A 106,476-nucleotide genomic window follows, 5' to 3' on the forward strand; every position below is an offset into this window, starting at 1 on the left:
AGCCAAGTGACACACCAGGGTTAGATCTGTCATGATCCGGTGGCTCCTGCGCCTGCTTTCAGAAGCACCCTGCTCAGTGCATGAGCCTCCAGACGTGAAAACAGGTTACAGAGGAGCATAATGGCCATGGTGCCTCACAGGCCCCCTCAGGACAGCGGCACCCTAATCAGACAAAAAAGAGACATATTTCACACTCTCAAACTATTGCATCTAACCTCCATCTACTCTCTGCTCCCCCAAAACCACCAGTGCTCTGAGGCTGCAGGAGAGCAGACGAGGCAAAGAGGGTGGAGTGCTGTCAGTTTACTGCTGTCCTCAGAGAAAACCCTACTTGCACTTTTTGGATACCACCTGTCCACATGATTCACCTCAGACCAAGTCACATCCCCAATGCCTCCATGGACTGATAAGTATTGGAACTGAAATGTCAGAGAATGAACATAAGCACTGCTGCATATATTGCATATTTTGTTAGGACCACAGAAAGTGTGTTACTTCCTGAAGAAATACATCAAAAACGCATAAATTCTGCTTCAAAAAGCCTATCGAATTCTTACATTATTATCAGTGCAAGTTTGAGCTAAGGAGATAAATAGGTATTGAATCACCATTTATACTAAATCTTCTATCTTCCTCTGAACCTCTATAATACTACTTCATAATAATGCTCAATAAACAATTCGAAGCAACTTATGAACATGATCATTCATCCTCTCTTGAAGTAGCAAAAATTCATTCTGACTTCTTCATCAATACTGTAGAAAACATTCTCTGGCAGAAAAAGGAAAGGTTGGCATTGATCATTCTCCAGTGCTCATACATCCCAGCTCTGTGTTCTCTCAGGCACAATAATTATCTTGTATTACTAGGGAGGAACTGAACTAATCAGAATGCACGTTTCTTATCAGCATTTGTTCATGAGGAATTAAGGATTAGGATCTTTGGGAAATACAGCAGAATTAATGCTTGCATTCAATATGCACAGAATATTGATCAAAAGGGCCATAAAAGCCTGGTCTTGTGTAAGAGAGAGACTGCCTTGTGAGGGGGTGTCATACACATTAGCAGGTACATCTAAAACATGCTTTTACACTTTAACAATGACTGTGTTTTAAGATAGAATTGAAAATATGAAATTGTATTTTAAATCAGCTGAATCAACAAAAATATACATTGTATGGGGGTTTGTTTGGGGGGTTTATGACCAAAACAGAATTCTGAAATTTCTTAAAGCTGTAGGGAAGAGAAATAGTTCATCTTCTTTTACTATTGAAATGTTTTATAATCACATAACTAAATAATGCAGGTGGTTTCTTGTAGTCTGTAGAATAAAGTGTAACATGCAACCTAAATAAGCAGGAATGGTAGCATTCTTCCCCAATCCTTACTCCTCATATAAAGAAGCAGGAAGGCTCTAGAGAAAGACAGGAACAGAATTACTCAGTAGAGGCATATGCATAAATTTTCTAGATCTTGTCTTCCGAATTAAAATAAGCATTTTAGTATCAATATTTATTAGTCTCAAAAGAGGTAATCTATACAGAACAACAAAACTATTTACTTGGAAAAGATTATAACTTCCAGTGTTTCAAGTAACCAGGAGGTGAAGATTAATTTCTGTTTTTTAACAGACACTTGGAGGCTGAATAAGCAGAAGAAATAATTGAAGAGAGTCATTCTGATTTAATGGCTTAACTTGATTAGTTATTATTTATGCCACTTATCTTGGAGCTGGTGATATCACCGTTTCTGTACTTGCATCAAGACATGCTGTTCTCACACGGTTACAGCTGACACTGCTGCGCGCTCAGTCAGATTTTCCTCGTGTGTTTGTAACCAACAGTATGTATTAATTCAGTGATCACCTTGAGTCACGATGGTGCTTTGGAGAATCTGGGAATGGCGGTGATACTGGTTTGTTAGACCTGCAAAGCTGGGCAGATTCAATTCATAGGCAGTAGAAATCCAGATGAAGATATCCGAGTGCCCTGTAGAAACTTCTTCACAGAATCACAGAATGTTAAAGATTGGAAGGGGCCTCAAAAGATCATCTAGTCCAATCCCCCTGCCGGAGCAGGAACACCCAGATGAGGTTACACAGGAACGTGTCCAGCCAGGTTTTGAATGTCTCCACAGAAGGAGACCATAATCTCCCTGGGCAGCCTGTTCCAGTGTCTGTCACCCTCACTGAGAAGTTGTTTCTTCTCAAATTTAAGTGGAACCTCCTGTGTTCCAGTTTGAACCCATTACCCCTTGTACTACCGTTGGTTATCACCAAGAAGAGCCTGGCTCCATCCTCATGACACTCACCCTTTACATATTTATAAACATTAATGAGGTCACCCCTCAGTCTCCTCCAAGCTAAAGAGCCCCAGCTCCCTCAGCCTTTCCTCATAAGGGAGATGTTACACTCCCTTAATCATCTTTGTCGCTTCGCGTTGGACTCTCTCGAGCAGTTCCCTGTCCTGCTGGAACTGAGGGGCCCAGAACTGGACACAATATTTCAGGTGTGGTCTCACCAGGGCAGAGTAGAGGGGAAGGAGAACCTCTCTCGACCTACTAACCACCCCCTTCTAATACACCCCAGGATACCATTGGCCTTCCTGGCCACAAGGGCACAGTGCTGTCTCATGGTCATCCTGCTGTCCACCAGGACCCCCAGGTCCCTTTCCTGTACCCAGTTAAGGCTACCATGAAAATAGAAGAACAATCTTTTATTTATTTTTATTAGGCCACAAAATGTGGTTGCTGGAAGCTTGCTGTCAAGATGCTGAGATTCTGAGGCAGTTTGGTTTTTTCCTTCAGTCCTCAAATGTGATTTTCCCTTGTGGCTCAGTTCAGTAAGATAATCCAATTCAAGCATTTCAGCCTGCAGACCATTCATCTCAAACGAAGAAATGCTTCCATGTGAGCACAATAGATCATTAGGTTCTTCTTTCTGAGAATTCCTGCTTTAGCCTAAGTGCCTGTGATTTATTCACTCATTTATTCACTTTGCAGTGTAACACACTCATTCCTTTTCTTTCTAGTTTCAAACACCAAGACTATTTCTATTAATTGATTATGATTTTAACTCTGCCTTTCACCATACAGATATGCAGTAATTGCTCAACTTTTATTTCATTAACCTATTACGTTGACCTTATTTTCCACATAGCCTGCTTCAGATTTCCCGTGCTGTGATTTTGTGCCTCCTTAATTTGCACATGAAATTCTTTACCCTTCCTAGTACATGTGCAGGCACAAAATATGCCAAGTAAACTTTGTGCAAAGAAGATGGCATGAATCAAGGGAGATGTCTGATTTCCAACCCCCACACACGACTTGGTGCCTCTGGAGTCACATCCAGCTCCTACTGAAATTCACTACCAACTTCTGTGTATTAATCTTGAACACAACTGGCCTCAGAAGCAAAAATCCACTATAACTGCCTCCCCAGCAATAGAGGTAAAATTAGCACTTCTGGAAATGTTTCTGACAGAATACGTATTGGTGCAAGAAAACCTAATGCACGTGACTGACAACACTGTAGAGTGTTCTGGTTTAGCATCAAAACTGTGACTCCTTTAAAAAATATTGTTTTATCAAAGCTGTTATAAAACTTCTTTTGCAAAAATAATAATGATTTTTTTAAAAGCTATCATGATCGTTTGCTAGGAAACAAGACTGCAACTCCTCACCAGCCCCAACACTCAGTTGCTCACTTCTGTCAAGGGGAGTGATGCCAAAGGGCACTTTGACACCAGCCTGACAGGTCAAGGCAGGTGACTGTTCACTGGGAAAGCGGGGATGGGAATTTTTCACAATCTAACCTCAAGCACAAATCTCAGCATATGCCCAAACTGACATTTCTGTAATTGATGGAGATTAACACTATTTAGAAGGCTCCTACAAACACCACAAACACTTTTATGGTTGTGGTGAGTAACTGAAGAAAATGTAATGGAAAATGGTTTTATTTTTAAAGGAAAATGCCATGCTTTACAAAATTGATTTTCATTTTGACTGCTCTACTAAGTAACCAGTTTGAGTAAAAATTCCAGTGTCTATAAAGCTTGCAAGAATAGGGCATTTTAATCTATGTGAATGAATTGTTCAGTAATAAATCTACTTTCAGATTTCAATTATCTTTCTTAATGGGTAGGCAATGTAAACACTTTTTTTTTAAGAGTATCTAAGTGATTTTAAGTATTACCACTCTACTGCAGAGCTTGCAAATTACAACACAACAAAACTATGCTACTGAATGAGAATCAAGTACAATGGATTAATTTATCATTACCAAGCTAAGCAAAATGCTAAATGAATAACACAGTGAAAGCTAAGTACTCAAGGAAGCCCTTTTCTGATCAATATCTGAATTGTTGTATTACTCAGTGCAGAATGTTCCATTTAAGTGTGAAGTTCAACCCCATCCACTCTTCTGTAAAGCTAGCAGAGTCATCTAAGCTATAAAATGCTTAAGTTCAATTGCTTGCCAACTATGATGGAACTGACTACAAACACTAATGTTCCATTTTCCTCACCTGGAGCGCAAATACCAGTGATTCCAAATGAAGCTGATAGCAAGCAATTAGCTAGGAGTCTACGCTCCTTTAAGCCAATGCACATAAGAAGAAGTTAACCTGAAATTCTTGTGAATCAAAGATCTGAAATCAAAGGTTGGGTCTTCAGAGTCCATTTCTTCTAAAAAAAAGTAGATGGTCTCACTCACCTTTTAGGATAATTGCCTATTTACTCATGATAATGATTGCCAACATTACACTTATCCTCTTATCCAGCAAGTTGTACTTTTCCCTTCAAAATAAAACCGGAGGAAAGGGTGGAAAGAAATAGTACACTAAACTGGATTTGACATGGGTTACTGCAAGAAAGATGGAGACTATTCATTGAAGAGAAGTGCTTATATCAATGTCCCTTGCACTGTAATCAAGCAAGGTACAACTTCTTAGAAAGACTTCCCTGCTTGCAAAATTAGCCTTACCATGTGTCCTGGTTTTGTTAAAAAAGAGACTAGTTTCTCTTTTAGTGAACTTTTCTTTCAGCTAAGTTCTTCTAAGTAACTGCACTTTTCTGAATTTGGCTGCATGTTTTTGCAGACAGGAGCTGATAACAGTAGCAATGGAATGCAGAAGAGGCCCAGGTTTAGATTTATTACTATGGCAGCCAAGGTTACTGATAAATTTTGCACATCCCATCAGTGAGGAGGAGGTATTTGCAAGGAGGGGCAGACAGAACAGGTGACTAAAATTGACCGAGTATTCCATCCCATACATGATACACCCTATAAAGTGGGAGATCACAAGGGTCTTGCTCTCTTTGACCACGGTCGGCATCTGAGGAGGACCCTGCCTGTCATGCCTGTGATCTGAGGTCTCGTTCCAGACCCTGCATCCCTTAGTCCAGTTCCGGTTTGCTACAGAGTCTAGCCCGGGGCTTCCAGGTGCCTGCCCTGCAGCCGCTGGAGTGATGCCAACTTTGGGAAATTCAAGGTTGGTTTGTATATTTTGTATTATTTTCTCTATTTATTAATAGCACTAGTAAAGCTTTTTTTATCTTTTCTAACTTGCAAGTCCCTCTCCCTTTTCCTCCTAATCCTTTTCCTTACTATGGGGGGGAGGTTAACAGAGAGCATCTCCTGCAGTTTATTGTCACCCTGTAGCAAATGGTGACACCATGCCTGTACAGCCTTTGCCTGCTATTCAATAAACATCTGCATTTTTCAATGAAAAAAAAAAAAAAGAAAAAAAAAGGCAATGCTTTCAGCGTGCATTACATCTTGCTGTATACTGACAAAACGGCATAGTAAGGCACTATGTCCCACCACTTTTCATATGAAATGTTTCATGAAGACATCTTTTCTTGCTTGTAAGCTGTCAGCTTTCCAAGATTCTGCAGTTTAAACTGGGATCTATCCTTGTTGCCTCTCATCACCACCAATCATCTGGCCACCTGCCAGATCAGGTCTCTAGTGAAACCTCTGCAACCTCACTGATTTTGTGGATTTTTGGATGGCCATTTAATCTGAATTTGGAAACAAGACATATATGTGTAGCTAGTTAATTTCTATTGAGCCACTTCAGCTGTGCATGCCAGATAAAAATACTTAATACTGCTGCTACCACTAACATCAGTACTTTTGAATACACACAGGACTCAGATTCAGAGGAATGAGATGTCTCATTTAAATCAAGCACAGCAACTTTGCAGCATTGAACTAACAGCTGAAGTCCCTCATGGGAGACTTTAGCCATCTTATTATCTGCTGAAAGCGCAACACTGCTGGACTGCGTTTATCAAGCAAATTCTGTTCACTGAGATGTAAAAAGATTTCTGACCTCTTTTTATATTAAAAAAATGACAGAAATATTTCACAAACCTGCTTCCCGCAAATACTATGACTTACAACACGGGTGAAAATGGGGTCCTAATAAGTATACCACCAAATACAGAATGATAGCACACAAAAGGTGCAAGAAAAAGTATCCAAAGAGGTAATTAATGGCTTTAGCTTGGGTTTACTCGAATATGCAAACAAAATACTTCTTCAATGCAACCGCAGTATCAGAAATTTCTAGTGAGTTTCCATGAAAGCAACACAAAGACTTCAGTAAAATAAATTAAATGTATCGGTGTGATAGCAAATGATTTACAGTAATATATTGGGCAAAAAGTTTAAATTAGACATTCAAAATGCAAAGCTTACAGCTACATCCCGCTTCTTTCAGAAGTCTGCCTTATTAGTTATTCAACTTATGTGTTCACCGAAATAACTCCACAAGTGTTTCCCAAGCTCTATTTTACACATTATATCTGTCTGGTAATAACAAATGAAACTCAAAATATACTGGTTTTCTGTGATTTAGAAACACTAGTTAACAGTTTACCCAACTGGACATAACTCAGAAATTATCTCAGCTATTAGAATTATCTTTTAGAAAATAATTTCAAACCTTAAGTGATTACAAGCCATTAGTAGCTAACCTTTATTATTCATGTAACAAGATTCACCAACCAAAGCACCACAGGAACCAGGACTTAAGGCTACAAATATAGAGTAAACTTGATCGCAGTGGAAGTATTTCCTCAGTGATTGCAAAGCAGCCAGAATTTAACCCCAAGCCTTCACTAATGTATATTATCACTGATTTTAAGCAATGAAAAAGCAAAAACAGACAAGATTTCTACCTGAGGACTGCCATACATACTCCAAGGAAAATACCCAATCAACCAAATAGCAGCAATAAAACAGAATCTTAGTCCAAATGTTACCATAGTTGTGGCCAGAAAAAAAGTTGCAAGTGTTAAATCATTCTCTTCCTTATTGTTTCATATGTAGCATCACCTGGGAAAACTACTTGCTTATTTTTCTCCTTACAACAAGAGAGTGTTTTCATAATCTCATAAAAATGCTTTTACACTAAAAATTTGTGATGACACTCATGTACCCTAATCTGAAAATATAAAACCAGCGTGGAAAAATCTGACAGCACTTGTCCTCACTTGCACAAACTTGAAATTTCTGAAATGTGACACACTTTTTAGTTTGCACTGGAGCTTAAGTATAATTTATTTCAACAATTTTGTGTGAGAAAAGTCAAACTGTCTGGGGTGTGATAACACTGTTGGGAAGGCAGAGTAATAGATTTTTCAACTCACAACTAAGCATGCAAGCCACTTGTAAACGCCTTGAGGTTCTATTTACAGGGAACACCTCAGAACAACAGGAAAGCGTATTCTGCCCATCTGAAGCTCTTGCCGCGTTTCTGCCCACAGCACTGACCGCGGGGCCGGTTCAGCTGCGCCCTGAGGGCTGCAGAGCACGAAAGGCCGGGACCACAGCGCCGCTCACCGCCCGCCCAGGGGCGCTGTCACCCACACGGGCGCCCTGGCGACGAGCCCTCACGGCCCTTGTCCCCCGCTCTGGCCGGGGGAGCTCCGCCGGCGGCTAAAGCTGCACCTGCGGCGACGCAGGCCCATGTACCCGTCACTTGGCGGGCTGTATCAAACAACGAGCGAATACAACCGGGCGCCCACAGAACCTGCCGCAACCCCGGCCGAGTTCACACCGCCCGCCCTGAGGGGACCCGCCTGTGGGCGGGGCCAGGGGAGGGAGCGCGGCGCCTGCGCACTGGTACCTACCGCCTCGCGGCCGCCGCGCGATGATGACGCGCGTAGGGGCGCCGGCGCTGTGTCGCGCTGCACCTGAGGCCCCGCCATGAAGGCGACGCCGATCTCCAACTGCGAGCGGCGCTTCATCCTGCGCGCCATCGAGGAGAGGAAGGTGCGGGGCCGGGAAACCCTTCCCCGGGCCCTTCCCCACCCCCATTCCCTTCCCCGCCCCGGCGGGGCCCGCGCGGCTCTCCCCCGCCGCCGCCCGGCAGTAGGCCGGGGCCGCGCTCCCCGCCCGGGGGTGGCGCATTAACCGTGTGTGGGGGGGCCCGCAGCGGCTGGACGGGCGGCAGTGCTATGACTACCGGAATGTGCGCATCTCCTTCGGCCCCGACTACGGCTGCTGCGTGGTGGAGCTGGGCAAAACCAGGTGAGCGGGGGCGCTGCGGGAGGGCCGTGCTGGGCGGGCCCCGCTGCCGCTCGCACGTGTGAGAAGCTGCGGGGTGCGCGGTGTAGGGGAAAGGGAGCGGGGGGTCCTGGGGGACAGCAGGGTGACCGCGAGACAGCACTGGGCCCTTGTGGCCAGGAAGGCCAATGGCATCCTGGGGTGTATTAGAAGGGGGTGGTTAGTAGATCGAGAGAGGTTCTCCTCCCCCTCTACTCTGCCCTGGTGAGACCACACCTGGAATATTGTGTCCAGTTCTGGGCCCCTCAGTTCAAGAAGGACAGGGAACTGCTGGAGAGAGTCCAGCACAGGGCAACGAAGATGATCAAGGGTTAGTTTGCTCCCTTATGAGGAAAGGCTGAGGGAGCTGGGTCTCTTTAACTTGGAGGAGACTGAGGTGTGACCTCATTAATGTTTATAAATATGTAAAGGGTGAGTGTCATGAGGATGGAGCCAGGCTCTTCTAGGTGACAACCAACGATAGGGCAAGGGGCAGTGGATACAAACTGGGACACAGGAGGTTCCACTTAAATATGAAAAGAAAGTTCTTCCCAGTGAGAGTGACAGACACTGGAACAGGCTGCCCAGGGGGGTTGTGAAGTCTCCTTCTCTGCAGACATTCAAAACCCGGCTGGACACGTTCCTGTGTAACCTCATCTGGGTATTTCTGCTCCGGCAGGGGGATTGGACTGGATGATCTTTTGAGGTCCCTTCCATTCCCTGACATTCTGTGATTCTGTGGGAGCAAACAAAGCGTAGAGCATTAAGTGCTGGGCGTGTGACAGCCCGCTGAGGTCACACGAAACGGACTGTAAAGGCTGAAGCGTAGAAGTCATAGCACTTCCAAGAACAGGACCAGAGAAGGGAAGAAAGACAGAAAAGATAGGATTTCTTTGTTGGTTGTATATTACAAATAATTTATAAAATACAAAATTATTGTTTTTCATCACTTTATTTACTGGTTTTGTATTACTTTTTGTGTTCTTCCACAAACATCTCTTTTTGGTATGTAGAAAAGTGGAATATACGGACTTACATGAACATTTAGTTATAGATTTTAATCTGTTTGAGTCTGTTTTTAATCCTAAAAGACAGGAGAATGTTGTGCATTTCTACATTTGATTCTCTCAGTAGTTGACTAGAGTTTAAATATGTATGACAGACATTGAATGTGAAACTGGCAGGAGTAAGAAATGCAAACTGGAAGACTAAATCCATGTTTATTCCAAGTATGTATTTTGTTTCTAGTGGTAGTTTTTTTCCTGCTGAATGCCATGACTTGTTGGTTTATTTACCTTTGTAGGGTCCTTGCGCAAGTTTCTTGTGAACTTGTTCCCCCCAAGCCAAATCGGCCTGCAGAAGGTATACTTTTCTTTAATTTTGAGCTCTCACCAATGGCTGCACCTGGTTTTGAGCCTGGCAGGTATGTAGCTTTCTTAAAACAACTGAACAAGGATGACATAAGAGTGACTGATTTGATACATGTGAGCGTATAGTGATAATCATATTCCATGAGGTTAATTTGTTTTAACAGGCAACCCGAGCTACTGGTGAAAGTGAACAGACTAATAGAACGATGCCTGAGAAATTCCAAGTGTGTAGATACTGAATCTCTCTGCGTTGTTGCTGGTGAGAAGGTATGAAAATCTACTGATTTCAATTAGCTTTAAATTAAAGGATACGTATAATCTGGTTTTAAGCTGGTCTCTGGCTTGTTTTGCAACCTAAAAATTCTGATGTTAGGTTAATGTAGGGTTCCATGCCTCTGGATTTACAGGTATTTTTGACTTGTGTATCTACATAGACTTTTTGAAATATTTGAAACCATGCATACTCAAATGTATTAGCCAGGGCTTAAATCTAGCGCACTGGGTATTTTGGAATGTACCAGGATCTCTCGTCTTAACATCTTGAGCAAAGACCTGAAGAGTATATACCGGTTCTTTTTATGATTAAATAAATGAAATTATTTTGAAAAACAGCTTGTGTAGAATCACATTACAAATTAGCAAGCAGTTATGTGTGCTTTTTCTCAGGTTTGGCAAATTCGTCTGGACCTGCATCTGTTAAATCACGATGGTAACATTATTGACGCTGCCAGCATTGCAGGAATTGTAGCTCTGTGTCATTTTCGCAGGCCAGATGTATCTGTGCAAGGGGAGGAAGTAACTGTGGTAAGTTGTACCAGATAATAGTAAATGTCATAGCATCACAGGTAGCTGTTTCATTCGGTCTAAAAGGGGGAATTAAATGCTTATGTAAGCAGATAAACTCCAAGATGCTTGGAGTTTTAGGATAAATGTGTTGCTATTCAATATTTGAAGGAATAGTAAAGAAGCCTGCTGATTACAGAATTTTATCAACCTCAGTTTGTGGGAATTTTAATTGTAAAAGATACATATTTTACAGTATTTTGACCCAAACTAGCATAAGACTGGTGAATGTGCAGTATTTACCTACGTAGGTAGTAAACAGAAAGAATTACACAAGAATAGTAAAAATAATTTTGTTAATATTTAGATGACTAAACATTTCTTAGCCTTTTTTTCTTTGCTGTTTATTTCTTTACATATCTTTTTGCAGTACATAATTTTAAAATTAAATGTGTTTTGTAAGTAATGGTCTTCTGGGACAATTCTTTTCAAAGTACACTCCGGAGGAACGTGATCCTGTCCCCTTGAGTATCCACCACATGCCCATTTGTGTCAGTTTTGCCTTCTACCATCAAGGGTAAGATTTTTAAGTCTTTTGACAGAAACAGCATATAGACAATTCTGCAGAATTTATTTTAAACATAAAAAAGTCCTAAAAATATTTGTATTAACAAGCAGATTTCTTGAAACATTTTATCTGCCATGAGATGCCACAGGGAGATACCTAGGGCTTATGGACAGTGTAACTAACCAGCAGCTTTCCACAGATGACATAGAAAACTTTCGGGGGGAGGATACCTATAATTACCTATCTATAAACCAGTTATTTTGTTTAATTACTTTAAGGGTAGTAAATAACTTCAAACCTTTACTGTTGCCTTATATGTAAAAACTTGATTCTAGGACCTATTTACTGGTGGATCCAAGTGAACGAGAGGAGCGTGTAATGGATGGTCTCCTTGTGATTGCCATGAATAAGCATGGTGAAATTTGTACCATCCAGTCCAGTGGAGGCATCATGCTGGTAACAGATCAGGTAAATCTTTGTCTTGACCAGTCTTTCATATATAAACTACTTCCTGTGTTGTAATCTTGATACTGAAATGACCTTAAGATTTGGAAGCTGAGAAAACAATTACCTGTCTGATTGAATTGGAAAAGATTATGTATTTATATTCCTAGCAGAAAAGCGTATTACTGTGCATCATGCTGAAGAAGAGATGTAGAAAAGGAACATTGTTTGGTCAGATGCACGCTTTTTCTCCAATTAATTCAGACTGCACTCCGATGAATAGCTAGAGGTTGTTGCATTAACCTGTTGCATCAACCTGTAGTGTACCCAGGCCTTCATACTAAGATGCCATATTGTATTTTACATGTTTGTGACTCTTTTGGTGTTCTACATTTTTAGTTAAAAACATATTGCTTTGGTGATTGTAAACTGTTGTTGTATATATAACAAACAGGTTCTGAGATGCAGTAAAATAACAGCTGTTAAGGTTGCAGAAATAACAGAACTAATTCAAAAAGCCTTGGAGAATGACCAGAAAGTTAGGTGAGTGTTTTGGGAAGGAAAGGTAAATGGGTCTTTTTAAGAAACTTACTAAAAATTAATGTCAGCCTTTAGTTTGAACAGCAAATTGTTTTCACTTGTGTATGTTTTATTGTATATTTGAACTTGAAAAGAGAAAGCATTTTAAAGTATGAGACCTCCTGAAATACTGTCTGTCACTGAATGACTAGGAAAGAAGGCGGGAAGTTCGGCTTTGCAGAATCTATACCGAACCAAAAGATCACTGCCTTCAAAATGGAGAGCACTGCTGTTGATACTGACAAGGTGGAGGAACAAGCAGAAGAAATCATTGCTAAAGCTGAGCCACCTTCAGAAGTGTATCCTTTCTATAGAACTACTGAGGGAAAAACAGGCTTCTCACCCCCTGCATTAGCATGGCCAGAAACTAAACACACATCCAAGGTTCCCCACAGCTTAGGGAGCCTTACAGCTTTCAGAGGAAACAGTGACATCATACTGGGTTTGGTTCTAACTGCTTTTAGGTAACTTAATTCCTAGCATGAAGCGCAAAACTGAGGTCTGAAGTGACTGATTGTTGCAATATCTGGAGAAGTACTCTCTCTCAACTCCCCTTCAAGGATGTTCTTCCCAGGGGACGAAAGATAAAGCTTAAAAATCCAACTGTTACGCTTTTAGAATACAAAGAGTTTACCAGAAAAGACAGATATTTCTTAACTGCGTCAGTTTTTCCACACCAATATTGCACGCTCCTGGGACGGCCCAAATTGGGGAAGGAATAGAGAACTCCTGGGGAGACCTTGAAGAATCTGAGAGGGAAGACGCAGCAGAAGAGGAAGGTGAAAGTGAGGCTGTTGCCTTGGAGTGTCAGAAAATGGAAACTGAGGATACAAGTACAATGAGGGAGACTGAGGATACAAGTGCAGTGAAGGAAAGTAAGAAGGGTAAGTACTTATCTTTGATATCAGATATGCTTATAACATCACTTCATTAGCAGTCTAGAATTTAAATATGAGAGATTCTTAGTGAGAGAAGAACCATCATTGTAGCCACTTTCCACTTGAGTTATGCTCACTTGCTACTTTCCTTTCACCTGGACTCTTCTGTTTTCTTCAAAAGAAACCTTGATGTCTAGGATACAGGAGGCTCCAGCTTAAGCACTTGTCAAATGAAGCAGTTGCCACTTTGAATGTGTCTTTAAAAATGCTGTGGTTGTTAGTTACAAAAGTCGTTTGTACAAAAGTGATCACCAGGTTGTGGGTTTATGGTTTCTTTGTTTTTAGATGAACCTATTGTATTGTCTGACAGTGAAGAGGAAGAAGTTGTCATTCTGGAACCACAGGAAGTACCAAAGAAAACAAGGTAACCATAATGTGAAATTAAAGAGAGGAAAGGAGTTGTAAGGAGTGGTTTCAGGGTTCTGGTAGGGCCAAGAAAGGTCTCACTTGATCAAGGGGCTACATAGATAGCTGAGTGAGTAGGTTTAAACCTGGGTTAGTTTGCTCCTGTCCTAGGAGGCCAGTCATCCTGGCTGGCCTGCAGCTGTCTGAGACGGTTATAGATAGATATACTGATCTTAGTCATTCCAGAGTGAGTGAGGGCATAAAAGCAGGTGTGAATCAGCTGCTGCAGAGATTCCACATCAGACTACAGCTAATCTTCAATTTTATCTCCAAGAAATGAGATGTGGTGTTGTATTCCGACTCTAACTGTAGAAACCCTCGTATTTATTACACTTTCTAGAAACTAACTTTGTGCTGAGCACAGTGGATGGTTACCCTGTTATGGATGATCAGCCTGTGTTCTTTTGAAATAAAACTGCTCAGTACATTTCTTTGATACAAATGTTGTATTTGCTCACAGAACACAGACCAACTCGAAACAAGAAAATACAAGTAAGAAAGCATTTAACAAGAGGAGGAGAAAGAAGAGAGCTGCTTATTAAAGCCATCATCTCTCCTTCACAAATGCTGTATAATACATAATTTGGTCTGTCATTACTGAACTTATTTTTGTAGATAATTTTATCTCCTCCTACCCTATATCTGGTCCTGCTTTTATGTACATTTTTAAAAACTATCATAACAGCTTTAAATAAAAAAAAACTTTGCATGTAAGTGAAATTCTGTGGTTACCATCCAGCTGCAGCAGCAACCTCATTAGTTCAACTTGAACTGACTCAAGTTATAGTATTTAAATTGCAAAGGTAAGATGCATGGTTTTCGTAACAAAACAGCCTCTGCAATTACTGAAGTGAGCTCTGTACAGAGTTTGATGCGTAGAAGGAACTATGGCTCAAGTTTAATGCCAGAAAAAGCTGCTTTTTAGTTAAAGTAGCTATTACCACACCTGGGAAGGGTTTAATCCCTTGGAACGTTCCTTGCAGGGGTAAGTGGTGTATGTTGTGGCTAAGACCTTGCTCTGGTCACTCCACACTGTACCTTTCACTGAAATGGGGCTGTGTAAGAATGAACAGAAATGTACGTACTTAACAAAATAGTACAGGACTTCTGTAAAACTTCTATAGAAAACCAACTCATACTTCAGCACTGGAGGTTTTTTAAAAGTTTAATTAATTATTACATGCAACAGATAGGAATGCTTCTTGAGCCATTTTCAATGAATTATGTTCTGAGTCTAGAATTGGGCAAAACAAAGAGATAAGGTTTCCAAAATACCTGGCCTGGCTGCTTTGGTTAAGAACAAAGTGGAAACATGCACATATTTACAAGAGCGAAGGAGGACTGTTTTACATGTGACGGTAGTATTTAATGAAATGTGAACAGGAGATAAATTACTGTTGCAGATAATACATTCCCTGAACCCACTTTAAAAGTTAATATTAATTTTTTAAAAAAAATTGCTCACAGCCAGAGCAAGCTTTAATCAAGTTGTGCTCTTTCAGAAAAGGACAGACACTGAAAGCCCCATTCCTCCAGGAGCTAAACCAGGGCAATTTCTTAGTGTCAGTTCTTCCAGCCCAAAGTCACTGTCAGGAGTATGAGAATGAAGATTCAGTTTCTTCTTACTTCTGCAGTCCAACAAGACCTTAAACTTCTTCAGGAAAAAAAGAACAGTATTCTTTGCACTGCGCTTTCTCTTCAAACATGACATCTCCTACCCTGTGCTCCTTAAAGGCTTTATTTTGAAAGGCTAGAAGTTAAACTGGATAGGCAAAACAGTAATACAGTACAACCTGGGTTATTTTATTCAAGACTTAGTAGCAAGACCTAGAATAATCCCATACTGACTTCAGGAAATGAGAAGATGGAAAGAGATGGTGCTGTTTCCAGCAAGAGCTGCCCATGAGGGACACAGTCCCAGCCCATGACTGAAGGCGTCTTTTTGTGCTACACAGGAAGTCTTATCAAGTATATTGAAAGCAAAGCTCAGGAAGCAAGGGAGGATTTTTATCTGGGCTCTGGGAACAGTAACTGAACAACTCCCATTGAATATAAACCAAAAACACATTTCATTAAGCAGTAAATTGATACTATAAACCACTGAAGTGGTACTGCTGGCTTGGTCTTTTCTGGGAAAAATAATTGATGAGCTTCCTTGAATTCATTCCTCTTCCAGTGTTGGTGTTTCTCAGTGATCTTGAAAGTTTCCAGTATATGTCACAGTAAACAAGGGGAAGGCAGAACCCAGTTTCTCAGCACTGTGCTCTGTGTCTTCAAAGAATTATTGCCAGTCAGCACCTTAAGTTGCCTTTCCAAAGTTACAAACTGATGTTGCATCCAGCAAACACGCTCCTGTATATACCAGCTCGCTCTCCTGGGAGGTCAGAGCCTGTCCAATGCTAAGCACCAGACATGATAGACACTGCAGGTTTTTCCCCAACTAGTTTCAGCTTTTCAGTGGCAAGCTCCTGAAATTAAGCTAAACAAAGGCTATTGGAGAACATGGTAGACCAATGAAATACAGTTCTTCATTAGACATTAGAACACATATAAAAGTCAAAGTGCATCTTAAAAAAAGCTCAGTTTGGCCAATAAAAGCAGTAGGCTGTGCTGCACACTTTCATCTTGACTGGATAAGGCACCACTGCTTGATCAGCTTTGTCAGTTGGTTCACGGAAGGCTCAGACTACAGAGCAGCTTTTTAGTTACTGCGTCCAGATGTGTGAATTGTCTCATAGCACTATAATAGTTGCTTGGCAGCCTTTTACAAAAATTATTTTAAATAGCCCACACCGTAACAGCAGCTGCTCCACATCTGTGAAGAATTTATACACTACCTGCTAGGTGTCCAGATAACCAGACAGTGTTGAATCGACTTCAAGCTAAAGTGGCACAGGTTTCACAGGGTAGCCCTTGCCAAAAAGCTTTAGAAATGAATGAATGGTAGTACTACCCCTCCATGTTTTTAAGGTATTGGCAAGACCATTAACAGCAGATGTAAAAAGTTTTTATTAGCCAACCTGGATATAGCCCAATTAAATCCACTTCCATGCATTCGCTGCTTTACATGCAAAGAACAGCAGGTACAGGGCAGCATCACTCCATTTATACAGGTTGAATGTAAGCATCCACTCACTCTAATGCTGATAATGTGCTAATTTGCTCAAGTAACAGTTCTAGAACTAAGGAAAAAGACAACCAGTTTAGTCTGTGTTTGCTGTGTGCCACAGAGGAACCCTTTCCAAGCGAGAGGGACATACAGAACTAGTGCTATTCTGCACATCATGCACCTGCACCAGATGTTCCTTGCTCTCGAGGACACAGAGCAGCAGTTCACCCTCCTGCAGTTTGATCCCTCCAGTGTCCCTAGACAGGTACTGGGTAACCAGGTTGGTAGCTGTCGTTTTTTTAGTGAGCATCAACGGGCTTTCAGGACAGCTAATGCATCAGTGGAAACACCCTGGGCTTAAATTAGTACCAGTTTTACACTTCAACTAGAAAATACCTATAGCAAGACCATTTTCTACATACTAGAAGTATGGACTGGTATACTAGTTTTAGCCATGCGGTCTCACCAGCAGAGCATTTAACCTGATGGAGATCTGGTACTACATGACATAGCAATCCAGGCTGCCAGGAACTGGCACTCCCTAAAGAGCCTCCCAAGAGTCAGTACCAGCAAAGTGTTCTCCTCGGAGCTGTAGAGTTTCTCCCAGTGTTATAGCCATTGAGCCACTTTTCAGATCTATGCTAAGTCTCTCTGTTTAAACTAGACAGTACAAAAATGCTACAAATACTGTTGTGGAGTCCAAGTCACTCTTGGAAGGAGGAGAAAAGCCCTACTATTATAATGCACTGCTAATATTAATGTTTAGTCTATAATTAGATAAGCAGTCTCAGACATCACTTGGTCTGCATGGTTAATTCTGTGCTTGAAGAGAACATTTTTATAAAACCCAGCTAAATATTTTGACAAGATTGCATGTACAAAAGATTTACATTAAAACCACATAAAACTAACTCCATAATTAAGCTCATCAAATCCTGTATTAATATTCTGAGTGATCACATCTAGAATTTTGAACCATGTTTAAAACTGTACATCATTGTCTTGTAATATACATCTTTTAAAAAGATCAGTCTCTGGATTATTACAATAAGTTTAGTGTCTCTGGTGGTTCAATAAGCGATACTCCATGGTACCTAGAGAGAGAAAGAAAGATGTAGGATGTCATCTTGCTCAAGTGCTCTTTGCCATGAAGGGCAGCATACATACTGCAGCAAAGCACATTTCTCACAATGCACAGCCTGCAGGAAAACAATCTGAAGCTTGCCAGCTGCCATGGATTTTAAAGAGCACTAGGTACCATATTGTGCCTACCAACTGCAGGAATGTCAAGAAAATGCCTTCAGTTTCTACCCATTGGTTCAGGCAGCGGTAGCAGGCCTAGTGGTGAACATGAAATACTGCTCAGCAAAGCAGTACGCAAAAATCTTGGGAGTCTTGGCACCATTTGGCTTACACGGCAGATTTGGTGAGTTGAATCTGACTGAAGACTCCTCTCAAGACACCGCCCACCCCATTAAGCAAATATGTGCTACAACAACTCAGGCATAACAGCTTGTCACACATCTCCACAGATACTCACTTGGTACTCTTGTACTTTTCCCTTATGGACTGTTGTGTGTGTTGTGCTGCTTTGAGGTAGGTCCTGTGTAGGTCCATGAGGCAAGGCTTGATGTGTTCAAGGGTATAGCCTGTCACTTTGCACAGGGACTCAGGCTGAGGAAGACAAGGAAAAAGCCAAAGGGACATTTGTACATTTCTGTTTGGTTATGCTGGTGGAGGTCTTAGCTTCCTGTTCAAACTCTGTTGTCCTCATAGGTTGGCAGAGTTTCATTAGCTCAAGCACAAAGTTTATTCCTCACTGTGCAGATTTTAGCACATCACATAGATTTACAGTAATCCTGAAAACTGCTATATTCTAAACAAGTATTCATTGCAGCCAGTGCTTAGGCTTTCTGCCTACTTCCTTATCACAAGGAAGCTGCTCACAGCTCTGAGCAGGATCACCAGACAAGAGTGCATCAGTAAATGCCTCTTCCTTACAACAAAAGGTGTCAACCCCATTTTTTTCAAATACCATAAAGAGCAATCCCTAATTAACAGCCATGAGAGACAGAGGGGCTGCGATTACCACAGCCCAGGCCCCAGCATTTCAGAACTGCACACAAATACACTCAACCTGTATAAAAGCGCACAAAGGCTCAAGTTTTGGTGCTACGTACCCAAGTTTGTCCAGTGATTGTGTAGTCTGCTAGGTGAAATGCTGCAGCAGCAATAACTGATGGCAAGTATTTCAGGTAAGGATCAGCATCAATTAGACTGAGCTCCCCAAGGTACTGCAAGGGAGACAAAAGAAAGGGAATCACCTGCTTCCAAATGGAAGTAGAAGAGCATTTAACAGTTCCACTAGAACTCTAATTTAAGTTTCCAATCCTGCCATCAGTTGGAACAACAGCTTTTACTGGTTTCCACTTACTGAGATGGTCTACAGATTTATTCAATTAACACTGATGCTCTGTTCAAGACAAGATTGACACTGATCAGTACACCAGACAGTGACACAGAAAAAAAGTGGGAGCTGACACAGTAAATCACTACCTGTGATTGAGTCCCTAAATAGCAAAAAAACATGAGGAACATACCCCAAAATTATCTTTCATTTTCAGCATCTGCTGTTAGCTACTGCCAAACAGTGTTCCCACGCATGCTTTTCCAACACATTTTATATTTAGAGCAGGGGTGTCAAACTCATTTTCACCAGGGCACACATCAGCCTCACGGTTGCCTTCTGTCCTGGTTTTGTTAAAAACAAGACCAGTTTCTCTTTTAATGAATTTTTCTTTGAGCTAAGTTCTTCTAAGTAACTGCACTTTTCTGAATTTGGCTGCATGTTTTTGCAGACAGGAGCTGATAACAGTAGCAATGGAATGCAGAAAAGGCCCAGGTTTAGATTTATTACTATGGCAGCCAAGGTTACTGATAAATTTTGCACATCCCATCAGTGAGGAGGAGGTATTTGCAAGGAGGGGCAGACAGAACAGGTGACTAAAATTGACCGAGTATTCCATCCCATACATCATACACCCTGTAAAGTGAGAGATGACAAGGGTCCCACTCACTTCGACCATGGTCGGCATCTGAGGAGGACCCTGCTTGTCGTTCCCATGATCCAAGGTCTTGTTCCAGACCCTGCATCCCTGAGTCCAGTTCTAGTTTGCTGCAGAGTCCAGCCCAGGACTTCCAGGTGCCTGCCCCACAGCCGCTGCTCTGCTGGGCAATGCTGCACTAACCCAGGGAATCCAAGATGGGTTTTGTATATTTTGTATTATTTTCTCTATTTTATTAGTAGCATTAGTAAAGCACTTTTAACTTTTTCCAACTTGCAAGTCTCTCTCCCTTTTCCTCCTATGCCCTTTCCTTAATGGAGAGGGTGGGGGGTTAATAGAGAGCATCTGCACTAAATGGTGACACCTTGAAAGGGCCAAATATAATTTTAGGACTGTATAAATGTAACTACTCCTACATTTAGAGGTATACAGAGTGTAGTTGGATATGACCTTTGCACAATGAGACAAAGGTGTCCATTTAGGAACTTTTGTACCTGCCATGCAGTCAGGATTTAGTATAACTTTAGTTGAAACATTATCTGTGTTCTGCTTTAGAAATTAGCCTCTGGATTTAGAGCTCACTGCTTGTTGAGGGGAAAACAAAATAAAAAGTCCTTTTAACCAAATGGGTGGATAGGTCTGGCAGTTATAGATAAGAAAGAGGAAAACATCTAGCAGTGAAACAAACTCTGAACTAAAAATCATCAATCTCCACCTGCTTTGAGTAAGCGTCCGTGCTTGCACCAGCCTGTGACAGTAATGGAGTATCTCAAACACTAAGTGACAACAAGAGTGTTTGTCTCCAGTGGCGTGGCAGCTCTGGAGGAGCACATGGCGTACCGAAGGCACTCTCCAGAGCTCTCACAGAGAGACTAAACATTTAAAAATAGGAGGAGGCAGGGAAGCCTGGACTGAAGAATCCTTCAGCATTTATCTACTGGAAACAGCAAACGAAAACTTGTAATATAACTCTCTAGTTACACGAGACAAGCTAGTAATTCTTACTTACCATTGATAAGCTCTCCACTTTAGCGCTTGTCTGCTCATGTAGGAAATACTGAGTGAGGAACTGGTTGATTGTTGGAGCTGCCAAGTCAAAAGACAAAACCTTCAAAATTAAGTGCTCCATCCTTAGAACTTGCTTCTTGGTATAGGTGTCATCTGTGATGTAGACAAACTCTGCTACTTCAGGAGGGTAGATTTCTTCAAACTTCCTGCCAGGAGAAATAGTTATAAGAAAATAACTGGGGACTAGAGAACCAGATACCAGAAACACTTAATGAAAGCCAGCATCCTAATTTAGATTCTGACTTAGGAAGCAGGTGGTCAGTGTTACTGAGCAACTTGCTGCACTTGGTTCAGTAGCTCTTGAATCAGCAGAATTTAAAATTACAGACCTACAACAGCATGATATTTTAGCATTTTGGGGCTTAAAGTTACTGGAATTCCAGCAGAACCCACTGAACTAATAGTTGGTGCGAGCAAAACTTTTGTTTTCACATGCCTTGTGCATACTCCCTCAAATACTGTTTAGAAGGCTGCTGCAGCTAGAAGTAATGAACCCTCACATCAGTCAGTCTACAAAGACAGCATAGAGCCTTGCTTGCAGGGTTTCATACAGACTGCCAAGCTTTTACGTGGGTAACTCCTGCTTTTTCTTCCAGTGTGAAACCCTCCTGAGCCAATCTATGGGCAAGAAAAATGTAATAGCCACAAGATTTCCATCCGTAAGAGACCAAGAAGTAGAATTTTAAATTAAGCAATTTCACTTACGATGCAAGCAGCATAGCCGCAGTGCCCACAAGCTGAAGTTTTCCTCTCAAAACAGACATTGAGGAAAGAAACCTATCAATGTAATTTACAGCTAAGTGCAGGGTTTCATTCTGTAATTTGTATTCTTCTCCAACTTCCACCAGCCAGTCCACAAGAATAGCCCGCATGCTGTTAGTGATGTCAGGTTGCTTCTTCATGTAACCCACTTTAGGCTTGTATTTCACCTGTAGGTTTAGATTACAGATAAAATTGAGTTTGGACTAAGTGCCTGGAAGGAGGCAGCTATTTAAACTCCGTTTACCATAGTTTAAACAGATCAGAAATAAACAATAGTAAGTCTAGGATCAGTAAATTATATTTCCATGATCTTGTTTTCAAGCTTGTGTTCAGCACTTGGTACAGTCAGCTTTATCACAAAAAACCAGTCTTGTGTTCACAGCAGTGAACAGAGCATCTTATTCCTCTATTTCTAACAAGCTTTACTTTAGTCCCTGTAGTAGTTGAATAATGTTTAGGTGTGTTTCTCAACCCCAAATTTCCCCCTTATAAGCTGTATGGAAACAATAGCAGCTCACCTCAGTTTCCCTAAGGTACGTATGGATATCGCTGATATAGTCGGGCACGTTATTAACGTTGGGTTTTCTCTCTTCTGCTTCTGGAGTTAATGAAATATCCATAATACTCGGAGAATCTAAGCAGAAGACAATACCCATGTTAAAATTGGCAGTCAGGCCACTCCCTTGCAGTGCAGTGAGCTACCCTCTTCTGCAGTATGCGGATGGTGGATCTCCAGGTCTGCTCAGCCTCTTGCCTCCTTGGCAGGCAGGAAGCACAGACTACCACTCAACCAAACTAGGTGTTGAGGAGACTCTAGGGAAGCCAAAATGTTAGTGCAACGAGGAAGTTTCCCATGTCACTTTCTCTACTTCCCCCTAAGAATGAAGGGATGGAAAACTCTTACAGCTTTGCCGTGCTTAGTGTGTCCTGTGTTACCTTGTTACATACATGTTAATGCTGTAAGCTTAGCCATTGTGGCTTAACATAGGGCTGGCATAGCAGAGCTTTTTGGGGACTACAGAAGCGGGTGATGATGAAATCAGCCCTCGGATATTCCTGCACGTGTTCCAGAAGATGGATCTGACAGCTCCCACTTTTTATGTACTGGGAAGAACTCAGAACCAGTACAGGGTTACCTGGGAGAAAAGTCCGTGCAGTCCCAGGATCTGCCTGGGTAAAATCCCCTTTTAAGTCCGCAGTGGTAGCGAAGGGTGAGGCTTTAAAAAGGGCTGTGGTCTGTAATCTGAGTTGCCAACAGTTCAGGTTAAAAACATAAAACTGCCCACAAAGAGCAGAGGAGAGATGCATGGAGGCTCAACAACTGAGAGCTCAGCTGGATTCAGAGCTGTTGTATTGTACATACAGGCCGGCTCGAGGGGACCAAATCTGTTTCAGCGACTCAAAAGTCGCCTTCCGAGTCAAACCAAGCCCGTTTACATACCAAACAGCCTGGAGATCTGCAGTCCTCTCCCAGTTTGCTCTGGAAGCCTCCCCATAAATAACAGCCCCGCTCGGCGCTGCCCCGGGGAAGGGCAGGGCCGGGCCGGGCACACCGGGGCGCTGCCGCGGCGGGACGAGGCCCAAGGGGCGCACCGAGGTCCCGCGGCAGCGCTGCCCCGCAGCGGGCGGGTGTCCCGGGGGGGCAGCCCGGCTGGCGGGACACGGCGCCAGCCGGGCCCCGGGCAAGGGGTGCCGGGGCGGGGGGATCACGTACCGAAGCTCACGTCCATGGCGTTGCCCAGGGGGGCCAGGGGCCGCCGGTCTCCCATGGCGCAGACGGCCGCTCGCAGCCCCAGCGCCTCCTCATCCTTGCGCAGCGCCGGGCCGCGCCGCCGCTCCCCGTCCGGCTCGTCCACATGGATGGTGAAGGGCTGCTGCCCGCCGGCCGCCCGCCCCGCCGCGCCATGGCCATGGCCCTCGCAGCCGCTCCGCGCCGCCTGCGGGGACAGCGGCCCGTCAGTGCCGCCGGGAGCCCGGCCCGGCCGCTGACAGCCGCCCTGACAGCGCCCGCCGCCCCAGCGCGGCTCCCCCCCCAGCTCCGCGCCGCCCGCGCCGCGCCCGCTCACCTGCGCCGGGAGCCCGGGCCGCTGCTGGGCGCCCCGCAGCAGCCCCAGCGCCACGCGGGGGCCGGCGGGCGGCGGCGCTTTGCCGCCCGGGGGCACGTTCTCCTGGTTCTCCTGCTCCGCCAGCATGGCCGCGGCCGGTGGCGCCGCCGCAGCGCGGGAGGCGAGCGCAGCACAGGGAGCACGGGCCGGGCGGGGGGCGGCGGAGCGGGGCGGCGGAGCGGGGCGGGGGCGCCGCCGGGCGGGGGATGGGCGCGTCTCGTGCCGCCGTCCCGCGGCCGCCGACTCTCGCGCCGCTCTGGGCGTTCAAGTAGCCCGCGACTATTGAATGGGCCAATAAGAAGGCGCGGCGCCGCGCCGCGTCACGCGGCCTACGGGCGGCGGCAGGGCCCAAAGCGGAGGCGGCGAAGCGCGCTCTGCGAGGCGCTGGGTGGGGCCTGGGGACAGGGGGCGGGGCTCGACGGGCGGCGCCCTCCGGAGCGCGGCGGCGGGAAAGGCGCAGGGTGGGGGCGCCGCCCGGCCCCGGGGCGAGAGGAGGGGGCGGGAACTGGGAACCAGCCTTACCGGGCCGGGGCAGAGCTGCTCGGGCCGGCCGAACAGAGCCGGAGCGCAGGGCCCGCGGCTGCCTCCCCGCTGCTGGGGCCGGCACGGAGGGAAGCGGCCCTGCCCGCTCCCGCGGGAAAAGCAACTTTCCATCCATACGTGCCTTTCCTTTTAATGGAGAAAGTTGTTCCTTTTTACTTCACTTATGAATAAATGTCTATATCCACATGGTGGTTAATGTCTTTTAGCTTTAAATAAAAACGAGATGGAAGATGCCAAAGACCGGGAGATACGAAATTAAGAACGCAAGCACATGAGAAGCACAGAGGAAGTTTAATGCCATACGCTCTCTCTACAAGAGTTAATTTGTAGCTTTCAAAGTAGCCGTCTTTAGTTTAAAATCCACATATAGTTCTCCCCCAGCCCCGTGAGCCCCTGGTACCGCTTTCCAGCGCACCCAAGATCAGAGTTCTGCATAGTTTAACACCTGATTTTCTTCTAAACCCGGTTAAGTCTCTGAAAATAAGTGTCTTCATACATTTTTACAATGACACAACAAAGACTAGTGCACGTAGCCTTTAACAGGTATTTGGCATTTATATTGAAGTTTTCTTCAGCTATGAAGAACATTGTGTATATAGAAACCTCACCGATTTAACACAAGTAACAGCTTATATGAACTGAAATTGACTACTGTACTCAGTATCTTAATAAATATGAATAAAAAGAGCTGACAGTACAGCAAAAGATTAAAATAGTGTTTTTCTTAAAATGTGTCTTTTGGACTTGATATTGAACAGCCTTGATAAAGAAAAGGAAAGGGGAAAAGGGAAAGGGGAAAGGAAAGGGGAGAGAGGAGAGGAAAGATAAAAGAAAAAGAAAAATTACTTTGCTTTTTCCTTGTCAGGCTGCAGACTCAAAAAAAGCAATCAGTCCATCTTGATCACAGCCATCCAGAATTTCCAGAAGAAGAGGAACTTTTGTTTTCACATTGGTGCCTTTAAATTTAAATTTATCTATGAAGAGATCTGTGATCATACCTGCAAAGGTAAAACCCCAGGATTTAGTACTGGCCTTGTTTTCATTATGAGGTGTCTCTACTTTTAACTTGTTATGTACCAACTATTCTAGCTGATTTCGGGTTTACATACAAGACTCTTTTTAAACAACAACTTACTTTTAAATAAATGAAAAAACACTGTTAGAACAGCCCTGATTGCAGCTTCATTCCCACGTGTGTATTTCTGCCTTGAAATGACCTCTCTCAAGAGGAACCAGCACAGGACGGGTGATGAGGACTCTGCCTACGCTGTATACACTGAGACTTATTACAGCTGGTGCCCAGCAGTGATTCTCCGAGCTGAAAGTTGCACAGGGAACACCAGAGGTTCCAGAACTTCCTTCACTAACTTCAATCATCTCCTGAGAGTCTCCCTTCCCACCCCACGTGCATTTTTCTGAAGTTTTGTAGAGCTTAACCACTCAGACCTTAATCATTCATTGAACTTGGATACATTCTTGAATGCCATCCTGAATTTGAACATGATCCTTAATCATGTCCATAAAGACAAAAATCAAAATATAAAAAGCTGTCTATTAAACAAAAAGCAGAAAAGTCACTTGCAAATAATCGTGGTATTTTCATTCTCAGTGATAATGCTTGTGATGCCAAATCGATTTTAGAAGTTCTCAGGTGAACAACTCTTGAGAACCTTTAGAGAGTCACTCCAAGTCCGTAGTAGCACACAAGCCATTTTCAATATGCACGAGGTTTTACTGTCACACCTTTAACCTTCAGATCTCTATAATCAAAATCATAATGTAAATATGCAACCTTGACATATATATACTTCTATACCTATCGTTGTCCTGAAGCTACCCTAGCATACCCCCTACTGACTTCATAACTATGACAGCCATGTCCAGGGTGCTCTCTGGACATCAATTTGCATTTAAACAAAACATTGAATTGATCAACAAACCATAAAGTCTCTCGAGATGTGCAGGTTGTTTCTTGTATTCCTCAAGCAGCTGATCTGCCTCTTCCAGAATGTTGCGGTATTTTGGTAGCAAGAAGTCCACGTTTCCTTCATGAACTTGTAATTCCTCAAAGACATTTTAAATCGTTAGAATTAAGAAGAGTTAAGTATTATAAGAGCATAAAAGGAAGAAGTGAAGCTTGGGTCTGGCAGGAGAAAGTACTTCAGAGACAAGACAATCTCCTTCTAAACTAGCAAGAGTTATTTTCAAAGTGGCTCGTTTTCCAGTCCTCTAGCGAAACTCCGGATGTTACTTGTCAATTCACGGACTAGATTCTCCAAATCCTGTGTATTACAGCTTCCAGCTCTCAGGACCACCAGAACAGGGTCACTCCACAGCCCAGCCCCTAAACAAGGCTCGAAGCCTTCACCATGCCTTCCTTGTTAGAATAACTAAGTTCCTAGAAAGTATTGCACATGCTAAAAGTCCAAAGATAACAGTAAACTCTGGAACGATCACCCCATTTGTGACAGAAGAAACTTTTAAAGGCCTCTTCTAAAACGTCCCAGTCTGCCATCAGACCAATTTAAGATGGGCAATAGTATAGATCTTTTTTTCTCCACAGAGAGACTGTTATTTTCTAGATGAAACATAGTTATTTTATGCAGTGTGTGTCTGCTGGAACAACTGATTTCATCAATTGCCAGATTATTTTACTGCCTATGAATAACATATTATCCAAATAATGAATGACAAAAACTTGTTAAAGGAGATTTGCTGCCATAAAAAAAAAAGCCTAGAACAAGAACTAAACACTTTCTCCGAGATGTGCAACATCATTATTACTGTACAAACATAACACCCATTAAGAATAAGTTCTCTATTATTCCCTACCTCACCGGTTTGTGAAATCAAACCCAAGTAAAATACTTTTAGGGATAATAAAGATACACACTGTGTTCATTGGTAGATAATTTTTCTCTAAGTAGAGTTCTGACAACTACTATTTGATTCCAAAGGACAAGAGAGAATCAGATGTTCATTTTCATCTCCCCTCTGCCTCAAAAAAATACACCAAAAGAGATGATAGCAAGTTTCTGATGATAAAATCCTGGTTGTTGGAAAAGTTCGTGAACTGAGACAAGCTGCCTAACAGGTACCTCCTGAAAACTAACCGTGTTAAGCAAAATATTAATAAACAGATAATTCAGAAATTATGACACGCTGGGATTAAATTCCATAGCAAGGAAGTTTCATCTGGCATGGATGATCATCCCCAGATCTAAAAAACTTTTAATAGTGGAAAGAGACAAAGAAGGAACTGGAAAATAACAGCAAGCAAAAAGAGACCATTACATGATAGAGCTGGCTGCATTCTACTGTCTGATTTAGTCAGTAATCCTACATGACATCCATTAGTTCCATAGGCAAATGGGAATTTTACTTTAAAGTCTGTCTCCTATTTAATTAAAATACATGTCCTTGGAATAGAAACGAACAGGTACCACTATGAAACGCATCTGACTTGAGCCACACAGCTTGGTATCTCACAACATAATCCTCAATAAAAATTCTTCCATGGGAGTTCAGGTACTTACTCTCAAAGCATCTATTAAGTGAACCTTCTTGGCCAACAGCTGCTGATACTCTAATTTGGGGTGGATAAGCTTTAATGTGTGCCTCACAGATTCTTCATTTACATCTAGTAGGGAGTCAAAAAAAACCCAACCAAACAAGAAAATGAATAATACATATTCCATTTATAAAAATATAAAATTAAGTCAAGAAGAACACAAAAGAGAAAAAAAGTTTTACCATATGATATGTTGAGATTAATCTTCCTTTTAGTAGCCTCTTTGGAAAGCACATCTTTTAGGATGGATATTGTAGAAATGTTGTCAGATTTAAAACATCCCTCACCTTTTCTATAAAGGAAGAGAAAAGCGGGTTTTGGACCAGCCTCAAGAAAAACTCTATTCAAGCTATGGATTGCATCACTACTGGATAGTGATCACCCCGGTAATGTTTAACAATCCTTTTTAAGAAAGATTCCTGTTCTCTTTAATGGGAGTTTTGATGGGGTTGGAGCTTGAGAGGGAACAGTAGGATGTGCATGAAATGATGATACCCACAGACTGGTCAGGAATGAAAAAGACAGATGCCCCAGCATAGTCACGTTGCGCTTTAGCAACTGTATTTTACCTGTAAGTACTTTCAAGCTGTGTACCCAGGAAGGTGTTGTGAAAATAAAAGGTGATACTCTCTCCAGTGGGAGTCTTTTCAGGCACTTCAGGCAAGCAAAACACAACCCAGGAGTGAATTTCAGCAAAGCTGAACTGGCCTTTGAGCGTCAGTGTATTCATGGGCCTGTGACATTATGAAATGAAAGAAAAAATGTGGTTAATCGTTATAAAGAAAGGGCACTGTCAGTGCACTGGTTATCCTTATGAAAAAGGTTGGTTACATGATTATTTCCTTTTAACCAACATGCTGTAAAAACGCAGGTATCTTGCTAAGTAGTTATGTATTGCTGATTACATCTGCTTTTCTGTATTTCAAGACAGAAAGCTATGCATGCATGCAAATTTTCTCTCATAGGAGGCATGTCAGAACTGGATAAGAAACTAGTTGGAAGTTTCTGACATGTCCCTTTTCAAGTTGTTAAACCTGAAACTAATGTAAATAACTGACAATACAACAACTGAGCCTCAACAGTCTCCCATGCTGTAAATCACAGACCTGTCACTTTTATCAAGAATGAGGCACAATGGAATATGTTTGCACATCAAGTGAAAGCATTTGGTAGCGATGCTTCAGTTTTGTTTTAGAACAAGCTGCACCTCGGTGGCAATACGAGATGTTAATTGGGGGTAGGGAAAATCAAATAGAAATTGCATAAAATAATAGGGTCCAAACAGAGAGAAAGGGGAGGGCAAAAAAAAGTCTCGGCTCCGTTTTGGGGCCAAATTAGCTATGGGAAAGAGTTACATTTAAAGGGTGGAGGGCAGACGGAGACTGAAACTAAAGACTGTGGTTGCTAACACAGGAGAGTTTCCTTTCTACCACACCCTCGGCTCTTCCCACACATGGGGCTGCGCTATAACCCATGCCAGTAAAATGAAAAATAACTGCTAAATCTGCATTTTCTAACTGATAAAACTGATGAAAAGTGATAAAATGGAACTACAGGCTGCTCAAACTTGTAGGTTAGGAATTACACACATAAGTTTATAGAGTAAACATTGTTTCAACTGGATTGTGTGAGTTTTTCAAGAGAAAAAGGCACTGATTTTTCTTTGCAAATACCTGTCATGGTCAATAGAACGAGTTCTCTGATGTAGCGAAAGTGGTTTAATTTGATATTGATGAACTTGGCAGGTTTTTGGTTGAATTCTTGGTGTTACGTATGCTTGAAGCGTCCCATACTGTCCTTCGATTGATCGAACCTGCAGAAATAAAAGTAGAACTCACAAACAAGAATAAAAGATTAAATCAACCACCATTTGGAAATTGGTGGATATTCGACCTTCAAAACATATTAAAGAAAAACTGTAGATTTTCTGCAGTACTTCAAGAATACTTAGAGTACTATATTTACTTGATAGTGCAGATAAATAGAGCGGATCAAGAATGTTTTAAAACTAGATGTAGTAGCGTCCAATGAAGTGTTGCTATATTAGATGAATGAAATATTGAGGAAATAAAACCCACTAACTTACTTTCTGATTAGTTGAAATAAAAAGTCTGTAACTTGATTCTCATTCTTCACTGGTCCTATTTACTCGTCTTTTTATTTTATTATGACAAAAACTATATATTCAGTAGCAGCTGGCATCAAAGAATTTAAAAGAATAAACAAAATTTCAAAACAATTATTCATTTCTTTGTAACAATGGAAGTTCTTCCTGAGCTATTTTTGGGAAACAAGCCAGATTTAAGTCCAGTTCTCAGCACACCCAACAAGCAGGATGCACAAACACATCCAGGACACAGCGTGCACTCCCCACACCTCTGTGGACACAACAACGCACCAGTCACCTCTGTGCTGAGATCAGTTCCATAGGCTGCACTAAACCCTCTGTCACCTGCCAGTTACACAGAACTGACAAGAAACAAGAGTGTGTCCCACTGACAGCACAGCCAGGAAAGTTGGCAGAACAGCTACTGAAACAGCTTCATACGAGCAAAAGAGCAGACTGGGTTTCAAGTACTGGTTTGCTTTATAACTTTGATTACATCCCATAATTTATAGGGTCTCAGGAGTCAAAAAGCAGTGTTTTGCAGGAAGACACTCCCTTCAACATATTTAATAAAAATAAGTTAGTAAAGAGCTCCTTTGGAAATAAAATCACCAAGACTTAGAAGTTCTATCCTTTTGCGTGTGCATAGATGAAATACAAAAAAAGAACAAACTCCATGTGGCAGGTGTAAATCACCGGAGATCCTCAAGATCCTCAAGATTCTGCTGCGAGGCGGCAGCAGAACCTCTGCAGATCAAATCCATCACATCAGGACCCAAATGCAAGAGTCACAGTACAGGGTTTGGATGACACACAACAGCAAGTTTATAATTTTATTAGTGGGAGAGTAAAAGAAACCTTCTTTTTGTGTATCATGAATGCATATGATTTGTTTTCTTTCATTATTTACTCTTTACCCAGTATTCTCAATAGTAACGGTGGCCAGGGTCATACCCCTAAATTCAAATAAGAGAACTGAGGCACAGGGAGATGAAGTGACCTGCTCAGAATCAATAGGCACACTAATCGCCTTTCTTAAGAAGAGGACCCGAGAAACAAGTCTTAGTTCTGCACACAAGGTCCATTACTGCAATGTCACCAAAAAAAGATAACAAGCCCAAACTTCCTCACATTTGATGCAACTTATGCAGGCTTAAATTTCTAATAATAATCTTTTGACTGAGAGTTTTACATAAATTAACATGTATCGCATTAGGAGGCTGCAGTGTTAGGTGACTACATAAAGAGAAAACCCAGAGCCCATGCACATCTATGTGGGGTTTTTATGATTCCTGTTCTCTTTAATGGGAGTTTTGATGGGGTTGGAGCTTGAGAGGGAACAGTAGGATGTGCATGGAACGATACCCACAGACTGGTCAGGAATGAAAAAGACAGAAGCCCCAGCATAGTCATGTTGGTTTTCCATAGTCATGAGGGTTTTCCTAATCATTATTTCCTTCATTATTTCCCCCAGTGGTGGCCAGAAAATGTGTGAATCTGGTGAATCATTAAAAATAAACCCCAAAAGACCCCCGTAAGCATGGAATGACCAGATTTGCTTCCTCTCCAAAATACAAATTCAGTCTATATTCCCTGGTTTCTTCCTGGCATAAATTCCCTCCAACACTTCCAAGGACAAACTGTGCCAAAGATTTCCTTCCCACACCTCTTGTCACTTCAAGTTCCACACAAGTATTTTTCAAGTATTTTCACAATCTGTGATTTCCCCACTGCTTTCATCTGACAGACACTCCAGAAGGACCCCAGAAACCTTTAGAAACCCTACAGACAAATATAAATGAACACAAGCCCCAGACTAGAAGGTTCTCAGGAAACAACCAGCATTAGGAAGAGGAATGATCATTTGCTCAGGTTAAGCAGTCAGTCGACGTAGAGATCTCTCCATTTCTAAGCATGAATTTATTATGGAAAAGATTTTGGAGCATTTTACCTTAAGCTCAAGTCTCGTAGTATTTGCTTGGCATCGATAAGTTGCAAGAAGAAAGTTGCTATTTGGCTGTAAACAGACAAAAAAATGCAAAACAGGTCTGTGGATGCACAAATGTTCTACAAGGCTGTTTTAACTGAAGATATGTACAGGAAAGTTTTTGCTATTTATGTACAGCTATTCTACAAAAGTTAAATGCAAAAAAGTAATCTTTGGTTTCCTTGAATACTTCAATTAATTTTCATGATGATAGCATTTTTAAAACTTCCCTATATAAGGAAAAATCAACCGAAGCCTCTTATAGTTGTTAATATCACCATAAAAATTATACAGATAGCCATTTTTCATCTCAAGAATACATCTGTAAACCTACCCCACTCATCTGCACTGTTAGTCCAGCACCCAAAAGCTAAAGCAAGATAGGTAAGAAAACACACCGAAAAACTAGTAACATAAAAATAACAATAAAAAATGTTCATTTCTGAAAACTCCACTGTAGACCAATGATGTGCAAATTTAGTCCTTTAATCTAAAATACTTAGAGGATCATTACAATGAAAGACTTAACAGAAGATTTTCACAATGCTAAGATAGTTTCTGGATTTTCCCTCCAGCCTGAAGCATCATTAGTAATTCTGTAAGTGGTTAAGTTTATAATTATCATATAAAAAAATGCACTTAAACATATGACTCCCCACACAGCAGAATTTTTACGTCCTGAAGTGATTTTTAAGAGACACAGAAAAAGAATGTTCCTCACTTAAATTAGTTTGAAGTAAATACATGTGTGACTGGCAAATCTAGAGAAGGGAGCAATACTGAACGGGTCTTTCACACCCCTGATCGTGCAGGAAAAAGCATGAGAGCAGGTGTTCCTGGATCCTTTGGCACATATTTAGCATTGCCCTGTGTCAATACTTGCCACTAACTCCAAATTCCGCAGTATCTGTGATGAAGCTAAGCTCTCCAAAATGACCAAAGGAGTAGTTTAACTCACTATATTTAAAATTGTAAATATATACATCCAAATTCTATTTTAATATACAATATTAAAAGCTTTCATCATGTGATCTCTATAAATATCACCCTTTTTTCACTCACCTCAGAGTCACAGCTGCTAAAACTAACAACAGCAGAATTTTTATCCACATCCAGCAAGTCTAACGGGACATCACTCTGCAGCACATACGAGGAAGGAAAAATAAAGAATAAAGTTCCTCAGTAGCTTCTGATGCATCTATCCCCTAACTGTCTTCAATTATTTTAATAAGGGAGAAACAACGATCACTTTATCCAAGAGGCAAAACCCAAAAGACACACACCTCACTGCTTAGCGTTTAATCCCAGAGTAACACCATGGTCTTTCTCTTACTCCCCTATGGAGTCCTGAGCTCCCGCGTGGCTGGCTGACAACAACGAGTAACTCTCTTAGTAACTCTCTTTCAAAAACGTATGAAGTATATTAATGACTCAAGTGTTTCAGTGTTTTCATAGGAGGTTTGCAATATTCATTCGGGAAACCAAGAATCATATCAGATAATTATTAATGTTCCTTTTACTTACAAGAACACCTCTGACATGAATCACTTCTTATCTACATGTGTTTTCACTGGAATTAAAATTAAATCTAACATTGTTTGGAAAATGAGATTAAAGGGTATTAGAATGATTAATTACTTGTGACAGGAAACATTGATAAATATGTAACATGCTTCCTAAAATAAGATTTTAAAACCACTTTTATCATCTTCTGACAGCACAGGAATACCAGATACCGCTTTATATTTCTTTACAGAAAAAGCGATAAGTTCTAAACTCCACATTAAGTTCAGGCCTAGACGAAACAATTTGATTATTCCTCACTGAGCAATGGGAACTGCAGATACTATAGAGCTGCAAATTAACTGTAGCTTAGCATTGCTCTAATAACATCCTCAATAAAACTAAGATTTTTATTAAGAAGCGAATAATGGAATCCTGCAGTAGTTCTCTCCCATTTGTTATGGCAAATTCACCTAACAAATCCCTCCTTGCCAAATTTTTCGCTCCATGCATATCTCAAAAGGAGCCGATTCAGTACCAACACTCTTTCTGAGTACCAAAGATATCTGAACATTAATTTCAGCTGATGCAGTAGAAGGAATAAGTAATTAAGGTTGCTCTGCTTGGCACGAGTATTTATCACCAACTGCATACAAATCAGATGCTCTTCCACCTTGAAAGTGCACAGGTGGCCCACACCATTCTACAATTAATTTTCCAGTAAATGGCACTTAACTGGCAAGTGAGAATCTGCACCTAATTTAAGATTTACTGAGTTAATTGCTGTTTAAATATGGAGGGACATGCAAAAGCAAACATAAAAGTTACGTAGAAACCTGCTAGTCCAGTAGGCATTTTAGTCTATTTTGGTAGCATAACATTGCTCTGTTCAATAAAGGTTTAAGATATATTTGTTTCCAAAGAAGCATTTACAAGTTACTTCAACCCTGCAATGCTATACGCTTCAGGTTCCTCTTGTAACAATTCAGACATTTAAAACCTCATGTATTTAAGGTACTATAATTTGGCTTTTTAAACTGGAAAGTCTCTGAATGTTTTATTTACAGATCAAGAAAGCCAACAAGAACAAAACTACACTCACCTGTACCAGGACAATATCTATAGCTGTCTGCACCTCCAAGATGAGGCTGTAGCTGGCATCATCCTTATTTAATGTAAACTTATCATTCACACTAAACGCAGGTACTGATGAAACAGCAGTACTGGACTGAGAAGACTGCTGGTATTTTTCACGTTCCTGAAGTACTTTAATCTGTAAGTGTTCCAATTCATTCCTAGAAAAGGGAAACCACATATGTCTTTTTTAAAAAAAATCTATAAAAGCTACCCTAGAAATTAAGTATATTAAGCTTGCAAGGCAATCGTGTTTATCTTCTGTCCACCATTTTCCCACCGTAAGTGACGGCTGATCCCCCTTCCACATACACAACCAAGACGAAATATAAAATACAGAACATGAAAACATAGATTCTATTGCACTTTGCCAAAAGAGATTTCTATGAATCACAGGAAAGGACAAATTTTTCCTTCAAGAGTCTAATGCATTTTTAATTATATGCCACTTAGAAGCTATAAGCAGCACAGGAATCTTATCTTGCCGATACTGAAGAAAAGGCATTAAGACATCATCATGTACAGTCAAGATAGAAAGAGGCTGTGAAATGAGGCTGCTATTCATTTCTACTTCGAAAAGGCTTGATTCTACTTCTAGATACATTAACGATACAGAAAATCCAGTGAGATAGGAAGGAAAGAAAACATTTCAGCTTTTAACGTTTCAATTCTTCCATTTAAATTTCTTTCTAGTGCAATTACCTTAAGGACGAAATCTTGCTCTGCATTTCTTGACTTAATTTTAGTTCTTCAGCTGATCCACCTTCTCTATGGACAGGTTCTGTAGTCAGTCCTGTCAGCCAGCCTAAACCAATAGATGAAGTTGTTAGATTCCTCATAAGCTATGAAGAAAAGTCTACATTCAGCTTTTGTATGTGTGGAATGATGCTTGTTCCAGGTACTGGGTAGATAGAATCATGACTTAATTTAATCCTTTCTTTGAAGGATTAATGTAGACACTGAGTATGATTTTTATGGGTTTCATTCTTAACTAACAGATTGAAAAACACTACTTACTCTTTCTCATTTAGTACTTCAAGCAATAAATGCCTCTGTGGCACTGTTTAACCAAGTGTTTACATTTTTTCTCCCCTCTGTTTCTCTGACAAAACCTTGAATAATCTGCAGTACTATAGCTGAAAACAAAACAAAACAAAGCTATGCGATGTGTTTATAGCAAACTGTATGTTGCACAGTGTGTTTTGAGATTGAATGCTGCCAGTTAAAGTGAAAAAAAAAGTATTTTTGCTTTCTTAACTACATTTATTATAAAAGCAAATACTAACTGATTATATCCTGACACCCCAGGAATGATATGCAGACTTGAATGGGTGTTTATAGTTCTAGTTACCTCATCTAACGCACGCAAACTGTAAGGCAGCATTATTGTAACATGCACCATAGAAGCTGACCTGTCCACAATCTTTCACATTCCTCAGCTATCCACTCCAAATACCAAGAAAGCCTAATAACAAAGCATGAATTTTGAAAAATAAAGCCAACCAAACAAAAAAACACCATGTAAGTCGTCCACTGCCAAGCTTCAAGTGTAACCTTTACTGCTCTAAGCACTATTTTTCCTCAACTGTCAAAATCTGCTGGGCTGCAGCCACTGCCCATGAAAATCCACGGGTGAATACAGGGGTTTGGTTTTTGCTTTATTCTGTGATCCGTAGATCTTTACAATATTCCCAGAAGCACTAAAAGAAGCCGCAAAGGACTCCAGCCACAGCATTGCTGCAACCTGTCAGACCAAAACAATTCATATGAGGTGAGGTACAAAAACATTTTAATCATCCAAAGATGATTTAAAATAGATACTTGAACACCATTATTTCTTAATAACTGGCTGAGAACTGTATCTTGCCAGAATACGTGCTTTTGAATACGAGTGGTCTCAGTAGGCTAATTTTTTAGTACTGAAGACAACTGAAGACAGGGAATGAAGAACGTTTTGGGTGCCTGCAGTTAACACCCACAGAATGTTTATCGTGGCCTTGGTGATAGTGACGCCAAGAGCTCGGATCCCACAGGGAGGCTGCTGAGATGCCTCACATGGGGAAGCTTTGTTTTCTTCTAAAACCCATTTAGAGCCCTATGAAGTGGAAAAGGAAGGAAATTATATCAAAAACTGTAAAGAAAAAGAATTAAAAGGATAAGCAGGTCTATCAATGTTGTTCATTAAAAAAAAACCTCAGTCATTCATTCAGACATACCACATTCATTATTTCATCACAGACAGTAATCTACACTTGTGAATAACGAGCGACTGTGTTACACCAGCAGAACACATTATATCAATATTTATAATATAGTTTCAGTGTAGGAAACATTTTTTGAACTTTAAATATTAAATTAGAACAGATCCTTTCAACAAAACATTATCCTGGTTCCAATCAGGACAAAATGTTAAGAGGTGTGGGCTTCACTAACAATATAGCCTGCTTCATATTTATCATCACCATATGCAACATTTATTGAGTAAATGATATGAAGCTTACCTGAGTACGTGGATGCTAAAATTTCATCATACCCGTCTTTTCCTACACAGCCACCCTGGATTGATGCAATGCTCTCAGATAAAGCCTTCAAATAAATACATTCAAGCAGAGGGAAATATCACTGCACTCATTTAAGAAGTTTTGGGGTTTTTTCGTGGGGATTTTAAGTGTTTCACTCCTCCTTCAGCTGCATCACAAAATATCTACGTAGGTGCACAATATCTAGACCCACAAAAGAGTTAATCTGGCTGATGACTTTCACAGATAAACTGAGCTGTTTTAACAAATGTATTCCAGTTCTACTGTGCATAACAGAGACACTAAAAGGCAGTTTAAAGCAACAAATGTACAACATTGTTCCAGCAGGAATTAGGGATCTGACCAAAGGGTAAAATATTCACTAGGGATCAGATCCCTATTTTAACAATTCCTAACTGAAGTATTTATGCTCTGTAAAGTCCTGAGCACTTTCAGTCAACACAGACTATAAACAATATGGGACTGGTTTTTGACAGAGTGAGCAGCATTTATTAAATTTCACTCATGAGAAACTTCAATAGTTAACAGAGTCAGAGCTTTAACGCACCATAAGCACCACTTTGGTTTTTGCTCAGACTGGGACCGTTTCTCTGTCTGGCTCTTAAGTATTAGGGCACTGCTTTGAAGTTCATACTGTGGACATTACAGAGCAGAGAAAGTAAACAAAAACAAACCAACCAACCAACTACCACAATTCCCTCCACCCTCCCACCGCCCCCCTCCACCCCCCCCAAAAAAAGGACTCACAAAGCCAAAAAAAACCCAAACACAAACAAACAGCAACACCTATACACACAAAAGACCAAACTATACCTCGCCACACGTGTTTTAGCAGTAATGGTCTTATAAATAAATCATGTTTTGAAACACAGAACTTTTTAAAATTCGTTTTTCCAGCAAAGAAGAGTATGATAAACGGGGGCTTACATGATCATATCGAAGGACAGGATCATCTGCACTCTCAAAACTATAGATTTCTAGTACTCCATCATCTCGTCCAATGAGTAATTCTTTAACTCCATCTCCCGTAATGTCAAAACTATCAATACATAAGATACCTAATGAAAAAGAAAACAAAACCATTTACTTCATCTTTGTTTATGACACAATAACATACAGGCCACACTAAACGACATAGAAAGTGATCCTTTGTCAGCTTTCAAGGTTTTATTAACGCTGTATCTGGATGAGTCCACTAGAGGGCTGAAGTTCCTCACCTGTGCCTGAGTTTCAGGATTGTACAGTGGGTTTTGCAGCAACCAATTCCAAATCAAAACAGCACGGTTCCCTTGGTGAAAAGCACCTAGAGACCCCTTCTGATGTTCCCATAGCTTACTTTGGAGGGGTTGAACCTCCCTCCTCAAACACTCTGCCATATGAACTATGCCTGTCCACACCACTGTAACGTTACAAGCTGAAGAGGAAAGCGTTCTTTGATTCCTATAGTTGACTTAAAGTTATTTTCAAACATACTGTGAATTCTGGGTAAGGTGACAGAAAGAGGGTTCTGACTCATGCCAGACCCGGACTGTGTTTGCACTGCTATGCAACATGTTAGCGGATAAACCCACTACTAACATACAGGGAACAGAGAGTTAGGGTCTGGAAGAAGGAAAAAGCACCCAGAGTTTGTAGAATTAATATGAAAAACAAGATGGAATTTAACTGTTACAACCCTTTCATATTTCATATGAAGAGAAAGCACATGCTACGAAGCCTTTTAAGAAAATAATTTAGCAATAGCTTTTATGAGATCATTAAACTAAATAATAAACATACTGTTCCTGGTCTTCTGTACAAACGAAGAAGGGCTAATGAATGCTGCAGAAGCAGCAAACCAAGGCTAAACCAGGGAAAGTACTGTGCCGTGCTCTGACCAGTTAAATCTCATTGTGGAGCTTTAATGAAAGTCTTACTCCATCTTCAACAAAAATCTGGATTTAAAAAAAAGGCCTCTGAGGGAAGATGCTATCCTGGGACTTTAAGACCACTGAACATCTGAAAAATCTTGCAAGTGTATTTGCATTTAGAAATAGTCGCCAAAACAATAAAAACCTTGTGACCGTGTTTGAATCAACATGGTTTTACAAATGGCACCTTAAAAATATGGTAAAAACAGAAGTATACTTAAGTACTGGAAGCAGTACACACAGAAAACCCAAAGAAAACCAAACTGATTAGAATAATTTATAAGAAGATGAAAAGAATGAAAGAGAGCTTACTAATATTAATATCACACAGCTACAACATGCCTCCAAAGTATCTACAAATAAGACTTCCTGATAATTATACTGGTAATAAAGCCTCAGCTATGCTGGAAGACTAAAGAGTGAGAGACTGAGACACATACCTCCTCGCTTCTTTTCATTTCCAATTTCCCACTTAGGTATAGGCTTGGAACCAGTAATCTGGACAAGACCCAGTTTACCATCAGAAGTTCCAAACACAATTTCTTCTCCAGAATCACCTAAACGCATAAATTGAATTTAGAATTGATAAAAGCAAGTGCATCCATTTCAAACACTTGAAAATATCATGTAGTTACACTCTCCAGCCCAAGGGAAAAATAAAGCACTAACATTAATGTTGTGTAACAGAACTGTCAGGCTTTAAAAATAAAAACAAATACATGTAAAGCTGCACCTGTTCTGTTAATTTCTTCACAGCTAATACTCTGCTGTGTGTGAATGCCCCCCTGCACTAGAGTTCTGCCAAAAAGCCGTTCATAATCCACTACTTTAAATTTCAGCCAAGATAGGCTATTAAATCACCTTTACAGATGAGAAATGAAGAGATTCATTCAGAACAAACATCCAATAGAAAATGTTGTGCCAAGACTTAAGCAAGTAAAAACAGCTTTTCCAAACCAGCTCTGAATGTCGTTGTCACACAGTCTAACTGAAACTAAATTAAGCACCAGATTAACACACTAAAGGGATTTCTATTAGGTCAGCACAGATTAGCAAAATGGATGATCTAACTATTTTAAGCTGGATCCTTCCACAGTCTTGGTTTATGTGAACTCTACTCAATATTCTCATCCATCCATGGACAGATGCAACCAGTGATTCTAGTTATGGAAAAATCCATGTGTAAGAGAAGCCCAAACCCAAGAATTGGGCAAGGACCCCAAAAGTTCAGTTCCTCTTTGTACAATGAGACCACCTTACATCTCACTGCTATTGTAAAAGGCTTTCAATTAAATGTGAATATCACTTAGAACTGTCCGAAACAGTCGTATGTCGTATGCATTTATTTGTATATAAAAAATGACTTCACAGAGTCAGTTTTCTGCTGCATTTTTAACATCAGCTTAAAAATCAAGGTAAAATGTAATTAACAAATATAAGCAATAAAACTGTAAAAAAATACAGTAGAATAACATTATTTAGTTATGTGTATATTCAAAATCTTGTTACCCCCATTTCCACTGTTTAAAGCAAGAACAGTAGGTGGTCCAGGAACTTCTACTTCATACAGTAAATCAGATCCCTAAAGACAAAGTGAAATACCTTGAATGAGTTTTGACACAAACAAAGAAAAAAACACAACCAAAGACCAAACGACCAAACCTGAAAATGAAACAAAAAAAACAATCTACAAAACCAAAACAAACAGCCCCACAAACATCATCACAAAATAATTATGGATTAAAATAACTGATATGCTTCACTTATACAAATTCCCAATACCTATGGAAGAAACATTTCTAAGCCAAGACAGAGTAAAGTTTATATAAATAAAATATAGAATTCTTAAAATGTGTTGTTATTAAAAATAATCTGTGAATTTGTCTGACAATTTAGTTAAACCGCTTAATATCACTCGGACTTGTCACAACAGTAACTGGTGAGAGCAAGAATTTCAAACTGATAGACTTATACATTTAATGCCCTTAGGTGAGCACTTTTAGTCAGAAGAGACCAATTTGTTATCTACCTCCATCTATGAATTCCAAAGCCTATTTATAGTGGTTTTATTAATCCTCATTTTGCAAGTTTATAATCATAGTTTTCCTTTAAAAATAAAAGTACCAGCATTATAGACAGTAACACTGCCAACTGAGATCCATGCTTATCCTTATAATATTTAAGTCATGTTGATACGCTGATTCCCTAAAGAATTAGTCCAATTCTAAGGCATAAATTCATAAAACATAATTAAGCAAGTAGTTTAACCTGTAAAACTCTGAGGACTCTATCCTGACATGCAAGTACCGGTGTAATGCAATTCACTTTATCTACAGGAAGGCAGAGAACATCATTGATTTTATCTCCTGATAGGAAGTAGTTCTGGTCTTTGCAGTCGCAGTAATGGTTATAGATATAGCTTGCACAGAGGAAGAGATCCGCTCCTGAAATATGCCTGGGAAAAAGAAAACATGTCCTGTAGCATTTTCCCAGCATAGTAGCTGCGACAGTCTTTTAGCCCTACTACATGCATGCAGCACTACGTGTAGATTTGAGGCATTACTGTACCCTGCGAACTGTTCCAGCTGTTTTAAGAAAATGTTTCTTAAAAATGCTCTAACCACGTGCTCTCTATAGCTCTCAAATTTCCTATGTTGTCTTCGCATCCCAAGAATACCTTCATAGAAATGTCATTAATATATTTTGATGACACTCATTCTTCTCAAGTCAGCTGATGTAAGGCAACATCTTACACCATGATCCTGCTCTGCTACAGAGACATGAGACACCACAGCAGTGACCCCCGCTCTGCTCAGCTGCACTTGCAGGGATGCAAGCGTCTTCAGACCCTCCCCAAATTCCCTACACCTCCTCAACTTCACCAGGATCTTCTAAGCTCCTTTCCACATGTCACGGCACAAGCTAAAGCTGGGCTGACACTTAGTGTTACCAACGAGCACACAATACAGCAAAAAATTATTTCAGAAAACTCATTAACAATCTGCTATGAATATGAAACGAATACAAAATATTATACATACATAGCTTTGATGCTTTCAGTGAGGTTAGTTTCAAATGAAAGAAATTGCTTCCCTCTTTTCGTGAAACCTCTAACTTCTGATCCTGTAGCCACAAAAATTTTCTCTTGTGGTGTATTAAGAGCTCCTCCCAGCTCCAATCTTGCAATTTTTTGGCCTGGCAGTGTCTTGAACACCGGCTGTAAATAGAACAACAATTTTCATCATCACAAGATTATATTTGTGGCAGTCTTTTAACACTGTTCTTTAACTTAGCTCTTACAGAACTAAGGATACCAGGGGTTATACACAGACAAAAATGTATCTGTACTTTTCAGTGTCACAAAGAAGTTAAGCATTTATAAGTCACTAAATACAAAAAGCTGTAAAATATAATAAACTAAGACTTTATTATTACAGTGTTATTCATCCATAGAAAAATTTTAGCACTATTGGTAGCTATAAAATTAAAACACACATACTCCCTCCCTCTTACATGTTGTATTCTTATTCCAGACAACTACATAGATTTGTATGGCTATAGAGTTCTTATGAGCTGGCTATGAACCTCACCAACAGGAAAAAAAGAATAAAAGGATAAATTTTTATTAAGTTGTGCATAAGTCTGGGCTCATAGAAAGCAATTTGTCAAAATCATTTCAGGTGACTGACTTAGAGAATCACTGCAAGTTTTTGACCAGTCACAGTAACTGAGTATGTGTAGAGACTTAAGCCTAACTAAACTGCAAACCAAAAAGGTGTCAAATTGACTTTTTTTGTGATTGCATACACTAGTGTCTGACTCTATGCGCTTGTCCACACATGAAGTCAGCAAGCCCTGATCGCAGATGGGTGTCAGTCCACAGCTCCACCTTGAGAGCTTCCACAGGTCTCTGACTTCCCATGTCAATAAAAGCAGACTTTCAAACTTCATTAGGAAGAACACATAAAAAATAAAGCTTTAAACTGAACATTTCCACTTACCACAGCTTCCCCTTTTTTTATGCCAAAACATGTAATGACCCCATCTTGATCTCCAACAACTACCTTCAAAAGTATAACACATCATTATTTTCTATTACATACATTCTATACATATTTTTTAAATAATACTTTCCTTATATTGATCATATTTTTCTGTATTTAAGCACTTTAAATTCTGCAGTACTTGATTTACATAGTTGTACAGGAATATACTTAGAAAGCCAGATAAACCGCTACAGACAGGACACTAAAGCTTAAGAACAACAGGTGAAGTGACAGCATTTACAGTCCTTTTTTGGCTTCTACTTGTAAATGTCAGCTGGAACACTCCAGAAAGGATTATTTGGCAAAGAATTTTATTTGAATACTGAGAATTTACTATCAAAACAAAAAACTAAACTGTTTCTAATGAGTTTTCCTAACTAAGTTTCCTTAGCTTGAACTTATTATAAGGAAAACTAAAAAAATAAACCTTCCACCTGTATTAGTGGCAGCAAAACAGACAAATATGCAGGAACATGTGAAATATCTTACAGACAGTCATCTTGAGTTACTGGAATGACCTCGACCAAAATAGAATGAGAAAACAGAATGTTTTTGTACAAAAAAAGATATTTACAATGTGTTAGCCAAACCGCCAGAGCACATGCAAAATTAAGATTAAGTAAACCAATCGCAATATAACTTTAAGCACATGAACAGGTAGCATAAGCCAATTAAAACAGAAAGTTAAACGCATGTATAACAGCTACTAATGTTGCGGAAATAAAGGGTCTGTTGGTTCACCCGCACCAGGAGTCCGTGTCGTCAACCCCTCGAGAACATCCTTGTGGTTTCAACAAAGCCTTTGGTTTTGAAAATCCCTTATTGGTTCGGGAAGTTTTCCAGAAACAAATTCAGACTCTTTTTTTTTCTATTTTTCTATTTTTTTAAAGCTTTTCGAAAAAATTTGGTTCCGAAGTTTGTCCCTACGACACACCAAGTAAAGCAACTCAACAGATAAGTCCCACGCCCAGAGTTCACACCACAGCGGGACACAAGTTCCGTGCAGAACCCACCGACCTTCTGCGTCGCTCTCCGGCCCGAGGCGGGAAGCAGCCTCATGGTCTTCTGAGCTGTGACTCCCACCTGCGCGGAGACACCGCGTTGGACGGGGCAGCTGGGCCCCGCCGCTCACCCCGCGCCGCAGGACAGGGGGCTCAGCCCCGCCGAGGGGCTCTGGGGCACCCGCACCCACATCTCAGCTACCGCGCCGCAGGTCAAACCGGCCGCCTGCCCCCACCGGCCGAGCCCCACGCACCCCCGGCCCGCGGGGGCAGCTCGTCCGCCCCGGGCGCGAAGCCAGACGCCTGCTGGGCCCGCCGGGAAGCGCTTTCCGTCCCCGCTGCGCCGCCGGGAGCACCAGGACCCTCCTCCGGCCTTCGCACGGGCTCCGCCGCCCCTCAGCGGCCGGCCTCCCGCCCAGCGGGCCGCCTCGCCCCTCACCGCCCGCAGTCGCCGCCGGTGCACCCCGCTCCCCCGGTAACGGCGCCGCGGTGCCGCCCAGGCCCACCTGCAGGTAGTCGACGCGAGCCAGGCTGAGCTCCATAGCCACGGCGGGCAGCGCAGCTCGCTCCAACCCCACAACCCCGTTACCGCGGCAACCTCCGCCGGCGGCCAGAGCTGCCTTCCCATTGGCTAGGTCTGACGGTGAGGGGGCGGGGCCCAGGCAACCGAGCGCCGCGATTGGACAGAGTAGTGGGGCGGGGAAGAGGTGAGGGCGGAAGCGAGAGGCGGTGCTGGCCGGGCCGCCCACCCGGCCCGGGTGAAGAAGCCAAGGGGGAGAATGGGGCTCGTCCGGCCAGAGGTGGGCGCCAGAAGCGAGAGGGACCCGGTCCCCCGGGGTGCACCGCTGGGTGGTGCCGAACTAGCGGGACGCCGTGGAGTATCAGTAAAGTACGAATATTTTATTTAACAATTAAGCAGCAGAGGCATCATTTAGAACAGTGTAACAAAAGACCTGCCCTGCACGGAGTCAGAGTTTTTAAAAAAATCATTTCTACCACACAAAGAGGAGCTTTGGACCGAGTTCATGTCACCTTCCAAAGTCGGGTTTAAAAAAAATTTCTAGTCCTTATTCTTGAAAGTAAGTATTTTGAATTAAGAAAGGGTAGTTGTGAGTACGTGTATATACATACATGTTAAACAGTGCTACTACAGTTACATTCACACTTACCTGATTTTCGTTAATTCTGTGGTATCATACCATGAGTTCTCAGCTTATACACAGTACTAGCATCACTAATAAAGAACAAAGGTTTCAAGTAATCCTCCACTGATCTCTAGTTGATTTATTGTATTATGAAAAGTCCTATTTGTACCCAGTTGCTGCAAGGAACGGAGTACTACACTGTATCTGTTATTTTAATTCTTTTTCCTGCAAATTTAGTGCAAAGAATTCTCAATATATACTCATAAACCTATTAAAATATCAGTAATTCATACCATTATACCTTTTTAATGCATAAATGCAAAAAAAATACGATAGTTCTTGCTTTTAGACAATTGAAATTAAGAGAGCAACCCTTTTGTGGTGAGTTAATAAAATTTCCTAAGACTAAGTTCCAGAGAAGCTGTACATGAAGATATTTAGTGCTAAAAATCTACCATACATTTTTCAAGTATAAGATACTGAAATATTATTGCCAATAAATAGTTGTGCTGTAGTCAAAGCCACGGTTCCTTTGCTGAATCATTCACATCTCAACATATTAGGATTTAGTTTCTCACTGAGTTTATGTATTAAAATCGCTAACTCTTCTGTTGCTTGGGACTTATCTTCCAAAAGTTCGTAGCGAAGACTGGAGATATCCTGCTTGATTTCCTTTAATTCACCTGTATTAATCATTAAAATAAATACTCGTTAGCAAAATTTAACATTCATTAAATACCGTTATGTTAAGCTACATCAGTGCATATTTCCGATTATTTCCTGCTTATCTGAAATGCTCATGAGAGCAGGTCCAGGGCTGGGACAGGAGCTTTCCCTCTTCTTCACTCTCAGGGAGATGTGGGTGCGTGTCAACGCCTACATAGTACCAAAGGTATTTAATAGTCTAGGCAACTCTAGCGTTGTGTTTCACGTGTTTACAGAACAAAGAGTCAAAAAGCCCTCTCCATGGGTTAATGAATTAATCACAGCAACACTGCTGAACAGCTGGTAAGTATTAGTACCCTCCTTTTAGAGAGAAAAGGCAAAGAGAGTTTTTTCTGAAGTGGTGTGCCAAGATCACACAGGAAAAGTGTGGCAGAGCTGGCAAAACTCACAGCTTCTGAGTCTCTCTCCTCTTCCTTACCAACATCCTTTGAATCAGAAAAAGTCAACCAATTTAAAATCGTTACAATTTGACACAAGTTAAAAATAAAAAAGTTTAAATTAAAGCAATTGTCAAGACCAGGCTTGTAACAAGCAACAATGTGTTTTTCATTATACAATATTCAGTTCAAGAGCAGAAGCTTTAAAAAATATTCAAACACTATTCTTCCAGCAATTGTGAGGCATTTGAATTTTTACACAGTATGCACTGCAGGAAATTATTTGTTACATATGCAATAAAAGAAAGATTACCTACAATTCTCTAGAGACGCAAAACAGGGAAAAATCCCTACAATTATATTTAAAACAGCTGCAGTACATAAGAATGCAGAGCTTTTCTATTTAAAATATAGCAGACTTAGAAACTGCATCTTCAAAGGCTGGATCTACACCTGAGGTACCAGTGAATGGGCACGATACAAAAGGCACTACCCTATTGTGTAAAGGTTCAGGGGTTAGGTGACTTGCCTCTACAAAAATTGTTGAGAAAGCAAGAATCATGATGTCCGTGAACCACCACTCTTCTGCACTGTTTTGCTTTCTAAACGCATATGCCAACACCACAGAAGCATCAGGGAACAGGGAAGAGGTGTGCCCCTGGCCCTGCTCCTCAGAGAAGAGTCTTCTCATCACTCACTAGCTGGGCGATTTCTCCTATCACAGACGAAGAGGAGGAATGCAACGGGAATTCTGGAGAGGGGCACAAGGGGCACGCTAAGAGGATGGCACCTTTAGGAGCTTCTCTGCTTCTGTCACTCATGAGCTCAGCTCCGCACAGCCACATAGGATAGGGAAGTCGGGATAACAGGCAACGCACAATGCTGCCTTCTGAAGGCACAGAGTGGGATTCAATTTACATCCCAATTTCTCTTCTGCTCCCTGCGTCTCACTGCAGAGAGTTACAGGTAAGCAGAGGGTAACTCCTGAGCAAAATAAAAGCTGTGCTGCTTTAGCTGAGAGAGCAGCCCATTCAGGGCCCCTCACATCGTATATGCACATTCATCTGATGCTTCCAGGCCAGTAAAAGCTGTTGTGATCTCAAGTTATTCACCACTGCACACCAGCTGGCGAGCACAAGGCTCCCAGCAGAGTGGTTTGGGACAAAACCAATTAAACTACCCCAGACCACAACAACTTACGCTAAGCAGGTATGTTTTGCTGGTGGCAGTCACACATTTCTTACTGGCTAAGCCATGAAGGTTATAACCTCCGGCCTACAGGGAACAAAACTGTTGCTGAGGTGTTACATTTCCAAGGGCAGTGACAGCCCTGGAAGGGACATCAGTCTACTGCCTGGTAATCTTTAACTGGAGTGCAGAAGAAATATACTCTGTGCTGCACGCTCCCCAATTATTTTATTTGGAGACCTAGCCAGTGCTCAAGAGTTTATTTTTTGGCCTGCAGGCCTGTGTTTCATTCCTGGAAGGCTGGAGGAAGAAGGACAACATGCACCTTAGTCTCATCCCAATGGGGAGTCGAGGTGTGCGCATGGAACGTGCACCGCTCACCGCTACCAGGGAAGTTTGCGAGACTCTGCAGTGCCAGCAGACACCACGCTCGGATCCATCCTTTCTCAAAAGATCTCTGGTTACACACTAAAAGAGTGGCTACAGTTCTATTTTTCCCTCACCATGCAGTTAACTCTATGTAGGGTTTTTTTAATGATGTGCAGCTTCACAGATGAATATTTCACATAGCTTTATGAAGGAGCAGAATACAAGTAGTTCATGGTGTGGAGTAGTAAACTGTGCATTCAGTTGAATGAAAGATAGAAAGATGTCCTGCAGCTCTGACTGAGACTCTGGAAGTGTCAATACAGTTAGTGGCTTCCTCACAAATTTCCTCTGTAACTGTTGGTACATCATGTCTGTGCCCCAGTTCTCCCTCTGTAAAATGGGGCCCCTAATATTTCTCAGTTCTACTTAGGCCCTACTTGCCCATTTTGGTTGTGCTTCCACTTCTGCCTCTCGATGTTCAGCACATTTGAAGTAGAAATAAACCCTCTCTTTACCTGTAGCTCTAATACATCACTGTAATACCAGTTCCTAATACAACACGACAAAAATTGTGTCCGAATTTTGCAAATGGAGTCTCTTTCTTACCTTCATTTACTTCATCATTTTCTTTGTCCACTTGTGCTTTCAGAACGTAGCGTTTTATCAGTCTTTTCATTATTTGCTGCCAGATTAAAGCAGTTCAATAATCAGGTGAACATATATAATTGAACTCTATTTGCTTTTCTTTCTTAACTATCTCCCACACACCTGTGTAACTGAAAACATGAGCAGCCCCAGATTAAGCAGTTGCCTCATACCAGCTTTCTTTGGTGGCATGCTGAGATTCATCACTACAATAAAGCACCTTTCTCATCCAATTACCTCCTCTTTACAGGGCACCACAACTTTTTGTAGGGAACAGGACAACAGGAGAAAACATCTAAACACACTAATTTAGGCTTTAAGTAGCTTCAGAGTAGGTCTGCCCTTGCTAAACTCAATTCATATGTGAAAGCGTTTGAAGAAGGAAGGAAGCAAGCAAGCTAGGGATTTTACAGTATGACTGCTCAACGTCAGCTGTAAAAGTATTCCTTGAAATGATATCCATGGTTTCACACTGTAACTGCCAGGGTTTCTAGTATGTACTAATATTCTTGTACTGTGTTACCATACCTAATTTAATGTAGCTTGTCTAATAGAATTTGCAAAGGTGGATTACGTACTTTCAATATTTTCACTAGGGGAACAAGAGCTTCTATTTATTCTTTTATTTCTGAGCTGGAAAGAAGACAGGAAGGTAATATCTGACAGACTCCTTTTACCAGAAAGGAACATTTCCATCTGCTGAAATGTCAAAATGTCACATCTCAGATAAGAAGAAAGGAAGGCAAAGTAATGCTAACCTAGTCAGCTCAAGGCTTTCATATCCCTTCCTCAAACAGTTTCAGATCTTTGCTTCTCACACCTTCCAAACTGGGATATCAAAGGAAAATTCAAGTTTTGTATGGGCTAGTGTTTTAAATGCTTCCTATAACGGGGCATGAACAATAACTCTCTTTCTAGCAGCAGCATCCTGGAGCTTGATTTCTACAGGAGGTTTCCTTTATCTGGTGAAGGCAAAATGTACTTGGAAACACAAAATTCTGCCAGTACCTTCACACAGTTCTATCACGCAAAACAGTGACCAACGTATGCACTTACCTGATAGCGTGTTGGCTGATTGAGAATGCTGTTAAAACTGTGTGATTCAAAAACTCTGGAGTTCGACTGAGTGAAGAGGTTTAACTAGGAAGAAATAAGACAAAATTAAAATATATTATGGAATTCACAGAATTCAGATCCATTTTTCAAGATGACTGGACTTGACATTTCTGATAATTTACAGTAAAACAAATAAGAATAATTTTCAAAGGTTTGCCTTCAGACTTTGTAATACACAGGGCCTTGAGCCTGGCTTATCAAAATAAAAGCCACATACATCCTCATTAACCTGTCTGTGCCCCAGTTTGCCAACAGTAAAACAAGAGGAATTGTTACTTAATTCTCACAAGGGTGTTGTGACGCTGCATTACATTGCTATTTGTGAAGAACATTTAGATAGCCCAATTTAGTGTTATGTAAGTACTGAAGATTGTCATTACCAATCCCCCCTCTTTCCTGTTGTCTTCTGCTGAGAACATAGATTTTGACAATAGGAAGTGAATATCATCTTGACCACACTACCTGTCACAGTGAAAGGAAAAGTTTTCTCTCCTTAACCCTCCTGCCCTGTTTTGTAACCCTGAACTAAACATCTGTCTAATGGAAGCTGAAAGCACCTTTATTCCATATTTAGGTCATTCCTTGTGGGAATTATTTGCACCTTTGAATACTCGGTTATTTTTGTTTTAGCTGTGTTTTTCCAGTCATTACACCTTGTTGTCCTAAGAAAAGGTATTGCTTTTCCTTTTTGTATTATGCAGTACATTTAGGCAATCTGAAATACAGATCTACAAATATAAATGTTTGCCTAATTATTGTACTATCACCAGAAGCACCAATTACACCCTAAAACTTAAGCAGAATACTGGAATGGACATATAATTCTTCACTGCAATGAAAAAATGTCAGTACCTACCCTAGATTTGGAATTGCCTATTCCCATTTCAATGTCCTTCTGTAGCCGTCTCCTCCTGCACTTAGAAAAGTTAATGATCCTCATGATGAAATAGAAAAAAGATTTGGGGCTTGGTACAAGACTGAACGGTGGAGGTAACGTTTTTCCATCATCAAAATATGATAACCAAAGTTTAGAACGAGCGAACTTCCACTCTACATCACTGTCATCCTGTGTTAAGATATGAAAACAAATATATGCTGTGTTTTTATGAAACGTAAAACTTCTTCCAAATGAAGCCTCTTTTAAATATCTACCCTTTCTGCTTCTACATAAAATGCTATTTGCTTGCTAGTTAGGCTCCCAACAGCTCTGCGAAAATGTAACCACTTTATCAAGTCTATTTTAACTAAATTTCAGCTGTCTCTTCATGGCAACATCTCATTAACAACACTCAGTTAAATCATGTGAACCATTTAAACAAGTGTTATTTTTGCACTAAGTAAAAGCCAACATATAAACTCCTTGCTATTTAAAGCAAAACATCTTGGTTTTTTGAAGTCTTGTTTCTTTCATGAAAGTGGTCACATGAGTTTGGTACTCACACAAGTGATGAAGTATTAGCTTTGAGGCAAACACACTTTAAAATTGTAGTACTCGTGGCTTTTACATAACCATGGAAAGTAACTCTGATTTATAACGGAGTACAGAAACTACAAGCTTCATTGTCATGAAAAAATTGCATTAAAAACTGACAAACTGATTTTGTCCTGATACATTATTACTGAAATATTCCAAGGCTGGACTTGGTTGACCCCAAAAGTGAAAAGTTTACTATAAATAGTCTTCTCCTGCTGAATTGTCTGACACTTCCCAGAAGTTACTGAAAATGCCAGGAACAGTACATGCATTTGCATACTATGTCTTAGATAATATTACCTTTTTTGTCTTTGGTGCTAGTGGGGGTGTGCAACCCCATATATGTCAATGTAGTACTCTTTGAATATTATCAGAACTTATGGTCTGGAAAACTGGCAGCAGAAATATACTTTTACTTTCATTTTGGCAACTTGAGATCTATTTTTAAAACTCAAGTATCTTATCCACTTTTATTTTTCTGAATTTGTTATTGCAGTTGGATGCTAAATATTCCAATTAATTATCTTTAAAAATGAAGATACTTTGAATTTCATTATGATGACAAATAAACCCTATTTCTTTTAATAAGCAATGCAGCCAATAACTTTGGGTAACATTCAAGTATTCATTCCACTGAGCCATTTGGCAGATTTTGAGAACTATTGCCATTATGTTTTCAGAGCATATGGCAGAGTGCAGCAAACCTAGAATCAAGTTTTAATATTGCACCTAAAGTGGAAAAAAGCACATTTTACAAAGAAATCTTGTAAGCATTGTGAAGTGTGACTCAGCCACAACCATCTTGAACATAAGCACCTGCATCGTACTCCACATACAGAGACAGGTAAATGTAATAAAAGATGCACAGCAGTGATACATGGACATAAGTGTCTACTCCTGCACATCTAGTTAAAAAGTTTGAGGATTGGAATGGAAAAACAGATTTCCATGAAGGAACAGGTCACAAATCCTTTTAAACCATATCCTAATGATCCAAAGACTGAAATGTACTACATTAAGGAAACTGGGAATGAACCACGCATGTCTAAAATGTTACACCCAATAACTTTGTTTTCTACTTCACAGCAGTCTTCATTTGAATATTACATTAGATGTTAAGATTACTGGATGGATGACATCTCCTTAGATGCGTATACATGGCATAAGATGAACTAGTTGTTCAGATCCTGTAAGGTTCTGCAAGTTGGCTGGGTTTTAGATGAAGTCACTCCTAGGAACACAGTATTTTTTGTTATCTCCTTTAAGGAGAGAACCTCTTCACTGTACTTTTGCATATCAAGATGAGCTCGTCAAAATAATTCCTAATAATTCTTCCCTTTTTCAACATTACAAAAGAAAACAACTTAAGAACAGAGCCCCACCTCAATTTCTTGATATGAACTGTTGATCATGGCAATCAGCATGTTGAGCAGAACTACCACCATCGTTACATTGTATATGCCATAAAGAACATAACCAATGTTCTCTATGAACTTATGATCATATTTGAGGACAACAGATGTTACTTCCGACAAGCCAAATATTGACCAAAATAAGGTCTTGAAACTTTCTTCCACTCTGCAGGAAAATAAAGAAGAAGAGGAAGACAGTATTAGTAAATACACAAATAAATATCTGAGTTGTGCTTACAGTAAGTGATAAGCAATCTCAAATAATTTGTCTATGAACCAGGTTTGTAGAGCACTGATCAAAACAAAAAACTTACTTAAACGTAACTTCATACTTACGTTGTAAAGGCTGGGTTCAGTTTAGCTCCAAGGTAGTAGGAATACAGTATGAACATCCCAATCATAAATGCAAGAAATACCATAATAAAAAGGACCATAAACTTGAAGATGTCCTTAACAGTCCTCCCAAGGGAAATCTGCAAGGGCCCAAAACTCTCATTTGCAGGCAGGATATATGCAATCCGAGAAAAGCTAAGAACGACAGCAATTGCATAAAGGCCTTCAGAGATGATTTGGGGATCAGATGGGAGCCACTTATCTCTAGCTGGAAAATATGAAATACAGGGGTAAATATAAGGAGTTACTCATTCATCACTATGTTCAGAAAATAAATCTTGATGGCATTTTCCATGAATGTGTCTGAATTTAGTTGTGACAAACATTTGGAGAGTCTAGTAGTTGCCACTCTATTCCTATTTCCTTTAAGTCACTAATGAAGAATGTAAATTACACTACCTTTTTCTAGAAGAAAAACTATACTTGAAGAAACATGACATTTTCTTCTACATTTTGCACTTTAATCTTAAGTATATAACAATAAATAATTCCTTATTGCTTTTCTTAACACAACTGTACTATTAGCTGTCTTTATAAGCACTATGCTAAAGCCAGAGATTTATTAATATTTTGCATTTTATTGATGTGAAGTTACCAATGCTGGTTGATGAACAACTTCTTTTATCAATCACACCAAGCTTTTGCCATTTGTACAAGTTCAGGATATATCCTAGTCCCCATCGAAGTCAAAGATTTTTGCCATTTATCCCAATGGAAGTAGAATCATGGTTTCTACCCACAGTATGCACAGAAATAACTGAGTTATATATAAATCCATACATTGTTTATTATGTGAATTAATGCACCATCTTAGTAAAATACCACTGAATTAGAATGTGTTTGATATCAAAAGAGTACGTGTTCCTAAATGTGTATTTACATACGTACAAATTCAGATTGGTTATATATCAATGTAAATATATATCAATGTAAATAACAAACCCAAGTCTGCTATTATAATATATTGAAATTCATAATGAATATGCTGTAATAAACCATCAGAAGCAAACACAGCCTTTGCTAGTGTTGCAAACAGAGATTCACCACATCTTTAATTACAACTTCTGCACTGCAATAACTATTTATTACTTTTGCTCTATCTGAGCAGATCTTTACTTGGTCCAGCATCCTTCCTTCAGCAGGAAATGCTGATAGATCTTTAGGAATACGAATGACTGTATTGAACAACTGAACCAACCAGCAAAAAAAAATATCTCATCAAAATTTTATCTGTTGTGCACTAAGTCAAGAATAAAATAAAGCTTGCAAGTGTTTAAAGTCAAGATGGTCAAATTTAGCTCTAGGATAAACAGTTACAACAAAATTATGGATAGCTACATTTAAACTGATTTTGTCCTTACACCTTTTGTTTGGTTTTAATACGTTGGCAAACTTATTTGTCAAATCGGCATTGTAATGACTACTGTTTAAATAGTGTAGAAACAAAAATATTGAGGCAGAAATGGTTAGAAAATGCTATGAACACAAACACATGCAAATATTCAGTTTAAGGCTTTGAAACGCTAGTGCATCCTACCAGTTTTTCTAAGTTCGGGTCTGTGTTGCAGAAAAGTTTAACTCACCATAAGTAAAATATTCTATTTCTGGAGGAAGTGTGACCTCAGAGAGATCACTCTCCTCAATGTAGTTGTCCACATACTGTTGTGCTTTTGTGGCCTGCAGGAATGCCAGAAGCCTCGCTGTGAAAGCGGCAATGAAAATGGACAGCATCCCAAAATCCAAAACATTCCATAACTGCAAAATATATTCCCTGGGTCCTTCCAGCCACAGCTCTTTGCATTCTGACCACATCATACCTGCAACAAGAAATGAAAAAACACAGCAATGTTGACCAAACTACTTTCATTTAAACTCTCTGCATTTTCCTATTTAATGAAAACAGAGTCATGGAGTCATTGTACACCTTAAGTAAGGCTCTCTTGATTTCAACGGAGTTGATCAAATGGCAAGGTATTAATTTATACGTGGAGATAAAGATCAGCCATCTCCAAAGAGGGAAGCGTAGAGACACAACTTTGCAGTGAAAGTGTTATGGCCTAGAAACACAACAGCATGCTGTGCTTCTAAAGAAGGAATAATGCTCAATGTGGAAATCAAACTCCTCTTATTTCCCTACCATTTACATTCATAAAACGTTTCTGAATCAGAAGTATTAACTTTTACAGAGGAGCATAACTACCCAACTATACAGATGACCAAATATAAATGACGTAACTAAAATACCAGTTCTCCACTTTACAGAAAAAGATGCTGTTCAGTGTAGGAAGTGGAGTTTGGCTATGTGTAATTCAGTTTTCTTACTTGAACTTCTCCTCAGAAATTAATTTACACAGAGTTAATTCAGATCACAGCCTCATCAGAACTTAGAGATGCAGCTGAATTACCTGGCGGGATAATTGAGAGTGGGCGCTGCTGTCACCCCAACCAAATGCACAGGACATGCACTGGACTGGCTTGAGGCTGCTTTTCTCTTGAGTGCCCAAGAAATCTAGCACAGTGACGGAGTCCTAGAGACCACCAAAACTGCAGTCCTTGCCACCTGTCAAATAAAGAGGCTGCTTCCCATGAGTGTGCTGGGACTACCAAAACGCAGCACACAAGAGATGGGAATCTTCCTACCCTAACATAGCTCAAGGTAAAGTCGGGCTTAATCCAGGAGACAGGGGAGTCTCAAAAGGCAGAGAGGGGCACTTTGATGTAGCAGCCACAGTAACATCCTCTTCCCCTCCTGCAGCCTGTAAAAACTGAGAACGCTACATTATCATGTGGCTGACATTTTGCTACATAAAGCACCTGACTTTGCTGAAATGCCAGAAAATAGTGTTTTCTGCCATAAACAGTTTCAAACAGGCTGAGGGCTGATCAGGTTTTGTGAGGAAAAAATAAAAACAGTACTGAGAACTGACTCATTAGCCCTTTGATACTGGCAGAAACTGTCCTTTCCACAAACGCGACCTAAGCAGCAATGCTACACAAGCACTGAAGTGCATTAACACCAAGCAGCAGAAACTCCTGACCTTCCAGCATGTTCTGCAGCATAGGCTTCCTGATCCTATTTAAGAAAACCACTTCAGTAAAACATAATTTCTCTGTTGTTCTCTTCAGCAAACCTGTGCTCCTGTTACAAATGCCGGAATTACCAAACAGTGCAGCAAACCAACAAACAAAATGTTGCCCCGTGCTGCAAGAGGGCACAGCACAGAGATGCTCTGATGTTCTCACCAGTGCTAATGTACTGTTATCTGCCCTAAGGGTTTCTTCTAACTGTGCAGCAGCTGGAGCTAAGGTTTGAGACCTGTGTTTCTCTCTTCTCTTTTGGAATTTCTATCTGCAGGAAAACGCTTGACAAAGAGATGAAGGGGCAATATACCTACCAAGTACCCACACCATGATCAGCATTTCTGTCCAGGTGAACTGGGTAGTCTTCACCCTAAAGATCTGCTTAGGGTAATCAGTAACAGTCACATTCGGTAGCGTTGTTATACCTTCAAATCTGTCTGAAGCATTGAACACCAGCAGGCCTAGGAAAATAATGAAGGATGCTGCATGTGCCACAAATTTCATAAATGGGCTTCGAAGAATTCTTCCAAGCTGCAAAGGCAGAACGAAAGGAGCCACTCAGTTTTCTCAAAGAAACACACTCTTTTGTCAGGTATTTCAGAAGCTTAAATGGGCACTCATTGCTCAGGACAGCCTGAAACATCATTTTTAAAGGATACTCTTCCAAGTGCACTGAACTGTTACACTTTACTGTTTCAGGTAAAAGTGTCCCAACGGCAGCCCCATGGGAGTATCTGTGAGTGCACATGTTACTCCATAAACTCTAGGTGGCAATGTTTGAGGGGAAAAATTCCAAGGAATTAACAACATATAGTGCAGTGGCCAGAAGGAGCATGATCTAATGGCCACAGATACCAATGGGGGGGTGGGAGCAAGAACCCAGAAAATAAATACACAAATAAAATCTCCAAGTAGCTAAATGCTTTGCCTATGAACAAGACAGTACTATTAGCTTGTCTGTGACTAAAATCTAGCTATAGAAAAAAATTACAGAATCATCTTCTCACCTCTGACTATTGTATTCCATCCACAGAACATATACTCAGAGCTAAAAGTGCCAAATAAATAAACTGTGTCTACTAAAAATGATGACCATTCCATTACAACGGAGCAAGGTCAATATCAGAAATATTACTATTTTCAAATGAACTCAGCTGATTGCATTTACATCTGCACCTAGTTAGACGGACACAGCAGCAACAGCAGAGGCAAGTCCTCCTCCACCAGAAGAGAGGACCAGTTGCCTCCAGCAAACCACACTGGAAGGAGCAATGGGCCTGTTGCTGCTACTGTATGAAAAAGAAGAGTCTGTGATCCCACCAGTACTAGCCTTATTTCTGCATCAGAAGTGCCGAGCTACAGCAATACCACCAGTATCCTTTATTTCGGCAGCGAGTCTTACGTTGCCAGTGCTGCTGCAGCCCCCCACCCCATATTTAAAGGATGCAGGTGTCAGCAAGGATTCAGGTGTCCCAGCAGTTTGCAGGGAATGCACATGGAGGTTTGCTTGCCCTTGCCTATTTCCCCGTGGAAGGAGCAGTACCGCTGGAATACAGCCCCATCTGCGACCTGAGCGGGACAGCGCTTGTCTGTGAACAAGGGGTGAGCAGGAGGGTGCTGGACAGACCTGGCTCAGCTTCTGCATTCCTCCTAGGGCCAAAGGTCTCCTGTCTCCTTCAGTACAACAGAAAATGTACAGCTCTACACATAATGCCCCATCTTTAGTAACGTTAATATACAGCTTTAATGTGACACACCGTCACATACGTTACCCGTATTATGCAATATTCCCAAGTCCCCTGTGAAGAGCTGCATTATCAGCAGTATCGTATAAGAAGAAAAAACCAAGTTCAGCAGATGGGGAACGGGAGGTAACTTTCTCATTTCAAGGAATGATTTCCCTGAAACTGGGGTCAGCTACTATGAACTAAGCAGATCAGCACACACTAAACAGCATTTGCTACCTGTGCAAACAATCTCAGGTCTCCTTCCTGCTCCTAACCTTTAAAAAGCATTTCAAAATTACAGTATCAAACAACTGATCTGAATGTGCAGTGCTTTTATTTGACATGAGCACTAGGAAGATTGTCAGTGTTTCTTGTACTGGGAATTAAAGCTCAAAGACAAATGTCACTTTTCCATACTAGGCACTAGCTAAAATATATATTAATATGTCTCTATGATATGGAGCTGTGAGTGAGGAATATCTTTACTACAGATAATCAAAGAAAGTGACATTTCAGAGAATAGTGAGAGTAACAATTATAGTATTTTCATAAAGTTTTATCTTTAAACTAAATAAATATTTAACCCAGAGGAACCACCAGGTTCCCTTGAAATATACAGGAGATGAGCAAAATCTTATCCTTTTTGAAGTGAACTACCAAAGCAAAATATAAATGATGAAAACTTCTATTTCTTTGCTTTATGCTTGTTAGGGAAATAAAATTTAAATACCACATTCGGCACAGAAGTAAATTGACTTAATTTTTTTTTAAAACTTAATGTTACAAAGAAATCTTCTTTCTTCTCATTTACCCAAGATCCATCAATACGCTTCATTTGCAGACAATTCACATGCTACAGACTGTAAGGATTTCAAAGAAACTGCTGTTATTTTCATTGTGAGATCATCAGGAAAGCTTGAAGCATCTGAATATTTTCATATAATTTAAAAAAAGGTAAGGGTTTACAGTTGAACTCTTTTACGAATACACTCTACCACATGGTTGGAATACTGTGCTTAATTTGATTTCTGTTCTTTGGTTCACCTGGTAAACAGACCTCCTAGGGCAGCCATAACAAATATTTTACTTAAGATTAAGTTCTGCATCAGTAAAACCAACAGATGTTCTGCTAATGGTTTATATGGGAACAGCATCAGATCTTAAGATGCCACCAGAGGAGACCTATTACAGAACCCAAGTGGTGACTCTCAAAAAAATCCATGTTACTAACACAAATACAACACAAATACAATTACATAGCAGAGGTTGTGAGGTGAGTGCAATCTACATAAATTAAAAAGGGGGAAAAAAAAGGCAAGCTGTTTTCAAACGTAACAATTTATTTTCATACTCCATCACTGTGGTCCCCTCTTTATAGTGAAAAAAAAACAAATAGTCTATTTTGGCTCATGACTAGAGATGAGTAAAATATCATTAATTAGTTAAAATTCGGCATCCGCAGAATTAGAGGTATAATACTGCATTTTGAATGCTAGAAATTGAAAACCAGTTCCCAGAACAGTACAATATATGCAGTTGATAAAAGTCAGTACCCTGCTACATGGTGCAATCCAGTAACCAATGGCTAGAAATGGAAGGCCCAATGCCACAACCAGCACAACCAGACACTTGATAGCTATGGTCTGCTCCCGTAATCCTGAGAGATTTTCATACCAGATTGTCAGTAGCTGTTGCTGACAGTTTGGATGGGCCACAAACTGTAAAGAAAAAGAAAGAAAACCAAGGCATATTATAATTTATAAGAAGAGTTACACGACTGCTATATACACACGATCAGCAAACCTCCACTGTCGGGTATTCACTTAGACCTTAAGAACCATGCTTTTTTCTCTTTATTTTAAAGGTTAATAAATAAAGAAGAAACTGCTAAGTTGAATTAACAAGAACTTTAGGGACAGGGTTGCACACGTGGACAGCCACCAATGATGGAAGCCTTTTACGCATCATTAGAACGGCTTCATATCCCCAAATGGATCCTGTCAGAGTTGAACCTCAGCTCCAGCTTCCAACAATTTATCTGTAAATCAGGTTGATCCAAGGCACATGAAGAATTTCTGCAGAGACTGAAAATTCTAGTCTGACCACAATTCACCATTAGCTTCTCTCCTTCCCACACATCAGGTGCGAGAGATCTCCTCAAATACCATTGCCATTTGATTTGCTTCTTTGACAAAGGTTTCAAATACATCCTTAACCATCTATACGTTTTCAGTCTAAAACATACTGAGGCAAGAAATTAATTAAGCAAAAGTGGAGCACAGAATTTTAAAACACACCAGAAGACACAGAGATAAACATTGAAAGGGTTTCTTCTCTGTTATTAGCATCAGTGGAGAGAGCTATCACCTCTACTTAGATGTACTTAAGATTCAAAAAATAACCAGAAGGCACTTACTACAAACACATTTTTATGTATTTTTACCATTCAGTAATACAAGGAAATTCTTTTTGTGAACCACATGAAAAGATTATCTTATGTTTTTTGACGATGCTCTAAGGAGTCTGTAATAGAACACATTTGGCCATACAGTTTTGCATTTTCTCTAAGTTCATATCCCTTTGATACTATCTCAACTGAAAAGTATTAAATCCTCAAATGTGACAGTTTTCAAAAATAACTTTTCCTTTTTCACTATTTAAAAATCTTAAAGGATCCTGAATGTATGGATTGTTATCACTACACAGCTTTGTGCTATTCTTTGTGTTTTAATGAGCTATTAACAGCTTAACAACACATTGATCAAATAAGATCTGAAGTGTAACATTTCAGTAATTCCTAAGCAAGTTAATTTCATTTTTAATTGATTCTTTTATGATATATTACTTTTATCTTTGCTGATCAGTTTACATTATTATTTATCAAATATTTGCTCATTTATTTGTATAGCAGAAGGGCTAAAAGATATCAAACGTAATAGGGGAAACCATAAGAGGTAATGTGTACAAATATCTGAATATAGTCCCTGAAGAAATGAGCTGGTATTTTCAAATCTGAGCATTTAATTTTATAAGATAACATTCAGGCATTTAAGCAAGAATGTCCTGATTGTCAATAGTCTGAGCATACACAGCTACTGAATTTCAAGTTAATGAATGTTGGGCCATTTTTCGAACGTTCAACCCTACATCTAGATTTTGTTACTTACTTTCCTTGTACCCAGACACAGTCACATGAAAGACTATTTTCAAATACACTGACTCTCTTTTGACCTCACTCTGATGCCCACTCTAGTCAATGCAAAAATTTCACCTGACCTTAAGTAAGCAGAGATGACACATAATTGAGAATTTTTGTAACCAAGTCCTTGAAAATAGGGAAAAAACAATCAAACACTCCCCCTAAAAAAGAAAAAACAAAAAAAAAGGCAAGCCAGACAAACATCAAGACAAAGAAATAGGGCATTCAAGTGAATTTATCAGGATCTAGCCATGAAAAGACAAACAAGTTGAAAACACAGGCTTATGACAAACGCTCAGCTTCTCAGACAGTTACTGTGACATAAACGTGCTTTCCTGAGCCTTTTATACATGTTGCATTCATCCCTAACTTCCACAGATTCTTCCCTAAGCATCCCAAAATTGAAAGAGAGCACAGATTGAAGTATTTAGAGACTAAACTAACAGATATTAAGGATCTGGTACCCACTTAAAATAAATTTTTTTTAAAAGTCAACTTCCAACTTTCTCCTATGCAGCAAACACATCCAAATGTTATTTTCCAAGTTTCAGTAAGATTTCAGTGTGTTCACAAAGAAAGGGAATGATTCCCAAATTAATTATGGAACGATAAAACAAGCTGAGGCCAACACCTGTGTGTGTTTAGATAAGCTTTAAGTTTTATTTTACTAAAATCTGACTGAGTTTGTTGTAGGGTGAGTATGTGTTGCTCGGTTTTTAAATCCCTGTTGTATTTCTTCAGGACAAAGCAATCGGCTATGTGGATGGAGGAGGCTGTGCAGCCGCTGCACCAGGAGCAGCTCCTGTCCCCAAGACGGTGACTGAAGAAATATATGGGATAGGAGTGAAGAAGCTGTATCTCTCTATGTTCCTTGCCCATTATATCTACGTTTCTGGTTAAGTCCATTTCTAAAGTGTCATCATACTCATCATTATCACTATGACTATTTACCATGTGCTGTGCGACTGTCACATCACAAGAGCATGCAGGACATCAGTTAAGCACAAGGGTACAGACCCTAGTTATCACAGCAGTTTGAAGAAATCAGATAACATACTTGTCAAATTGGTTGACGGTTACTAGTACATCTGAATAAAGAATGCTGGGCAGTTTCACAAAAAGGGTTTGAAAATCATTCTGGCATTCTTATCGGAATAACTCTGTGTTGGATTGAGATTTGATCCAAGTTGCTTATATGTAAAAATAAAATAAAATAATAATTAAAAACCAAAGCAAACAAACAAAACACATAAACCCAAACCAAGCAAAACAAAACAAAACCACCAAAAAACCAAACTGTAAGCCTTGGATATCCATTTTATTACCCTTTGTACTCTGTTGAGATCATAATGTACTAGATGCAGTGTTGTTTGCCAGGTCCTTCCTGCAAAACTCCATTTATATTCCAAATCTCATTAAAAAGTACATACAGTAGTCCAATAAGGCAAACTTCATACAAAAAATTCAAATAAAATCATTGGCAATGAAAATGGGCAACCTTAAAACTCTCAGAGGGAAGAATCTAAAGCTCTTGCATAGACTTTAAAAAGTGAAAAAATCTTCATATTTTAATCTGCTTTGTTCTAAAACAAAAGTGCCAAAGTGTTTAGGTCTATGATTCATTAACCAAGTAGACCACATATGAATGCAGTCTGTACCTATGGTAGAATGGCCAACAGTAAGAAACAAAAATACTTTTAAAGTCTTTAAGAAATCAATGTCAACTTGAACTATGTTTGTACTCTTTTTACTAGGCTGTCACCTTTGAAGCTTATGCACCATTAAAAAACTGCCAGCTTGGCCCATTTGAAAAAAAATAGACTGTTTTGGGGGTGTTTGTACATTCTGACACATGCCTGTAGTCTCTTCGTTCGCTAAGATAAATTTCATTGTCAACTCAGGACACCAAGGGACAAATCCTACAGCAGATTGACTGTGGGCAAAGACAGGAAAGTAAATAATTACTTCAAATTACTAAGACTTCTTTTTTTAAGAGCAGGCATAAAACTGTAGGGAAGAGGAAATGGGAAAAAAAAAACACCCACTGCATTCCTCCTGTTAACAGAGAGAATGGGAAGAACCAGGAAAGGAGCTTAAAGGGAGCTGGGCTAGGGCTGGGAACCAGCCCAGTGCCCTCTCGCATCCATCCAGAGCTGTGTGCTGGTTCATTCCTCCTGCCCTATCAACACTTCGATCTGACCCTGAGAGGAGATCTGCCTGTGCTATAATTTTCCCCAGAAAAGGAAGGAGTTAGTGAATAAGATGCCAATGGTTATGGCAAGCTCTTCTCTGGCAGTAAGTTTAAGGGCTCTTGAGAAGGTCTCAGTAACTTATTTACTGTTGGCAACTGTACAATATGCACCACTTCCAAGTCCTCAGAGCAACTTCTGTCATCTCTCCCATCCATAAAAGCTCTGAAATTCATCCTTCTCTGGCTCTGCTGAAATCTCTGAATTTATGATTTCATTGTTGTTATTTTCAGCAGCTGAAACCTCTTCTCAGGTTTGTGGTTTTCTGGGTTTTTTTTCTTGTTTATCTGTCTCCCCCAGCTTCATCTCCTTCAAGGACAGTAGTTCACATCGTATTTCACGTACCAATCACATCACCCTACACTTTGTTGCTTTCGCATTTCTCTTCTCTCATCCTACCTTCCATGCAGTTTCTTACTTTTCGTTACATTTGTTGATCTTATTATCACAGTTATCTAATATTTTAGGATGAAATCTAAACTCCAGTGAACAACAAAGATGCATAAGGATGGTATCTGGCCACTAAAAAAAAAATAAATAAATAAAAATCCCAATTTTAATTTAGCTGCTTTTCCTGGCATGACTGACTGTAACAGTTCAGGTGCATTCAGTTTCATGACCATGAAGCAAGGCATCAGTATGTAATTACTTTTCTGTATGGCTATGAGCAATTATAATGTTATTCACTCCTAACACCCTAATGACTGAGTTTAGACACAGCAGAAACAGATCCTGGCATACTCTGATAAACAAACATACAATATACAAAGAGAATTTTGAACCTTCTTTGTTACCTATCAATTAGAGACTACAGTGTCTGAAAATTAAGTCCTGTGATTTTACTCAAACTCTTATTGATTTCACTCAGAAATTCCATTCTGATTTTTATCTCAGCAAGAACTGCAGAACTTGGCCCAACGTCAGTAACTTCTGTAAAATATTGTTGGCAATCTAAAGACAGAGTTAAGACAATACAAAAAGCTCTACCACAGCAGCAATTCAGCACACAAAGCAAGACTCCATGTTCTGACTCATTTTCTTGGGTTTAATTCCCTTAGACCTTCAGTGTTGGGGCTGCAGTGTCAGTCTGAACCTTAGCTTCAAAATCCTGTTTACAGGATGTGCTGCTCTTTAATGCAGTGTCCAGGGTATTAAGTGCAAGCGTTTAACTACTAATAGAATTTAAAACTGCATTTCCCTACCAGTGAACTTCTGAGCACATTTGTCCACTTGTCATATGCTTTTTCTTGTGTTTCCTCGCTCTGCAAAGGGCATACGGCTCATTAACCATTTCATGGAACTGCAATTCTATTTGGCTGTACGGTGAACTGACCTTAATGTAGCTGACCCAGAAGCGCAGCTAGAAATACTGAAAGATAAAACATAAGCCACGTCCTTATCCTCTTCCTACGGTGATAGAGTTGAAAGCACCTCGTGTGGAGTTCCCTCATCTGAATCTGTTCTACAGTCAGAATGTTGCTATAATCTTCCACAATGGTAATGGAGCCAATCCGAGCATCAAAGGACCACCATGGCAGAGCCATTTCCTGGCTTGATCCTTGTCATGCCCTCTGGAATGGCCATTTACATGGAACAGCAGGTGCATGAATACGGTAACAACTCTACACCATCTGTTTATTTCCTTCCACCAAAATCATTAGTCTTGTACATTATGAACTGTATTTGTCAGGAACTGGAGCCAAAACTTACAAGTTTATGTACAAATAATTAATCTCTTGCAAGAGAAGAGGCTAAGTTTGGTGCACAGAAAACAACGGTAACAAAAGGAAATAAAAAACAAACCCGTTCTCTTCATTGGTTGAAACCAACACTTCCACAAATACAGCCTTCTCTTTGGATTAGGTATTATCACACAGAATGGCGAGAAGACACATCCTTACTTTCAACAGGGAGAAAACACGGCTCCACTGAAAGCTTCCTTTTTTTTTAGCTTAATCAGAACAATCTAACCAATTGTATATAACCCTGTGTGGTGGTTTAACTGAAAATGGGCTAATTTTCTTTGTGAAGTTAGAAACCTTTCTTTTCCATAGCTAGCATGCTCACTATTTGGACTTAGTCTGAGAACAAGCAGATAACAGCTCAGCACAGAGCTGATGTTTTTAATTGCTCTGATCAAGGACATTCTGAGCGCTCTGCCCACAGGTGTGAGGCACTGAGATAGGGGGGCAGAGCCTGACTAACATCCACACTGATCAATAAGAGTATTCCATCCCATTAGCGTCATGCTCCAGATTTAAGAGTGGGGCCTTCTGGTTTCTTGCTCTCTTCTTCTCTTTCGCTATCTCTCTCTCTCTTTGAGGGTAGCTGGGGAAGTTTTGGTCAGGAGGTTTAGCCTGGTCTTCTGCCATTTTGCAGAGGCCTCTGGGCTTTTCTGCCTTTTTTCCTCTTTCTCTCCCTCTGGGATCAGCTTCAGGACCAGGTGTGGCTTGCTGGGACTGGCTGTTCAGTTGTGGACAAAGTTCGTGAGGAATTGCCTTGAGTATCTTTTATTTCTATTTTATATATATATTTACTAGTAGAGTATTAGTATTTTTATTTTATTAATTATAAATAATTTTTTATTAAACTGTGTTTATCTCAATCCAAGTTTCTTCCTTTCCTTTTGATTCTCTCCCCTGTTGCACGGCGGGGGGAAAGGGGGTGAGCAAGTGGCTATCGTGGTTGTATTGCTAGTTTGGGTTAAACCACAACACCCTGCTAACACAGCTGATTTATGTCACTGAAATCTCCTGCCAATTCTCAGCTGTAGACAGCAGATTAAATGAAACTCCATCATAATCCCCTTCTGCCAGCTTCTGCCTTGTGAGAATCCTGATTACACACACTATCCCTCAGCAATGCATCTGACCACCAATTCGTAACACCTGTGGAGTAAACTAGATAACACTGCATTCTTATTACACTGTATGAAAGCGCTGCCCATGGGGAGTTACCTTTTTGACTTCATACTTAATGGCCAGCTTCACACGGCTCAGCGATGCCCTGTGTCTCTGCGCTTCCACTGGCTCAGAATTCAAATCCCCATTCAGAATGGCCTCCACTTCTTCTGAGTCTCGGCAGAGATCAAGAACACCAACCACGAAATCCTTGCACTGCATAGACAGCTTGCGGTAGTCATTCTGAAACAGAAGGGTTAGAGAAAATGGCCCATGATGAATGTGAACAGCAAGGAATAAAGAACATGTACAAGTTGCTAAAAATTAACAGTGTTTGACTTTTAAACACTATGTCAAGGTAGGAGCATATCAGACATTATGGACTTCTTGTATAGTGGAATCATTTCTTCTCTGATATGAAGTGGCCACTGGAGCAGACGATGACAGCTGTTTACCAGGGTATGGAAACACTACATAATAGCATGATGAAAATAACCCAAATGGGCTGCAAGGGGAAGCTGAATGGACAAATAAGAATAGCACAAATCAACTGGAACTCTTAAAACACAAACCTCACCCTTGCAAGTACTTTGCAGACAATTAATGAAATAGTTCTTACAGGGTTGCCTCCCAAGCTACAAATGTATGTCTGCTCTTTCTACACTGGGAAAATGGCTGTTTACTCTTTACTCTGATGTACAATGTATGTATCTGATGTCCTCTCAGATTTCTAGGACATCTTTCTCTGAGATGCAGCCTTTGCTTTCCTCACATAAAGCTACAATTGGAAGAGGAAACTTGACAGAACCTGCCTCTTTTACCCTGTTGTATTGAGTGTTTCAGTACCCAATGGAAAACAGCACAGCTTTCTTTTTCAATTACTCCACCACCTTCCTTCATCCCTGCCCCACCACCACAAAGGCCAGTCGGACTCGTCTATCTCTCTGTTTTTGTGTGGTTACCGTTCATCTTCAGACACTGCCTTTTTAACAGCACTTTTGGGCAGCACAGATTTTTCCTTTGTGGTTCCTGCATTCTCAAAAACGCTCACTTACTGCTTCTGTCCTCATCATTTTATCATTTAATTACTATTCTTTTTCTTGAAAACCTCACTTTTTTTCCCCTTTCCTATATAACTTTTCCCTCCCTTACTGCTAGTTTTGTTACTTTTTTAACCTAGCATCTATAAAACGAGATAGAGACACTTGCAGTAATCTCAAATTAGTAGTTTCAAATTATTTTGGGAGAAGAAGCTGCACAGGAAAATTGCAGGAATCAGCTATCAATCCCATAGTTCTGATTGATGAATCAAAATGAAATAACTACTGGAGACAAACAAATACTCCTAGGAACTGTGTTATTATGGAAGACTGACCTCCCAGATACAGACTTGGAAACAGTCCTAATCATAGACCTAAATAGGACCCAGTTATTTCCTTTGGTCATAGACAACAAATTAATTCAGTTGTCAGTGAACCAACAGGATATAAGGCTATTTTAGATTGTTTTTACAACAGAATTATTATACATCTGTGAGAACTTGAACACTGACCCTTAAATTTCCCATTTCAAGCAAGAGTTGCTTACACATTTCACTACAGCTAAAGAAAGGCAGCTACTGAGATGGTTGAGCAAAAACCATTCTAATCATCAGACACAATCTAATGTTAGTTCAACAGGAATAAGATTGGTCATCGATTTTTCTTTAGCACTATAAAGTAGCTGTAAATCTTCTATTTGCAGCACATGGGAGGATACACTAACTCCACTGACTTCAGCAGTAGTACTATATAGATAAAAGAGAAGCTACATTCATTCTCACCTGAATTTCCAGGCACTTGTAACTTTAAAATAAAAATAAGTCTTTATTTTAATATTATTTCTAGCTATCTTATGCTCAAAAGTGCCATCTCATTAAGGTTTAATAAAATTTAGTTTGGATGGTTTTGTATAATTCAAATCGTTTATGACACATCACAATCTAAATTTTGTCCTTGTGTGAACGAGCACAGGCTGTCCAGTTGTGGGGAGAGGCTTCACTTACAATGTCTTTTCTCATTCCTTTGCTAACTGTGAAGAAACAGAAGGAGAAATAGTGGACTTCTAATAGTTAGGAGATAAGAACAGTTGCTCTTCCTAAAGGTTCACTCCATTTTCTTTACCATTTAACCATTCTGTTTTTCCTTATAATAAAACAGACATGTAATACCAAAAGTTATATTACCAAGAAGTTACTTCTGAACAACTTTGAATATAAAAGTCAAGACAATCTAATTTTGTTTCCTTGTGTTTAAGGCATAACCAAGTCTTCCACACAGGAAAGTACAAGTACAGCCCAGCATCAGGTTCATAAAACAGAAACATTCAAGTAAATTTTTGCTATAGTTACATACACAGTTCAAAAGATCAGTTAACATAGTTTTCTCAATTAGCAGAAACTAGGCAAGAAGAATACATTTTCACAGGCAGTTACAATTGCAAAATATTGCCTACAAACAGTAAAGTGGTGTAAAAACACCTTAATTTGGCAAAAGGGGGACAAACTGTGATTGCAGTAGTATCACATGAAGACTGCTATTCAATAGAGTACAGATTGTTTCATCTCGCTGTTCTCTCCTCCCCACAAGTGTGTCATTGCTGCTGACTGATCCTGGCAGAGGGTGCAAAGATTCTGCCCTCACAGCTCACACTGTGTTAACTGGCACCCTGACAAATACACTCTGTGAATAGCGCTGATGGTCCCTCAAGGACAGATTGCTTTGCATGTGCCTACTACACAAGAGTCACCCACATTTCTGCTGAAAAATTAAAAGTGCTACACGTTTCTTGACAGGTATATAGACCTTATGTTATCCTTATTGCCAGAACAGATTAAGGATATGATGGATTAAGTTTTATTTTGTCAAATATAAGGATTAAATACATGCTATGTTCCTTAGAAATGTTGTTATGAGAACTGAAAACCAGTACGTGCGTTGTTAATATCTGACTGAGGCTTTGAATCTTATATTAGGAAAATCTGTCAGATTTTCCTCTCCAGGTTTTTACTTACACATTAGCAAATCAAATTTCTCTTAGTCTATTTGATTGCTTTACATTACCCACATTGTAAACATGGGACCTAATTCTCAATCTTCTACCTCTAGGGTGTTGTGTGAATAGCAGAAACCAGAATCTGTGGTCTCAGTCACCCACATACGCCTCTGTTTACTCTTGAGAAAACACTGAGAGCAAGTGAAGCCATCAGATCACGGTATCACAGTATGTTTGGGATTGGAAGGGACCTCAAAAGATCATCTAGTCCAATCCCCCTGCTGGAGCAGGAATGCCTAAGTGGGGTCGCACAGGAACCCATCTCCTCCCTGTCCTAAACAGGGCTACCAGAGCTCCCTGTGCGAAGCATCCAGATCCATGTTTGAAAAGCTCAGCTACACACTGTGCAAGTCGCCCATTTGTTAACATGAAGCTGCTCTTCAGGGGAATGCCAAAGAGGGTACGGCTCCAATTGGCCTGCTTATATACCATGGTTCTTCACCTGTTTTTCCTCATAATACAGGGACGCTGCTTCCTTGATCAACAAAGTGCTTCTTCAATTAATTCACAACCTAACTCAGCTGTTTTTACTAGCTGTATCATCTTAAATAATCTCTCTCTCAAAAAAAAAGAAAACGTTACAAAGATGTCTGTGTAACATCAAAAATATCAGCCTGTATTCTGCATTTCGCAAATATCATAGCAGACCCTGGTATATAATGGATGACTGATGATAACTGGAATTGCGGAACTGTGTCTCAGGAGCAGTTTCAGAAGACCCTGGCACACACCAGTGGTTGGATCTCAGCCTGTCCAACTCTCCATACTCTGTTTTCACTCATAACATTAGAGATTGCCCTCTGAGTTCATCTAAAACTTCTACAAATAACATATCAATCTGTGTGAAAAGAATGAAGCATATGAAGAAAACCCTTCAGTTGATCTTACCCATAAGATTTTAATTATTCCAAAGAAAATTTATTACTGAGCAACTACATGTAGTCAAAACGTGTACGTTTTCTATTGTATGAGAGCTATATTCCTGTAAGCACCACAGTTTGTGCCTGTGCACAACTGCACAACCAGTTCCCACACTGCACATGCAATCATAGATGCATGGTGAGTAATACATATTAAACGGCTGTATTGAGATCACATACATAGTCAGTTTGCATATGTAACTGCAGGAACTGTATATGCAAATAAAGCACATAATTTTACTAATGATTATGGATCTGGGCCCTGTCCTTTTAAATTTGGACCTAAACATAAATCAAGCTTGAACACTCTTTGTTAGTTCAGCTGAGATAACACTATGTAAATTTACTTGGAACAGTGACAGACGCCACTTTTAGACGCACATCCACATCTTCCGTTGGTTTGAGAAGGAGCTTTTAGCAGAACTGGGAACAGGGATTTATCCCACCTAAAGCAGGACTGTGATCTTTTTGATTCTTACTCTGATGGACCAAATTCCAACACGGTACTAGCTAGCACAATTTCCACTGAGAGAACTGAGCTGCTTACACAGGACAGTATTTAGTTGAGAACTGATATACAGAGACTATCACGTGGCTTTTTAGCTACTTTGTCCTGTTTTTTTGGTTTGTTTGTTTTTTGTTTTTGTTTTCCTACAGTGACTCCAAAAGGAAGTTCCATCAGCTGTTCTGACTGCTAGAAATTCTCCTGTCACTGTGCAGTAACAGTTTAAAAGTTCTCAGGAAAGAGGGTAAATATCACAGAATCACAGAATGTCAGGGACTGGAAGGGACCTCAAAAGCTCATCCAGTGCAATCCCCCTGCTGGAGCAGGAACACCCAGATGAGGTGACACAGGAAGGTGTCCAGGTGGGTTTTGAATGTCTCCAGAGAAGGAGACTCCACAAATATCAATTAACTTTAGTGACCCAGTGGCCAGGGCCTGCTGAAAATAGAAGAACAAGAAAACATAATAATTGGGAATATTTTTATTGTATTTTCTGTTGCTACTGGGACTGGAAAACACGATTCTCCAACTATAGTAATGAACATCTTTTTACCTTAGGACAAGATACAGTTCCAGTCTGAGCTTCCCTAGCTAGTCTGTTGGGTACAAAGCTGTAACAGCTCAGGGGTCTCTAACCACTCATAAAGACAGGTGACGGTAGGACAACACTCCATAGCTTGCTCTGACTTCATGAGGCTTATTCTTTTCAACAAAGGAATTAACTAATAGATTCAATACACTTCGAAAACACTTTCTGAGCAGGAATATTTTTTTTATAAAAGCCCTTATAAACATCCAAATTGGTGAAGAAGTCCAGAGTGAAGCAAAATTTTGGTTTTGCATCTTAGACTCAGAACTTCATCCACAGTGCTTCTTTCTTTCTAATCATCTCTACTGAATATAAAACACCCCTAAAAACCTGACAGGAGAAAATTTCATCAGCTGCTTTAAGAGGCTGAAATTCGGTGTGATAGCAGTAGGCATGGAACAGTGAAGGGCTGGAATGGACACCAGGATCACCAAGGAAGCAAGAGAAATACTGTAGCTCCTGCCCTGGCCACAGGGATGATATGCTGCTATTCCGGCCACTAAAATGATGTCTTGCTGCTTTGAGAACCATGCACTGATTATCTCTGCTGTTTCTCAGCTGGTTTTCAGATCTAAAGAGGAATCACCAGCATGTTCAGAGACACCAGCCATGCTTTGCTGGGATTAGAAAATGCAATGAAGAAAACAGAGAATAAAAAAATAAGTAAAGAAAATCAGGTGAGCACTTAGAAGAGAGACGGGAAAAAAGGAAATACAAAGAGGGAAGTGAATAGAAGAAAAGAGGGGAAGAAGACAAATGGATGCAAAGAACAAAATGGGGTAAACAGTGTCAAGAAGCAACTACAGTAAAAGAGATGAAGAGTAAAAGGAGAAATAGGAGCTTGCAACAAGGGCTTCACAAAGGTGTAAGAAGTAAGGAAGCTCGAGGAGAAAAGTAGTAGAATAAAATGGTCTCTCGGGCTCCAGTTTCCCCATCTATTTTTACTCAATACTTGTTTCTGGCTACATGTCTCGTATCTTACAAGAAAAATGAGGGTTCACTGGTTTCTTTGAATCACTTCTGAAGGGAAAAATCTTAAAAAAAATCAGTGCAATTAATAAGGCTTTTTAATGTTCATGGGGGGCTGACCGTCATGAGTGAATGTCCTAAGCCACCTGCCCACATTTCTAATACACTTGTGCAGACTCTGATTTGCACTTGAACATCAGAATTTGTTAGTGCAAATCATAAGTGATAGCAGTGGACTGGACTCTACATATGCAAAGGATGTTTCAAATTTAGCAAGCATTTTCTAGGAAGCTTTGCCCTCAGGCATTTTTAAACAGGTCCATCCTGTATTCTTTCTCTGTTGGAAAAATCACATAGAAAGGTATTTTCTGTGTGACTGCTCCACATCAAGTAAATGCATTGCTGCAAGCAAACACAGGAAATGCTATGGGTTTTGATGTAACATAGATATTAAGAATAAATCATGAATGTAATCAAAAGTCCCTCCAAAAATATCAATCCATTTTGTGTGGAAGATAAATGATTTTTTGCATTTTTCTCTACCCTGAAACAATTCTGCTCAGTGTTGTGCTATGGAATGAATTTGATTGGAACACTTAAGCATTTCCAGTGATAACCCTAAAGGAAAGCGCACCAGAAGTCTACCAGTCATTCTCCCTCATATGGAGTGTGAATGTTGGAGTAGAAGCCTTCTGCTCTGGGACATGACACAGCACACAGTTGTTAGCAAAAGACATTTGGATGACGCACCTACAGAAAAAGCACTGAACAGACAGATACAAATTGGACTTACATCAAATGTGGCAAGCTCTCACAATGGACCTCTGTAAGACACAAGCGCTGCTGGTTTTCTCCTCCATCTGCCTCTCCAGCTCTCAGGGCAGCGTCTCATATTAATTCATGCCACAAACAGCCCCATTACACCTGCCCACAGCCCCGGGGGGAAACCCAATTTTCTCATCAGCCGTGCAATTTCAGTCCTTCCTGAACTCGGTTTAATGGTGAAAAATGGTAGAAAAATTCCTTGCCTCTTCTTTTTCCCCCTCCCTCCTTCCCTTTTCTACCACCCCTTCTGCCCAGGAAGGGCAGCCAACTGTTGATGCCAGAGGAGAACAAGCAGCTCTCCTGCCAGGCCTGGTAGAGACAGAAAGAGCACTCTGGGACGCATAAGAAACAGAAGGAAGATAGATAGATATGAGGTCAATAAGGAGAATAATTATTTCACTCAAATGTTTTAATTTTAATTAATTTCCATGCTAGCCACAAGCCAGGAACAATTTCTACTGTAGGTGCCAAAACTGAATTGTCTTTTACACCTGTCAAGGGTAGCAGCCATGTAAGTGCTACTCTCAAATAGTGAAATCTGTGCAAATAGTGCCTTTCTTGGTTTCTTAGGCATCTCAAAATATCAAGAAACAGAGAGTAAACAGTTGAAAAAACATTTAAAAATAAAGAAAAAAAAAATTGAAACTCAGAATATTTTTTGTATTCTGCAACAATTCTAATATTTTTAAAACTGATGGGTTTCTTTTAAGTTCTGGTTTGAAATGAGAAGTCGCACCAAAAAACATTGCCTTTTCTCCTCCAAAATTTCAAGCTATTTGTTTCCCGACAAGATTTGTATTTGTGGTATTAGTACCTACGATACAGGAGCTTCCCATGAGTTTTACATCTTTTTTACTGAAATTTCTCTATTCTGTTCTAATCACCTACATCCTCCCTTTACAAAATCATGATGCAGCTTGCCTTATATAACTTTTGGTGGCAGAAATTGCATTCTTGGGTTCCTAGGGGGTTGCATGGCACTTGAATTGAGTCCCTAAACACACCAGTGTTTCTGAACACGGGTACATTAACAAAATTTGTATGCAATATCATAAAGAAAAAGATGGAAACAAAATCACCAAAATGTTATTCAAGAAACCCATGAATCTCCATCTCGGGCACACAATCTGAAGACCTTGTGGCTCTCAGGTCATTGGCCCAGTTGAAAAGAAATTGATGATAAACAGGGCTGAGTTATACTCAGAGATTTAACCTTCTACAATGGTCTCTAAATGAGGTACATAACTGTAATTCATTGTGTGAAGCACATAAGCCAACAGGCTCTGCGTATATTACAAAAATCTTCAGTTCTTCAATTTTATATTTACAAAGGGCTTTACCAGTTCAGTAGTTTTTCAGCATAGAAAAAAGAAAAATCTGACATTTTTTCTACACTTCTGAATATATATTAATACATTAAGGAAGTACTCAATCCATTTGCTGTATTATACAACACACAACACGGTACAAGGGGGTTTCTTCAGCAAAAGAGGGAGAGTCAAGGTTTAAGCTGACTTACACTTTATCAGTACATGGTATAACACAGGAATCCTTCTCAGCATTAAAACTTTATCTTTACTCAGCTACATCTGGAGCTACAGCTTCTCAGGAGTTTAAAACTGTTTCTTCCTCTCCTGGTAAAATTCACTTCATTAATTTCTGTTTATTTTCCTCCAGGATGTTGTATATTTCTTCTCAGTACTCCACAGTGTTGGCAACGCTTGTTGTTGTTTGAAAGGGTTAACGCATATTTTGCCTCAGATCATTTACAAAGATATTAAACAAGTGGTACCCAACACAGACCCTGCAGAACCCCATTACATTTTTTGCTACCACTAGGTAAAATGCTGTTAATACCACCACTCACTGAGGACAATCTGTCATTCCCCAAGGTGAGTTTTTCTTATCACATTCAGTCTCCTGAGGTTTGTTTTTATGTTTTTCAATAGAACTGGGAAAAAAAGAAGCACACAAAACCAAACACCAACCACAACACTGGGCAACAGCTCCCTAAGTCATTAATTGTCTGATGGAGAAGCTGAAATATCCAGAAGAGTCAGGGCACCGACATACTAAACCAAATACGGCTCAAAAACAGGTAGAAAGATCGACATCTGTAATCAGTCTAACAGCTGGTTTTGAATGAGTGACATTTCCAAAACATGCATCAAAAACCCCCACTTCCGGCATTCAAATTTGAACACATAACTCAAAATGATCATAAATAAGCAAGAGGGAATAAGGTCAATGCTGCAGTATGCTCCAGTAAAGTGTAATGCTTCTGCCCAACATTTGTAACTAAAATTCATCTTTGCCTGCTACAGAAAATAGAACTGTTTTCTGTCTGCTGTGAGGTTATCAGAATACACACTGCCCCTCTTTCCAATTTTCTCCATACACACTAGGTGCAAAAGCAATTTCATTTCATTAAAAGTTCTTTTTTAAAAGGCTTGTGTATTGAAAACTCAAAATCAAGAACAAAAGAGAAAAAAATCATAAAAGCATTTGCAGTTGAAAAGCAAAGACACAGAAAATAACTTCAAGCATCTAAAGATATCACAAAGTAGAAGCAACCTTAAAGCTACAACAAAGACAGAAAGACACACCACAACACCATTACCTTGAATTCTTTTTCAATGTTGGCCAACTTGGCAAGTTCATTGCTGAGTTCTAGAGCAGTGAGTACCGGATCTTCACTGGAGAGGGACAGATAAGCCGGGCTAGCCAGTCCTTTGTATGCATTTATTCTTGACCTAGAGTGGCTGAAAGAATCATGCTTTTGCTTCTCTGTACAGTCATTACATTTGCAGAAATAATCATGAGGTCTTTCTATCCTTGCTCCTTTCATCAACAGCATGTGCACGACTTCGTATTTTTGGCAGTGGGCAGCTAAAATTATGGGAGTGATATCTGGAGAAAAGCGGGTACCGTCTTCGTCATAGGAATAAAAATCATCATCCTGGAGCTCCTGCTCACAAGGGCTCAGAGTCAGTCGCTTATTTACTGAAAACCCAGGATGATTCAAAATTGCTTCTACTATCCTAATGTAGCCCTTGCTGATTGCAAGCAGCAGGGCATCTCCAATCCGTGCCAAGTTCTCTTTTTTTAACAGAAGTTCTGTCACCTCCAAATGTTCATTCCCTACAGCAAGCTGCAAGGCGTTTTGGCCCATGTAGTCAACACAGTTGACATTCAGTGTTTTTGACTCCTCCAGCATTTTGCGCACCACAGGTATGTTCCCGTACTCAGCTGCATCCAGAAAGCGCTCTTCTTCAGCGGTAAGACTAGTGCCCCTGTTGTTGAACATGAACGCCGGACCTCTAATGGCCTGTCGCCTTCCCTTCTCCCTCATCATAGTCATACGTCTCAGAGAAGGACTTTCTTCAATGTACCTAATGAGAAAACAAAAACATAATGGCATTTCATTGTGTTGGTTATTTGTAGCTTCCACCCCTCCTGCAGCTGCAAAAATAATTGCTTATTTTGTCTCTTGTCCATCTATTGACAAGAAGCATTCTTTGCTGTGATCTTTCTGCCTTCATATTTGCTTGTCTGCAATCTAAAGGCACTTGCAGGCTCTGCTAGCATGGACAACAGTAGTATTGTTTGGGTTTGTTGGGTTTTTTTTCTTACTGTAAGACATCACTTCTCTTTAGAAATCCCTCCCAACTCACTTCAGTGTGTATATATATATATATATAATTAAAACACATCTACTATACTACTTCCGGTAATAATTAACACTACCCACCATAGTCATTCAAGCTGATGGTTTAAGGAAGGCAACAGTTATGTTTACCATGTTGTAGTTCACATAAACAAAAGGTGAAAACAAGTTTTTCTTCCTGATGTCTTGCCAAGCAACACACAATGAAGCCTGATCTCATGCTTTCTACTGTTTACTACTAGAAATGTTAGCCGAATATGGAAGATTCTACTCACGAGTCAATTTGGCCAAATTACAAGCATTTAAAAAACATGAGTTCATACATGTTCAACAGACTTTCTGGATACTAGTAACTAAACCACTCACAGATTCCAGGCACTGGGCATGACCCAGTGTAGACTGGGATCAGCAGTCATTCCAGCTGCACTTCTGCAGTGCTGTGGGTTATGTTGAGCTTATTTCTGTTATCCATCTACCATTCCAGGAGAGGAAGGGTAAGAAAGAATCTAACATCATTACGTGACTATGTATCTTTGTAAAAGGCCTCATACATTCTTGTAATGCAATCAAGAAAAACAGGAAAGTCAAAGAGCTACTGAATGAAAATGAAAACTGGGATAGCAGGCTGCCCTGGAGAGAGGAAAGTGAGATTGTTTAGGAAAGGGAACTGAGAACTAACTGGAGAAGCTGTGAACTCCCCTCAAAAACTGCTAGCAAAAGCAGAAAGAGGGAGAAAAAGGAACAGGGTGGGAGGCAGGGGAAAAGTGAGCAAACTAATTCAGAAAACACAGAGACTGAAATTATGAACCAGTGCAGATAGTGGCTGAGAGCAGCGGGGAGTAAACAGGAGTAGGCTGTGAGAACAGACAGATCAGATGTTGAGCCGGATCTTGCTAGATAAGGAAAGTAGAGAGGGGAGAGGAGGTTCAGAGCAGTGAGATTAGGAGCTGCAAAGAAAATGCACTTAGGATGAGAGGTTGAAGAGCAAATACTACCTAGCCAGAGAAAACAGCAACGGGAAACAGCTGCCTGGCCAGGTCTGAAGTAACAGAATGACGGGATCAGGCCCAAGTGGTCACAGCTGGGGCAAGAACAGAAGCACTAATGCCTGCCAGAGCACAGGTACTCAGGATACCACAACCTTCCTTCACTACCATCTGCAAATAAATCTGAAACCTATCAGCAATCTCCCTTTCCTTTCTAATCCAGCTCAATATTGAGAAAGACAGCCTCCAGCTGCTATCAGTTAAACCATTAGCTCGAGGGCTGGAGATCACTCCAGCTGATTTGATGGGCACAGAGGCATCAGAGCAGCTGATAATATATGAGTCAATAGAGGCTGTGCTTTGAATACATATAGCACTATATGTATGCTACGTAGAGACAAAGAGGCTTTATAAATTTAAAATTTGTTTCTTAAGTACTACGTGCCTCTGTTTCTCATCTATTAAAAAAAAAAAAGAACATTTGGCTCTCACTTTACATGACCATTGTGAAAAGTAATTAATGCACCTCGGTGGAAAAGTCAGATACAAGAGTAAAAGGCCAGACAGAAAAACTCAAGAGGACATTAATCCTTCTACCCTCAGTGCAAAAGCCAGGTAATGTGCATTAGGAGAGATGTGGGTCCACATAATGAATGCTCAGGGCAAAGCAAAATATCAAATAGCCCTTTTTAAGCAAACCCTGTTAGTCTGTGAAAGAGCAGAACTGAGGGAAAAATGGCACACGCACACAAAGGCTACACATTAAAGTGAACACAGAGGAACCAGCATGGGCAGCTTCAAAAGCTGCATATCCTAATTGCTGCAGGTTTCAATCCACAACCACAGTAACATTCTCCTAAATGCAGTCCTTTTTATTTTTTGTATGACCTTTCAACAATGAGCTTAGCTGTATTACCACTGCACAAAATATGCCTTTGACATCACTGGATTTCCCCATATGCAGCAATGGCAACCCTAACAGTTTTCATTGGGCATAACTAATCCCATTCAGGTTATAAGAATATGTATAGACTTCCAGCTATCTGCATCAGTTGTAATAAATGCAGCAAAACATAAAATCTTAATCACTTTATCACAGCTACAAATATCATGAAAGCTAGTCCATACTCTGAACATTTCAGTTAATACAAATGGGCAGTTCCATTGCAGACCAAGTAAAGAGATTGTAATACTCATTACCAAGGGCAGGCCTCTCCTGGGATGAAGCATTTCATCTTTCTACATTTTCAGGTGTGGCTGGTGTTTCTGGACTACCAGAAATTATCTGGGCCGCACTGCAGTGTAAGCAATGCTAACTTCTCAAAATATGTGCCAAAATCACTTTGTCAAACACAGCAGATCCATTCTTCTTCACTTCTGTAACACCTTCTTTAAGCCTATGACAAAGGCTGCATAACAGATAGGATTTGTGACTGTCAAACAACTGATCTAGTGTCTTAAACCTCTGGCATATTTCACATTTGGGAGCACTCAGACAAAGATTTCAGCCTGGAGTACACATGGTAAACAGCTACAGTATGCTACTACCTTATTCCCCAACAAAATCAGAAGTAAACCTGGGAACATTGTGTTTTCATAGTTACCTTTTCAATAAGATCTTATAGTCTGCCACACTATTATGTTTCTATTCTTCTTCCACATCTAAAAACATACAGCTATGGAAATGTAATTGTTTACTGTAGTTTATAAAGAAAAAAGTATGTCGATTTTTTAAAAAGTAAAAAAGACAGAGCAGATTGAGTCATGCTGACTTCTTGATTTAAGATGACTCTAAACTGCCACCCTGAATCTCATTCATCTTTTATGAGATAGGTAACAACACATTTGCCTCTATATATTCAAAGAAATTTTTCAGCCTATTTTGAAATATGACACTTATTTTCTGTTTTATCTATTTTTGTTCCAAAACCCACTGTCTGACCAAGGTGATTCATCTGACTTCTGTAAAAAGAGATATATCCTTCCAATGGTGTTGCATTAGAATATCTTCCCAACAAGGAAGGTTTCCTCAGCTATAAATCTTATGACCGAAATTATTTATTCGAAGTGACTGCAATATCTTCTCAAAACAAGGATGAAAGTTGCTTTGTATTTTAATGATTAAAGTGTTGTCAAGACCTCCTGAAAAAATGCAAAGCAAAAAAATCTCAACCAGCACCACACAACCAGGAGACTGTTCAGTTCATTCACACCTCCCTCCTCTCTTCTTCCCCCCTTCCCTCAGCAAATTCAAAGACCTTGAATCCAGTGCAGCTCTGGTCAGAGTACTGCATGCAAGAGGCATCAGGTACAAGACCTCCTATACGGTTTTCTGCTCTCCTGTTCTTACATCTAATACTTTAAGCTATCCCAAAGCATGAAAAAAATGGTTTAAATTTTACTTTTAACTATTTAACTGTTTTCAGCACATTTCATATGTAATACTTGCCAACTGCAGTAATCGAAGCAACAAAATCTCAAGTCACATCTCTAAATATCATTAAGCTGGCTTAAAAATACAACAAAAAAATAGAACTAAGTAGGCATTAATTATTTGTGTTCTATTTCGTAAAGCCTTTAAAGTTCATATTCTCAACCTTGCCTCTGTGAGGAGCTGACAACTAACATCAAAAGAGGGAAGGAGAAATAGAAATGGTGATGCTACTCTTCCCAACTGTTCATAATAGTTGCAAGAACACAAGAAATAAAACTACCTGTAGAATACATGGCAAAAACTCCAGAAGAACAGTGAGCATGAAAAATGCCCAATTATTTTATGTTTATTCTTCAGCAAAGATATGCCATAACGTTAAGTTCTACTCCTACTACACAGGTTGCATATTTATACTACTTGGTATGTGGCAGGAAGGCGAGAGGACAGAATTCAGTCCCCTTTTTCTGATATGAAGAAGCAGCCAAGCCCCTCCATTTTTTCCACAATCATTTTTTACATTTCGCAGCAGAAAAATGGCCAAGGAGTCTGTAAAGCCTCAGGCTTCTGTGTGCTGCCCAGCACAACTAAGGATGAAACTGGAGAAGAGCAGTCATGTTCACTGAGGTACACCAGTCCCACCACATCTGGACATGTTTCACTTGGCCCCAAGCACACACCAGTTAGGCAGCTGTTCTGAGGAACTGAAAAGCTTCACTGGCCAGGGAGAACTTCAGAAACTGTACACCAAGCTTCAGAATCATTCATTCATCAGCATAAAACAAGGATGGTCTTAAGTTACAAGTTTTATTTCCATAACCATACTGCTACCATTAGTCATTTGCCAGCTTAAGTCTAGTTCATCACTTCCTACTAGGGAACCTCTCAATAACTTCAGTGGTAGCCTTAAATGAACATAACTCACTACAAGATGATTAACAATTAACCAAGGCATGTCAGCTCCTTGTTGAACAATATGCAAGCAGGACAAATCTATTGCAGCTTTGCAGCAGAACTCTCACACTAGTGAGGCCACAGCTCCTGAAGGAGACCACCTTTCAAGACCTTTCCCTAATGGTGAGTATCACGAGCTTTCAGATAGAGCCATGTTGTATAGACTCTGAACAACCAACTGGTTCATTACACACCAGCTAATGTTGTAAGACACAAAAACCTATCCTACCTTATAACATGTTTATATTTACCTTAAATGTTTTGATCTGAAACGTATGACCTTCATATGTGTAATAAAAACTATTTTAAAAAATTTTCCACTAGACAAGCAATGGCCACTCAACTCTTGCATTTTGTATGTAACACATTTACTATGACCTTATATTGCATCATATTGTTGCCCAGAGAGTTATTGCTACGCACAAAGATAGAAATTTGAGCAGCACAGCAACTGCAAAGGACTGGAGTAACTATTATGATTCCTCTGCTTCTACCACAGATTATTTCAGTTACAGATTTCTACTCTGTTATTCCACCCATCCCTTTTCATGTTCAGACTTTCTAATTGTAGCAGGACAGAAACGTGGGACAAACAGTTGACCTGAGAATTCCTTGTGTTCTGCTGTTCATTACCTCATCAGCAGAAATTCAGAAGATTTTTAATCTTGTTTCTAAGTCTGTTTTTTAACACTAAAAACTGCATAAGCTATTAAAAAAAAAAAGAAAAAGAAAGAGAAGTTGGAGAAGCCGAGGTTTCGTTCTGAGCCTTGCCAGATGTGTGGAACAATTTGCTATCATTTGTACTGAAGAAGAGGCTGTCATTCTCTCTGAACTATTAAATGCAATAAAAGGTGGCATCAACAATTTACAGGCAGTTTAGCCCACTGCTAAACTGCAGTACAACATTAGCAATCTTGATTCTATTCTAGCCCTGAAAAGGAAACGCAGTCCAGTGATTATAGACAGATCAGATAAGCACATCACGGGAACAGCGACGTGCACGCACATTTAAAAGAAACTCCACCAGAGTCTGCCGTGCGGAAGATGCCAATTGTGCCTCTTGTTCAGCCAAAACTGACCTCTGAGGTCCCAAAGAATTATAATTCCCTTACTCCTAAAAGTAAGTGCTCAGACATGCACGTACTCATGACCAGCATTTGAGCTCATGACCCCTGAGGTCACTCAAATTAAGCGATCTCAAATATTTGCTTCGCTACCATCGCAGGAAAAGGCCGTGTTGTTCCACATGGGGCCACAGCTCCTGGCTCCACACAGGGTCACAGGCGGTGTCAGTGGGGCAATACGCCAGCCTCACCGCCTCTCCCAAATGAAGGCTCTGCCATCCCTCCAAGCTCCGCTTCAGCCATGTGCCAGAAGAGGCTGTTGGTAAATTTGTTTCTTCAGCAGTAAAAATATTGTCACGTTCATATATGTTTGCATGGAAGCTTGCGCGTGTTCCACAGAATTTGGGAATCCCTGCATCAAATCTAAAATGTATTAAATGAGAGCTTCCTTCTCCCTTCCGTGGACCACTGCCTAGGCTTTCCAGAAGAGGGAGGCTAATTCAGCTGAACGGCACAACATAAATCAAGCCAGCTGCAAGATCCCACTCAGGTCTAAAGTCTCCCACTGGTCTGAAATGACATAATCCATCATCCAAAATGCCCTCATGCCAGCTCACAGAAGTTCTGGCTCCAAACTGAAAAGAATTAGTCAAAAAATGGAACAAAACACACTGAGATACCAGGAGGAGGAGTACACACACTTAGTTTGTTCCTTCCCCCCTTACCCCACAAACTATGACAAGCTTTTTTCTATCATTACTCTTCATTAACTCCTCAACAGAAAACACCAATCTGAATTACTGTGGGGGAAAAAAGAAAAGGGCTATATTTTAATGACAGGAGTGCAGCTATGCACACAGAGAAAAAGGCAAACATCTCATCAGGAAAGAGATAAGTTTAGAGGGCTGCATCAAAGAAGAATTTTAAGGCCGCTCTTCCACTCAGTCTGTTATTTGTGTTCTGTCATTCCACACAGGAAACTAAGCCATGATTTTCAGAGAGACTCAGGAAATCAGGCACCCAGTGACTACTACATTTAATTTACAGGTTTTGTCCACGTTTTTCTCACTGGGACATATAGTACCTTGTGAAACAAGTATTACATCCAGTCTGCAGTCTTAGTAGGAACCTGAGGTTAATTACTTTCTCCAGTAATATTTGGCACAGGAGGGAGCCAGCTGTTCATTGACAGGTACCTTGCACAGGTTACAGCTTTCAGAGCTAAGACATTTCAAATACCAACTAAGTGAACCTTCTTGTGCAAACTAATCCACATCTTCCTGCCTCTCTTTGCTTGTGCTGTTTGTCAGTACTGAATAATTAGACTACAAAATCTTCTAGTCAAGGATTCTCACACTCATTTTGAGCATACTAAAGTCTTACGTGTGTCAGTCTGAGCTCATTATAAGCAAACTGATACTCATATTTATTTCATTAACATGTGCTATGATCTTAGGCATTATCACCAAAATACAAAACGTTACTGCAGAAGAAAAATCCTACTGTTACACCAAGGACAACCATGGGCACATAATAGGGAAAATGGTAGTTGTAGCTCTTTTGCCCCTATGCCATGTCAGTTCAATATACTCCTGTTACATTGATTAACGTCAGCCTTTTTTTGAGTCCACCAGGCAGCGACTTGCAGTCACTGCTGTGATAGACTCCTAGGACAGGATCACAAGAATTACATACTGGGAAGCAATTCCAACAGACGGAGCTCAGTCCAGGCTCAAATGCCTATATCTGTGCAAACTGGACTCCAGCTTTCGTTCCTGGTGGCATAATAACCCATTTCTTAAAGAGAGGAATATGCCAACATATATAGGAGGACACTAACCTAAAAGAGATTCAGAAAGTTATGGCTCATAGCTCATACAGTACTGTCTAAAAATAAAGTGTCCGAGTTTAAACTGATCCTCTAGGCTCTTTTTATGGTGAATGGAGACGACAGGCACCTCGAGGAAGAAGATAAATGACTACACTGCTTTGCCCATTGCTATTTCCTCTCTCATCCCATCAACTACAGAGGGAGTCTAGATCAACAACTTAAGGGCAACTAACTTTCCGACAGCTGAAGACATGTGAAAGACTCCTTTGCTTGAAGCCTGGATTGCAGGGTAAAGGGTATTTGTGAAGATCTTCTGCACTGGGAAGGTAAAAACCACTTTTATTTGTTGTTACCCCATTGTAAGCAATACTACAATTATTTCTGTACTTCACAGTTGTCTCTAGGGTAATTTTAATTAGGGCCTCTTCTATAAAGGCTGAATATATTATGTAAAACTCAAACTGAAGTGTTTGTGAACTGGTAATTAAAATATTTAATTAAGAACTATATATTGTCCTGAAAGTGTAAAAAACACAAGTAATCCTCAGAGGTAAGTCTATCTAAACTGCAGCATGTTATAAAAATAAGTGAATAATTCATGGACAACCTACATTTTGTGAGTCACAGAAAATAAAGTTAACATCCCTCTTAGTAAAACTGAATTTTTTTCTCTTGCAGTAAGTCTAGTCATGGTCAGTATTTATACATATGATTGCATCTTAAAATCCAACAAACTGATTTCTGAAGACAACATTAAACGGGGATAAGATGCATCTCAAGAACTCGGATTTTTCTACACAGGTGTCCTAGATTTCTGTGGGGAGTCTGGTTTCATCATAGCCTAGAATTAAAAAAAATGTGAAAGGGATGCATTAGCACAGCTACTACAAAAGTGTGCAATGGGTTCTCTAAACCTTAGGTGGGTCAATAATTAGGTTTTCTCGGCAGCTACACTAGTAGTCAGGAAAAACACCATGAAGTTGACTATATAATATAACACACGATGTCACCGTAAAACAAATGTGCTCATCACACTATTAGTGGACCTACTCTTCTCAAAACTGTTCCTAAAAGACGCATTAAGTTTTGTAAAGTGTTTGTCTTTGGGAAAGGAATTTAAAAGAACAAAATGAAGCCAGGAGGAGAGGTAAGCTCCCGTAATCACAAAGCCAAAGGCAGCAGAGGGCGGGGAGCAGCAGGGCAGGGGGCAGCACGGGAGACGCGCTGCGGGTCCGCGGGCGCGCAGCCCCCGCCTGTGCCCGCTGCGCCGGGAGCGCGGGCCGGCCCGCGGCGCGGCCGCCAGGGGGCGCTGCAGAAGCGGGCCCTGCCGCCGGCCGAACGGGCCCCGGCGGGTCTGCCCGCACGCCCCGGGGAACGGAGCCCGGGAGGGCGGCCGCACGGGCACAGCCCCGCTCCCCGCGGATAGAAGGGAGGGCAGCCCAGCGGTTCTGCCGCAAGGCAGGCCTGCACGGTCCTTTCTGCAAGGTTTCGCGCCAACGTCAAAGGCAACTCTGGCAACAAACAGATGCCCGACCGCGGGTGGCTCCCAGCCCTGCCCCAGCACAGCCCGCTCCTCCGGAGCCGCGGGTGCACCTGGTCCCCGCCCCAGCACCTGCCTGCCTTCTGCTACGCGCTGCCCCCGCCTCGCCCCGAAGGAGCAAAGCCGAGGGGCTGGGGAGGAGGGAGCGGAGGGCCGGGGGCGGGTAGCGACCGGACTGTTCCCTCAAGGCACAGTCTGCGAAGTCTCCGCACCTCGGGCATCACAAACCGGGCGCGTTTCCCTCCCGCTGCGCCGGTGCCGCCCGTTTGCTGGCAGGCCGGGCGGACGGCGCTCCCGCCGCGGGGCCCGGGCCGTTCCGCAGCCGGAGGCGCTTCCCGGAGCCCAGCGACACAACTTGGCGGGGACACGGCGGCCGGCCCCCGCGTCTCCTCCCGGGAAGTTGCCGGCCAGCACCCTCCTAACCCACCCCTGGGCCCGACTTACATGGTGCTGGAAAAAGGAGGGGGCGGGTAGTAGCCGTAGGGCTCCCGGAGGGTTTTCACGGCTCTCTGGGGCGGCGGAGGGGGCTCCGGTCCCCCATTGACGCCTCTCCAGCCGCGGCGCCGGCGCTGCTGCTCCTCTTCCTCTGCCCCCTCCTCCTCATCCTCCTCCTGCTGCGGGGGGAAGGTCACTCTCCCCTGCTCCTTGCTTTTCCTGCTCTTGCTCGACATGGTCAGGGGCTCCTCAGGCGGCGGTGGCGGCGGCTGCTCCCGCTCCCGGCCGGCCTCGTCCGGCAGCGTGTGCGGCGGGGAAGGAGGCAGGAGGAGGAAAGCCCTGCCCGGCGGGGGACGGAGCACCTGGAGGGAACGAAACCCTCACCATGCAACCACCGCCGCCCCTCCGCCCTCTCCTCCTGCCGCCCGTCAGGAAGGCGGCGCGATGCGCAGCCCGGCAGCGAGCGCCGGGAAGTGCCGGCGAGCGGGGAAGCGAGCAAGAGACAGGGCTCCCGGCGGCTCTGCCCCTCTCCGCTCCCTGTCATCCTCCCTCGCTAGGGCAGCATCGTTACTGAGGCACGGGGGGGCAGCCGCGGCGGAGAGGAGCAGCCGCCTACCGCAGCGGGCACTCCGGAGAGGAGGGGACGCCTGTCCGACCTGCCAAAATCAGGAACGCCCCCGCTCCTCCCGCCCGCCCAGCGGCCGCCTCAGCCCGGGGGGGCGGCACGGGGAGGCGTTACAAGTGCAGCCCCTCCCGGGCCGCCGCTGAGGTAAAACTGCTCCTGGCGGGCGGGGGTCGGGGACCGGGGACCGGTGTCGCCGCTGAGATAGAGCCCGCAGGAGGTCCCCGCTGGTGGACGGTCCCTCTAAAGACGGCACCGAGCCCTTCCAGCGGTGGCCTCCGAGGGAAACCGTGGCGGGTTCGAGAGCACGGGCTGCCATGGGCAGGGTAGTTTTCTCCAAAAGGGCCCGAGCACAAAAGAGCTGCATAGCCCGGTCAAACCCGCATGAAGCTCGGTCTTAATTCTGAGAAATATCCAGCCCTACACTGGGAGCAGTTGAGGTAAAAATGTGCAGGTGAAAAGACTGGCTTACCGATTATAAAAGCGAGTCAAGACTTCGAAAGCATTCTAGACGTCTCTGCCTCATACTCGACTGGTTTAGTTTTGCATGGTGTCAAAGTGAAAAAACAGTGGGAGGATGCTAAGACACTTATTGCATATAATCAAAGCTAATTATACTCTATAGATAACAGTCACAAATATTATTGGTGTACAGAGATGTATTACCTCTTGTTACGAGGTTTTTGGTGCATTATGCATAGAGAAAATGTTTCTGTCACAAAACCGCAACCCCATTAAATGGAGGCAGAGCGGTGGGTACACAGAGACTGCATGTGTTGATTTGTATATACACTAAAGCTAGTCCTTTGTCCACATACTGTTGAGTTACCCTTTTTCTCTCGCTTTAAACTTTTGTGAAGCATTATGTGGCTGTCAGTATAAATTCGCATGAATCGGTATTTGAAAATGCAGGTCCTACTGAAACTGAAATTCATTTAAGTTATCCAATTACTCCAGAGAAAGTGGACTTTCAATCCAACTATGACTGCTTATATAAAATTCTCACTGCTGAGCATCATTAAGTAATATCTTAGTATAAAGTGTTCACTACCTCACACTGTTTTCATCATCAGCCATGCTTTTTGCCTTTGTTGTTTTCCACGCGTACTAAATTCATACTCATGAAGCACAGGAAAAGCCAACCAAGAGTTTCACAGAGATAATTTACTCAGCTACAGCTTAGACAAAAAAGCTGGGTTTTGTTTTCATCAGTTTAATTAGTTTGCATCTTGAACTATTTAGGGAAGTGGTTTTTTATGTCTTTCATCACGTGCAAAAACCCACTGAGCTTCACCGGAATTACGTACATGGTAGAGTAAATTTTGCTCTCTAAGAAACTAATATATTGGGTAGCTACTGTAACTTGGAAGTACTTGAGGTTATTCATTTAGGACAGTCTAGATGTCTAACCTAATTATACCTACTGTATCAGTGTTACATGTTTAGAGGATAGCCATGCAACCATCTGTTCACATCAAACTTTGTATTCTTGCAGGGGCCCTTTGACTTGAAAAATGATACCACCCATGTTGTATTCCTTCTGTTATTACGCTGGGCTATGGGAATGGTCTTTCAATTGCCTCTGGAATATTTCCCTTGAGACCAAAACAGCTGAAAGTGGATGAGAAATGCTCTCGCTTTCCAAATGTATGCTCAGAACAAGGCTTCCACCTATCAAGGTCATGGGCTGTGTTTTTAATGATTTTAGTATTGTCTAAATAGAGATTGGTTTGTTGTTGCTACAATAAATGACTCCTGTGTATTTGGTTACCCAAGTCATTAATAATACTTGGCTTGGAAGTCATCCTTGCAGAAGCCTTCTTGATGCATCCCTCCATTTTGAGGGGTAAAATGATTATATGTCTCCAAGTAATTACAATACTATATGTTACAGCATATATTCCATGCCATAGAACTTTTACCTACCACTGTTTCTGTAGTTTGCTTCCAAGAACGCCATGTAAGACAGTGGCAAAAAAACCTATTAAGGTCATGGTATAGCACTATAAGCACTGTGTAGGAGGCCACTTTTTCTACTATACAATACCCCAGAAACATGGATTTCTGACAAATCTGATTCCTCTCACTGCCTATGCTAACATGCCAGTCAAATTTTTCATTAAAAAGTGAGCATTCCTTCTTGATACTAAAAGAAAGGGATAATGTAAGAAAAACTGACCAAATCCTTTTCTCCTTCTCATCATACTGTTACAAAGCCCCCAAGCTGAAATACATGGCTGCTAATGTGCATTTAGATTAAGTGCTCATCTTCATCTTGCCCTTCCTGCTTTGCTTGCTTTCTGGTCAATTTTGGCCTGCACTTTCTTGCATTTGAACTTGCCAGCACAATAATAGTAGAGAATGTTTTCTCTTTGTGTGTTTGAAGGAGATCACACCTGAAAAACAGCAACAAGAGAATCCATTACACATCTCAAATACATTTTGTATTTCCAGCTGAAACCTGTAGGGAGACAATCTCAGTCAAAATAAAACTACATATAGAAAATTTACCACAGTTGTAAGTACCAGAACACAATATCAGAAGAGGGATTTGAGAGTCCTTGTCTGATTAGACTTCAGCCATCACTGCCATTCACAAGCAAGAAACCTAATAGTAATGACATTTCACCTTCAAAATTCTGGGCATAGAGGAATGTCGTCAAAAAGGGATTTTTGTTTGTGAGTCATTTACACATTTTTTAAAACATTAGTAATGTAAATAATGCCAGTGTTCAAAAATCATTATTCTTCTCAAAAATGTTTAATGTTATCAAAGCGTCAGATAGGTGTTAACATAGCCAAACTGGAGGAAGCGGGTGAGAAAGGAGTAGATTTGAAATACCAAGCAAAGCAATACAGGGAACATCATGGCTTCTGTTGTTCCAGCTGGATAAAGACTTTATAGTCAAAGGCTGCCAATCTAGTATATTTTGTGAACACTGACTTGAATTTATAGGGTTTTGAAGTGATGTCATTTTAATTTAGAAAACTGCTTCCTGGAAGTTGCTTAGATGGGAGTGAAATAAAGAAAGGTATACTACTGTGAGGACAGAGACTGAACAGAAAAGCCTGAAAGATTTACAGCAGATAGTGAAACATAGCAGATATTGTATTATATTAGTGCAGATGCTACATTATTCTTCACCCTCTTGTTTTTTAGGCTATGGATTTAATGCCATAAGCATTTCATGTTCAAGTTGGAATTGCAGCCAGTATACAATCCCTCTTTCTTTTCACCAGACTGGCTTGATCGAGACAGAGTGGAATTAGACTGGAACAGGGGTTTGTTTATATGGATCAACTACTCTCTAGTGGAATTTTTCTGTCCTCGAAATTACGAGAAATACACGATTCAGTTTTCAGAATTTCTATTGGCAGTGTTCTTCAACTGGGAGTAACCAAAAATAGCTTTTCTAAATTGAAATAAGGTGTCTAAAGAACTCACAGCAATAAATATCCTTAAAATATTGCCCAAAACATGAGTTCCATATTCATCTTTCCCATTTGTTTCAGCTTCTTTAAGTTAGACAAATGAATGGAGTAAAGATCTGAAACATGAATACAGATGGCAGAGCTGGCATTCAGTATACAAAAATATCAGGAAATACATTCAGTTGCTTGGACTGAACTAGCATAGCAATAATACCTTCCAGATCTATGAGGCACCTGAGTGGGTATGCAAACCAGTGAGACTGTGACAAGTGATGGGGAAAACAATCATTTAATGAATATGTTCGGGGTTTTCTCTTACCAGGGTTTTTCTAAGAGGTGCATTTCAACGGTGTTAATTTAAAATTACATCTAACCTGCTTGCTGAAAATTGGATTGTTGACACTAAGACCTTCTTGTTCAAACTAAGTGATTTAGATTTAAGAATCAGCAAGATCCGAGAAACTTCTAGTAACAATTTCCCTTGCAGAAAAACCTTGTATGCCATATGATTATGCTAAATTATTATTTTCCAGCTTTATAAAAAAGTCGGAGTATCTTCTCAAGAGAGACAGGACTGGTTTTTATTTGCTTGAAGTGACGGGTGAAAAGAGGCAAAAAGACACTCATGGTAATGCTAGAAATAGAATCCAGGTCGTGCAGTACACTAAACCCTTCTCTAACGTGTCTGTGTACTACTTTCATGAAAATTGGGAAGTTGGTGGGAATAGCAACAGCGTAATGAAAGCAAAATTGGCCTTCTTTGCCTCATACTGGGAATTTGCCTACTTGCCAAGAACCCAGTGTTTTCAAGGACATTTAGCTCCTACATCAAGGACTTGTATGAAAGTCTAAACAGGTTAATCAGCATGAAGAAAAAAGAGTGATGTGATGTCACTGATCTGTAAGCAGATCTCAGCTTCAGAACTAATATTATGGTTTAAGGCTTTTAAAAGAGATGAAAAGAGAAATTCCTGAGACTTGAGCCTGTAATTTCATGCACCCTGTGCAGCCACTCAGGCCCATGCAAAGCGAGTGGGTATAAAATACAGTCAAATCACATACTGGAAACGAGGTCCTCAGAGCTGTGTGTTGCAGTTGCATTATGTGGTCTACTTTATGATATTAAAAGGCTGCTGAAGTCCACTGCCAATAAAACCATTAGATAGATATTAGCTACATTTTCAAAGGTCTGCAAATGTCTATCTAGACAAAATGGACAAATACTCTTCTTTTTTCTTTTTTTTTTTTTTTGTTTTTGCATTAAGTGGCAACTGTGTGTACACTTACATATTTGCACCTGTTATTTCCTTTTTTCTAGGACAAGCCAAATATGTCTTTAAACAAATCAGACTGGATCCTGAACCTATGCCAAGTAAGCTTTACTCCTCCATTTTCACTCACACCAGTGGAAATTAGAAGTTAACAGAAGTGCTATAATACTAGGAAAGGGACTACAGAATCAATTCCATTATCTGCACACTGCCATGGGAACTCTGTGTAGCTTATAAACTTTAAAAATTATACTTTCATAAGTTTTGCTTTACTAATAACTTATGTATAAGGCTAGATTTTCTTCCTTAAATTAGTTTCCCTGTCTCAGTCAATACTCCCTGAAAATGTAAACATGAATCTTAGCCTGTTGCTGTGTGCTGGCAACCATGTGATAAGTAGATTTATTGTTACAAGACAACATCTTTAACAACTAAGTTTTCTTTTTGACAGTGCTTCAAATATGGGTGGATGAATGCAATGCACCCTACTGTCCCCTTGCTGGTTGACAGAAACATTTATCACATGGATCTGTTCAGTTTTTCAACTAATGAGACTGAGAGTTGCAATGGATATGCGGAGTACAGAGTATCTTTTATTTTAGCAAGTTAGCAATGATTTTAGCCCTCTGCAAGTAATGAAGTTTGAATATATGTGGACACAGTTCAATCTTTCTGTAATTGGGGGAGCAGGAATTGAGTCACTGTGGGGGATTAGACTAGGGGAAGTGGGACATAATAAAAATAATGGCAAGACACAAATAGGTCACGTAATGAATTAAAACAGTTCACATAGATTTTTCAACTCAGAAACAAGTGGGTTTTTCACATTGTTTTGTGAATTGATGTTGTAATATATTTTAATTTGTGGACACATTCTCCCTCATGATTCCTTAGCAGAAAGAAATTGAAACAGCAGCTCACCATTATAAAAGACGAATCTAGGTGACAAGCATGGCTCCCGGAGGAGGAGAAAATCCTTCATCCTGGTTTTCACCCTTCAAAGCTCTATTGTCCAGGATGTCTGGCGGTTTTAACTGAAAGATTACCTGATTCTGTCATAGTTCAGAGTCTAATTTTCTTAAATCACATCAGAACCCTTGGATAAATACCATCTGGTACAAACTACTTGCCATACCTCAAAGCATTAAATTCCTCCTGTTGGAAGAGGAGCAAATACCACAGTGTACATTGTGGATTGAAAATATAATCCTTCCTTCCAGAGGCTGCAGTGGAATAGGTGATAACACTCAACCACAGTTCTAACTATTAATATTTGAATGACAGCAACTCTGTGGGTCATCCAAAACCTCTTCTTTGCTGTATTGGAGGAGTGGGCAACTACAAGGGGAGTGTATTAAAAGAAGATCCTGCTAAGGATGGGAGTACACCCTCCTGCAGAGCCCCCGAGTCATTTGTGGCCAAATGAATGAGTGGTGCAGTATCTGGTATGGCAAAAATCATGTTTCCAACTCTGCCAAATAATTCTTATCCTTTAAATGTTTTGCCATTCAGTGCACAGTGAAACAATGAGCACTTTGAATATCATCATTCTCAAGTGATCAGGGTATTGGCAACTGGTGGATTAGTCTTAAGCCTCTTGGTAATAAACTTCTTACGAAGAGGCCACATCTTATCTCTGAAAGAAGATGCACTCAGAGACGTTCATTAAGAATTAGTCAGAATCAATATAAGAGACAGAGTGAAGCTACATACATGTCTGATTAAAGCAGTCACAATATAATAACAGCCTGCTTTTGTGTAGCACACAACAGCTTTAACTCCTGCCAAATTCAGGTGTCCTACCAGGCTAGGATTCACATATACATATTCTATGTTACAAACCAAAAAAAACCTCAAAACCCAAAAACAACCAACCAGAAAACCTATATATATATTTTTTTTTTTAATATATATATATAAGAGAGTAATATATATATATAAATATATATATATATATTTGTTACAGTTCTTTTGGTTTGTATGTAAAAAAAGCCACTTTTAAGAAAAAGGGGTGAGGAATGCCCAAGTTTCTAGCAGTTGAGAGGTGCTCAATAACAGAAAGAAAAAACCAGAAGCAGGATGTTTCTGTGAGAAGAGATTACACTTACTGGTAACAATCTTCAAAGTGACTGACAGGAAAAGTGGGAAAATGTGGAAAAAGGGAGACATGACAGTGGTTATAAATTATTTCCTAAAGCCTATCTGAAATATAGTAAATATGTGATAACCTTTGCTATGAAAATTAGAATAACTCTACTGTTGTCAGTGTTCCGTTCAGTTTGAAAGTGTTTTGGGGAGGAAGGTGGTTTTAGAGGTGGAAGTAAGGTTAAAGACCCTCAGCACTGCTGTCTTTCCGCAGTACCTGTGGCAGCCCGGCATGTGTGACCAAGTGCTGACACAGAGGTGTGTAGGTCAGATTTCCCCCATTAGCATTCTCAGGACTTCACTTTCTGACTTAAGGAATTATTTATAAAGCAAAAACCTATAAGGATGTTGTCTTTTTTCTTTTTTTTTTGTGGGATGAGGTCAATGGAAATGTCACAATCACTTTCAGTGGAGTTTGAATTTCAGATCTGGCGTTTAATAAAAGCCTGTGTTCATGAAAATCTGGAATCAATTTTCCCAGGGCTTCAGAACGCAGCCAGACCCAGCTGGACTGGTACCTCAGGCAGATTAAGGAGGAAAAGTAAATCTCAGGAGACCCCCATACGTTGTATTAATTTTTAAAACACTCCTGTTCTGGTTTTTAGGAGTAAACAGCAACTACTCTTTCCATTAAAACTTAGAAAATGAGACCAGAGATGCTTATTCAGCAAAAGAGCTGTAGAAGGCAAACTATTTGTCAATAACATGACAGACAGACATAAGGAAATGTCTTTCATGCAGAAAGCACTTATGTACCCATAATAGAGATATTTCCATCTCTTTCAATATTTTTCATTACATTACTGCTACAGCAATTAAGTCTTGCTCTAGGAATTCCTGCCCACCACTCCAGCTTCTAGATTCAGCTAACAAGGATTTGATGCCAATAGAGAGCTGAGATAAAAGTTCATCTTATTAGCAAGACATAAACACTGAAAAATTGGAATACTGAGCATCAGAATTAGTCTATAAGGGAAAAGTGATACAAAGATTTTCCTTATCAGATGAAACAGCTGTTGGCAGAAATATATGCCTGGCAAGTCAGAGATTTTGGAAAATTAGGATTCCGCATATTGTGGACTTCGATGTGGGCATCATGTGAAATCCATGGAATTCCTTTGAAGACATCCAAAGGTTATTCAAGGGCTTGTCAAATACACACATCTAAATATACATCCTGTGTGTAAGAACAGCATGTTAGAACACAGGAGTATTTTTTAAAATTGCAAAAACAAAAATGTGGCCAAAATTGGATTCTGAAATTAACAAAATCTCTTTTACATGTGTAATCAACAAAAAATAATTAACCTACAGTATCAGGTACAAAAATTTCAAAAGCCTCATACACTCAAGCTTTCTGTCTTTGAAATTGTATCATAAGCCATCAAAGAGGAATCCTTTAATTTCTGAACAGTCAAGGCACTTTCTAACAGGCTATTAGCTTTGTCCACTTTTGGACAGTCCATTTTCCTATTCAGATAGTGCTTAGCATTAATTAAGTATAATTTCAGCAAACCTTTTAGCAAGAGTGAATCTCTTATGTTACCCATTCTGTATGACAATCAGAAATGGAAAGGTTTGATTGCATGTGAGTATATGACTATATGATAGAAACTGTGTCAGTCATACAGGAGAGACAGAAATGTATCTTGACTTCTCTGTTTGTTCTTCTTGACGATTTGTAATGGAGATCCTTGTGTCAGATAAAAGACACCAAAATTATTTACTTTTCCATTATAAAGAGGAGAGGGTGATAATTATTGTCAAGACAAGCAAAGTTCTAAAAAGGCCAACAATGATACACTGACTTGTCCAAAATCCAGGAGACAGGAGAAAATGAAAAAGATTTTGGGGAGAGGGAAAAAGTTTGTTTCTATCATCTTCAAAGAAGACATCACCACAGAAATGAGGTAGTTATTGAGATGGAATGGAAGGAAGCAAGCATGAGTGTATTGGTATTTTCTTCCTTTTCCCCCTGTGACACCCCCACAGTTAATACAAGAAGCTCATTAGCTGATGAAAGAACTGCTAGACCCTTTCCTAAACAGTGTCTCCCTGTCACCCTATTAAATTCCCCATTATCTGATTATGCTTAGCCAGTTAAATAATCAGCATCCAGTTTTGTGGAAACTACACATAAAATCCAGATGAAAAGCGCTAGGATGTCCTTGACTTCTGCAGGAACTGCAAGATCCACATGAGACACTGAGATGTTGAAGCCGACTCTTCACCTCATGAAGAAAAATAAGTGGAAAATGTGTAGCAGGGCACACAAAGCTTGCTGTTCCCACAGGAGTTCCCTACTCACATTCCTTTAGTTTGCCCATCTTGCCTCTTGTCCCCTGAGCTGCCATCCCTACCCATTGGAGCAACAACTGTGACTGGTTCTCACTGAGGCATTTGGAGCCAGCTCAGCAGAAAAGCCCTGGCAGAGAACACCTGTCATTGCCATGGATTCTGTCTGAGACTGGGGAGGAGATGTCAAGAGAACGTTACCAGGACATTTTTGATCCATTCTTGCTACATTTGATATATTGTTTTACTATAGGAGACTTCCAACAAAGTTCTGATTGCTCTCTTCTGCCCCCTCAGCCACTCTGTGTTTGGTATATATTTTTTCTTCCTTTTGTTTCCTCTACCTTTCTCTCCCACCTACTGTTACGTTCTTATATTTGTTGTCTCCTATGGTCCCCTAAGGATATCAGATCCCTCAGATATTCTCTGCCATGCAGTGCTGAAAAGAGAAGCTCTACCCAAACTGGCCTGCACGAGTAAAGAAAACTGCATTTTATAGTATCCATTTATCATTTCTTTTCACATGCTTATCTTGAAAGTTTTTTGCTTCTGCTTCTTATATGGATATACAGTCACTGTCTCATAGAGTCTGCTTTCCTCTGCTGCAGGGCCTTGAAGCATAACAGTACAGACCATATAATATAATCTTAGACTCCAAATAGATCTATAAAATGTGCCACTCACCGAAGTCCTCTCCTATTGCTCTGCCTTCTGACCTCTGTGCATTGCCCAGAATATAAGACAGTCTTCATGCAGGAGGGTGATTCCTAAATTATAGTCAAGGTGCAAGAGAGTGAGAGGAAAAAAAGGTGAAAACACTGCAAAATATCTCCCAGGCCCAAAACCAGTAAATGAAATCCTGAATGAAAACAGCGGAGAACAAGAAAATAATAATGTTATGCCCAGAGGGTGATAAAGAAATAAGCAAGTTACATAAAAAAAGAAAGAATTAATTTCTTCCTATGTTTTCTAGTATCTAAGAACACAACATGTCCCTTAGTCAATGATTTATTAGCGTTAGTTAGGCATAGGTCAAAACTGCAAAGTGTTAAGATTTGAATTAGAAACTTTTCTCACCTCAGAAATACTCCTGTGCTGCAATAGAATATAATGCAATATACAGAATATAATTCAAATGAAGAAACTTCAGTGGATCACTGTTGTAATGCTCTGATTGATGCATACTGGTTTACTGTACCAAATAGCTTTTTCATAGAAATATCCCTCAATGTCTCCTTAAAATCGTAACTGATTTTTTTAATACTGGTGCAAAATTGTGAGGATTTGTCAATGCTGTCCGTTTGCTTAGCTGCTGAATTGGAGTAGAAATAGGAGATATAATGAGAACGAATGTGAAGAGTGTTGTACAGAAACCAAATTGACTGTTCAAGAGCAACAGACCAGCGCAGAGCATAAACATAACCTTAAATATTATTAAAATGGTACATTGGGTCATTCATGTCACTTGATTACTTTAACATTTGCAACTGTATGGGACAAGGACCTGACATGAAGAATGGAATGGACTATTCAAATTGGAAAATGGCCAAGTGCACAATGGGCAGTTTGCCGTCCTTTGAAGCATCTTGCATTTGCCAAGCAGAGGGGAGAATATTGGACTTGATGGATCATTGGCTTAATGGAGCATGGCAGGTCCCGTGTTCCCATTAAAACTGACTGGCAGATGGCATTGTTCCAAACACAAATTTGGTATTAAAAGAAAATGTATATGTTCTTCTGAGATTCCCTATATTTAAAAACTACAAGTTGCCCGATTTCTGTTCAAATTTATTAATTTTATGTAGCCTGAAGCTTTAAGTGCTGCATTCTGATTTACAGATGACCTCAGAATAACAATAATTTATTATGAAGTTGAGTGAGAAGAAAAAGAGCTGTTTTGAAATCTGAAATGGAAAAGCGATGTTGGGGAATTCTTTTATATGTCACATCTCTAGCTTGTTTTGCTAGAACCAGATCATGTGAGAGGAGGTTGTTTTTCTAAATTGCCATGTAAATAAGCAAGTAAGGTGTTAAGATTTGTGTAGCTGAGAAATGCCATGGTCTTATGACACAAGAAGTACTTGTAGTTAAAATGAAGTGAATAGTCTTGGGAAACCAGAGGGACATTTCAGAGATCACTGTTTTTATTATCTTTCAGCAAGTATAACACCACAAACGTAGTTATCTTACAGTCATAGAGCCTCTTATCAGAATTAACCCAAAATTAAGAAATAAAAACCATTTAAACCTTTTTACAGGCAAAGGCAGGGCTGGAATAGATAAATATCTCAGAATTACATCATTCTCCACTGTCTTCTTTGCGGTAGGTCCACATACTTAGAGAAAGGGCCAGGCAGGGCATCTGTTGTGGTTACCTGGCTGCCAGTTCGTGCTACAAAATCCTCTCCCTAAATTTGCTGGGACCTGTCTTGAAAATAGTTTGGTGTTTTACCTGCTCCTCAGTCATCCTTTGTTAGAAAGCTGTTGTTAAACCTTATCTCTTTGTCCAAATAACGCATCTTCTGTGGCCAGTCCCCTGCTGAACACCATCATCATGGTCTAACAACTACGCGCAGTGACACAGCACCATTACAGCTGATTTCACATGGCATTTTTCAGGGCACAAGATACAGAACTATTGCAGTAATAAATGCAAAGAGCCTTTAAAATCCATCTACCTCCAAATCATTTACATCATAATTATTAAATTACTTCAGAGCTTTGGTGGACGTTCTGCAGTGAGCATAGTAGAAGAGAAGGAGACTATCCCACTGCCTGACTTCAGGTATCTAATCTAAGTAATGGATTAAGTCTGTCTTCTTAGGTTCTTTATATATCAACGGAGGAAAAGAGCAGCTCCTCCAAACAGTCATTCTAAATGCCCATGTTAGGGAATGTAACAAGAACTTTCCAATTTAGCCGTCTATATTTGGTCCCTAAAGTCAGGTGGCGCATTGTAATCAGGAAGGAGAAACTCTGAAAAGAATTGCAAATCCTTGCTCTGACAGAAGATAGAATTTTACATTGGCAACAAAATGGACATGGGAGAATTCTAGAATTTTGTGAAACGCAGAAGTGCCAGGGTCATGAATTTTAGCATGGATTTTATGTGATGTCATAACTGAACTAGCTGAGGTCATTTATAACTGCTAGCACTCAATTTATGATTGTACCTCCGTCCTTTTTACTAACAAATCATATTTTAAAACCTTGAAATAGGGACAGAATCAAAGCCAGAACTAAATTCTGAGGCAATTATATGGGTCCAGAGCTCACTTTCCAAACACTTTGTTTCTCTTCTAATTCATTGCCAATCATGCTTTAATTTTTAGCAAGATAAAGAGAAGAAAAAAAGTTCAGCTAAAAAATGTATGTTACTCTTGATACTTCCATTTTCCTCTGTGATTTCCTCTTTTTCCCTCTTTTAAAAAATTATCTGTATAAACTTATGCAGAGGTATTAAAAGAATAATTATGTCTGACAGCCTCTGAACTGTCAGCTTCCCAATGTCCTTGGGAATAGGAGCAATCAAGTTTCGTAATTATTATTTTGTCAAAGTGAATTCATGGGTTATTGAAAGAAGAATTTACAAACATGGAGATGAAGAGGTTAAAGGCTCTCAGAAGTGGAGAAGAAACAACTGCTACCAGTGATGCTTGCACTTCGGCTATTGTTAAATCATATGGAATAGAACAACAGAAGTTTTGCTTTTGCAGCTTTATCTAAGTTTTTCTGTATTATCACAGGCATATTAGAGACATATGAAGCATTTCAAGATTACTAGAATCCATTGCTGGAATCTGGGTTTTAGATACCAAGAGGTTAGCATAAGATTATTCCGACTCCTGTCAGACTTGGACGCTTCCTTGGGAGAAAGAAGCAAGGAAAATATATGTAGAGGATGTGAGGAAGAAACATATATCCAAGAGATGGTATATGACATTACCATCTTCAGACATAAAAGTCAGGAAAATGCTGATGGCATCTGGTTCAACATTGGCATCTGAGCAGGGTACCTGTCAGCTTCAGATAAAAACTCAACAGCATAACAGCAAGTCCTGGCATGGAATTTATCACTTTTAGTTTTGATAGTGAAAGATCCAGAAAGATGTTGGCCATTTGCAGTTAAATTATACAATGTATTTGAAAACTAAAAAGATTTTCAAACACTTTCTCTCCTTTCTGGACATCTAAAACCCTCGGTCTAGACTACTAGTTACCATTCTGTTGCTGTTCAGAGGTGCAGCGATAATGTAGCTGGATGGGATTTAGATGGGCAGAAGAAAATTGCCCTGGTTCAGATTTCATCCGAACATCAGAGCATGTGGAGCCACTCCAATGATTTTAGCTTCAAAATGCCATTTTTTATTAAGAAAGCGCTTCTGCCTCAGTGTTTACATAAGATAAACAAGAGTTTATAGGGATAACAATACACAGCTTTGCTTAATTGCAAGACAGTCATGTGTAATGGACAAGATTTAATCTCACTCCAGGTGCTAAAGGGGTATGTTTTACTTTTCTCTGGAGAAATCTGGAGCAGGAGATCTGTTTTAAAGCCTATTAAAAATCTGTTTCTGCACAAAACTAATTCCTATGCACTTGCCTGTTGTAGGACATGCATACTGAAAAGGGATCATACCTGCATTTGTTGATGATTGACTTTGAAGTAAAATGCTCTGTTAAATATGGAATTACTGAAATGAATAGTGACTTTCTCTTACTTTCACTTCAGGAACTAAATTCCTTACCTTTTATTTTTCTCTTTCCCTGGGAAGAAGGAATCATTTTGGATTTTAATGTTCATCTTTTCCCTAGCTTCCTACCCGGTCTCAAGTACAAAGCCACTTCTCCTTTCCATTCAAAGCTCGCGGGGTTTATCTTCATCCATCCTGGTAATGCCACATTCGTCCAAAGAGCTTCACTTGCAAGGAGCGACATGAAGATGACGAGGGGACGTTGCTTACAAGACAATCACTTGCAGGCCTGTAAGTAAAGTACAAACAGGAGACCTGAGTATATCTGACTTTTGTACTTCTTAAAAGTGTTTTCATTTTAGGCCTTTCAGCCTTGGGCAAGCATTTGTTTGGGAATGGTCATGTTGTCATACATACAGATGTTTAATGTATGCATGGCAACATGCTTTGTTTTTTAAAAAAGCTTAAAGAACATAAATAATTGCCGCAGTGTACCCACTACCCAAAATGTTAAGCAAATTCTAAGTTCATAAAAATTTTAGGGTCAGATCATCCCCTCCACAGCAAAAAAGGCTTGAAATGCTTTCAAGAGCAATCATATCAGGCTGCTGTAAAGAGCAGGTATCACTTCTCTTTACAGCAGCCAGAGAAGCCAATGACAAAGCATAAGCTGTCACAAATAGCAACTTCCCTGTCACAGGACACGCAAGATTTTGGGAGAGGTGGAAAACGATGAGGAAAGTGGTAGCTTTTCACACCAATTACATCTTGAGCACAAACCTATGTCATTTCTGCAAACCCTGAAGGTGAAAGTGGGAATAAGAAAGATGATTGTGCGTAATAAGCCGAGACAGTTGCTTGAAGAGATTGCTTCTCTAATTGCTGGGCCTGATGCCTTCTGCTCTCTGAACGTGTTTCTTTGGACTGTATAGGTAAATGGAGTTATATCCCTTGATGTTGCATATGCCTGCAAATGCCTCCTGTCTGCCAGAGCATGGGTACACCTAAGGTTTACTACAGCTTTCAGGTTGCAGGAATTAATGAGAAGCTTGCCGTCATCTGTGTAGTCCTGTGCAGACAGGGAATATGAGGTCTCAAGGGCTCTCCTTTTTATTAGTACAAAAACATTAGTTTTAGGGGCTTTTAAGTATAGCATTGGCAAAAAGCAAAAAAAAAAAAAAATTAGTTGATATAAAATATGCATGCATCATTATCTCTGCATGATAAATTAAATTATTTTCATTAATTTTCAAGGATAAAGAATAACTTTGACATACATTTAAAACCAGGACAGGCTGGGGATAAGGAAAATAAAGCATTCTCTCTGAGAGCTGGTCTCAAACAACTAAAATGTTCATTTCTCATTCACTAATTCACAGCTCAGGAAAATATATTTGGGTCATTGCCCAGCTCCTTTTGCCCTGAGTTTGGATTGGCCATCTTGCTGCTGTGCTAACAGCCACTGCTCTATTCCAGGGAATGCTTCTGAGAATACGTTTTTGTATTGTGATTGCAATAACAGTAAAAACAACTGGTCTTTCAGATTACAAAACGCTGAATATGTACAGTTTGCTCCACTTAGGGCTGGCTGCTTTTTAAATGTATTTTCCCTCCTGCCTTTTTAGACAGTGAGGTCAAATTTTGGCCAAATGCGATGAGAGTTTCTTAGGCAAATTGCGGAAAATGCATGTTAATATATCTCCATTACTAGTGTACAAAATAGCTTATAAATTATGCATTGAACTTTCTTACCTAGGAAACTATTCAATGACCAATTCAAGGTAATAATATAGTGTAGCAGGAGTTGATTATAGGATACCATATTTAAATGAAGATCTACTTTGCTACAATAGAGGTCTCAGAAACCTTAGAAATGTAGGACTACATATAATCCCAGCCATTCTCTGCCATCAAGTATAGTGACTCACAAATATTTGTATAGCCTGTTCTTAGGCACATTCAGCCATGTAGATTCCACATATTCTGTAAATAATCTCTTCTAGTGCTAAAATGTAGTTAGAAAGTTGTTTCTAATATTTAAGAAGTTTTTTTCCCTTGCCATAAAGAAAATAGATTAATACTTATTCTGTTATTGATGTCATGGAGACTAACCATTGGTTACCACGCTTTTATGACAATTTTTTTACACATTTAATGTCACCCATCTTTCTCTACATCTTTGCTTCCAATGCAGAAAAAATCCATTTTTTCAACTCTATTTCATAGGCCTCATTTTCTAACCCTCTCACCACTTGTTCACCTCTCCAATTTATCCTAATCCTTTTTGGGATTGAGATTGGTATGCAAATACAGAAGCACTGTGTTCCAAATTAGACCATATTCAGTTCCAAGGACAACAGAGTATCTCACCTATATACTAAATTTCTGTTGATATCTCCTAGAACAATTGCTGTTTTTCTTTTGGAAAGAGTGTTAAGTGAAAGGACTCTCTATCCCTATTACGATGTTAATTAAAACATTCAATAAGCTCACATCCAGATCTGACACAGTCAAGAGACAACTTTGAAACTATTTTGAGTGTGAACTTTCAACATTTACCTAACAAAAATATCATTTCACCAAGTATTTCTTAGTTTCCATTTGAGAATAACACTCATGTTTTTTATATATATATATATATATATATATATATATATGTGTGTGTGTGTAAAATCAAACTGTATTAACAGTCTTAATTGAAGTTATGTCATACTTACATGTTAACCTCTATCCATTAGGCTGGGTATTCCATCTATAAAATAGAAGAGCCAGACTTGACCTGTATTGTAGAAGTCCACACTGGCTGATTTAATCCCTGATTAATTGCCCTCCGGATAAATACAAAGTGAGAACTTCATAATTTGTTCCATTGTCAAAGCTCCAGTCCTATTCTCCTCACCTGTCTCTGGTGAATATTAAGAGGTGATATGGAGCAGCAGGAAGGGACGGTGAGGCAGAAACTACAGGGTGACAACAAACCAAGGAGGGACAGTGGCCTCACTGACTTGGGTGCAGTGTCCCAGACTCCCCCAAGGCACCGCAGGTCTGGTTACACCCCTCAGGGTCAGCCACAGGTCAGTGATTGCCAGGCAAGCCCGTGGTGATGGGACAGGTCCAAGATCAAGCTGGGAAGTCAGTTCAGCGGATGAAGGTCAACATCAGCCAAGCAGAAGGTTGGGCACAGGCATACCTATGATGTAGCTTAGGCAAGGGCTGAAGATGGAGACCTTGACCATAAAAATGCACCTGCCAAGTGAAGGGAGAAGCCCTTATGTGACTCTCTCCCACAGCTCTCTCCCGCCTGAGTTTGACCCAGCACTACATCGGAATCACAGAATGTCGGGGATTGGAAGGGACCTCGAAAGATCATCTGGTCCAGTCCCCCTGCTGGAGCAGGAACACCCAGATGAGGTTACACAGGAAGGTGTCCAGACGGGTGTTGAATGTTTCCAGAGTAGGAGACTCCACAACCCCCTGCGCAGCCTGTTTCAACGTCTGCCACGCTTGCTGAGAAGAAGTTTCTTCTCATATTCAAGTGGAACCTCTTGTGCTCCAGTTTGCACCCATTACCCCTTGCCCTATCGTTTGTCGTCACCAAGAAGAGCCTGGCTCCATCCTCCTGACACTCACCCTTTGTATATTAATAAACATTAATGAGGTCAATGATGATGGCATCTCAGAGCTGGCCTTTCTCACCCACCTGTGCTGACAGGCAGCCAGGTGCCTCAGAGGGGTGTAAGAAGTTGCAGATTCTCTTGGTGCACTCAGGGCCCTGACAATGGTTGACTTTTGCCAACTTATTTCCTTCCTCTTCCCCTTATTTTTTTAATCTCATTGTACAATGTGTAGATTGAAAATGGAGTTTTCACTGAAACCATTCTGATCTAGTTTGAATGCAGCCATGGCACTTTAACTTTACAGTCTTCTGAAGTCAGAGGCTTCAAGAACAGATTCCCCACAGGTAGCTTGCACTGGTAGTGCTTATTCACTTGCCCATATTTCCACAGGTTGGTATACACATAATTACATTCACACTGGATGGACTATTATACTTCTATTATCCAAGTATGGTGATGCAGCTGTAACGTAAAAAACCCCTCTATTTCAAAGTTTTGTGTTTTTTTTTTTTTTCCCAGTTACCTCTTGTCTGCAACTCATCTTGTAAGGAAGGGAAGTATCAGGCTGCTTCAGTATCTCTAGACAGATAATATAAACAGAGAGGTTGTAAGTGTTCTTAAGAACAATTAAACAAATTTTGTAGCCATTAATAATAAATAAATAATAATTGAATTGGTAAGAATAGAAGATCTAGTCTATTCAAGCACTATTTTTAAATGATCACAGTTCTCACAGCTTGGTATTGGACTGACTGCTTTGCCTTTGCATATCAACAGTTTTGGAGGCAATAACACTGTTTTAGCAAGAAAAATAGCGTATATTTTCATTGGCAGGCATGAAACATTTTTTCCCTAAAGATGTAAGGACCATCTTACCAGGCATGGGGTTTAACGCACAAACTAAGATTAACAGTATAACTTTACCATCTGATAAAGTTTGCAAACACATTATATGCTAACCAGCTAGCTGAAGGAGATGCAAAATACTTGGCCGGATAGAATATATACACACCCTTTGTAGAAACATATAAAATAAACTTCTATTAAAACAGCATTTCTTCAGAATGTGGAGTGGAAGAGGAGACTGGCTGCCATGATAGAGAGATGCACAGAAAGATGGAGGCGTATGAGGGCTGTCACCTGCTCCAGTGTGGGTGAAGACATTAGTGACAGAAAGTTGTTACCACCTAATGGTTGTTTAATCCTCCATGCAAAACTACCTAGTAGTCTGCTCAGTTCTCCGCAGGCAAATAACCACGTCGCACAGATCCCAGTCCTGCACCAGCCAGACTGGCTGCAGCACTGCTGCTTCTGCTCTGCCTGCCCATGGAGGTGCAGACGATCCATTTCCAGAGCTATTAGTCAGGCTTTTCGCAATTAATACATCCCCTCCTCCCCATTTCTAAGAAAAAGTGCTTGCTGGGGAATTGCAGCTTTGCCTCATTCTTTCTTCCTGTTCTGCCATGAGTCTTAGTGACGGGCTGAAATAATGTCAGGCGTCCTGATAATAAGAAATGCTTATTTCCTTGCCACTGTGAAGTAAAACAATAAGTTGCTCTAAGATAATATTTGCCTCCAACCACACTTAGAGAATTCACTGAATTTCCACTGAGAGGCTAAACTAATGCTTTAAACTCAGCTCCATGGGTTATTTATAGATCCTCTGCTGGCTGGTGATAATGATCCTCCTCAGGCTTAAGTCACAGGGAGAATAATCCCCTGAATTCTAGACCTTTTCTTAATCATTCATGTATTTTTGTATTGTGGGAGGAGAGCTACGTCCTACCTGCGTGCTTGGATGCTATTAACAAAACACCTCAAACAGTGCATGGTATTTTTCCAAAGAGAGAACAGGGACCTGTAGTACTTTGGCTCCTGCAAACATAATCCCAATAAAATGCACAAGCAGCGGGTTCTATCTTAAGAACATACTTGCTCAGAACCACCGTTCCTGTCCTCCACATGCCCACAGATGCAGCCGTCCAGAGTAGTTGTCCCAACAGTTAAGCAGGTATGTTGTCTGAGGTATTCAACATTGTAGAATACTAAAATAATAAATTTCCTGTTTTTTTTAAAGTAATTTGGACAGTAGCAAGCACTAACCAGATAATAGGGAGGGTTGCTTGTTATTCAGAAAGAAACAGGCACAGATGCTTCCTTTTCTCTAACATGCCTTTGGGAAGAAAGAAACAGGCAAATACGAACACAGGGTCTTATAGTCTTCACAAGGGAGCGACGAAGAAGCCTTTGCTCTACAGCTTCTTTTGCTGGCCCCACTCAAGTCTCACCCACAGTGTCCCTGCTAACAGAGCAGTGCAGGGGTGACACAGTCACAGGACACAGGACACAGGAGGGCAAATGGCAGGGGGGGTGCTGGCTGTGTCCCACCGCCACACAGCATGTGTATGGCTGCTGTGGCTTCAGCCTTCACTCTGGGCCATTATTTTATTTCCTTCAGCAAATTTTACCTGGTTTTCTGCATATGTAAGTGTGGG

At 40.5% G+C, this 106,476-nt stretch overlaps 4 protein-coding genes across 5 annotated transcripts; 1 reads left to right on the forward strand and 3 right to left on the reverse strand.

Moving 5' to 3' along the window:
* Positions 1–8,159: 8,159 nt before the first annotated feature.
* Positions 8,160–14,358, forward strand: EXOSC9 (exosome component 9). The gene is made up of 12 exons (XM_080343935.1): positions 8,160–8,284; positions 8,448–8,542; positions 9,861–9,980; positions 10,092–10,194; positions 10,594–10,731; positions 11,205–11,287; positions 11,614–11,746; positions 12,177–12,265; positions 12,454–12,600; positions 12,968–13,185; positions 13,525–13,603; positions 14,105–14,358. The coding sequence occupies exons 1-12, from the start codon at positions 8,219–8,221 to the stop codon at positions 14,184–14,186; spliced, it is 1,353 nt and encodes a 450-aa protein (XP_080200061.1). The 5' UTR covers positions 8,160–8,218; the 3' UTR covers positions 14,187–14,358.
* Positions 14,359–17,795: 3,437 nt separating this feature from the next.
* Positions 17,796–23,840, reverse strand: CCNA2 (cyclin A2; the record flags this gene model as incomplete). The annotated part of the gene is made up of 7 exons (XM_080343640.1): positions 17,796–17,847; positions 18,294–18,427; positions 18,934–19,047; positions 20,828–21,032; positions 21,592–21,815; positions 22,167–22,282; positions 23,363–23,840. The coding sequence occupies 7 exons, from the start codon at positions 23,838–23,840 to the stop codon at positions 17,796–17,798; spliced, it is 1,323 nt and encodes a 440-aa protein (XP_080199766.1).
* Positions 23,841–25,157: 1,317 nt separating this feature from the next.
* On the reverse strand, positions 25,158–44,637 carry BBS7 (Bardet-Biedl syndrome 7; the record flags this gene model as incomplete). The annotated part of the gene is made up of 19 exons (XM_080343934.1): positions 25,158–25,294; positions 26,237–26,360; positions 27,833–27,936; positions 28,050–28,159; positions 28,437–28,601; positions 29,541–29,680; positions 31,926–31,991; positions 33,024–33,098; positions 34,567–34,759; positions 35,301–35,403; positions 37,100–37,184; positions 38,066–38,196; positions 39,489–39,605; positions 40,558–40,630; positions 41,317–41,503; positions 42,090–42,265; positions 43,050–43,108; positions 44,108–44,177; positions 44,602–44,637. The coding sequence occupies 19 exons, from the start codon at positions 44,635–44,637 to the stop codon at positions 25,158–25,160; spliced, it is 2,151 nt and encodes a 716-aa protein (XP_080200060.1).
* A 354-nt stretch (positions 44,638–44,991) lies between these two features.
* TRPC3 (transient receptor potential cation channel subfamily C member 3) lies at positions 44,992–86,204 on the reverse strand. 2 transcript variants are annotated; one of them, XM_080343996.1, is made up of 13 exons: positions 85,915–86,204; positions 75,618–76,389; positions 66,154–66,339; positions 59,302–59,466; positions 56,336–56,552; positions 54,524–54,757; positions 52,884–53,148; positions 52,518–52,713; positions 50,518–50,727; positions 49,602–49,685; positions 48,507–48,582; positions 46,356–46,391; positions 45,809–45,923 (listed from the first exon to the last, which is right to left on the reverse strand). In XM_080343996.1, exons 1-12 carry the CDS (start codon positions 86,139–86,141, stop codon positions 46,381–46,383), a joined length of 2,643 nt encoding a protein of 880 aa, XP_080200122.1. In that variant the 5' UTR covers positions 86,142–86,204; the 3' UTR covers positions 45,809–45,923; positions 46,356–46,380. The 2 variants fall into 2 exon arrangements, with proteins under 2 accessions (XP_080200123.1, XP_080200122.1); XM_080343997.1 differs by lacking the exon at positions 46,356–46,391 and having other exon boundaries at positions 44,992–45,923.
* Positions 86,205–106,476: the final 20,272 nt, after the last annotated feature.

Source organism: Nesoenas mayeri, assembly GCF_963082525.1.
Source record: "Nesoenas mayeri genome assembly, chromosome: 4".
Lineage (NCBI taxonomy): Eukaryota > Metazoa > Chordata > Aves > Columbiformes > Columbidae > Nesoenas > Nesoenas mayeri.

What these genes read in the sequence shown, in the direction of transcription:
- TRPC3 (XM_080343997.1), bottom strand. Translation starts at nt 86,141, where the DNA reads ATGTCGAGCAAGAGCAGGAAAAGCAAGGAGCAGGGGAGAGTGACCTTC. An exon ending in ACATTGAAAAAGAATTCAAG is followed by an intron (nt 66,340 to 75,617) that starts GTAATGGTGTTG and finishes CTTCTGTTTCAG; the next exon opens with AATGACTACCGCAAGCTGTC. An exon ending in AATAGAATATTTTACTTATG is followed by an intron (nt 53,149 to 54,523) that starts GTGAGTTAAACT and finishes CATATTTTCCAG; the next exon opens with CTAGAGATAAGTGGCTCCCA.
- EXOSC9 (XM_080343935.1), top strand. Translation starts at nt 8,219, where the DNA reads ATGAAGGCGACGCCGATCTCCAACTGCGAGCGGCGCTTCATCCTGCGC. An exon ending in AAGGGGAGGAAGTAACTGTG is followed by an intron (nt 10,732 to 11,204) that starts GTAAGTTGTACC and finishes TTCTTTTCAAAG; the next exon opens with TACACTCCGGAGGAACGTGA. An exon ending in TCATGCTGGTAACAGATCAG is followed by an intron (nt 11,747 to 12,176) that starts GTAAATCTTTGT and finishes TATAACAAACAG; the next exon opens with GTTCTGAGATGCAGTAAAAT.